The sequence below is a fragment of the Leucoraja erinacea genome, chromosome 12 (genome assembly GCF_028641065.1).
Source record: "Leucoraja erinacea ecotype New England chromosome 12, Leri_hhj_1, whole genome shotgun sequence".
NCBI lineage: Eukaryota > Metazoa > Chordata > Chondrichthyes > Rajiformes > Rajidae > Leucoraja > Leucoraja erinaceus.
The window spans coordinates 53591716-53735894 of NC_073388.1; the positions used below are offsets into that span (position 1 = coordinate 53591716).

General features: G+C 45.1%; 1 protein-coding gene across 1 annotated transcript; it reads right to left on the reverse strand.

Annotated features, from left to right (window-relative positions):
• Positions 1 to 12769: 12769 nt before the first annotated feature.
• acsl4a (acyl-CoA synthetase long chain family member 4a) lies at positions 12770 to 102946 on the reverse strand. Its single transcript, XM_055644147.1, is given in 17 exon segments — positions 12770 to 14178; positions 15439 to 15596; positions 19939 to 20053; positions 25497 to 25644; positions 25646 to 25686; positions 28863 to 28937; positions 30895 to 31067; positions 36030 to 36169; positions 37630 to 37701; positions 39252 to 39375; positions 40436 to 40586; positions 43511 to 43649; positions 45487 to 45596; positions 51051 to 51228; positions 56070 to 56670; positions 58142 to 58208; positions 102812 to 102946. Coding segments are annotated over 15 exon segments (2133 nt in total). The 5' UTR covers positions 56421 to 56670; positions 58142 to 58208; positions 102812 to 102946; the 3' UTR covers positions 12770 to 14020.
• Positions 102947 to 144179: the final 41233 nt, after the last annotated feature.

Below are 144179 nucleotides of genomic sequence, written 5' to 3' on the forward strand. Positions count from 1 at the left end.
CGTGGTTGGTTGGGGGTCAGTATCAGCACAATTACTATATTAAACTTTGAATCTTCAGATGTCCTGGTTCAAGCTAAAACTAAATACAAATAATAATCTCCTCACACACTCCTCTGCAAGTATCTCTGTCACTCCTTTAAAACATGCCCCTTCTTTGAACAAGCTCTTAAATATCGCATCTGAATCAGTTTCCATCTGATTACATTCATTGAGGATGTTCATCCACGTGTTCAATTAATAAAACAACGAGATTAGGGACATTTCTATTCAACCTATCAAAGGAATTGGGGGGGGAGGGGGGGTGTTTAGAAATAGTCAGTGAGGTAAACAAACATAATAGTTGAGTGGCAAATGACAATAGTGCTACCTTCCCAATATTTAACTGAAGGAAATAATGGGTTATCGAGGCTGCATGTTGTGTCAGACAGCCTGACACCTTGCATGTCATTTTAATATTACACTTATCCCATCCCCCTTGATATTCCAGATTAATGAATTAAGGTATTGTCAACTTATTACAAATCAGGCTAATTACAAATCAATAACATTAGCCAACTCCGAAACATGAAGCACTGAGCATTGGGATCCAGACATAATGGGCAACTGGCCTCAGTTCCCCGCTCACATCTGGCAGTGTTCTCCGTCTGAACCAGGGGCCCCTGGTTTTTCAAAATGAGGAGGCTAAGCGATCACTGATCACTGACCTTGGGGGTACCCGGTGTGGGAGTGGAGCAACCGAGTGGGGAGAGGGTGTGGAAGTGGGGGTGTCCCCTCCCAGGATAGAGACTTTTAAAAATTTGATGTATTAAAATTATGTTTTAGTGCATTGTAGAAGTATGATTTCAATGATTTTGTATGAAGTATTTTTAAGAGGTAACTTTTTAAGGGGTAACTTTTTCCACACAAAGGGTGGTGGGTGTATGAACAAGCTGTCAGAGGAGGTAGTTGAGGCAGGGACCATCCCAACATTTAAGAAACAGTTAGACTGATACATGGTAGGACAGGTTTGGAGGTATGGACCAAAAGCAGGTAGCGTAGCTGGGACATGTTGGCGGGTGTGGGCAAGTTGTGCCGAAGGGCCTGTTTTCACACTGTATCACTCTATGACTACATTATACCTCCACCATGCATGAATGCTTCAAAATCAAGTGATCGCGTTTTATTGCCATATACTCAAGCTCAGAAACATAGAAAATAGGTGCAGGAATAGGCCATTCGGCCCTTCGAGCCAGCACTGCCATTCAATATGATCATGGCTATTCATCAAAAATCAGTACCTCTTGCCTGTTTTTTTCCCCCATATCCCTTGATTAGCCCCAAGAACTAAATGTAACTCTCTCTTGAAAACATCCAGTGAATTGGCCTGCACTGCCTTCTGTGGCAGCGAATTCCGCAGATTCACAACTCTCTGAAGAAAGTTTGTCCTCATCTCAGTCCTAACTGGCCTACCCTTTATTCTTAAACTGTGACCCATGGTTCTGAACGCCCCCAACATCGGGAACATTTTACCTGCAGTTACAGTAAGTGAAAATCTAGCAGGCAAGCAAGATGCTTTCTCTAACAAAGTCAGCATGGATTTATGAAAGGTAAATCATGTCTGACGAATCTTATAGGATTTTTCGAGGATGTAACTAGTAGAGTGGATAAGGGAGAACCAGTGGATGTGTTGTATCTGGACTTTCAGAAGGCTTTCGACATGGTCCCACATAAGAGATTAGTATGCAAACTTAAAGCACACGGTATTGGGGGTTCAGTATTTATGTGGATAGAGAACTGGCTGGCAGACAGGAAGCAAAGAGTAGGAGTGAACGGATCATTTTCAGAATGGCAGGCAGTGACTAGTGGGGTACCGCAAGGCTCAGTGCTAGGACCCCAGCTATTTACAATATATATTAATGATTTGGATGAGGGAATTAAATGCAACATCCCCAAGTTTGCGGATAACACAAAGCTGGGGGGCAGTGTTAGCTGTGAGGAGGATGTTAGGAGGCTGCAAGGTGACTTGGATAGGTTGGGTGAGTGGGCAAATGCATGGCAGATGCAGTATAATGTGGATAAATGTGAGGTTATCCACTTTGGTGGCAAAAACAGGAAAGTAGACTATTATCTGAATGGTGGCCGTTTAGGAAAAGGGGAGATGCAACGAGACCTGGGTGTCATGGTATACCAGTCATTAAAAGTAGGCATGCAGGTGCAGCAGGCAGTGAAGAAAGCGAATGGTATGTTAGCTTTCATAGCAAAAGGATTTGAGTATAGGAGCACGGAGGTTCTACTACAGTTGTACAAGGCCTTGCTGAGACCACACCTGGAGTATTGCGTACAGTTTTGGTCTCCTAATCTGAGGAAAGTCATTCTTGCCATAGAGGGAGTACAGAGAAGGTTCACCAGACTGATTCCTGGGATGGCAGGACTTTCATATGAAGAAAGACTGGATAGACTCGGCTTGTACTCGGCTCGCTAGAATTTAGAAGATTGAGGGGGGGGATCTTATAGAAATTTACAAAATTCTTAAGGGTTTGGACAGGCTAGATGCAGGAAGATTGCTCCCGATGTTGGGGAAGTCCAGGACAAGGGGTCACAGTTTAAGGATAAGGGGGAAATCTTTTAGGACCGAGATGAGAAAGAAAAGAAAATTCACACAGGGAGTTCTGTGGAATTTTTTACTCGTGATTCACATTGCACATGCGTGATTCTCACTCTGTGCAATGGAGTTGGCAGCCCTGCCTCTCTCTCCTCTCCCCCCTCTCTCTCGTGTCCTATGTCCTCTCTCCCTCCTCCTCTCTCTTTCCCCTAACTCTCTCCCCCCCTCTCTCCCTTCCACCTCACTCTCCCCCCTTACTCTCACTACCCTCTCTCTTTCTCCTCTTGTCTCTCTCTTCTTTCTCTTTGCCCCCCGCTCTCTCTCTTTCCTGTTTCTCTCCCGTCCCCATATCTTTTACCACCCCTCTTCCCCTTCTCTCTCCACTTCTCTCCTCCCTCTCCCTCTCTTCCACCTTTCTCTCCCACCTCACTCCCCCCTCTATCTCCATCCCTCTCCTCTCTCACCCCTCTCTCCCTCCACCCATTCTCTCCCCCGTCTCCCTCTGTTCTCTCTCCTCCTCCCTTTGAGCGCCTCTGTCCCTTCGGCACAGAGACTCTCACGGCAGCAGCGCAACGACAGCCCGGGACTCTTGCACTGAGGTTGCTCCATGGCCGGAGCAGCAGCGTGTGACTCGCCAGCCCGGTAAACACTCACCAGCCCTGGCTCCCCGCATCTAGCCCCGCCCGCTGCTTCAGCGTCCATCCCTCCCCCAGCCCCGGCTCCCCAACACCCATGGCCCATGCAGTTTATATGATTTTTGACAGAGCGTGAGAAATTTGTGATCAGCGTGAGAATTTGTCCAAATGCGTCATTCTCACGCTCAAAGCGTGAGAGTTGGCAGCCCTGCATCGTGACAGTGGAGGCGATGGCCTGACCGTAGCAGCTGGAACAGTCCGTTGCTGGGGGGGTAGGGGTCTTTCATTATCAGTGGCTCTGGATCTGCATCTCCTGGTGTATAGATCTGCAGGGGGGCAAGTGTGGTGCCCATAGTGCAGGGCCTGTTTCCACGCTGTATTTCTAAACTAATCCACAAACTTCTATCTTACTTTCCACTCATCTTGTGTGTACAATCCACTTATTCACCGTAAAATATGAAGTGTGATTTTTACTTCCAGGTTTAATCTGGTGATTCGATTGTCAACCAGTTTGCTACAACTCCAAATTGACAGACAATTAAGGCTTGCTTGTTGGGAATCTTTGATGGATCAGCTAGTGGTCATTTTGGAAGGCAGCCAGGGCTGTAGAATCATACTCCCAAGAATTTCTTAACATCAGAAAAATAATCTAAAGAAAATTGATACATTGGCTCCGGGATATTTCTTTACTGCCATGTGGGTTTTGAGCCGCAAACATCAAGGATTTTAATAAAATAGACACTGTTGATCTTTTAGACAGTGGACAATAGGTGCAGGAGTAGGCCATTCGGCCCTTGCAGCCAGCACCACCATTCAATATGATCATGGATGATCATCCCCAATCAGTACCCCGTTCCTGCCTTCTCCCCATATCCCCTGACTCCACTATCTTTAAGAGCCCTATCTAGCTCTCTCTTGAAAGTATCCAGAGAACTGGCCTCCACCACCCTCTGAGGCAGAGAATTCCACAGACTCACAACTGTGTGAAAAAGTGTTTCCTCGTCTGTTCTAAATGGCTTACCCCTTATTCTTAAACAGTGGCCACTGGTTCTGGACTCCCCCAACATTGGGAACATGTTTCCTGCCTCTAGCATGTCCAAACCCTTAATAATCTTATATGTTTCAATAAGATTCCCTGTCATCCTTCCAAACTCCAGAGTGTACAAGCCCAGCTGCACCATTCTCTCAGCATATGACATCCCGCCATCCCCGGAATTAACCTTGTAAACCTACGCTGCACTCTCTCAATAGCAAGATTGTCCTTCCTCAAATTAGTGGACCAAAGCTGCACACAATAGCCCAGATGTGGTTTCTGTTTGTACACATGATCAAGGCTTTTGCCACTGGTGGGGGCGGTGCCGGTGGGGGCGCTGCACTGGCAGCAGCCCTGTCAGCAGCGTGTTAGTCTTTTTCAACTTTTTTTATTTTTTTAGTATGTCTTAAAGTCTGTTTTTAGTGTTTCTTCGTGTGTTTTGTGTGGGGGGTGGTGTGGGGGGTGGTGTGGGGAAACCGTTTCGGCCGCCTCCTCCATGGAGAGGCGACTTTTTCCAGGTCGCCTCCCCCGTGGCCTAACAGCGAGGATCGGCGTGGCCTTTCCCGGAGACGCGCCCGGGGCTCGGGGCTCCGGCGGCGGGTGCAGCGTGGACTGTCAGCACGGAGCTGGGGCTCGCTGGAGGGGAGCGCTCCGTTTCGTTGGCCCGCAGCAGACGGCAGCCTGAAGCCGCGGTCTGCACAGCTCCAGCTGGCGCGGCGTCTACATCCCTCGTGGGGGACCCGGGGGGAAGAAGAAGCTTCCACCGCCGGCCCGCGGCCAACTTCTACCGCGGGTCCGGTATGGCCTTAACATCACCCCTGGAGGGGAGCTTCGACCGCCGGCCCTGCAGAGACTGCGGTGCTTACGGCTGCGACGTGGAGGGAACTTTAAATCTTCGGCCGCCGGCCTGCGGCCTACACCAACTAAAAGCCGCGGTCTCCGGTGGGGAGGAGCCGACTCTGGACTTACCTGGACTTGTACCTTGTCCTTTTACCATCTGGACGCCCGCAGCAACGGCTGCGGAGGGTTGAGGTCCCGACCACGGGGAGATATGGAGGAGGACTGGCCAAATTGTGTGCCTTCCACCACAGTGATGAATGCTGTGGTGGATGTTTATGTTAAAAATTTATTGTGTTTTTGTGTGTGTTCTTTATCATTGTATCGCTGCTGACGTATCATTTCACTTGCACTTTTTGTGCAATGTGACAAATAAACCGTTGTATTGTATTGTATTGGTTTCTGACAGCCAAGCCCTTTGTTTCATAGTAGGTTCCTAGATAGCCAAATATTATTACCCCCAACCCATTAAATACACAACTGACGCAGCAGGGAATGTGATCTATCAGCTGTCAGCTCAGCTGTGGTTTGCGCTACTTCAATAAACAAAACTTGACTTAATCTCTCGCTCCATGCAATTGTACAAGTAAATCTGTTGGATGGAAACCAATTTAAGGTCAGGGTTAGATGAGCTGGGACTTCCCAGCTGTCTGAGTAGTTCATAGTGCGAATACACATCACAACCTCAAGAAAAAGGGCTGTAGAAATATCGCGGCTGTGGTTTGGACTACAAACTGAACTGGTTTAAACCGAAGATAGACACAAAATGCTGGAGCAACTCAGCGGGTCAGACAGCAACTCTGGAAAAAAGGGATAGCTGACGTTTCGGATCGAGGAGGAGAATCACAACCCAAAACATCACCTCTTTCTCCAGAGATGCTCAGTTTGGAGTAACTGAACATCTCTGGAGAAAGAGGTGATGTTTTGCTATCCTATCTATCCTATTGGCTTTTCCTATCTATCTTGAGAATACCAGTTACATGTTTGAAATTAAACAGAGTCAACCAATAACCAATAAGTAATAAGTTGTTGTAACATATTATCCTGACGAATATATTTAAAGAACAAAATTCCACTATTTTATTTATCCCCAAAATTAAAAGTAACATTTTAATAGAAAAGAGGGAGAAATATCAAGCAGGATTTCATTTATTCACTCAGCTATATGATAATTTTAAAACACCTGTTACATTCTGACCTAATCACCAACTATTGTAGTTCAAATCCAATTTTTCAATATTAGGTCATCTTGGACCCCATGCCCGACCTGGTCTTGCACCAATTCTTTCCTCTGGTTTCATAATTCACACACCTTTTGTTTGTTTCATCTCTGGCCTTTGTCCAATGATCTGATCCCCTCACCTGTGTCCACATATTACCTGGCACGCTTTGCCACCCCCCATAATCTACCTGGAGGGTTCTCACCTGAAACGGTACCGACCAACATCTCCCGAGATGCTGTCAGACCCACTGAGTTACTCCAGCACTTTGTGTGTCCTTTATTGTAACCCAGCATCTGCAGTTCCTGGTTTCTACACTGCACAAATTGACATTCTAGATGCACTGCCTGCTTGTGTTGTACATTAGAATAAAATCATTCAGCCATGAATACGAATAGCAATGCAATGAGCAAACTTATTGATACATTATTTAGATTTATATACCCAATACCAATTGTGGTCAATGGATGTTTTTAAGGCAGAGATCGAGATTCTTGATTCGTACGGGTATCACTGGTTGTGGGGCAAAGGCAGGAGAATGGGGTTGAGAGGGAAAGATAGATCAATCATGAGTTAATGGCGGAGTTGACTTGATGGTCTAAATGTCCGAATCCTGCTCCTAGAATTTATGAATTAGTCAAGAGCAGTGATTTGAAATTAGGAGACATTGCAAGCATAGTTCCTAACTAATTATTCATCAGTTAGAGGAACAGTGGTAAGTACATGAATTTTGAACAGGAAGCAGAAATGTAAAATGGCGGCGTTCAATGTGAAGTTTGCTGTGGTTTTTATATTGTTTATAACAGTGTATATGTGGGGGCGGGGGTTGGGGGAAACTTTTAAATCTGTTCCCTGCATGGGAGACACGACCTTTTTCCTTGTTGGGGCTTAGCACCGTGGAGTGGCCTCCAGCTGGAACGACCTGGGGGCTCCAGTCGCGGAGCCTGCGGACTTACCATCCGCTGGCCGGCCTCGGAGCGTGGGGAGCTGTGGTGGCGCGTGGCTGCGGCCGGACTTCGGGGCTTCGGAGGCTCCAGCTGCAAGCCCGGTGGACAGGAACATCGGGAGCTCGCGGGTCCCTGGTGGGAGACCGCTTTTCGGAGCTTCTCCTGCCTGAGTTGCGGGGCTGAAAATGACCCAGAGCGGGGCCTTACATCGCCCGGCGCGGCTTTAACGGCCGCGGGACTTGCAATCGCCCGCTGGGGGCTCCAACGTTAAGACGCGGAGCAGGGCCTTCATTGCCGGCGTGGCCTTAACGGCCGCGGGACTTAACATCGCCTGCCGGGGGCTTTGACATCGGGAGAGGATGGAGAGCAGAGGAGGGACAGGACTTTGCCTTCCATCAGTGAGGAGATTCACTGTGATGGATGTCTGTGTGAATTGAGTTGGTTGTGTGTCTTGTAAAATTGGTTCTTTTTATTGTATGTCTGCAGAAACCAAAGTTCCAAACGGATAAAGTTCATTAAAATTGAAGTGACTAAATTATATTTAAATATCCAGGAACAAAGTAGAAAAGTGTAGGAATTCAAGTACGATTCCTTAAAATTCTGTATTATCTTGGATCTAGCAGTGTGTGTGTGTGTGTGTGTGTGGTGCTTTAGCAGTACGTAAACCCAGAGAAAATCAGACCCAGAGTGACTTGTTTCCTTTGACTCCATTCCCCCTGAATTCTGCTGGTACGAGTGGACCAATGTTCCATGGGTGCTGGGCAACGTTCAGCATCTTGCTAGTCATGTGTGAACTTCAATGGCAGCTTGTCTGTCACCACATTGGCAGGAAGGGAGCAGTAGTAGAGTTCTAGCTTTCATTTACCACTTGAAGTTGATTCACTACAAAGAGCCCAACGTTAATTTTAGAATTCCAAGTTCCCATCCCCATTCTGGACTTCCTTCACCTTAGGATGTTTGTCTATTAAGTGACATGATTGGTTAAATTGGTGCAATTTTAATACCTGCAATAAGCAAAAGTAACATTTACACTGATGTTGAACCTTCTTTGGCATTGACCCCCCTCTGGGAGACTGGATGTCCCAGAGTGAGGGGGATTGATGTTAAAGGTTTAACATCATGTCAATGTTACTTATTGTCCCACTTTGACCCCAGCAGGAACATGGGGAATCCCACGCACTCTGCTGCAGGGGACAACATTTTTGCATTTTATTTTTCATGGGTACGCATCACAAATTCAGATTCTTTGAACTGTACATTAAGTGTAGAAAGCAAGATGCCATATATGTTTCTAGTTTAGTTTAGAGATACAGCATGGATACTAAACCCACCGAGGCCGCACCGTCCAGCGATCCCCGCACATTAACACTATCCTCGGGACAATTTTTCATTTGTACCAAGCCTAAAATTAACCTGCAAACCTGTACGACTTTAGAGTGTGGGAAGAAACAGAAGATCTTGGAGAAAACCCACACAGGTCACGGGGAGAACGCAGAAACTCTGTAGACAGCACCCGTAGTCAGGATCGAACCAGGGTCTCTGCCATTGTAGGGCAGCAACTCTACAATGTATAAAAATTGGCTTTATAAAATCCATTTGCCAACACATTATATAGTCGGCGCCCCGAGATCGGGTTGGAGCCTCGAATGGAGTTGAGCAAAGGACAGAGCCTCCGGCCCGAGACATAGAAATTAGGTGCAGGAGTAGGCCATTCGGCCCTTCGAGCCTGCACCGCCATTCAATATGATCATGGCTGATCATCCAACTCAGTATCCCGTACCTGCCTTCTCTCCATACCCCCTGATCCGCTTAGCCACAAGGGCCACATCTAACTCCCTCTTACATATAGCCAATGAACTGGCTTCAACTACCCTCTGTGGCAGAGAGTTCCAGAGATTCACCACTCTCTGTGTGAAAAAAGTTCTTCTCATCTCGGTTTTAAAGGATTTCCCCCTTATCCTTAAGCTGTGACCCCTTGTCCTGGACTTCCCCAACATCGGGAGCAATCTTCCTGCATCTAGCCTGTCCAACCCCTTAAGAATTTTGTAAGTTTCTATAAGATCCCCTCTCAATCTCCTACATGAGAACAAAGGGGGACCCAGACTGAAATGAAAATGAAATGATTCAATTTATTGTCATTGTCAGTGTACAGTACAGAGACAACGAAATGCATTTTTAGCATCTCCCTTGAAAGGGAGACACAGGGCGTCGCGGTGTGCCCGCGCCTGCCGCCGTAACATTCCATTACAGGCAAAGGTGGGTGAAGTGTCTTGCCCAAGGACACAACGACAGTATGCACTCCAAGCGGGATTTGAACCGGCTACCCTCCGGTCGCCAGCCGAACTCTTAGCCCATTGTGCTATCTGTCGTCCTGCAGGGGGCGCTGAGAACAAAAGGGGGAGCCGGCGTGGGAGGCCGAAGACGGGATGAGTACTCATTTCTAACTTTGTTGGCGTCTCCGTTGTGTACTTTGTATACAAAAAAAAAACAAAGAATGTCACTGCACCTAGCGAGGTATAAGTGACAATAAATATCATCAAATATCATCATCATCACGAGGAACCTCTGCATCAAATGAAAACAGTAACTACCAGCAGTCGTGCTGAGAAACTGGTTTTATTTACACATATCCATGGGGTGGAGAAGATTCAGCTTTTAATTCCACAGGAACATTTTACATAACTGGTTGCCAACAACACAGGCTTAAACTAAAGGGAAATGGCTATCAGCAGTCAAAATGCTTGATAATAAATAGATTTATATTTGTTATTTTACAAAAATCCAACAATCAAAGACATTCAGGTAAGATGCCAATACAGAGTTCAGTTTGTGTGCATGCACAGGAATAACTGCAGTTGACGAGCTACATTGCCCAAATGGCTATAAACATTTCCACAGATGACAATATTTTGTCCTTATGTATACTATAAATGGAATAAAAGTGACTTCTGAAACATCAAATCTTTGGCAGCCCAGATTTATACGTCTAATAACATGTGGCCATGCATCCCATTGAGTTGATGCTGCTCTCAAGAGTTTTCCCATCACAAACACTCACCAATTTACTTCCCTGCAACTTATTTTCTCTTACATGCCCATCAGCTCCGCTCTGATTTTTCACTACCTATCTACACTTGCCGTGATCTACAGGAGACATTTTCCCTGTGGACCCTCAGTATATTATTGGGATGCAGGGGCCACAGGGAGAACAAGCAAACCCCAGACAGGCAGCATCCATGTTCAGGTTTGAACCCAAGTTGCCAGGAGGTGCAAGGCAGCAGAACTAACTGCTGCACCATTGCAATTGCCCTTCCTGTTCAACGCAATGCATGGCAAACTCCAGATTGCACTCTGCAGCTTCTTATTTTCCCAAGTGGACACTTGGACATTGTGGCCAAAAATATTCTAACCTGTGTAGGAAGGAACTGCAGATGCTGGTTTATACCGAAGGTAGAGACAAAATGCTGGAGTAACTCAGGGGGACAGGCGGCATCTCTGGGGAGAAAGAGACCACCACCCGTCCCACCTCTGCCTATCCCGCTGAGGTACACCAGCATTTTGTGTGAATGTTCTAACCTAGTTTGCTTATTGCAGTTCGATCAGTTGCTTCCTACACGGGATTCTCCAAGCAAAGCCTGTGCACCAATCATGTCTGCCTGCATTGCATTTGGAAAACCAAGGGGCAATAAGCACAGGACTAAGTGAGTTCTATAATATTCAGAGCAAAGGGATATATTGTAAATAACTTCAATAGGATTTTTAAAAAAAAATCCCACTAGCAAAAGAAAGCAAAGGATGAAATTCTTTTGAATTATCCCACTAAAATTCAGCGATGAAATAGTTGATACAGTGTGAAAATGGTTGAAGTACTGTACATAGAATTGACGGCATCAAATATTGAAAAGCAGTCGGCGGAGGCTGTAGCGACAATCTGTTTTTGTAAACAAAAAGTGGAACAATGACATTGCGCCCAGTTAAATATTTGGTCATTGTAAACTGGAAAACAGAGTTACAACCAACCTGAGACGAGGTACGTTTTTATTTTTCTGGAACTCAGTAATGTTAGTGTGACTTCCCGATGGATGGGGTTTTAGTCACCATCAGGTGGCTTCTGATAACAGCCCAAACAGCATTTGAGCACTTTGCTCAACTCCATCACCCTTGGCCTCTGGACTGCTTTCCAGAGGCGGTGCTGAATGCCGAGGTGTGGTGTCACAGTGCGGGCAACCCACGCTCAGTACCGGTAGTCAGTGTAACCGCTGGGAAAAGCATCACAGCCGACCGACCGAGATCAAGCCTCTCCTGCTCAGTACATCACTTTCCAGCAGGAATCACCAGGTAATGTTCAGAAGCTGATCACTTTTTGCTTCTCAACCCAAAAGATACTTGTGTAACATAACAACCAGCTCAGAAATGCAACGCAGAGAGCAGTTTAAAACCAGAAACCTCAAAAACATTCACCATAAATAACATCACGATGAATTGTCTACCTCATCCTCCAATTTACAAACATTAAATAAAGAACTTTGCAAAATGTACAGCAGTATACAGCAAATGATTCACCACAAACATTCTGAAATAGATTGTATATATGGATGTTTAGAATGCCGCTCTAAAGAATCAGCTTTCAGAAAGATACACCCTCAAATACTTTATTTTATACCTGGATATATATTTTAAAAAAAACATTGAATCATACTGCTGTTTTACTAGTCCCTGACCTATTTCATTCCATTGTGCAATTATAAATTTCCAACATTTAAATTTCATGAAACATTTTACATCAGCTACTCCTTCAAATATTCTGGAAGGTAGAGAAGGGCAAAGAAGAGTTCCATTCACTAATGAACCAAACAGCAATGGACAATGGACAATGGACAACAACTGGGCGGACTTTATAGTGGGCTCAATTAGTATTAGTGGCTAAAATCTTATAAATGCTGTTCAGAATTGTGGCTCATTAAACAGATGCCAAATATTTCATTCTTGGCATGAGTCGTCTCTGGAGCAGCCTCCGTGAAAACCTACTGCTGGTGAATTGGCTTTAACCTTACCCGAAACAGAAAAGAATGCCAACCACAAAACCAGATGCCGGTAGTATTCTTTTAGAAATGCTAAAGGCAGCAAGGATGTATTTGTAAAACACACAACTTTTATCGAGCTCACAACACTAGTAAACTATTTTGCAACTGGGGATGGGAACAACAGATGTAAAATTCACAGTATTGTGAGGAAACTGCCAGAGCATTTGTGGGGCAAAGCAGCAAGCCTGATGCAAGAAAGGACATTTGCTTTCACAAATGTTTCACATGTCAAATAGCAAGGTTGCTCGCTTAGCAATGAAATGTAACCAGAGAGCTATCTCTCGACTCTAGAAGGAGTTGATACTCATTGGCTATATTTAACAGGGGAATGCGTGGCTAAACCACTATGAGAAGGCATGTACGGGGGGAGTTGGATGATCAGCCATTTCCTAATTGAATGGCGGTGCAGGATGAAGGGCCGAATTGTACTCCTGCACCTAATTTCTATGTCTATGTTTCTATGTTAACCACTTGACGTAGGGGTGTTTCCTAAGGGATGACTTGTTCTCAGATAATGCTCCATGGATGGCAGTGGCTTCTTCAAGTGGGAACTGAAGATCGGGAAGCAGGCTGTATGAAGAGGGGGGGTGGGGAAAGCACGGCGCGCACATGCAGCTTTCTCAGTGTCTACCAGTGTCAAACTACCAGCCAGCCAGGTTCTGCTAATCTGCTCATTTTCTTTTAATAGGGTTTTTTTTTTTTTTAAACTGGTAATGAGTTGGTGCAAATCACATTTATAAAATAAACAATCATGTGGCTCAAGTAACATAACTGAACAAAGGTTAGGCGTTAAGTAATGCATGAATCCAGAGACGGCATCAGATGGCAACACCGTGTTTTGTAGCTAGGCGACCTATGTATTCAAAAAAGTTACGTGCAAAAACATCCAGCAATGGTTTCTGTGGACCGGACGGAATCTTGTGGTGCAAGAACACAGGATGTTAGTTGGGGCACAATCTGCCAGATGAAGGAAGGTCAGTGGGTATCGGGTTATTGCAGCGTTGTAAACTACACCAGCAGAAATATCATGAAGGCAACTAAAGCTGTTCACTGTTTGAATAAACGTTTATCTGGGTCCTATTAAAAAAAAAATCTCTCTGTTTATTGACTGGTATGTATAGCAGTTTTTTTTTGTAGTTCTAAGTAAAATCCTTCTTCAGTAAAGCTTTATACATTCACAAGATAGTTATAGTGCAAACATCACATCAAAATAAAACCTGGTGACTTCATCTAACTCGGGGACTTCAGGAGATCCAAGATGCAGTCGAAAAAAAGTGTGTTGTCCGTCTTTGAGAATGTTTAAAAGGAAACGATTGAAGTTTTGTTTTCACCCCAAAAAAAAATATTTACACCAATAATCAACTCAAAACTTGCCTCCACCTCCAGCACACATGGTATAATCAGTGGTCCTTATTTAACGACAAGCACGAGAATGTAATAAATAAAAAGGTTCAAAAGCCAACACGCAAAAGGACAATGATCACCAACCAGCAGAAGAGGCAGGTACAACCTGGTACAACCTTGCTTGGTCAGACTGAATACATTGGGGAGTAACAATTAACTACAGCATTGTCCTTTTGGTTCAATTAATGTTTAAAGTGAGTCATTCATTCACTGGCTTTTAAATTATAGGTACACTACTCGGCAGGCACCAGAAAAGTATAATCCAGGCGTTTGGAGGGCCTACTTCCCTCCATACATCCTCTCAATATCATTGAGGTAGTGGTTCTTTAGTTCCTTCCGTTTTAGCTTGAAGGCGTCCGTTACCAGCCCTGTTTCAGGCGTCCACGGCTCTGGGCTCAAACGCACCTTGATGGGGACTTCAAACTTCTCCAGTTTACCTGAGTGCACAAAATGAGCAAAATCGCGTTATTCCCTTATCATGTATCTATGCACTGTTAATGGCTAGATTGTAATCACATATTGTCTTTCCGCTGACATGCAACCAAAGCTTTTCACTGTAGCTCAGCACACGTGACAATAAACTAAACTGGTGAACTAAACTAATGGGGGTGTTTTAAGTCTCCATCCTTCCAAATTCTCCCTGACACTAGCAATCGCCAACTTGCACTTGATGCAAGGGATGTCACACCACTCATCAACTTTCTCTTGCCCATCTTGAAATAATGAAAAATTGGCATCATCAGCAGCCATGCTTGACGGCACCCTTCCTCTAGTTACATTTACTATCTCCTGAGCAGGGTATTAAACGCAATCTGGATGTGCCAAAAGGCCACCAAGTGGGTATCTTAATTTCGATGCAATTGTCACCCCGTGGCTTGGTTCGGCAACTTGAACGTCCAGGAGCGGAAAAGAGTGCAGAAAGTTGTACACACTGCCCAGTCCATCATCGGCTCTGACCTCCCCACCATCGAAGGGATCTATCGTAGTTGCTGCCTCAAAAAGTCTGCCAACATCATCAAAGACCCACACCATCCTGTCCACACACTTATTTCTCCACTGCCATCAGGTAGAAGGTACAGGAGCCTGAAATCTGGTACATCCAGGCTCAGGAACAGCTTCTTCCCCACAGCCATCAGGCTATTAAACACACCATCAAACAAACTCTGGACTGTAATAGCCTATTGCACTTTATCTGTTTACTTATGTGTATATATATGGTCTATGCTGTAGACACACTGGACTGTTCTGTATTTATGCTTACAATACTCTGTTGTGCTGCAGCAAGCAAGAATTTCATCGTCCTATCTGGGACACATGACAATAAATTATCTTGACTTGACTCCAACGACAGTCATTTAAAGTTAGACCTTCATACTGGTTGTGCCACCTGCACCTTAAGAGCTGATGACCAAACATGTGGAACAAACACATTTCTGCTTCTTTTGAGTTTACTATAAAATATTGATTGCGAATTTAAATTAAAAGCAAGTAAAAAAACAAAATAGACTAATAACTATAAGAGCAGTATTAGGCTGCTCGGCCCATCATGCCTGCTCCACCGTTTCAGCATGGCGGATCTATTTTTTTCCTCTCAACCCCATCCCCTTGCTTCTTCTCATAACTGTTGATGCCTTTCACTGCATGGGCAACACTGCAACTTCTCCGGTAACCGAGAGCCCGGCAGCCCCTGTACTCACTGGACGCCGATGCCTCTTTGATCTCCCGAAGCACCTCCGCCTCCATCTTGCTGTCGTTACAAATATCCTCCCAGGTTCCCTGAACGCGTTTCTGCTCCGCCAGAGCTGTCAGTTTCTTCTGGTTGGGCACCACAAAACTGATCACGTAGGATTGCTCGCTGTGAAGGAAGCAAGAACGTAACTTTGTGTTCAATGATAAGGGCTGGAAATCAGAATTTGATTCCCACAATGCCTTTCCCCCTCTTGATGCCCTCTGCAAGAGTCATAGAGTGACACAGCATGGAAAATAGGCCCTCCGGCTCAACGTGTCCACACCGGCCAACAGGTCCCAGCTACACTAGTCCCACCTGCCCGCGTTTGGTCCATATCCCTCCAAACCTGTTCTATTCATGTAAGAGTGGCAAGTGCCTGGAATATGCTGTCAGGTGGTGGAAGCAGATCCAAAGTGTAGGAGCAAAATGCAAAGGCCATGCGGAAATTGGTGTTTGTGTTTCAAGTAACGGGGCGCACCAGTTTAATACATCGCCCGATACTTTAAACACCAACTTCGCAGGGCCTTTCCATTTTGTTCCCACACATATGGACAGTTAAGAGGCACTTAAATAGACACATGACCAGGAATGGAATCAAGGAATACACATCATGTGCATGCAGATGGAATTAGTATGGATTGGCATCATGGTCAGCGCACACATGGGTCTGTTGTACCATTATTCCATGCTCTAATGAAGTGATTTGAGAGATTTACTAGCATGTTAAGATTCCTACCAACTAGTACAAATAAACATGACTGCCTTTGTCCTCTGATTGCTAAAATGTTTACAACTTCAAAAGGATTCTTCCACTAACGTGTGATGGGAACATGTTGCTTTGAATCATCCTCAGGATAATGAATAACCAGGAAGCTGGCCTCCTTCAACACCACTACAATAGGCAACCAGGTGCCAAAACCCCCCACCTCCTGCACCATTCCGAGGTGGTGCAGCTTAAATTAAACATTTTGCAAATGTTAGCAGGCTGTCAAAATTAATTGGTTGTCAAAACTAATTGGACACTACAGAGATGCCAAAGATGACAAATGACCGGTGGTAAACTTTCAATCCCTACTTAACCCATAAATAGCTAGCGGTCAGGCAAAGTACTCCAACATAATACGTAGAAGATGTGCTAATTGACCAAAACTTTTATGGTCCTGTCAAAAGTTGTAAAAACTCTCATTACATGGTGGTCAATGGTCCTTTAAGATAATATTTCTAATGATGAAATCATAGACCAAGGCAGAGGAGTTGTGTATCTGAAGAAAAAGCTGGGGTAGACACAAACTGCTGGAGTAACTCAGCGGGACAGGCAGCATCTCTGGAGAGAAGGAATAGGTGACGTTTCGGGTTGAGACCCTTCTTCGGACTGATGTCAGGGGAGATAAGGAAGTGTAAGGTGTGAAAATATGATAAAGGGAATGGAGATCAAGGAAAAAGCTGGGCAGGTTGCATTTTCTGGCTTCCATCTGTTTCCCTTTTCAGAGATACTATCGGACCTGCTAACATTTCATGTATTTTCTAAGTCCATTTCATAATTCCAGTAACTGCAGTTTTTTATTTTCATTGGTTGCATATCCAACAGTAAAGCAAGCTGTAGATATCCAGATTATACTCCACCTGGTTACAGGGAATGATTCAGCTGGCAGTTGTTGTGAAAAGCTACAAGCATTGCACAAAACTGACAGCATTTCTGAGCAAGTGGGCCACATTTCTGCACCTCATAAAGTTGTTGCATGTTTTTAGTTCTAGTTTAGAGCTACAGCGCAAAAACATGCCCTTCGGCCCATCGAGTCCACGCCGACCAGCAATCCCCGTACACCAACACTATCCTACACACACACTGGGGATCATTTATAATTTTAACAATGCCAATTAACCTACAAACCTGTACGTCTTTGGATTGTGAGAGGAAACCAGAACTAGTTTACAAAAGACACAAGACTTGGTGGGTCAGGCAGCATCTCTGGAGAACATGGATAAGTGATGTTTCAGGTCAGGACTCTTCAATCAGTCAGAAGGGTCCCGACCTGAAACATCACCTATCCATGTTCTCCAGAGATGCTGCCTGACCCGCTGAGTTACTACAGCACTTTGTATCTTTTGAAAGTTGTTGTTCTGATCACTTATTCCGAATGTCTGTTCCCCTGAATGAACACTTCTGCCAGTTTTCTTCTGAAATCCATGTGTCGCTTGTCTCACAATTCAAGCAAATTTAGCAATTTCTCGATTCTCTCCCAAATTCACATCTAACAATTCTTGCTTGCTTTCCACGTAAAATGTGTCATTATTTATCCTGCAGTACACCATCTTTTTGTATCTCCTTTCACTGGAATGAATTCCCAGAATCTCCATGGTTACTCTGGAAAACATGGGGACTTGAGAGGGCCCAGAAGAGGTTCTCCAGAACAGTGCTTGGATTGGGGACTATTGGTTGGAAGGAGTCTGGCCATACTTGGATTGCTTTAGTCAAGTCAAGTCGCTTTTATTTATAAAGCACATTTAAAAAACAACTCTCGTTGGCCAAAGTGCTTTACATTGGTGGAGGTACTAACGTTATACAACAGTGGTTCATAGATTAAGTACATACATAAATACATACATATAGCTCTCACTCAGAGGACGTCCAGAAAGGCTTGAGAGTAAAGATGAGTTTTAAGTCTCGACTTAAAGGAGTCGATGGAGGGGGCAGTTCTGATGGGAAGGGGGGGATGCTGTTCCACAGTCTAGAGGCTGCAACCGCAAAGGCGAGGTCGCCCCTGAGCTTATGCCTAGACCGCGGGATGTTCAGTAACCCCAAGTCGGCTGATCTGGAGGTGGAGTGGTGGGTAAGCAGACTTTTAATGTAGGTGGGGGCAAGCCCATTAAGGGCTTTGTAGACATAGAGAAGGGGCTTGAAATTTATTCGGAACTGCACAGGGAGCCAGTGGAGGAGAGAGGGATAATGTGGTCCCTTTTTCGGGTGCCCGTCAGAAGTCTGGCTGTGGCGTTTTGAACCAGTTGCAGGCGGGACAGGGAAGATTGGCTGATGCCAGTGTAGAGGGAGCTGCAGTAATCTAGGCGGGAGGAGATAAATGTGTGGATGATCTTTTCGAGGTCATCAAACTGGATGAATTGGTTTATTTTAGCTATCGTCCGAAGCTGGAAGAAGCTAGCTTTTACCACGGCATTGACTTGTTTGTCAAATTTCAATGCCGAGTCAAATATCACGCCAAGGTTTTTGACGTGAGGTTTGAGTAGTGGGGTAAGGATTCCAAGGCTGCCTGCTAGCATTTTGATTGAGTCCGGAGGGGCCGAGAAGGATGACCTCAGACTTAATATCATTTAGTTGGAGAAAGTTTTGGAACATCATAGGCTTGGGGAGGATTGATGAAAGCATATTAGGTTACAAGAGGCATAGATAAGGCAGATAGTCCGTCTTTCTATCTCTGGAAAGGGAAACAGATGAAAGCCAGAAAAAGCAACCTGCCCGGCTTTTTCCTTTCAATCAGTGTGGTTTGCTAAATATTAGAGGGTGGTTACCGGGGAATCGCCTTCATGGTCGTGAGGAGTTCCCGCATTCTGGGAACTAGTTGCGGCCTCATTATGGTTCCCGTGAATTTTTCAATATGTTGAAAAATTAGCGGTGACTAGAATTAAGTCGCCACGGAGAGTAGCGAGAATTCCCGTGCCGTAGTTGGGTCACCAGGAGATCTTGGTTGGTTTGCCAGGATGGTGAAACTTGTCGTAGGTTCTCGTAGGTTGTAGCCGGTGCTGACCGGTGAATTTCATTGGCTCACTGGGGAAAAAGGCGTAAGCAGCAGTTTTCAGAACCAAGGATAACCGACCGGTAATGTTAATGTCCGCCGAGCATCACAGCCGTGTATCTCTGGCTTCATAAAAGTTGTCTCCATTCCTTCTCCCCCCTTCCCGTGCACTGTGCCTTCACCGTCTTCATTACAGCGCCAACCTTCCTGTTCATCGTGGTGTGTGTCTGTATCACATTGGCTTTGCACCGTGTGAATTTCACTCAGACAGCGCTCCCCCCACTTGCCCTCTCCCCCGCCTGCTTAACGGGGGGTGTCTTTGTGTGTGTTTTTAAGTGGGGCAGGACCATAACTTCAAGGTGAGTTGGTGAACGGTTTAAGGAGATAAATTTGTTTGGATGAGAGCACACTGCCAGTAGAGGTGGCAGATAAGACAGCAACGTTTAAGAGACTTTTAGCCAGACACATGGTTACAGATCATGTGCAGGCAGATGGGATTAGTTCTTGTATGAAAGACCGTATTTAACATTTCCCTTTATTTCCATTAAACCCATTTTATATATATATATTAACCCCTTAATTCCATTTACTATCGGTCAATCTTCAAAAATACAAAAATAAATGATGGAAACTTTTAAACCGCACGAGGAAAAACAAAACATCATCATTGCAGACGTAATTTCGCACGGTTACTGATTGCAACAGAAACCTGACCCTACCTGTTTGCATACGCACATATATTGTCAATGAGGGAACAGCTCTTCAAGGCAGATTCAACTTTGCCCAAAGATACATATTCTCCAGCTTGTAGCTTTACCAAGTCTTTCTTTCGATCTGGAAAATAGTTACATCACCCTAGTATTAGTTCAAGTAATGAAAGAGTACAAAATGATGGATTAGGATAATAGAAGTGGAAAGAAGATATCCAGGCGCTTATCTTCTTACAGGACGAAACATGATAGTCAAACAGCAGAGCAAACATCAGACAAAGAACTGGAGTCATAGTCATACAGTGTGGAAATAGGCCTTGCGGCCCAACTTGCCCATATGTCCCATCTACACTAGTCCCACCTGCCTGCATTTGGCCCATATCCCTCTAAACCTGCCCAATCCACATACCTGTCTAAATGTTTCTTAAACGTTGCAATAGTCCCTGCCTCAACCACCTCCTCTGGCAGCTTGTTCCATACAACCACCACCTTTTGCATTAAAAAGGTCCCCCTCAGGTTCCTATTAAATCTTTCCCCCCTCACTTTAAACCCATGTCCTCTGGTTCTCGATTCCCCTACTCTGGGCAAGAGACACTGCGTCTACCCGATCTATTCCTCACATGATTTTGTACACCTCGATAAGATCACCCCTCGTCCTCTGAATTATCTGAATCTCGGGACAAGTTTACTGCTTTGGAAAAAAAACCTTTTCATTAAAAGATCAAATTGAATATCTCTTGATGGTGTCTTCTGTTGCTCAACTTGTGGTTCTGGGGACTTATCCCATTCTAGAGACATGAGCACAATATTCTAGCAGAACATTTCACCACAGTGCTGTCTGAATGATTTCAGACGTGCCATCTTTCAGGCGAGACGTTATACTGTGGCCCTTTCTATTCCATTAGGCAGATATAAAGGATCCAATTACACAATGCAAATTAGGACAACAGAAATATGCTGAGTTTGGTGGCTACTGTTTATTCTCCAATTGTCATCACTACATGTAAATCATCTGGTTGCAGTCACATTGCTGTGTGTTTGGTCATCTGTTATGTGGTCACAGATCGCAAAATGTCATAATATACCAACTCGCAGTGATATCCCAGTCAATAAAAGACTCCTCTCAAATACAAAAATCTTTACTGTAACGAGCGCCTGGTGTCAGAGCAACTACCTTGCTCCCAACGTCAGTATAACCACAGAACTGATTGTTGATTTTGCAAGAGGAAGGCAGAGGATCTACACACCTGTCTTCATCGACAGGACAACAGAAGAGAGTCAAAATCTTCACATTCCTGGGCGTGTATTTCTCTGAAAATCCCGTACCCAGCACAATGATGCAAAAATAAAGAAAGCCCATCGATGCCTCTTCTCCGGTCGTAGATTCAGATGATTCGGTACGTTACCAAATACTCTTGAACTTCTACAGGTGTACAGTGGAGAGAGCACATTGACTGGTTGCATCACGGCCTGATTTGGCAACTCGAATGCCCAGGAATATTGACGATTGTATAAAGTAGTGAACGCTGCCCAGCCCTTCAGGGATACTGACCTCCCCACCATCCATGGGATCTACCGGAGTCGCTGCAGCAAAAAGGCAGGCAGCATCATCAGAGACACACACCAGCCTGGCCACACACTCATTTCATGCCTTCCATCGGCAAGATGGGAGAGGAGCTTGAAAAGTAACGTTCGGGTTCTGAAGCAGCTTCTTCCCTGCAACCATCATGCTCTTATAGACTACAACCTCCAAATGGGCTCTGAACGACATTCAATTGGGGGAAATGTTTTTGACTTTGCATTATTATTGTGCGTTTTTATAGTATACTAGACGAAGTGCAGACCCGTTGGGTGTGATCCCCCAACCCAATATTCCACCATGCACCCGTCTCCTCCAACGTAACTGAACCCGTTCCCAAATGTAAGATTCCAGCACTCCCCTGCCTCCCTCAGCAGTGGATTAAAAAACAAATTCCAATTTCACCTCCCCTGCCTGCTGCAGCAGTTCCAATTGCAATACCAATTGGCCCTCCCCCTCGTGTTGAAGCACTTGCTGTGATATCCCATTGAGGTAAAAAGTTCAGAGTGTTCCTGTCTTGCAACTTTGTTTTGAAGTGTGTTGGAAGCTGATAGGAAGGAGCAGCGAATCAAAAGGCAGAAAGGCAGCCGGACGGACGGACGGCAGGCGGCAGCCACAGACTTTTATATAATAATACATATTATGTTGTTTATTATGGTATTTAAAAAGTACTATGTTTACATATCTGTTGTGCCGCTGCAAGTAAGAATTTCATTGTTCCATTTCAGGACATATGACGGGTTGGGAGATTGCAACCTCCACCCTGTTTCGACGAATGCAATCAACCTGGCGTGCACAAACAGAAGATCAAACAGAACAAGTTGTCTTACAACTTTAGGCTGCGCAAGAAGAAGGATGTATGACAATAAAACACTCTGGACTTTTGATAAGGACTTTACAGTATATGTGAAAATCCAACCTATATTTTCGCTCCTAAAGAAAGTTGCTGAAAGGCTCTGTGAGGGATTAACAGCAAGTGCTCTCCCGAGTCATTTAGATAACAGCAGCAGGCAGGGATGCAATGGAGAGGGTATTGTGATCTCATGCAGATTGTTCGCCAAGCGGCCAGAAATATGACACAGGTTATCGATCAGCAGCAGGCACTGCTGGCTGTTCTCTCTGCTGCTCCTGTGGGGAAACCAATTAATTAGCAAAGAACACGAATTGAATTTGAAACGCTGACCTTCTGGGTGGTTCAGTTTCCACACACTGTGGACTAATCAAAAGGACCACCACCACAGATATTCTTTGTCAAAAGGTTGCCTGCTTCAGTCTTCATCTCACATTTCTTGGGACGCATAATATGCACAAAGTGTTTGAAGGTGGACCTCGATCCACTACCTCATTTATCCACGTTTTCCAGAAATGCTGCCCGACTTGTTGAGTTACTCCACTGATGTGTGGCTTTTTTGTTTAATGATCCAGCATCTGCGGTTCCTGGCATCTGCCTTTCTTCAGCACAACCCAAGTTCATTCTTTCAGATGATCCCTGGCCAGTCTCGCTTGCCTATCTGCTACCAATTAAATCAAGTCCAGTGACTCAGTTGGTGCACAAAGCTCAGGCCTCCAAAAGCGTGACCTGATCTGGGTGTAGTTTTGCTCAGGGTGGAGACCTCAGTGCACAAGGGGAACAGCAAAGTCAGGGCAATGGTAAACAGAGAGGACTAGGCAGTAGCATGAAACACAAGGCAAGGAAGAGTTTGGAGAGCAGCTGCTGGATGTTTTCTGACAATAATCTACTTTATATGTTATTTATACAGCGAGGCAGGGGAGGACAGTTCAGCCAAGTGAAAAGTGCATCCTGTACTTGAGGGAACTGGCAGACTCTGCTGCCCTGTCTAATTGTCTCCAGCTCCCAGCATTGGCAATGAGGCACTGGCTGGAGTCACTGTGATACATCTGTCTACCAGGCTGAGGATTCTGTTGGTAGCCCTTCAGAGAGGCAGCCACCCCACAGATGAACTAGCGTGAATGGGTGATCGATGGTCAGTGTGCACTCGGGTATGTGAAAAGGAAAAGACTGAGGGTACATGTGGGTTCTTTACAGACACAGACATAGGAGAATTTATAAATGGAGAATAAGGAATTGCCAAAACGTTGGCTGTGGCGATAGACGATGCTGTGATTATCAACTTGCAAAACAAAATGGATTCTGGAAGGATTCATGCTGGTTGGAGGGCAGCAAGCACCCCACCATTAAACTAAAGGAGAAAGAGCAACAGTACCATTCTCTGCCTAACATTAACCTGGCACAGAAATCGATAAGACCTGGTGCCGACACAGAAAATACAGACAGTTCTGCTACAGCGCGCAGTTCTATAATGCAAATACGATGGATGAAAAAGGGAGCACTGTTTGTGTGATGTGGATTAAATTGGTTATAACAGTTTCCATTGGGAACTAAATAACCAATTAAGTGGAAATTAACAGTTAAATGTAAAAAAAGCTGTCATGGGGAAAAGAGTTCAAGGCAAAAATTAATAATGTAAATGGAACCATCCCTCAGTAAAGAGACATCATTCTCTCTGATGATCATTCTAACAGGCTGCTAGTTACACCTGGGAAGGCCTTTACATAGAAACATAGAAATTAGGTGCAGGAGTAGGCCATTCGGCCCTTCGAGCCTTCACCGCCATTCAATATAATCATGGCTGATCATCCCTCAGTATCCCGTACCTGCCTTCTCTCCATACCCTCTGATCCCCTTGGCCACATCTAACTCCCTCTTAAATATGGCCAATGAACTGGCCTCGACTACCCTCTGCGGCAGAGAGTTCCAGAGATTCACCACTCTGTGTGAAAAAAATTCTTCTCATCTCGGTTTTAAAGGATTTCCCCCTTAGCCTTTGGAGATTGATAGGGCCTTCCAGTCTGAAGAAGGGTCTCGACCCAAAACGTCACCCATTCCTTCTCTCCAGAGATGGTCCCTGTCCCTCAGTTACTCCAGCTTTTTGTGTCTCTCTTCGTTTTAAACCAGCATCTGCAGTCCCTTCCTACACGTATATAGTTTCATGAAACTGGCAACCCAGCTGGATAGGGCAGTGAAAAAAGCTTTCGCCACACAGCTCCTCATCGGTCAGGAAATTGAGTATAGTAGTTGGGACATTACGTGACAGTTTACAGGATGTTGGAGAGGCTGCATCCAGGGTGTTCTGTTCAGTTTTTTTCCACATTACTATAGGAAAGATGTCTATAAAGAGTGCAAAGATGATTTACAAGGATGTTGCGAGCACAGAAGGGCCTCTGGTTTATGGAGAGGTTGTGCAGGTGATTTTATAGAGGTATATACAATTGAGGGGAAAAGATAGTGTGCATGCGCAGCCATTCTCCCAGGGTGGGGAAAATTGAGGAAACAGCTCATAGGTTTAAGATGGGAGTGGTTTGGTATAATAGGAACTAAAGGGGCAAGTTTTGCACGCCACTACGTATATCGCCAAGAATTGCTTGGATCACAGGAGTAACTCAGTGGGACAGGCAGCATCTCTGGAGAGAAGGAATGGGTGGCGTTACGGGTCGAGACCCTTCTTCAGACTGAGTCAGGACAGAGGGCCTACCACGCTGAATCGTAAAGGACCTACGGAAGTCCAAATCAACTTTGTCTACGCCTGCCCTTAAACATCTTCAAATATCTCAAATCTCCCACTCACAAAACCATGCAGACTATCCCTAATCAACCAGTCTTTCTAAAGGCATGCATATTTGATCCCTTAGATCGGAGAAATACGTCTCAGAATAACGGGTAGGTTATTCAGGACAGAAATTAGGAACGTTTCTTCCCTCAAAGGACAATAAATCATTGGAATTCTCACCGAGTGACTGACTACATTCAAAAATACAGGACAAAATATTTCAGTATATAAATGTTGAAGGAATCCAGGGAAGTGTGCAAGAAGATGGCATTCAGATAGCAGATCAGCCATGATCTCGTTGAATGATGAAGCAGGTTTAGGGGACCAAAATGGCCATCTCTGATTTCTAGTGTTCTTACCAATGATTTGCAGGCAGCCATCCGAGTGGAATTCACCCACATCACCAGTGCAAAACCAACGCTGCCCACTGCTGTCCTCAAAAAAGTCATCATTGGTGGAATTTCCTTTGAAGTACCCCTCCGCCACATTTGGCCCACCGATCAGAATTCTCTCCTCTTGAATTTGGCTGGTCATGAGTGGTATACCCCCCTATGGATGAACGATAAATAAGCAGTGTCAGAGTTGTTCCCGCGCTGTATCTCTAAACTACACAAAAACTAAACATGGTAGAATTCTATATAGTGACATGGAGAACATGCAAATTCCACCAAGACAGCCCCGGCAATCAGAATCACCAGCTGTGAGGCAGCATCTCTACCAGCCCACTGTGGCCCGACTCCTTCTGAACGTTTCAGGAAGTTCATGGTAGATCATTCATTTAAAATAAATCCTGCATACATGCCAAGTTTCCTCGAAATTGTCATACTCAGAATTTCTATAAATTGTATCTAATGAACTAAACAGTCCGTTTTATATTTAGCAGAAGCTGATAAATCATTTGGAAAATGCAGAATCAACCAAATTGCTGACTGCCCAACCTACAATGACTCACTTTTATCCCTAGTTAGTTTGCTGAGATGCTCTTGGTGGAAGGGATCAAGAGAGGTTCACTATCCATAGGCTTGTATTCACTGGAGTTTAGGATGAGTGGGAATCTTATAGAAACTTATAAAATTATAAAAGGACTGGACAAGCTAGATGCAGGGAAAATGTTCCCAATGTTGGGCGAGTCCAGAACCAGGGGCCACAGCCTTAGAATAAAGGGGAGGTCATTTAAGACTGAGGTGAGAAAAAACAGAGTTGTGAATTTATGGAATTCCCTGCCACGGAGGGCAGTAGAGGCCAAGTCACTGGATGGATTTAAGAGAGAGTTAGATAGAGCTCTAGGGGCTAGTGGAGTCAAGGGATATGGGGAGAAGGCAGGCACGGGTTATTGATAGGGGACGATCAGCCATGATCACGATGAATGGTGGTGCTGGCTCGAAGGGCCGAATGGCCTCCTCCTGCACCTATTTTCTATGTTTCTATGTTTCATAGACATAATGGTGGTGTTCTTGAGGATGTAAGCTCCCACCAGAGAAGCAGGTGATAACATGGATCAGAAGCCACTGTTCTTGGACTGGATTGAAAAGGCATAGAATCACATATTCAGACCATTCAGGCAACTGTGCCGACCACAGATTTTGTATGGACCACAGATTGCTGAGTATCACGGAAGGCAGGCACACACACTTGGCCATGGATATTTTGTGTTGCAGGTCAGGAAACATTGAAACATCTGCATGATAGAAGTAAAGTTTGTTGAATGAGCTATTCAGTTAATGACACGGGTCTCCTCACAGGCCTGGCAAACCTTTCTACAGGGAGATGGCAGACGCTAGAGAGCGTAACTAGAGAGAGAGTTGACAGGGGAAAAAAAACAGAGATGTGCAGGATAATACATTTTTAGATGGTGGGGGGTCAGGAACACAAATGCTGGAGTAACTCAGCGGGTGGCAGGCAGAGCTGGAGTATAGTGATACAATTTTCGGGTTCGCTCCATAGATGCTGCCGTCCAAAATGTCACCTGTCCATTCTCTCCAGAGATTTTGTCTACCAGTGGTATTTAAGAGGCTTTCAGATAAGCACATGGAAGGGGTATAGATCATGAACAGGTGGATGAGATCAGTTTATCTGCGCACCATGCTAGGCACACAATAAAAAAGGCCAATTTTTTGTCTGCATTTTTTCTCCGTTCTATGTTCCAATTCATCTGCATTTTCCTTGTGTGTCTAAAGTTTTCAGGAATGAGCTATTCAGACTATGACACTCACTCACGCTCTTGGGGGCTGTGTTCTGGGGTCAACAATCACCAAATCAAATGGCAGATAGGGACTTAGAAACCAGAGAGAGGGAGAGAGAGAAAAAAACAAGGAGATAATGAATTTGTAGATGTTGGAATCTTGAGTAAAATACAAAGTGCTGGAGTAACTCAGCGGGTCAGGCAGGATAGCTGGAGTAAATGGACATACAATGTTTCGGGTTGGGACTCCTAATAAATGAAGGGTCCCGGTCCAAAATGTCACCTGTCCATTCCCTCCAGAGATATTGTCTGACCCACTGAGTTACTCCAGCACTTTGTGGAGAAAAATAACAAACTTTACAACTGATCTACTCTACAATCGTCAGTCATTCATAATAAAAACTGTCCATTTGGTGTCTAGTTATGCTGACCATTAAATAACTACTTATTCAACATGTTGAAAGATTTTCTACAACCAAAAATTGGTCGCCATGGAGAAAAACGATACTTTTGTAGTGGTAATTTCAGTTAATCTCCTTTGCTGACCGGGCATTTTCATTGGCTCATTGGGGGGAAAAAAAAACGTAAGCACTGGTTTTCAGAACCAAGGAAAACCGACCGGTAATGTTAAATGCCCACTGATCTTCACAGCTGTGTATCTCTGACTTATTAAAAGTTGTCTGGCTTCTTAAAAAAGTCGCCACTCCTTCTCCCCCCTTTCTCCCCTCCCCGCTCTTTTAAAGGACTTACCATATACTGTTTGTCTGTATCACCTTGGCTTTGCACCGTGTCAATTTCAGACAGCGCTCCCCCGCTATCCCTGGCCCCCGCCTTTGCGGTGTGTGTGCGCGTGCGTGTGAGTGCATGTGTGTGTGAGAGAGTGTGTGTATGTGTGTGTGCGTGTGCATGTGTGCGCGCGTGTGAGTGTGTGCGCGCGTGTGCGTGCTTGCGTGCGTGCGTGTGTGTGCGCATGTTCCCCTGACGGTCGCCGTTCCAGTTTACAGTTTTTCAGGCGAGTGCCGCGAGCTTGAAGGTCACAGGCAGTCCGTTGAAAGTCGCCCAAGTGGGACAGTCTCTTTAGAATATTTCTATACTGCTCCTTTCACAAGCTGTTTATCCAACATGAAATGTTAGTGTTATAACAGCGACAGAGCTGCCTTACGGCGCCAAAGACCCGGGTTCGATCCTGACTACAGAGTTTGTACGTTCTCCCTGCGACTTGTGTGGGTTTTCTCCAGGATCCCTGGTTTCCTCCCACACTCCAAAGACGTACAGATTTGTAGGCTAATTGGCTCGGTAAAATTGTAAATTGCCCCTAGTGTGTAGAATAGTGTTATTGTGTGGGGATCACTGGTTATCGCAGACTCGTTGGGCTGAAGGGCCTGTTTCCGAGCTGCATCTCTATACTAACCTAGAATGGGGCTTCAATTCTTGCTGCCAATCCTCTTCTAGACAAACTATACTCTCCGTGCCAGCTCTTTTAAAGAGTAATCCAATCAATCCCAGCACTCATACTTTCCCCATAAGGATATAGATTTTATACCTTCTTCCCAGTCTCTCAGTTTGATTTCACAGCAGATAAGTGGAGCTCCAACTCTGCCTGTGCTGTAGTCTGACACTGAAAACACAAATGGACCAAGGTTAGATTTTGCAATTCTTTCAGAAAAAAACAGCAATCAATAAAAAAAACAAAAACGTGCCCTATGTTTACAGTGCACATAAACATACAGTGCATTGTCTATCAGAAAGTTTATGCTAAAACACACTAGTAGTTCACCTGAAAAATCTGGTATTTAACATCACAAAAAATGTGGAATGCAGAATTGAAAAATTTCTTACTGTTAACATAGTTCACACATTCAGTACAGCTTGAAACACGTTTTTTCCCAGTTCACTGGAAAGAGCAAAGCTCTTGATGCAGCTATCAACATATGCAAAGCAGCAGCTTTTCTGTGTAACGTTCACACATTCAGTACAGCTTGAAACAAGTTTTTCCAGTTCACTGGAAAGAGCAAAGCTCTTGAGCAGCTATTAACATATGCAAAGCAGCAGAAGGAAGATAGCTACCTTCAAGTCAAGTTTATTGCCACATGCACATCTGCAAGCATTGCCACTTTTCATTTCACTGCACATCTCGTATGTGTATGTGACGAATAAACTTGACTTTGACTTTGAGATGCAATGAAAAATCTCGCTTGCAGCAAGATTCAATTATAACAATTTTGATTTTAAAACTATATTCAATATGATTATAGGTTATTGAATTAAACATAAAGTGTTACAGAAAAGATTCTGAAGTGCAGATTATTTTTCAGAGGCTGTGTCCTGTCATTCCATAGGGGGAAAAATTAACTAGGAACGCTGATAAATACCATCAGTTTCCTGAAAGGTTAGTGGAAATTACAATACCACAAATCGCTTAATTTCATTATAATTGCTTGTTCAAGTCTAAATCACTGTGTGGAGGGAGGAGACACTAAATATGAGACTGAAACCTCGAAACAAATTGTTGAGATTCTGTGGCATCATCAAATGCCATTCAAATGAATCCATCAGAATTTTAACCACCTGAATCTAAAGTTTTCTTGTTCAGACACTGATAGATGTGAGGTGGAAACATCAGAGGAGAAAATGGTGTTTGCTTACTGGTGTTAAACAATTGCATGGAACCCAGTAGTTTAGTTTAGAGATACAGTGCGGAAATAAGCCCTTCGGCCCACCGAGTCTGCACCGATCAGCGATCCCCGCACATTAACACTATCCTACACATACTGGGGACAAGTATACATTTATACCGCGCCAATTAACCTACAAATCTGTACGCCTTTGGAGTGTGGGAGGAAACCGAAGATCTTGCAGAAAACCCACGCAGGTCACAGCGAGAACATACAAACTCCTTTCAGCCAAGCATTTGTAGTCAGGATGGAACCCGGGTCTCTGGTGCTGTAAGGCACTACCGCTATGCCACCGTGTCGCCCACAGCATTGGAGTACATTTGGATAATGCGCACATAATTGGCATTAAAGATAAATCTTCCTATTGGTTTCCAAAGCACGTGATATCTTGCTCCATGGATTCAGTCATATGAAACACGCGTGTAGAATGAATATTTCTCCCCAGTGCTTCAGCAATGACACGCAAGTGCGGAAAACACACACAACTACACAAGAGCACGCAAACACACGTGTAGGTGAACACACACAAATGTTCTTGCTATACAAGAGCGATCATTTTAAAAAATGATTGCAAACAGCATAAACATTATTATTAATAATTAAAATTAGCCATTTTCCTACAACCCCATTCTAGATGATACAATATATTAAGTCTCCCCAGTTAACTTCCTGGGCCCTGTGGAATTCATCACAACAGAGGGCTGGGACACATTCAATGGATATTTTTAAGGCAGAGATACATTCTTGATTAGTACGGGTGTCAGTCAGGGTTTATGGGGAGAAGGCAGGAGAAAGGGGTTGAGAGGGGAAGATAGATTAGCTATGATTGAATGGCGGAGTGGACTTGATGGGCCGAATGAACCTACCAGGAGCAGTTACAGCCCTACAACCAGTACTCACCCTCGGTGATGGAGCCAGCCCCACATGTTTCTGTCAAGCCATAACCTTGGCCCACGGGACAGCAAAAGCACACGTTCATGAACCTCTGGGTTTGAGAAGACAGGGGAGCACCTCCAGACAGCATCATTCGCACGTTTCCTCCCAACAGGGCTTTCACTTTCTTAAATAAAACCCTGTTAGAAAACACAAAATCATTTTTTTTTTTTTTTTTTTTTAATATTTTTTATTGGAGATAGGTACATAATTTATTACATCATTACTGTCTTACATTTTTAAATTGATAATATTGTCAGTTATTATTACATTGTCTCCAATACTTTTTGCCTTTTTCTTCATTTTTTTAAACTAGATAGAACTAAAGAGATAGATGAAGTAAAGGAGGAAAAGAAAGGAAAGAAAAACAAAAACAAAAAAAAGATCATTTTTAAAATGGATCTCTAAAGATACACAATTACAAATGCTATAGATTATTTTTTTTAAAACAGATCTATAATATTTAAAGCATTTGCTCTAACTACTTGTGGGAGCATGTTGATGGTATGTACATTTGTAACGGTTGGCTGGCAATATCTCAGCATGCTTACTTGGCTCATCTGTCAACAGGGCCTTATCAAAAACCCTGTTGTTGACTTGATATCAAGTTCCATTCCCCATGATCTCAAGTCAAGTCAAGTTTTATTCGTCACATGCGCATAAAGTGCAAGTGAAATGAATTTGGCAGAAGCCGTACAATAAAAAAAACCACACAATACACAATAAACATTTAACACAAACATCCACCACAGCATTCATCACTGTGGTGGAAGGCACAAAGTTTAGTCAGTCCTCCTCCATTTCCCCCCGTGGTCGGGACCACAACCCTCCGCAGTCGCCACTGCGGGCGTCCAGATGTGCAGACAAGGTAAGTCCAGGCAAGTCCTGAATCGGTGCCTTCCTGCGCTCCACTATCTACATCAGCTGCCTGCCTGGCAACAACCATTTTCTTTTTTGAAATTTTTGAAGCGAACAACAAAAATCTGGAGGAATTCAGTTGGTCATGCAAGGGCTATGGAGGCAAGTCGACATTTCAGCTCAGGATCCTGCATGGATTGATAAAGTGAAACCTGGTTTTCAAATATATTCATGTCCCCTCACCGAGCTTGCTCTGAAACTTCTCCCAATTGCATTACCCTCAGATCTCATTTAGTTTAAGTTTTTTTTAAGAGAGGCAGTGCACAAACAGGCCCTTCAGCCCACCGAGTCCGCACCGACCAGCAATCCCCGCACTTTAACACTATCCTACACACCCTAGGGCCAATTTACAATTATACCAAGCCAGTTAATCTACAAACCTATATGTCATGAGTGTGGGATGAAAACGAAGATCTCTGAGAAAACCCACGTGGGTCACAAGGAGAACGTACTAACTCCGTACAGACAACACCCGTAGTCGGGATCGAACTCGTGCTGACAGCATTGTAAGGCAGCAACTTTACCACTGCCCCACCATGCCACCCACATTTTCTACATTTTACGCAAGCCTTTCACACAAGCTTTTCCCCCCATTTTATCCGTTTTTAATTTTTTTTTTTAATTATCAAAAAATGTATTCAATTATTAAAAATAATATTTACAGTACAATAAAACAAACCAGAACCCACCACCATAATACAAGCCAAACAATTATACTAAATAAATTACTAGACAACTATGTTACAATCCTTGTCAAGGATGCATTCAACCCCCTGCGGTGCCCATGTGATCCCGAAAATCCCCCAGCATGCCCGTGGGCAGTGTGTAGTCGCTCTCTAGCAGCACCCGGGCACGGACGTAACCCCGGAAAAGGGAAAGGCAGCCGGCTCGGGCTGCATTTTACCCTTGGTGGCTTTTACTGCTCAGATATTAGCCACCACTACTGCCAACCCCCCCCCCCCCCCCCCAAAACTCCACATTTCTCCACAAAATGCAGTAGTGAGATTCCATGCTCCAGCACAAGTTGGTCATTTTAATCAGAATCTATTTCCATTAAAGATCTATGCAAGATGTAAATCACTAAATTCATGATAGCCATATAGTGGATGGTCATAGTCTTTATTTCAGGGTGTGGGGTGGGTTACAACTGGAGGCCATCGGTCTAGAGCGAGAGTGGTACAATATTTACAACACGCTATCTAGAGACCCAAATAATATCCACATGATTCTATCCTAACGAATGTATTCCTGTGCACGACAGCGCAGGGGTAGAGTTACAGCCTTACAGCACCAGGGACACGGGTTCGATCCCGACTAAGGGTGCTGTCTGTACGGAGTTTGTACATTCTCCCCCAGAGTTTTCTCCAAGATCTTTGGTTTCCTCCCACACCCTCGAAAGCAGATTTGTAGATTAATTGGCTTGGTATAAATGTAAATTGCCCCTAGTGTGTGTAGGGTTGTGTTCGTGTACGGGGATCGCTGGTCGGTGCGGACTCAGTGGACCGAAGGCCTGTTTCTGCACTGTATCTCGAAACAAAACTAAGCTAAATGCAGTCATTAGAAACGAGCGACTGCAGGTGCTAGTTTACAAAATAATAGCGTGGAGAAGACAATCAAACTCGACTATCCGGAGGAAATAAAAGGTTTAACAAAGTTTCCGCAGGTGAACTTGCTGCAGGATCATTATCGGCCATGGGTCCACACTAACCCACACGGCGGTGAAGGGACCCAAGCGGAAAAGCCCTTTCCTGTTGGAAACAGGAGATGCCTTGTGGCTGAGGCCTTCCAGATGTGCCTCATGGCAGTGCCTGCACGATGGCTCATCAGTCGGCAGGACTGTAACCCGCTCAAAGGCTCGGCAGTCGGCAGGACTGCAACGTGCCCGATGGCTCGGACGGACGGCGTAACTAGGAGGGAGTTGGAGACGTCAGATGTGAGGAGCAAGGGCGGGTAGGAAGGTACACCGAATCAATGCCTCCAACGCCTTAAAGGTCAGCCACAGGAGACGCCCCGGGACACAAAGATGGCCGGGCGAGGAGAGGGACGTGGGCTCACGGGAACTGCTCCAGTACATCGAGCATGTGGGCCGACCGATCTTTGTAATTGTACTTGTAATATATGCAAAAAATGAATGTAACTGTGCGGTTGCATATTTGACAAATCAAGCACTATTGAAGTGTTCAGCCAGTCAGTCAACATCTCTGAAGGACATGGTTTGGTGATGCTTCGGGTCACGATGCTCCTTCAGATATTAAAATGTAATTGGATTCAGACTTATTTTGCTGCACCATCAAAGGCACACCACTGCACAGCTCCAATGAAAGGGGCATGGGTATGACAGAGAGCCCTGGGGCATCACTGGAAGTGGCATTGAGCAGATTCCCTGCAAGAAATGGACATAGGAAGCATAGGTACCACGATAAACAGTACAAATGTTTTCATCTCTAAACTGTTAAGCAAATGTCATACTCTTGCGAATGTCAAGGAGAATGTTTTAAATGTAGGTCCTCTATAGTGGAACTCAGACAAAAATCTACCACGAATTACAATTTTACAACTGTTATGAAAGCAACATGAATGTAGAACAGTAAAGCACAGGAACAGATCCTTCAGCCCATCATTTTTGTACCAAACATTATGCCAAGGTAAATAAATCTCATCTACCTGCATATAATCCATGTCCACGTGCCTAACTAAAAGCCTCTTAAACGCCACTATCGTATCTAAAGAAAATATTGACACAAAATGCTGGAGTAAAGGGTCTCGACCCAAAATGTCACCTATTCCTTCTCTCCAGAGGTGTTGCCTACCCCGTTGAGTTACTCCAGCATTTTGTGTCTATCCTCAGTGTTAACCTGTATCTGCAGTTCCTTCCTACGCATGAAGGAAAATAGAATAGAAGTTGGTTCCTTTACAGCTGGGCACTGAGATTGTGTACTCTGGGCACTGAGATTGTGTACTCTGGGTACTGAGATTGTGTACTCTGGGCTCTGGGCTCTGGTCAGCTGTAAACTCCCTTTACTCTCTCCATAAAAAAGAAAACCATTGACATGTGCCAACAAGGTCTGGCAGAATTAAATGTGCCTGCAGGCAGGACAGGAGCAGCAAATGGCTACACTACCCCCACATGAACACAAGTACTAGCCTCTCAACATCAGGATGTTTGGCTTCTGGTGGGATGGACTTGCACACTGCTTAGTTCTCCACATGCATCAGGCTGGTCTGAGCACAAAGGCCAAACAACCCGTTAGTCTGGTGGCAAGATCCCCACATCCACATTTCTTTTAGTTTTAATGTCAATGCCAGACTAAGGTTGCATTGTAGTAGGTGCTGCTTGTCAGGTAAGGTATTAAACCAAGTGCCTGTGGCGATACAGACATAAATCATGCGTTTGTAAAAGCAGAAGGCAATTTCTTTTTTAGTTTAGTTTAGAGATACAATGTGGAAACAGTCCCTTCGGCCCACGGACCAGCGATCCCTGCACACCCCCAGGTGACGGTCCCAGCACCGACCAGCGATCCCCGCACATTAACACTAATGCCCCTGTCCCACTTAGGAAACCTGAACGGAAACCTCTGGAGACTTTGCGCCCCACCCAAGGTTTCCGTGCGGTTCCCGGAGGTTTTTGTCAGTCTCCCTACCTGCTTCCACTACCTGCAACCTCCGGCAACCGCATGGAAACCTTGGGTGGGGCACAAAGTATCCAGAGGTTTCCTGTGGGACAGGGGCATAACCTACACACACTAGGGACAATTTACATTTACACCAAGCCAATTAACCAACAAACCTATAAGCCTTTGGAGAGTGAGAGGAAACCTGAGAACTCGGGAGAAACCCCATGCGGTCAACTGGAGAGTGTACAAACTCCGTACAGACAAGCACCCGTAGTCAGGATTTAACTTGGGCCTCTGGCGCTGCAAGACAACAACTCTACCGCTGCGCCACCGTGCTGTCCAAAAGCACCAGTGGGAAGGGTTTGCAAAATGAAGAAATGACTGAAGACCATTTACACCTCACTGCAACCAACCAGTACATTTTTTTTTTTTTAAGATTTCAAAATAAAAGGCTATGCTTGCTTATTAGTATAATAAGCCAATACAGTCCAATTAACGCGGAGTACAGTGCAATTAATATAGAGTTGAGGTTTCAGTAACATCATTTGTGCAATTAGCCGGTTTTCTTACAGGTTGCAAAGTGGTGCATCATAACCCCTTTGGATCTGCTCCAACTTGTAATCATAACCTAGTTTGAACAAGGTTCTCTGCAAATAGTTCATTTCCTGCACCTTGCTCATGAGGTTCTTATAAATTCGGTCCATGATTTCCTGCAAAGACAAAAGCAGCCACCTTACCACGGTGAAACATTCCAAAAAAAACAGCGTGCTTCCCCTCTCCTCATGGTCATGGTGAGCAACTACAATGGCAATTTAATTTTCCTGTTAGCAAAGCTTCGATGTGGAAATGATTACGGAACAATGATGCAAGGCTCTTTAGATTATGATTTTGGCAAACGGGTAATTTGGAGCCTACTTCAGAATAAACGTTCTGAAAGAATCGACATGAAGAAAGACACAAAAAGCTGGAGTAACTCAGAGGGTCAGACAGCATCTCTGGAGAAAAGGGATAGGTGACGTTTTGTGTTCAGACCCTTCTTCAGACCGAGTCAGGGGAAAGGGAAATGGGAGATAAAGATGTTGATATAGAGAGAGAACAAATGAATGCAAAAGACATGCAAAAAAGTAATGATGAAAAAGGAAACGGGCCATTGTTAGCTGAGGGCTATGTGAAAACGAGTTATAGACAACGAGATTCAACAAGCTGACTTTGATGTTCATTGTCATGTCCTCTCATTGCCTACAGCTTGTATTTTTAGAGCCTTCAGCTCACATTGGGCTGTTTCCTTAGTCCGTTACTTTCTTGCATATTTTTCATTCATTTGTTCTATATCTCTCTACATCATCGTCTATATCTCTCGTTACACTTTCCGCTGACTCTCAGTCTGAAGAAGGGTCTTGACCTGAAAAATCACCCATTCCTATTCCTTTTCTCCAGAGATGCTGCCTGCCCCGCTGAGTTGCTCCAGGTTTGTGTCAGAGCCCTAGTGAGACCACGCCTGGAGTATTGTGTGCAGTTTTGGTTTACAAGGTTAATTCCCGGTATGGCGGGACTGTCATATGCTCAGAGAATGGAGCAGCTGGGCTTGTACACTCTGGAGTTTAGAAGGATGAGAGGGGATCTCATTGAAACATATAAGATTGTTAAGGGCTTGGACACGCTAGAGGCAGGAAACATGTTCCCAATGTTGGGGGAGTCCAGAACCAGGGGCCACAGTTTAAGAATAAGGAGTAAGCCATTCAGAACGGAGACGAGGCAACACTTTTTCCTCAGAGAGTGGTGAGTCTGTGGAATTTGCTGCCTCAGAGGTCGGTGGAGGCAGGTTCTCTGGATGCTTTCAAGAGAGAGCTAGATACGGCTCTTAACAATAGCAGAATCAGGGGATATGAGGAGAAGGCAGGAACAGGGTACTGATTGGGGATGATCAGCCATGATCACATTTAATGGCGGTGCTGGCTCGAAGGGCTAAATGGTCTACTCCTGCACCTATTGTCTATTGTGTCTACCAGCATCCACAGTTCCTCCCTACACATACTCCAACATGGATCTACATACGCCTCTCCATTGGAGTGTCGGATATTTTGTTGTGCGTAAAAATCCAATGCATCTTGCTACACATCACACTCCACGCTAAAACAAACGCCTATTGACATCCAGACTCTATACTCACCGGGACCGCTGCCATCAGTGTTGGCTTCAGGACAGTACAATCCCCTTTACTGCCCTTCTTGATTTTAGTTGACTGTGAAACAAGACAGAGAAAAATCAATAATGGTGGCACTTTTCCCCACATTACATGCAGCTTATGTGTGGCTTATAGACTGTATTGTACAAGCTGAAAAATAATAGGGCAACAGAATTAAGAATGCAATCACTCAGTGCAATGTAAACTCCTATCATAAAAACAAGCTATTTCCACTTAGCAACAGTTCATTCTGTTTATATTATGCAAAAGCAGTTTCATTCATTCTGATTCAAGTAGCGATAGCTAAAGTGATTGGAGATGCAAGGAACTGGTGTGCAAGAAAATGGCAAAGTGCTGGAGTAACTCAGTCAGTCAGGCAGCATCGCTGCAGAACATAAATAGGTGATGTTTCGGGTTGGGACCTTCCTTCAAACTGATTGTGGTGAGGGGAGAAGAAAGGTGCAGGAAAAAGCCTGGCGAGTGATGGGTGGATACAGGTGAGGGGGCTTTTAGATCGGCAAATGATCGGACAAAGGCCAGAGATGGAAATATGTGAGATAAAGATAGAGGATTTCTGAATTGTGAAGCCAGAAGAAGGATGATGGTGGAAGGGCAAAGGAGATTGTGATCAACTACAGGAAGTGATGCAGTGCACACTTCCTGGCATACGTTGATGCCGCCGAAGTAAAGACGGTCGAAAGCTTCAAGTTCTTAAGAATGAATATCACCAGCAATGTTTCCTGGATCAGTCACGTCAAAGCAATGGCCACAAATGCCCACCAATGCCTCCACTTCCTCAGCAGGCTTACGTTTGACACATGCCCAACAACCCTCGCCATCTTCTACATATGCGCCGTAGAAAAGCTATTATTGCCATGCATCACAGCATGGATTAGGAATAGCTCCATCCAAGGCCGCAAGACAGGGAGGTGGGGAGAGGTGTGGACTTAGCCCGGCCGATCACGTAATGGAGGCTACATGCAACCCCCCCCCCCCCTCCTTCTCCTTATATTAATTCCCTCGGCTTCACAATTCGACACACCTTCTATCCGCATCTCACACTTTGTCTTTGCATCTCTGGCTTTCGCCCAAACATCCGCCTTTCAAAAACCCACCTCACCTGTATCCACCCATCAGCTGGCCAGGCTTTGTCCTGCTGACACCTCACTCCCCCCCTCCCCCCTCCCCCCCCCCCCCCCCCCCCCCCCCCCCCTCCCCCCCCCCCCCCCCCACCCCACCCCCCCCCCCCCCCACCCCCCCCCCCCCCACCCCACCCAGTCTGTACACTGTACTCTGTGGATCGCTTGATTGTAATCATGTATTGTGTTTCTGCTGACTGGTTGGCACGCAACTAAAGCGTTTTCACTGTACCTTGCTACACGTGACTACAAACTAAAAACTAAAAACTCAAACTCGGAATGAAATGTCACCTATTCATGTCCTCCAGAGATGCTGCCTGGCACACAGTTACTCCAGCACTTTGTTTTTTAGGTAAAGCAGTTTTACAATTCAACTCCCGTCACAGAGCAATTTTATTAAGTCTTGCAGAAAACTTCCATCTCCTGCAAAGGCTGCAAAGCCTTTCAGAAAGTCCAAACATTGCTCACCTGATCAGAGAGTGTCTGTGGGGATGAATAACCAATTCGACAGCCATAAGCAACACAAGAGATTTCTGCAGTAAGCTCCAACACATGAGCTAATGGCAGATATCCAATATACGTATCTTTGGGTCTAGAAACAGATACATTGTGGAATGAATGATAAAAAACTGCAAAAGACTGGTACTGAAACACACAAATTATTCAGGCCAAAAAGATTAAACTGGATGCATACAATGCAAAATTAAGGCAACAGCTCATGAAATTTACTCAAACTCAGGAAACAAAGCTACATAAGACATTTTCTCTCTTGTAAAAGCATTTCTAAAATGTAATTAAATCTGGGACGTTTCTAGATACTCTGAATGAAAATACAAATGCTGGAGGCATTCTCAAAGCAGCCGTGGGCAAATGTAAAAGACAAGTCCATAACCAAACAAATTAGCGGGATTGTTGTTATGAATGGTGCGAATAATCTCTCCCAGAATTCCATATGCAAATGCCCTGTCACCATATGCTGAAGCGCTTTGACCCAGTGCTCAACCTGCCTAGAGCATAGTACAAGATAGGATCAGCCTTTTCACCCACAATGTCTCTCCTGATCTCATCTGCCTGCACATGATCCATATCTCTCCCTTTCCTGCAACTCCAGATGCCCATGTAGAAGACTCTTAAACGCCACTTCACAGGCCTCACTTCCCTTTAGTTCAGTGTAGGAAAGAACTGCAGATGCTGGCTTAAACCTCCAGATGCTGGTTCTTCAGACTGAAGAAGGATCTCGACCTGAAACGTCACCTATTACCTTTCTCCAGAGATGCTGTCTGACCCGCTGAGTTACTCCACCTTTTTGTGCCTATCTTCCTCTCATTTCTCATTGGACCACCACCCTCTACTTTGACTTCACTTCAAAAGTTGCTTTTATCTCTAACATTTCAGATTCCTTTAAAAGGCTCTCAACTATAAACTTTAGCCTTGCTTCTCGTCACAGATGCTGCCCATTTATGTCTGGCACTGAGTGCATTTACAACCCCAGAGTGTTTCAAGTAATTTACAAACAAAACTCCTGACAACCGAGTCTTGGCCCATATTAGTTTCCATAACTTTGACAAATGACAACTTGTCCAGCGAGACCTTGGGCCAACTTGGCCGGTGAACATTAAGTAAAGCAGCGCTGCAGTTAAATAATCGCTTACCCCAGCTCGGGTATTCTCTGACATTGGCCCGTCATGCCCGCTATTAAGTTACTGTGAATCATCATCACTCCCTTTGGCCGGCCTGTCGAACCACTCGTGTACATGACCACTGCCAAGTCAGATGGGGCAGGCCTGGAAGAAGCTTTCTCCGCTGTGCAGGAGACATTGTTAATCAGTGTTATTAATACACAACATCGCCATTCACAGTGCTCATTTAGAAGTGTAAATTCAACCAGTCAGAATTTACTTATGGTTTGAAAGGTGCAATTAGAATAGCACGCATATAAAAAAAAGGCTTTGTAATAAAATGTGAGAAAGCGAGAAACATTTCTAGAAGAATTGCAAACAAAGAGGCAGTGAGCCACAAGAGACATCATCTTTTTAAATCTCAGATTATTCAATTTAGCCAAATCTAGATTAATTAACTACCAGAGCAGTAGCTCGTCTAACAATCCGAACATCAAGTCAAAAGTATTTTTCAGAATTCTTGCTGGATATATTCAAGAGAGAGTTAGATTTAGCTCTTAGGACAAACAGAATCAAGGGATATGGGAAGAAAGCCATGATCATATTGAATGGCGGTACTGGCTCGAAGGGCCAAATGGCCTACTCCTGCACCTATTTTCTATGTTTCTATTTCTTGCTGATTCTCATATAAATAACATTTACGCTGAAATAACATGTGGCATTAAAACTTGATCATGACCAGGAATGTGAGTCCTGTTGTTGAGAACAGCAGAGCAGCAGGTTACAGCTTGGTGGTCTTACTTACTGCCAGTGCCCTGCAGACAGAAGATCAACAGTGACCACGTTTCTCAGTTTTACTGAACTTCTCACCAGTTGCAAAATACTTGTTTGAGGATAAAGTTGCATGAAGACATACAACGCTGAACTGTGCGTTTTATGCATGTTTCATTAGGAAAGTAGATTTAATACAAAACTAAATTAATCCTAAACTAAACTAAATTAATCTTAAATTAAACGATTTTCAATGTAACAGTCCTTAAAAAAATGTTTAATTTCCACAAGGATTAGATAGCTGCAATGTTAACTTGGTCCAATGCAGACAGAATAGGGCTGAACAGACATGCAGATCATAGAGCTGATGTCTCATAGTTCTGGAGGGTGGGACATGGCTTCAAGGGGCTGGTCATTTTAAACAGAGATACATGAATCTTTCTTCTCATCGAGGGAGGTAAATCTCGAGTTGAAACAAAGAAAATAGGTGTAGGAGTAGGCCAATTGGCCCATCGTGTCAGCACCACCATTCAACATGATTATGCCTGATCATCCAAAATCAGTACCTCTTTCTGCCTTTTCCCCCATATCCCTTGGTTCCGTTAACCCTAAGAGCTAAATCTAACTCTATCTTGAAAACATCCAGTGAATTGGCCTCCACCGCCTTCTGTGGCAGAGAATTCCACAGATTCACAACTCTCTGGGTGAAAAAGTTTTTCTTCATCTGTCCTAAATGGCCGACCCCTTATTCTTAAGCCGTGACCCGGTTCTGGACTCCCCCAACATCGGGAACATTTTTCCTGCATCTACCCTGTCCAATCCTCTAAGAATTTTATATGTTTCTATAAGATCCCCTCTCATTCTTCTAAATTCCAGCGAATAGAAGCACAGTCGACCCATTATTTCATCATACGTCAGTCCTGCCATCTCGGGAATTAACCTGGTGAACCTACGCTGCACTCCACCAATAGCAATAATGTCCTTCCTCAAATTAGGAGACCAAAACTGCACACAATACTCCAGGTGCGGTCTCACCGCGGGCTTGTACAACTGCAGTAGGACCTCCTTGCTCCTAAACTCAAATCCTCTCGTTATAAAGGCTAACATGCCATTAGCTTTCTTCACTGCCTGCTGTACCTGCAATGCTTACTTTCAGTGACTGATGTACAAGGACACCCAGGTCTCATTGCACATCCCCTTCTCGTAATCTGACACCAATCTGCCTTCCTGTTCTCGTCACCAAAATGGATAACCTCACATTTATCCACATTATACTGCATCTGCCATGCTTCTGCCCACTCACCCAACCTATCCAAGTCACCCTGCATCCTCCTCGCAGCTCACACAGCTACCCAGCTTTGTGTCATCCTAGGCGGCTAGATCGTCAGATGTATTTAAAATGGAGATAAATATTTTCATAAGATTGGGTGTTGTGATGATTTGACACAGTGAAGGAGTGGAGGCCTGTGATAGATCATGTTGAATGGCCAGGGGGGGGCAGGTGGCCTATTCCTACTCCTATCATCTCTTGTTCCATCAACCTGGGTTCAATCGCAACCTCTGGTGCATTCTCCGTAGAGTTTGCATGTTCTTCCTACGAAGCTGTGGGTTTGCCCTGGTCACTCCATATTCTCCCCCTCATCTGGAAGGGATGTGTTAGGTCCATTGGTCATTGTAATTTGCCCCGCGTGAGTAAATGAATGGGAGAAAGCAGAGAGGGTTTACAACAATCTGGCACAAATGAAGATGTGACCAGTGTAAAATGGGTGGTTGCTGGTCGTATGGACTCACGAGGGCCAAATAAATTATTTCTTTGACCCTCTCCTGAAGTGGCTATCCACTCTCTATAGTGGATGAGAAGCAGCAATAGTCATTTCTAAACATAACTTTAGGCAACAAGTGGCAAGACTGGAGTTTAGAAGGATGAGGGGGATCTTATAGAAACAAATAAAATTATAAAAGGACTGGACAAGCTAGATGCAGGAAAAATGTTCCCAATGTTGGGCGAGTCCAGAACCAGGGGCCAGTCTTAGAATAAAGGGGAGGCCAAATAAGACCGAGGTGAGAAAAAACTTTTTCACCCAGAGAGTTGTGAATTTATGAAATTCCCTGCCACAGACAGAGGGCAGTGGAGGCCAAGTCACTGGATGGATTTAAGAGAGAGTTAGATAGAGCTCTAGGGGCTAGTGGAATCAAGGGATATGGGGAGAATGCAGGCACGGGTTATTGATAGGGGACGATCAGCCATGATCACAATGAATGGTGGTGCTGGCTCGAAGGGCCGAATGGCCTCATCCTGCACCTATTTCTATGTTTCTAAAGTAATTTTGCACGTACAAGTCTCTGACTTGGCTCCCATCTCTTCCACAGCAGCCATATTGTGAATCTGAAGAGTATCAGGATATCCGGAAGTATTGATAGTCTTCTTGTCCACATAAATGATGTGCTTTAGATGGCGAATTTTTGGTAACACACTCTGTCAAGAAAACACACATCAAAGGATTGGAATTACATCAAATACACAAATTTCAAAGTTAAGTCTTTTAGGCCAATTTCATAGCACTCAAGATCATAGATGTTGACAGCCTCAAAAATAATTTGACCTATTGTGACAATGCCAGTCCTTTACTTGAGCAATCCAAAACTAATTTAATTGCCATATTCTCCCAACTCAGCCTTGCAGCTTGCGTCACCACAAACACTGATCCAACATTTACCACAATGGATGCCTTGTCTATTGCGAAAAATGTCACTGTGCGTGAAATCTCTCCTTCACCCATCTCCTTACAAGGGAATTGAAACTTGCAGCAGTTTTCCACAGGAATGCTCATTTCCATCAAACAAGATGGTTATACATTTTAAATCCCTCTGGTAAATTGCACACTTTCTCAGTAAATCATCTTTATCATTATTCATAATTGTAATTTCCATCCAATGCTGCTATTTTACTCTTGTGATTGATGCCATCGTACATGGAAAGTGGAATAACATAGCACTAGTGTGAATGGGCGATAGTCAATGTGGACATGGTGGGCCGAAGAGCCAGTTTCCATGCTGTATCTCTAAACTAAAAACAATCATCATCAAGGAGAACATCAATTCCTCTTTGATCAAATCCAATTGTTTCAGCTCCTTCTCTACATTTCCACTTCCATCTCCAGTTGTAAAAACTTGTACTAAATAGTTCTGTAACAATTTCACTGCACTGACATGGTCCTAATTTAATTCCCGTCATGCACACGTGCACCTTTTCCGTTTCACTTTTTACATAACAATATTCTTTCCTCATTTCTTTTGTGGTCCAAATAATATCAGCACTGTGACATTGTGCCAAAGTGCAGAAAAGCTCAACAATACACCCATTTTGTTTTGACTCTTTGCATTTAAAACATAATAATAACCCTAAATCTAAGCATGCATTTCAACATGGAAATGGCTTGCCAGAGATATCCCAAAAGTATCATAAACATACCATGGCACTGAAGGTAGTACAAGTGACTCGCAACTGCAGCAACTCGAGATTGATTGTAACCTCTGTAGGAATTTACATGGAGTTTGCATGTCCTTCTTTTGATTAATGACCAATTGTTTTTTTGAAAATTTGAGAACTGGTATCAATTTGCAGACTACTATCAGAACTTCATGTCACAATGGAAAAATGGGAATAATTTTAACCACAATTTTAAATGCATCCTAAAAAAACAGAACTGAATAGCATGCCGTATGATCAAATCATGCAGGATTGTATTTGCTTCAAAATGATTAATGTTTAATGAGTGATGCTTTCCTGGGATGATGTTATTATTTTTTTTGTACATGCTTCGGCATAATCTTTCCCACATCTTTAGGGTGGCACGGTGGTGCAGTGGTATAGTCGCTGCCTTACAACGCCAGAGACCCAGGGTCGATCCTGACCACGGGTGCTTGTCTATACAATTTGTACGTTCTCCCAAAGACTTCAGGGGTTTTCCCCAGAGACCTTTGGTTTCCTCCCACACTCCAAACATGTATAGGTTTGTATTGGCTTGATATAAATGTAAATTGTCCCTAGTGTGTGTAGGATAGCGTTTACGTGCGGGGATCACTGGTTTGCGCGGATTCGATGGGCCGAAGGGCCCGTTTCCACGTTGCATTTCTAAACTAAACATTAAAGAAAAATTTTACCTTACAAAGATAATTTTTTTTTTTTTTTTTTTAAAAGGCCATATCGAAAGTTAAATAGTGTTGCATAATTGTGAGATCAACTTCGAAGTACAAGTTATTTTGCAATTCATCTGTATAAGGGGCAATGGTGTTGAAACCTTGAAGCTCACCTTCAGCTTGGTGTCCAGCAGCTCCATGCTGGTGACAAGATGAGTCACTTCACATTCATTCAGTCCATAAGTGACAGCATCTTCTCCAAGGGTGGCATAAATTGTCACAACTAAGTGGAAGCAAAAATGAATACCCAATTGAAATAAATGCAACATGTACTGTAAGAACAGGAAGCAATTTCAGCATTTATATTTCACACAGAACAAAAGCAAATTAAGATTTTTGAAGGCAAATTCTCACTTGCTGAAATCAAGTATGACGGGTTGATTGGCGGAGGACATGCGACTTTGTTCAAAGCGGTTCGCATCTTACGAACTTGACAAGTGTTTCTTGTTTTGAGGAGGTGACAAAGGTGAGAACAGGGCAGTGGATGTGGTCTACGTGAATTTCAGTAAAGCATTTGATAAAAGTCCCTCAAGGTAGGCTGCTCCAGAAGATTAACATTCATGACCCACCATGACTTGGTTGTTTGGATTCAGAACTGAGAGCTCAATGGACAGAGGGTTTTGGGGGAAGTGTGTTTTTCTGGAGGTCTGTGATATCACTGTATTGGGACCGCTGTTGTTTGTGATATAGTCACAGTCACACAGCATGGAAACAGGCCCTTCGGACCAACTTGCTAACCAAGATGCCCCATCTACACTAGTCCGATGTACCCGCATTTGGACCATGTCCCCCCAAACCTTTCCTACCCGTGCACCTGTCCAAAAGTCTTTTAAGTATTCTAGTACCTACCTCAACTTTCTCCTCCGGCAACTCATTCAATATATCCACCACCCTCTGTGTGTTAACAATATAAACGACTTGGATGTAAATGGCTCGGTTAGTGAGCTTGCAGAGGACACCAAAACGGCAGAGTTGCAGACAGCGAGGAAGACTGTCAAAGTATGCAGCAGGATACAGATCAGCGACAGGGGGGCAGAGAAAGGCCAGATGGACTTTAATTCAAACAATGTGAGGTGTTGCACTTTAGCACGTTGAATGTTGCACTGATAGAATGCAAGGGGAAGCATACAGTAAATGGCAACACTCGTAACAGAATTAATCTACAGAAAGATCTTGGAGCCCAGGTACATCGCTTCCTGAAAGTGGCAACATACGTAGATAAGAGTGGCAAAGGCAGCATACGATAAGTTTTATGTTTACACAGTGGCGAGTGCCTAGAAGGCCATGCCAGGAGTGCGGTGGAGGCAGATATGAATGACAGTGGCATTTAAGAGGCTTTTAGTTAGACACCTGGATGTGAATCACATGCATGCAGAGGGGATTAATTTAACTTGGCATCATGTTCGACGTGGACTTTGTGGGCTGAAGGGACTATCCCATCCAACACTCAATTGTAATTGACCTTGAATGTCTCAAGCTGCTTCTGCTTGAGGTACTGTCCAACCTGCTAAATACGGCCAACATTATCTGCTCTTCCAATTGTTTAGTTAATTTGTTTAGACTATTTCATCAGATTGCTTCCATCCTTCTGCTCTTTCGGGCGACGATATATTAATGTTAATGCCTGGGCAAGGTCTCATTGTGGTAGGTGCCATCTTTCAAGTAAGGTATTAGACCACGTGCCTGTTCTAATACACTCCTAATAAATCACCCGTTTGTAAAAGCAGGAGGCAATTTCTTTTTTGACTAACACTAATCCACCAATCGAAAGGGATGAACGGATTTTCCTCGGGAATATTGGAGGTTGAGGGAAGACTCGATAGAAGAACATAAAATTATGAGGCATAAGATGTTGTAAACATTCCCAGGCTGGAAATGTCCAACACTCGGGGGCATAGATATAAGGTGGGGGTGGGGGAGGTTTATTGGAGATGTGCAGGGCATGTTTTTACTTTAAACGAGTGGTGGGGTCCTGGAACTCACTGCCAAGGGTGGGAGGCATATATGATAGTGGCATTTAAGAGGCTTTGAGATAGGCACATGGAAGTGTAGGGAACAGGGGGATTGTGGGCCAAAGGGCCCCTTCCTGTTCTGTACTGTTCTATATTCAATGTTTTCGATAAATGTTTAGATGAAGTAAAACCAGGGCAAAGCCATAACACCCTGAATTAGTGGAGAGATACAGCATGGAAACAAGCACTTCAGCCCACAAAGTCCATACTACCCCGCTCACACTAGTTCTACATTACCCTACACATTTGGAACAATTTACACACCCACAGGTATTCGAGACGTGGGAGGAAACCGAAGCACCCAGAGGAAACCCACGTGGTCATGGGGAGAATGTGCAAACTCTGCTGACAGTTCCCAAGGCTAGGATCCAACCAGGGCTTCTGATGGGCCACTAGTGGCTCGACCAGCTGCACCATTGTGACAATTCTAGTGAAGAAACATGAAAGACTGTGCAGAAGATCTTTTCAAATCAATCTGAACCATGCTGACCAGTGGCGAACAACATTCCAGAAGAAGGAAACCTTCAGAGATGGTTTGATGTTTAATTTATAGATCACACCTCCTCCAAGATAGATGAGTTAGGACTAAAATATTTAACAATCCTAAACTGCGACTGGAACTGCAGCATTTGCAACTTAATCCCACAGGGTTTAATGGGACATATTGGAAGATTATTCTTGAACTCAAGTTTCTCCTCATTTATCATCCATGTATCTGTAATGATTTGAAAAAATATAGGGTGTGAGGATGACTAAAAAGGTGGTTGCTGGGAAGGGACTTAAATTAGTTCTAGGATTTAAGGACGGCACGGTGGCGCAGCGGTGGAGTTACTGCTGCCTGACAGCACTTACTGCACTGGAGACCCGGGTTCGATCCCGACTATGGGTGCTGTCTGTACGGAGTTTGTACATACTCCCCGTGACCGCGTGGGTTTTCTCGGAGATCTCCGGTTTCCTCCCGTACTCCGAAGACGTACAGGTTTGTACATTAATTGGCTTGGTATAAATGAAAATCGTCCCGAGGGCGTGTTAATGTGCGGGAATCACTGGTCATTAGGCCCAATGCAAATTGGACTGGTTGCTCAACACTTTAGATAACTCCTCCTCCCATTCCCACACTGACCTTTCTGTCCTGGGCCTCCTCCATTGTCAGAGTGTGACCCAGCGCAAATTGGAGGAACAGCACCTCATATTTCACTTGGGTAGCTTGCACCCCAGTGGTATGAACATTGACTTCTCTAACTTCAAGTACCCCTTGCTTTCCTTTTCTCTCCATCCCCTCCCCCTTCCCAGTTCTCCCACCAGTCTTACTCTCTCGGAATACATTTTATCTCTGTCCCGCCCTCTCCCCTGACAGTCTGAAGAAGGGTCTCGACCCGAAACGTCACCCATTCCTTCTCTCCAGAGATGCTGCCTGTTCCACTGAGTTACTCCAGCATTTTGTGTCCAACTTCGATCACTGGTCATTGCGGACTCAGTGGGCCGTAGGGCCTGTTTCCGTGCTGCATCTCTAAGCTAAAAACTGAACTAAACTGTCCTTAAATGACACCATTACGGAGGTGTTAAAAGTTGTGCCCTTTGGAAAAAGAGTAGAGATGTGAGTCATTATCACGCATCCTATTCACATATGACCCACTTGGCAAATAAACTTCCAAGCTTTGAATCTGCCAGCAAACAATGTGCTCCTTTCTGTCTTGTCAGGAAATAGACGCATCACTAATTGACTTGCATGACAATAGACAATAGATGCAGAAGTAGGCCGTGGTGAATTTTGGTGCTGTCAAATGCACACCCTTGGCATTAACTCCACTAGAAAGAGTTGAGGAAAAACAGTCTATGGAAAATCTCTCTGAATTAAATCTGTTTTTAACAAACATTGCCAGTGGACTGTAATATCTTAGGGAGTCTGGTCAACATTAACACAACTGGAACAGCTTACTGTGTTCCAAGTGCGGGAAGCTATCAGAATTGCAGCACACAGAAATCTGGCGTCATGGAAAGACGGAGAAACTGAGAGATGATCTACTCAGCAATTCCCCTGTGCGTTGTTTCTCCTTAAAAGTTATTGCTCAACAAATATTCAGTGGAAAGAAAACAGTATATTTTGTGGTCATCACATTTCTGCCGGGAGAAATGCTGTGTGTGAGATTGGGACTGCTAGATTGTAACAGTAGCAACATATTAAATTGCAGATTAGCTGGGAATAAACTAGCATCAAGGCACCCGAAAGGTTGTAAATACGTGGTGCAAATGCCTTCAAGACCCAACAAGCTTGTGGACTGTATTCAAGGCTCGTTCCACAACGTCACCGTTAACCCTTCATCCTCCAAGGAATTTTGCATGGATTGATGGTTCTCCTTTTTGAGTGGCAAAGAGTCACGTAAACATTTGACTCATTTGTCCCTTCCCAAGTAGGCATGAAACCCAGCCCTAAACACAGAACAGAAATGCAATCGCAACTCCGGGTAATGAGCTTGTCCCCCCCCTTTCTCTCGTCTGTGCCCCCAGCCTGGTGAGTCAGAGTACTGGGCAAACGTGGAGGCACATACTAACCACCGCAGCTTGCACGAATCTCAGAAGACGTTTCCTCATTGCACACTCTCTGCACACCCGCTGCTCTAGATGTCAGCTGATCTACATCGGTGAGACCAAGCCTAGGCTTGACGATAGGTTTCGCCGAACACCTCCGCTCGGTCCGAATTAACCAACCAGACCTCTCGGTGGCTCAGCACTTTAACTCACCCGCAGAGTTTCTCCAGCACTTTTGTCTACCTTCAATTTTCCAACATCTGCAGTTCCTTCTTGAACATTCTCTGTAATTCTTTTACGCCAATAACCATCTTATGCTACCATATCAAAGCACATGTTCTCTTTAGGTGCCTCTAATTCCCGAGAAGATTTTGAAGATTCTGCATGTCAGAGAAGACTTTTGAACTTCTACAGGTGTACAGTAGAGAGCATTTTAACTGGTTCCATCACGGCTTGGTCCAGCAACCTGAAAGTCCAGGCGTGAAGAAGATTGCTAAAAGTTGTGAACATTACCCAGTCCATCACCGGTTCTGACCTCCCTCCCATCAAAGGGATCTACAGGAGTCGCTGCCTCAAAAAGGCAGACTGCATCATCAGAGACACACTCATTTCACCCCTGCCATCGGGAAGAAGATATAAGAGCCTGAAAAGTGCAATGTCCAGGTCGAGGAGGAGCTTCTTCCCTACAGCCATCAGACTATTAAAGACTATAACCTTCAAATCAGCTCTCAACTACATATGTACTTGGGGGCATTGGTCGTGTCTTTTACACACACATACGCACGCACGCACGCACACACACACGCGCACGCACACACACACACACACATATACACACACACACACACACACACACACACACACACACACAAATACACACACACACACACACACTTATGCAACATGTTTTAGTGTTTATTATATTGTTTACAGTGCACTGTGTTTACCTATTCTGTTGTGTTGCTGCACGAATGTCATTGTTCTATCTGGGACATATGACAATAAAGCTTGACCCTTGAACTGCACAGACTGCTGTGACCTTAATTAAAATCTGCAAAGCCACCTCACGCTCATGCTGATTAGTTCAGTTATCACAGTAAATTTCACAGATTGCAGCGAATCGATCCAATACTCACGTGGAAAATTAAACTTGAAGCAGGCTTGTGCTGCAATCATCCACTCAGCCCTGGTTTCACAGAAGATGGCAATCTTATCCTTTGGCTTCAGTCCCAGGGCAGAGAGACCTCTGCCAAAGGAGTTCACACGTTGACCGACGTCTTCATAACTTAGCCATCTATATTCCCCTAGAATTAGCTGCAAGAAAGTCAAAATACTCGAGTTGTCAACGAGAAGGTAGAAGGCAGGAAATACTTCTTCCAGGTGTTATCACAGGGGGTGAGACACAAAAGCTGGAGCAACTCAGTGGGACAGCCGCATCTCTGGATAGAAGGAATGGGAGACCCTTCTTCTTCAGACAGAAGAAGGGTCTCGACCCTAAACGTTACCCATTCCTTCTATCCAGAGATGCTGCCTGTCCCCCTGAGTTACTCCAGCATTGTGTGTCTATCTTCAGGGTGGACAGCATGTGCAGTTCCCTCCTACACTTGATCTCAATCTCATTCCAGAATCTGTAGTGAGGCAGACGGCACTCAGCCAAGTAAACTGCCAAGCCCTGACCAATTATGGCTTTTAGCCATTGATGAATCCATACAATGAAAGGTAGAATAATGAAAGGCACCTTGTCCAACACACAACCTTTCCCCGACAAAAGTCACAGCTGGGTTAACATACACAAGATCAATTGCATCGAGGTCATTTCTAAGAATTGCTCCTTCCTCATCGGCAGACCTCAATCAGTACAGATTGGCAACCATATAACCATATAACAATTACAGCACGGAAACAGGCCATCTCGGCCCTACAAGTCCATGCCGAACAAATCTTTTTCCCCTTAGTCCCACCTGCCTGCACTCATACCATAACCCTCCATTCCCTTCTCATCCATATGCCTATCCAATTTATTTTTAAATGATACCAACGAACCTGCCTCCACCACTTCCACTGGGAGCTCATTCCACACCGCCACCACTCTCTGCGTAAAGAAGTTCCCCCTCATATTACCCCTAAACTTCTGTCCCTTAATTCTGAAGTCATGTCCTCTTGTTTGAATCTTCCCTATTCTCAAAGGGAAAAGCTTGTCCACATCAACTGTCTATCCCTCTCATCATTTTAAAGACCTATATCAAGTCCCCCTTAACCTTCTGCGCTCCAGAGAATAAAGACCTAACTTATTCAACCTATCTCTGTAACTTAGTTGTTGAAACCCAGGCAACATTCTAGTAAATCTCCTCTGTACTCTCTCTATTTTGTTGACATCCTTCCTATAATTGGGCGACCAAAATTGTACACCATACTCCAGATTTGGTCTCACCAATGCCTTGTACAATTTTAACATTACATCCCAGCTTCTATACTCAATGCTCTGATTTATAAAGGCTAGCATACCAAAAGCTTTCTTTACCACCCTATCTATATGAGATTCCACCTTCAAGGAACTATGCACGGTTATACCCAGATCCCTCTGTTCAACTGTATTCTTCAATTCCCTACCATTTACCATGTACGTCCTATTTTGATTTGTCCTGCCAAGGTGCAGCACCTCACATTTATCAGGATTAAACTCCATCTGCCATCTTTCAGCCCATTTTTCCAAATGGCCTAAATCACTCTGTAGACTTTGGAAATCCTCTTCATTATCCACAACACCCCCTATCTTGGTATCATCTGCATACTTACTAATCCAATTTACCACACCTTCATCCAGATCATTGATGTACATGACAAACAACAAAGGACCCAACACAGATCCCTGAGGCACCCCACTAGTCACCTGCCTCCAACCCGATAAACAGCCATCCACCATTACCCTCTGGCGTCTCCCATTCAGCCACTGTTGAATCCATCTTGCTATTCCTGCATTTATACCCAACAGTTGAACCTCTTGCTGACCAGCAGCACCGGGGTACCTGAGATCCCTGCTCCACTCTCTACCTATGACTATGTAGCCAGACAGCACCAAGGCTACCAACGATATCGCCGTCATTAGGGGCATTGACAAGAGTATAGGGAAGAGATGGATAATCTAGTTGGATGGGGAATACGGGGAATAATGGGAAATACGCTCCAATCTCTATCAAAGGGGACAGTGTGGAGAGAGTGTTCAGCTTTAGGTTTCTGGGCACACACATTTCAGGGGAGTTCACATGGTCCACCAATACCGCTGCGCTGGTCAAAAAGGCAAAGCAATGACTGTTCTTCCTAAGAACATTGAAAAACACTGGTCTGCCCCAACAGCTGCTGACAACCTTCTACCGCTGCACCACAGAGAGCATATTAACGTATGGCATCTCTGTGTGGTATCTCAGCTGCACGGAGGCGGAGAGGAGAACTCTTCAGCGCGTCGTCCACAGAGCGCAGAGGATTATTGGGACACAGCTACCAGCCTTGGAGGGCATCTACTATACACGGTGCCTCAGGAAGGCCGTCAGCATTCACAAGGACTCCTCACACCCTTGTAATAGTCTGTTTGAACTCCTACCTTCCGGCAGATGTTACAAGGCCTTCTACGCCTGTACCTCCAGACTTAGGGACAGTTTCATCCCCAGAGCTATAGCTGCTCTGCACCGGTCCTGCTGAGTGCCCCCCACCCCCATGAACTCTCCCTCGGATGGTCACGTCGCACATCAACCCGGCACAGACCTATTTGCACTTTATACCGTTTTACTGTTTTTTTTAATAAATCACGTTTCTCTGGCTATCTACATTTTTAGTTGATTACGTTATGACATCGGATGGAAGCTGCATACTAAATCTCGTTGCACCTATGTGCCATGACAAAGACAAGATTATTATGAATGGTGCCAGAACAACAACCTTACTCAACGTTGGCAAAACCAAGCAGCCAATTGTTGACTTTAGGAAGGGGCAATGAAACATGCACCAGTCTTCATTGGCACAACGATAGTGGAGAGAGTCATCAGCTTCAAGTTCCTGAATGCGCATCTCTGATAATCTGTCAAGGGCCCGCCACACCTCCACTTCCTCAGAAGTTTGATGTTGCCGAATGCTCTATCTGTCGAGCTTCTACAGTGCAGGGCCGACTGACTGGTCACATCGCAGCCTGCTTCAGAAATCTGTATGCTCAAGTAGCCAAGAGGCTTCAGAAATTGGTGGACCACCATGCACACTGACATTCCCACCACTGAATGGATTCACAGCAAGTGCTGCCTCAAGAAAGCAGCTAATATTAATTATCTCCCTGGCCAAGCTCTCTTATTTATGCTAACATTGGGAAGGTGGTAGGTACTGGAGCCAGAGAACCGTTACCTCCAGGTTCAAGGACAGTCTTGTTCCCATCAACCATCAGGTTCTTTAGCCACCCTGCATAAGACCAACCACAAACCCACCTCAACCCTACCCAACCACTCAGTTGCACTGCTCCAGTTGCTCTGTATTTCTCCAGTCGACTGGTCATTTATTGCCTGTTTATCGTTGCTGCTGGTGCATCTCGTGCGTCTGTCAAGCTGCATATGACAAACACTTGCCTCCCGAGTCAAATTAGACTGCATGACATTTGAGGGGAGGTGGGGAAAATCACAGTTTATCGTCGAGGAGTTTATGGGAGAGAAGGAAGGTGAAAGGATGGGAAAAGATGCAAGAGGGAATACAAAAAAACAATGGAAAAATGCAAGAATTTTTGATGCTGCATTTTAATCTCACAATAGAGGATAAAGCAGTGGAAAACCAAAATGATGAAACTCAAAAGGGGGGGGTGGAAACCATTCAGAACTAAAACTGGGTCTCTGCACAGTCTGCTTGCTTGGGGAGAGTTGGCTCTACCTTCACTTGTTAATCCTGGCTAAATTGGACCAGCTAGGACTTCAAAATGGGGTTACATTTCAGGATTGCTGGGAGATTTGGTCAAATTGGAATTACTCTCTGCAGAGCTGGGAAAGGCTGCGAGTGGTGCCATGGAATCTGGAACTTAAGATACAATTTGCAAGCAAAGAATGGGAAGCCTTGCAAACCCTGTCAATCTGGTGCTAAATGCATAGAATGGATTGGATGGCTGCAGACCAGACATACACCTTGTCAATAGTTTGTAAATAAAGTTGCAGAGTCTGACTTTGCTAAGTGTTGATTGAATGTGGTGTTGAGCTATGTCTGAGATTTCTGTTAATCAGGGTAAATGTTTCCAAGTTGACTTCATCTCGAAGTCCGTTGTGAACACAATGTATTGAACTGTTGTATCATTGGGTTAGGGAAATGCCTGTTATGTATGGGGTTAATCGATATCTGTAATTGGGTGATTAACAGACAACCCCCGTGTGGTTCGGCCCCTCGAGTTCACGGGACATATAAAAGTCCGTGATCACGAGGCTCAGCATCCATCTTCTGGAAGAGCGCTCAGGACCGCGTAACCTTCAGGAGTGCCTCTGTCTGAGCGAGGCCTAGAGGACTTGAACAGATAGACGCAAGGATCAAACCCGCGGTGGGTTAGGTACACTGTGTGATCTGTGACGCACATTTTGGTAAAATAAAATGTAGTTTATTCAAGTGCTTGATTCAGTGTTTTTACTGAAACTAGACTGGGGGGAAGCTTAGAAACAAGCAATGGTCACATTCTGGTAGGAAAGTGGAGGCACGCTCACCATGAACAAGCCAATATGCTTGGATATAGACCATTGTTTGTAACCTTTTCACCCATCTTCATCCCACCCAAGATAGACACAAAATGCTGCAGACCTCAGAGTACTAAGAAGGGACTCGACCCGAAACATTACCCATTCCGTCTCTCCAGAGATGCTGCCTGTACCGCTGAGTTACTCCAGCATTTTGTGTCTATCTTCAGTCTAAACCAGTATCAGCAGTTCCTTCCTACACATTCCATTACACCCAGTCCAACCCAGGATTGGTATTCACTATAAACCCATAGATCTGGACAGTATGCAAGTGATTATTCCAAAACTCCAGCTCCTCTACACAAGGCTCACCTTCAGTTGTACAGGGAGACAAAACATTGCTGCAGCTGAAACCCCTCCTGCTCTGGATATTGCTTGTGCAATTTTAGTTCAGCATCGCCTCGCTTTTCTTACCTTTTTAAACACTTTGCCGTTGGCCTGGACTTCGTTTTCTTCGCTCAGCCTCTCCCGTGTACCCAGACAATCATGTTCCGGAAACTTCTTCACAGCAGCGTCAAACAGCTTGTCCAGTGTATCCAATCCAGGGAAGTCCACACTGGCAAGCGAGTCAAAGTGGTCCACGGAGCGGAATGGGCTGCCGGGCTTGTCGGACGTGGCCTTTGCCTTGATTCGTTTTGCCATGGCCTTTTTATTCTTTGCATCAGAGAGGAAATACCATGGGACAAAGGTGAGGGTTGTATACAGCCACATCAGCAAGTAGACAGGAAGCAAGAAAATATGGGGCACCTCTTGTCTAAGTGTCATGGCGGGTTTGTTTGTCCTCTCTAATCAGCGGGAAGCCCAGAGGCAAGAGGCTTTCTAGGATCCACTTGACGTCTTTCACTCCCAACTGACTATGGGTTTGGGGCGTGGCGACAAAACATGGATCAGTTCCCAGAAGATGCCGAAAGAGTTTGCAGTATGATGAAAGCAAGGCCGGAGTGCGACGTGATCAGGAAAGATAAAAAGGCGAAAGCGAGAGTTACCCCGGCGTTTTACAAACCAACAGGAGACACTGGTCAGTTCACAGTGAATGATGTGCAGGAAAAAGAGAGAAAATAAATTAGACGTTAGTACCATGGATAACATACCATCCTAAATACAAATATATTTAGCAATGAAAAGATTAAAGCAAAGCTATGCAGCGAATTAGTAGGCATGAGCAGGAATGGTCAGCAGGGGCAAAACACCCCTTATAATTGATGAATAAATTGAGGGCGCATACATGTATAAAAAAGGTCTCCTTAACATCCCCATTACAAATCAGTCAGATATAAAATTCCGACACATGTTCCCACCGTGATTCGTTCCATCAGCTCAGAAATCTATGCTGATGGAGACTATCTGGGCATTAAATCACCACTTAGACAACACCGAATGCAGCTGAAACACACGTTCTTATCGCATGTTAACAAGCAGAAGCGCCTAGAACAGAGATTTAAACGCACAGACATGTAAGACTGTGGCCTTTCGTTTAAAAATCAGTTTAGCAGTTTTCTCTTCATGTCTCCTCCACTGTTATGGCAAAATAAAGTACAGATAAAAATGGTTAAGATCCAGAATAATTTACTTAATATGTTTGGAGCGTTGCTTTGTAAAATTAAGTTTAAAACTCTCACTGTGACCCTATTGCAGTAGTTGTGATAAGTACAAAAACAAAAGATGGCACATTTTGCAATCAAACAGTTCCCTGGCACAAAAGAAAGGGGAGCATGGGATGCGGGCAAGGCACACAATGAATATCCAAGTGTAGACACAAAAAGCTGGAGTAACTCAGTGGGTCAGACAGCATCTCTGGAGAAAAGGAATCGGTGACGTTTTGGGTCGAGACTATTCCTCAGACTGAGATGCAGGGGAAAGGGAAACTAGTGATATGAAAAGGTACAAAGAACAAATAAATGAAAGTTATGAAATGGACAAATCGAAGTGCCTGCCCATAATCAGATGCCAGAAGCACAATTTAAACTGCATTCCGTAAAATCACAAGGAGAAATTTGAAATGCGTTCAGATGTGAAAAATGTCTTAACGTAGTTTGAGAGAACAATGGCCTGGGCTAAAACCAAGACGATCAGCCATGTTCACCTCCCATTCACACAGGAGTTGCGTCAAAATTATCCTGAAGGTGTTTCACAAGATTCATACACAGGCTGTTGTATACATTCTGGAGCTGAGCATACAGTGCAGGTTTGTGCACTAGCATGGCAACATACAGGTCACACAGGCAGCTGAATTACTGCTTAAGGGGTAACAGTAAATCACATCCTCTTCTGGCAGTCTTACATTTGGGCATTTAAAAATAACTTATCCCTATTACTTAACCGAATTACATCTTCATTTCAATTAAATGCTTCTTTTGAAAGAGTTAAACATGCAATGTACATCAGAGGTGAGGATCATCCGGGTTCAGCTCACAACAGTTCACACTCTCCTTGGGAACGAGTTGTATTGGTAGGCGGGGCGTGGGAAACCAGTTTCAGGTACTTACAACAGATCCGACTTTGGGAAGACTTCAGGTCCTTTTGGAGTTCCTATTCTTTTGGATTTGTTTAAACCTGCCAAAAAAAACAGAAGTAAAACAAATAGTTCACATGAAAAGGGCCATAAAAATGTATGCATTATTCACACTTTATTCATTTAGCTCTTTCTTCCAAATTAAAGACTGTGACTCTGTGATATCAGTTTCATCCGAGCTTCAGGGCTTTGGGTCCATTGTAGGGATTGGGGTAAAAAAAACACACCATTTTGTGAATGTCAACAGCATCTTCAACCATTTTGCTTGCACTTCACACATTTCAGCTCTCATCTCTTCTCTTTCTGCCCAGAATTAGTATAGTGTTAGCCTTCTCCACCCATGAAGCCTTCAAAATTGCCAAGACCCACAGCAAGTTTGAGAAGGAACTGCAGATGCTGGAAAATCGAAGGTAGACAAAAATGCTGGAGAAACTCAGCGGGTGAGGCAGCATCTATGGAGCGAAGGAAATAGGCAACGTTTCGGGTCTAGACCCTTCTTCAGACTGATGTGAGGGTGGGGGGGGAGGGGGGGGAGAGGGGAAAGAAGAGACGAAGAGGTGGGCTGAGGGAGAGCCGAGAAGGGGAGGAGAAAGCAAGGACTACCTGAAATTAGAGAAGTCAATTATGTTCATACCGCTGGGGTGTAAACTGCCCAAGCAAAATATGAGGTGGTGCTCCTCCAATTTACGGTGGGCCTCACTCTGGCCATGGAGGAGGCCCAGGACAGAAAGGTTGGATGATATCACCACCAGGCAAGTCTTCTCATCCCCTCTTTACAAACAGTTTAAAAAGTGACTATTCTGCAATGTTCTGCTTCGCCAATCCCAGCATACCTCAACCTTTTGACTTCTCCCTGCCCACCGTACACGTTCTAAACACTTTCAAAGTGAACTCGCAAGATACTTTCGTTTAGTTTAGAGGTACAGCGCCGAAACGGGTCCTTCGGGCCACGGAGTCCATGCCGACAAGCGATCCCCACACACTAACGCCATCCTACACACACCAGGGACAATTTACAATTAGACCAAGCCAATTGACCTAAAGGGCCTGTCCCACGAGCATGCGACTCCATGCGGCAAACGCGACCTAATGGGCCTGTCCCACCATGCGGCAAGTGCGACCTAACGTGGTCGCTTGAGCCGTACGGCCTCGCGGGACCGGTCCCACTTCGATCGCCGGAGCCCTATGGAGTTTTGCGGAGCTGGTCCCGACATCGCGCAGGGCTCGGAAAAACTGACCGTGTTCACGCGCGAACTTCCTGCGGACTTCGCTCGAACTGACATGGCCATGTCACTCACTCGGCCTCCGTGCGGCCCCCGATTCTGGTTCGGTCGCGCTTGCCGCATGCAGGCGCATGCTGGCGGAACCGGCCCTTTAGGTTGCGCTTGCCGCATGGAGTCGCATGCTCGTGGGACAGGCCCTTTAGTCTTTGTAGTGTGGGAGGACACTGGAGAGTGAGGAGAAAACCCAGGCAGGTCACGGAGAACGTACAAACTCCGTACAGACAGCACCCGTAGTCAGTGTTCGGAATAGGGTATTGACATGGATAGAGAACTGGTTGGCAGACAGGAAGCAAAGAGTAGGAATTAACAGGTCCTTTTCAGAATGGCAGGCAGTGACGAGCGGGGGGCTGGAAGGCTCGGTGCTGGGACCCCAGTTATTAACAATATATGAACGATTTAGACGAGAGAATTAAACGTGATATCTTCAAGTTTGCAGATGACACAAAACTAGGTGGCAGTGTGAGCTGCGAGGAGGATGCTGAGGCTGCAGGGTGACTTGGACAGGTTGGGTGAGTGGGCAGATGCATGGCAGATGCAGTATAATGTGGATAAATGTGAGGTTATCCACTTTGGTGGCAAAAACAGGAAGGCAGATTATTATCTGAATGGTGTCAGATTAGGAAAAGGAGAGGTGCAACGAAAAGCTCCCAGAAATACCAGGGGACCAAGGATCTAGGTGGGAGGGAGGAACTGAAGGGAATCCACATTCGTCAGAAAATAGTGTTAGGTAAACTGTTGGGACTGAAGGCAGATAAATCCCCAGGGCCTGATGGTCTGTATCCCAGAGTACTCAAGGAGGTGGCCCTAGAAATCGTGGATACATTGGTGATCATTTTCCAATGGTCTCTCAACTCTGAATCAGTTCCTGTGGACTGGAGGGTAGCCAATGTAACTTCACTTTTTAAGAAAGGAGGGAGAGGGAAAACGGGGAATTATAGACCAGTTAACCTTACATAGGTAGTGGGGAAGATGCTGGAGTTGATTATTAAAGTTGTTATAGCAGCGCATTTGGAAAGCAGTGACTGGATTGGTCAAAGGCATCATGGATTTATGAAGGGGAAATCATGCTTGACTAATCTTTTGGTATTTTTTGAGTATGTAACAAATAGAATGGACAAGGGAAAGCCAGTGGATGTGATGTACCTGGACTTTTAACAAGGCTTTGACAAGGTCCCACATATGTGATTAATGTGCAAAATTAGAGCACATGTTATTGGGGGTAGGGTATTGACATGGATAGAGAACTGGTTGGCAGACAGGAATCAAAGAGTAGGGATTAACGGGTCCTTTTCAGAATGGCAGGCAGTGACTAATGGGATGTCGCAAGACTCGATGCTGGGACTACAGTTGTTTATATTATGTATTAACGATTTAGACGAGGGAATTAAATGTGACATCTCTCAGTTTGCGGATGACACAAAACTGTGAGCTGCGAGGATGTTACAAGGCTGCAGGGAGACTTGGATAGCTTGGGTGAGTGGGCAGATGTGTGGCAGATGCAGTATAATGTGGATAAATGTGGGGTTATCCACATTGGTGGCAAGAACATGAAGACAGATTATTATCAGAATGGTGTCAGATTATGAGAACGGGAGGTGCAACGAGACCTGGGTGTCCTTGTACATCAGTCACTGAAAGATAACATGCAGGTACAGCAGGTAGTGAAGAAAGCTAATGGCGTGTTGGCCTTCATAGCGAGAGGATTTGAGTTTAGGAGCAAGGAGGTCCTACTGCGGTTGTACAGGGCCCTGGTGAGACCATACCTGGAGTATTGTGTGCAATTTTGGTCTCCTAATTTGAGGAAGGATATTATTGCTATGGAGGGAGTGCAGCGGAGGTTCACCAGGTTAATTCCCGAGATGGCGGGACTGACATATGATGAAACAATGGGACGACTGGGCTTGTATTCACTTGAATTTAGAAAGATGAGAGGGGATCTTATAGGAACATATAAACTTCTTCAAGGATTGGACAGGCTAGATGCAGGAAAAATGTTCTCGATGTTGGGAAGAGTCCAGAACCAGGGGTCACAGTTTAAGAATAAGTGATAGGTCATTTAGGACTCAGATGAGGAAAAACCTCTTCATCCAGAGAGTTGTGAATCTGTGGAATTCCCTGCCACAGAAGGCTGTGGAGGCCAATTCACTGGATGTTTTCAAGAGAGAGTTAGATTTAGCTCTTGGGGCTAAAGGAATCAAGGGATACGGGGGAAAATGCAGGAACGGGGTACTGATTTAGATGATCAGCCATGATCATATTGAATGAGGGTGCTAGCTCGAAGGGCCGAATGGCCTACTCCTGCACATAGTTTTCTAGCATTGTATGGCTCGACTGCTATGCCGCCTATTCTTCTAATTCAATATATTGTACATATTGCACACAATGGCATCTCCTCTATATTGGCGATACAATAATGAAATCAGCTGACTGCAAGGGTCACCTCTTGTTGCCATGTGCCTATAGTTCAACCCACTCTGACCTCTGCCTTTGATCTCCAAAGTTCAACGCTCGGATTAGCTCTGACTGGGCACAATCCAACCTTTGGACTCAAAACTGGATTTGAGAATTAAAGATTCAAAGGTCTGTTTAATGTCAAACAAAGAGCAGTTTCAAATGACTAAAACGTCATACTTTTCTTCGGATTAATTTAGTTAATTAATCTACTGCCCCTTTTAAGAAACTAATTTCTTCACCTGCCCCATCACCATTTGCCACCACTTCACCTCTCCCTGCTATACACACTCACACTCCATGCACCGCACATCTCCCTCCTCAGCATCAGAGACTGGTCTCCACCGCTACAGTTGACATAGTTCTAGCAATAGCACCTCAGCCTGAAATGTTAACGGTTTGTCTTGGATGGCAAACAGTTAGCGTTTGCCTAACGACTTCACTATTTCCAGAATGTCTATTTCTGTGGCGGATAATTAAAGCCGACTCTTGGCCCAACTTTTTGCCAGTTAAAGGTTGGCCTCTTTGGACACAAGCCCGCATTTCCCTCTGATGTGGTCATCAACATTTCGATGACATAATCTAAGGAGCAATGGGGATGCATTTTCATCCTTCCTTCAACCAACCCGATAACACATTGGGCTGCAGAGTGGCGCTGCAGTATAACGGCTGCCTCACAGTGCCAGAGACCCGGGATCGGTGCTAACCTCGGGTGCTGTCCGTGGTGAAGTTTCCTCATTCTCCGTGACCGTACGGGGTTTCCTCCCACATGCCTAGGGCATGCCAATTTGCAGGTGAATTGGCTGCTAATCTGCCCCTGGTGGATGCAAAAGTGGGATAACTATTGTGGAACGGGTGATTAATGGTCGAAGTGGATTTGGTGGGCCGAACCTCTCAATTCCATGCTGTATCTCTAAACTAAACACTGCAGTTCTCTACCTTTGGGTGCCATCTGTGCACAAATTGGCTGCAACATTCCAACCTTGCAGCACGGTGGTGCAGCGGGAGAGTCCCTGCCTTACAGTGCCGGAGACCTGGGTTCCAACCTGGCTACCGGTGCTGTCTACACGGAGTTTATACTTTCCCCTTGTGACCAGTGTGGGTTTTCTATGGATGCTCTGGTCTCTGCCAACACTCCAAAGACGTACGGGTTTGTAGACTTGTTGGCTTGGTATCAATGTAAATTGGCCCTAGTGTGTAAGATAGCATTAGTGTGTGCGTATCTCTGGTCGGCGTGGACTTTGTGGGCCGAAGGGCCTGTTTTACACGCTGCACTAAAACTACACTAAACTTACAACCACAATTACACCGCAAAAGATACTTCACTGGTTGTGAAGGAACAGTACCAGATATCATAAACCCCACATGGTATTATATAAATGTCAAGTTTATTCTTTGAGCACTCTACGGAGAGGATTGTTAAAATGATTTTTAACATGTTTTACCCGCAATTCCTACAATTGCACCAATTTCCAAAAGTAACCACTTCGTTTGCACAGAAACAGAACATGCCCGACCCGACCCATAACCATTACAAGCTTTTCATTGACATGGCACAAGCAGCAGCAGGGCTACAACCCTCTGCCTAAATAGCAACTCACCTTGAATGCGTGCACTCAGATTGCATTAATCAACGAGGCAATACACAGAATTATACATTGCGTTTGTACATTACGTCGTTTAATCGCGGTTTCTGGCTCTTACGAAGCGGCGCCAAGTTCAGATTCAACAGTAAAAACCACGTTTCCACAAACCTCAGAATTGGCGAGGGCAATTGTATGCTATTTTCTCGGTAGCTGCAGCAATATTAGTGACATATGCGAACAATCACAATGAAAGATTCCCAACAGGAAGTAGGACAACTTAAATGTTACAGCCAGCAGATCTCATTATCTAGTCGCCCTCCAGGCCCGATACAGAACCCGCCCATAAATGCTTCATGTCTTTTCATTCCCAACCCATTTTGGGCTGCACTGTAAAGTTTTCACTCTAGATAATTGCCCTTTGTCAAATGCCTTGCTCATCTCCCAACAGCTCAGGGAATCGAGTGCAACACAGCAAATTACCACCACAAATACATCGCTGTTGTGACTCGCCACCCAATACAAAGAAAATGTTTCGCCTGCAATGGGTAGACACACACAGCTGATTTAGAGGGAAGTCAAGAGAGGGATCTGTTGGAGAATGAGGATACATGCTGCATTCATCCAAAGTGTTGGTGAAGAACTCAACATCACTGCCCGAAGGTGGGGGGGGTGGAAGGCAGAATCCCAGACGATTATTATTTATCAATGACTGGTTGAGCACTTGCAGAGCCATAACCTCCAAGTTAGCATATGGAAACAGACGCAAAATGTTGGAGTAACTCAGCGGGACAGGCAGCATCTCTAGAGACAAGGAATGGGTGAGGTTTGGGGTCAAGACTCTTCTTCTGACTGTGTGAAGGGAGAGGGTGCCTAGAGATATGGAGGGAAGGGTGTGAAAACGACAGATCACGATAAGGAAATCTAGAACGGCTCATTGTTAGCTGAGGGGGAGGTGACAACGCAGCATACAATCAGTAATATTTAATCAGGAGGACTGTAGAATTAGTAGGAGAACTAGGATAGTTAGAGAAATCAATATATAATGCTGGTTTATAAACTGCCCAAGCAAAATATGAGTTGCTGTTCCTCCAATTTGCATTTGTCCTCACTCTAAAGTGTTTAGCAATCGGGTGCACATAGGCCTGGGCTAAACACTAAAGGGCCTGTCCCACTTGGGCGTCACGCAGGTGACGAGCAAAGATTTTGTGAATCCCAAAATCCAGGGGCGCCGCTAGTGACCACGCGTCACTGCCTACGTAAATGACGCTCTAGTGGGACAGGCCCTTAACTCCCACTCCCAGTCTCATATCAACCCGTCAGTCCTGGGCCTCCACTGTCAGATTTCCTCTCCGACCCTCAGCCTGAAGAAGGGTCTCAACCCAAAATGTCACCCATTCCTTCTCCGCAGAGAAGCTGCGTCCCACTAAGTTACTCCACCTTTTTGTGTCTATCTTCGGTGTAAACCAGTTCCCGCCTACAATGATTCTTTCTGCCAAGCAGGTATTGTGACGGGCCCAATGACCACGTCCGTTCAGCAAGCTTGTGTTTCTATGACCCATGTAAATGACTACTATCAAGTCATCAACCTCAACAAAAAGACCACCTTGGCTAAGATCCAAGAGGCCTTTTGAAGAAACTAATTTGTTTATCTGCATTACAAGCCAACTTACTGATTTGGCAAAGTTTACTTTTGTATTCTGGAAGAATTTATCAACACAGATCAAATTCACACAGTTTAGAACCCGTTTGGAAACGGGTCATGGTGAGTGAATATGAATAGGTGGAGAAACGTGAGAAACAATCGAGGTAGCTGCATTCATTTACTAACTTGAAACATTGGACGAGTGGAAAAAGCAGATGTACAGGATCGGAAAACAAGAACAAGAGTTATCATTGTCTTGTGGCATCTGTGCCAAAGAGCAAATTGCTTAACATCTTCACCACATGGTATGACACTTACTGTTAGCCTGAATAATGTTGGGGGTTATTAATGGATTAAGACAAGAAGGTCACACTTCAACAGCTCCTTCTCAACTCAATATTTCAACTCTATTCATTGCGAAAGGTTACAGGAATCGAGGCAATCGTACAAAACTGGTGGATCAGCATTAGCTTACGGAGCATGCCACAGAATATCAGGAGTCTGCAGTCCCCACCCTTCATCCTACTTCTCCCTGTTGTGGTAAACAGATCAACAGGTTTACATCTAATACAGCTGCCATAACAGGCAGCAACTCTTTCACAGCTAAAAGCTGTATGCGGTCGGCAGGGCAGCAAGTTACAGGCCCCAAATGTGCCCTTTAATCACACCAGACACCATGTTCAACAGGTTCTCCTGTTTCTGCCTGAAAGTCACAGCCAAAGTCAAATGTATTCGTCACATGCACCACCATGGCATGCATCCCTGTTAAACTATTGGGATTTATGGTTGCAAGACCAAGGTTAGTGAAAGCACAAAAACAGAAGACATTTTAAATCAATTCATGGCAGTTTACTTCAATTAAGTTTGCTGGGAGCTCTATGGACACTGGAGAGATGGGACACACTCAAATGATGTGCAGTTCTTCGACTTCACCTCAGTTTAGTTGATCGGATCATCGGTGGTTTAGCTTTCTCAGAAGCATCATTATTTCTTGTAAAAAAAGAATCAGTAAATCCAATCTCGACACAGAGCTAAAAATAACTTCACTTGCCTCGATAAAAGGGGAACGTTTTGAAGATGTTATTTGTGGAGCTGGCTGCAGCAGTCGAATCTTCTTTTTTTTTTTTAATGAAGATGGTTAACACCACTACCAAAGCATTCAGAATGTCTCCTCAGATTGTATTATGATTCACTTCTAATGAAACGTAATTGACCAGAGAATTTTAAGTTTCAGAGATACAGCATGGACACAGGCTCAATGACCAACCATTGATCACCCATTCACACGAGTTCTATGTTATCCCATTTTCACATCCACTCCCTGCACACAAGGGGAATTTTTTAATTGAGACTAATTAACTTACAAACCCGCACGTCTTTGGGATGTGGTAGGAAACCGGAGCACCCAGAGGAAGCCCACTCGGTCACAGGGAGAATATGCAAACTGCACACAGAGAGCAGCATAGGTCAGGATCAAACTGAGATCTTGGGTGCTGTGAGGCAGCAACTCTACCAGTTGCACCACTGTGCCATTAACAGTTGCTGCCTGACCCTTCGAGGGATTTCCTGCACTTTTGCTATTTCTGATATGCAGCGTCTGCTGTATTTTCAATGTTTTATTCACATTTTGAGTACATTCCTGGATATCAAATCTACCAAAATTCCTCAGTTACACCTTAACAATTTCAACTTTATTCTTCAAGTCTGCATTTCATCCATTTCCCTTTTTGTTGGCCAAGTCAGTGTGTTCCCTCTTGGCTGCATAAGCGATTCCTCCTACATTCCACATCAATAACGAGTTTATAAACCCACGTCACTGGTATCACACAAAACTCACCGAAAACTAAACACAAAGAAGTGGAGACTTCATGTGGCTGGTGTATGGAGGAGGAATGTTATCCACAGCTCCCTCCTCAAGGTGGTTGGTGGTGGGCTGTTGCCTTGACCTGCTGTGCAGGAAGGAACTGCAAATTCAGGTTTAAACCGAAGATAGACACAAAATGCTGGAGTAACTCAGTGGGTCAGTCAGCATGTCTGGAGAAAAGGAATAGGCCGCGCCCCTTCTTCAGACTGATAGCCAGGGGAAAGGGAAATGAGAGATATCGACGGTGATAGAGAGATCAAGTTACAGACAATGAGACTCAACAAGCCGAATTTGAAGCTGGCACAACTTGAATAAGTGAGTTCGGTATTCCGACTGCGCATGCGCAGGTCATAGGTCACAAGCGATAAAAACTCTCGGCAGCCGTGCCGCGGCATCGGCAGCCGAACCGCCACTGCCGAACCGCCACTGAACCATCCCCGTCCCATCCCAAGTGCCCCCCCACCCCCCAGAGACGTCGGGAGTCAGACGGGAACGGCGCCCCCAGGCCCACGTGGAGAAGCAGCACTAAATCCAGCACAACTCTGCCCGTCTACAGCCCTGCCTGGACTGATGGGAACCACGGCCAGCCCGGAGAAGCAGCGCTAACTCCACGGCTCCGGGCTGGCGTCCGGTCAGTCCAGGGCTGTAGGTTAACCCGGCAAGACAGCCAGTTGAGCTGGATTTAGCGCTGCTTCTCCGCGCTGACCGTGGGCGCGAATCCCGTCCGATTCCTGATGTCTCTGGTCCCTGGACAGGCGGGGGCACTCAGGAGGGGACGGGGATGGTCCAGTGGCGGTTCGGCAGCGATTGCGGCGCTGGAGATCCTGGCTGCAGATGAGGCGCAGGTCTGTGTCAATGCCTCGGCAAGGCTGCCGAGAGTTTTTATCGCTGTGACCTTTGACAAATCCCATGAGTCGTTGTGTTTTTCGGAATATCGAACTCGCTTTTAAGGGAGGGATGGAGAGAGGGGGCATGCATAGATTACTTGAAGTTAGAAAAATCAATATTCATGCCACTGGGTTGTAAGTAGCCCAAGCAAAATATGAGCTGCTGTTCCTCCAATTTGCATTTTGCCTTGCTCTGACAATGGAGGCGGCCCAGGACAGAGGTCGGTGTGGGAAATTCAAATGTTTACCGACCTGTTGCAGCCCATGTACCAGGGGTGTACTAGCCTGCCCCCCTTCATCGCCCCCTCTGCACAGCCATCCCCACAACCTAACCTACAATGCAGACAGTGGAGGTCAGTCCCTGAAGGAGGCATGTGTTGTGCTGGCAAATATTAAGGAGAGGCGGCTGGAGTCTCATGTTGCAAGCAGCACTTCCCAGGCTTCTAGTATCACCTGCCGAGCAGGTATTCGCTTGAGGCAAAACGGCCTTTACTCCAGTGCATGAACAAAGACAGCTTTTTTTTTGTGACGTCTGAAAGGCAAAATGATTCTCAGAACTTGGCGGCAGAAATAGACGACACGGTGGCGCAGCAGTAACTGCATTACAAAGTCAGAGACCCGGGTTCAATCCTGACTACGGGCGATGTCTGTGTGGAGTTTGCACGTTCTCCCCGTGACTTGCGTGGATTTTCTGAGATCTTCGGTTTCCTTCCACACTCCAAGGACGTATAGATTTGTAGGTTAATTGGCTTAGTATAAATGTAAAATTGTCCCCAACGTGTGTAGGATAGGGTTAGTGCGCGGGGATCGGATCGCTGGTCGGTGCAGACCCAGTGGGCTGAGGGGGGGCAACTGTTTCCGCGCGATATCTCTAAACTAAGCTGTAAACTCGCTGCCGCATGCACTGTAATCACCCGCATGCACTATTCTCCTGCCGACAGCTGGATTCTAGTCAAGTCAAGTCACTTTTATTTCTATAGCACATTTAAAAAACAACTCTCGTTGGCCAAAGTGCTTTACATTGGTGGAGGTACTAACGTTATACAACATTGGTTCATAGATTAAGTACATACATAAATACATACATATAGCTCTCACTCAGAGGACGTCAAGAAAGGCTTGAGAGTAAAGATGAGTTTTAAGTCTCGACTTAAAGGAGTCGATGGAGGGGGCAGTTCTGATGGGAAGGGGGATGCCTGTTCCACAGTCTAGGGGCTGCAACCGCAAAGGCGCGGTCGCCCCTGAGCTTATGCCTAGACCGCGGGATGTTCAGTAATCCCAAGTCGGCTGATCTGAGGGGCCTGGAGGTGGTGTGGTGGGTGAGAAGACTTTTAATGTAGGTGGGGGCAAGCCCATTGAGGGCTTTCTAGACATAAAGGAGGATCTTGAAGTTTATACGGAACCGCACAGGGAGACAGTGGAGAGAGGCCAGAATCCGGGTGATGTGGTCCCTTTTTCGGGTGCCCGTCAGGAGTCTCGCTGCGGCGTTTTGGACCAGTTGCAGGCGGGACAGGGAAGATTGGCTGATGCCAGTGTAGAGGGGGTTGCAGTAATCCAGGCGGGAGGAGATAAATGTGTGGATGATTTTTTCGAGGTCATCAAACTGGAGGAATTGTTTTATTTTAGCTATCGTCCGAAGCTGGAAGTAGCTAGCTTTAACCTCGGCATTGACTTGTTTGTCAAATTTCAACGCTGAGTCAAATATCACGCCAAGGTTTTTGACGTGAAGTTTGAGTAATGGGGTAAGGATTCCAAGGCTGCTTGCTATCATTTTGATTGAGTCTGAGCGGCCGAGAAGGATGACCTCTTGTTTAGTTGGAGGAAGTTATGAGCCATCCAACACTTTATATCCTCGAGGTAGCAGATAAAGTTAAACAGATTTGATTGGTTTTTGGGCTTCAGGGGGAGGTGTATCGTAGCAATGGAAGGAAATGCCGTGCCTTTGAATGACTTGGCCTAAGGGGAGCATATACAGGGAAAAGAGAATGGGGCCAAGGATGGAACCTTGTGGAACCCCACAGCAGAGACTAGCTGGGGAGGAGAAAGAGTTGTCTATGTTAGTAGATAAACTCCTACCTTTGAGGTAGGAGATGAACCAGCTCAGGGCAGTGCCATCAATACCAACCCCGTACCGGAGACGGACAATTAGGATGGTGTGGTCGACAGCATCAAATGCTGCGCTGAGGTCGAGGAGGAGCAGGATTGCACAGTCGCCGGAGTCAATGGTGAGCAGTAGGTCGTTATGTACCTTCAACAAGGCAGACTCTGTGCTGTGGTGGGCCCTGAAACCTGATTGGACAGTTTCCAAGATAGTATTTTGGTGAAGGTAAGGCATAAGTTGACTTAAAATTACCTTTTCAAGGGCTTTTGAAAGGAAAGGCAGTTTTGAAATGGGTCTGCAGTTGCTTGGCAAGGTGGTGTCGAGGTTAGGTTAGGATTCTAAGCACTGCGAGCAGCAAATCACAGACTCGTATCCCATCTACATTTCCAACAGCGAATTAACTTCAGTTAAAAGATCAGCAATTTCTGGCTATTTTCCACCCTTTGTTTGTGACTTTCATGAACTCCCACATAAGTTTCAGCTTCCACTTGATCACCTACAGCCTCATACAAGACAGGTGATGGACAAGAATCCAGACTGGTAACTTTAGGGAATTAGAACTGCAGAAGAGAATTAATTACACTTGTACATTCCTCTCACACCATCAATGCCTCACTTGAAGCAAATAAAAAAAGAACTCAATCATATTGCACCTGCCAGAAATAGAGTTTTGATTGCCAGGGAGAATCAGGCCAACAAGATAAACATTGCCCATGAAACATTTGTCCTTGCAATTGGGACAGCACCACAAGGTAAAACGCAATGAGGTCAAGGGAATTAGATAGTCATGGCCGCACATAGGAGTGAATTGGATGGGTGCAAGGTAGTTACAAACAGACACAGCAAGCAAGGGTGAATCACCGAGTGGGTGGATGGCTACAAATGAGTCAAAGATCAACTCTCCCAATCTCCAGGGTTTCTCCACTGCAGATGTGGCAGTATTGTGGTCAAGTTACGGAACAAATATCTAGACCCTTGCACAATCTGGAGACTCGAGTTCAAATGCCATTATTGGAAGACTGAAGTTTAAATTCAATTAAATCAACATGGGGGTATCATTAAGAGCCCATTCTGTTTGTTCAAATGCTTCAGGCAAGTACATCTGCTCCTGTTGCCGCGCTGAATTGCATGCAACTCCAAATGCACCTTCGGAAAAGGCTGAAAAGCCACTTAGTTCAGGCAGAAACATCCAAATTCTGTAAAACGGATACATTGTGCAACAGAAACAGCTCTGGCCTTTATTTCTCAGGCGTTAGAATATTTTCATCATAGTTCATTCACAAAGATCTGACTAACTTTTGTGCAATATTTCTGAATCTCGAGTTAGGCATTTCCTCTCAGCCCCGTCATTAGTTAATTCCCTTTCCTACTAAATTCCAAGAAATATGTTTAATCTTTCCTTGTACTTTAACCCTTCCGGTTTAGATTTCACCACAATATTTCCCGTATTTGCCCTCCCGGGAGTCATCGTTCCCAAGGAGTGGTGCCTGATGCACTGACCAGGGCTTGAGGTGGCCGTGTTGCAGCTATAACCTCTTGCACTAGACTCCCTTGTGTGATGGCCAACATTTGTGTGATATATAAAGATCAACAAATCTGCTTGGAACGTCATGGAATCGGAGTGGACACAGTGGAAACAGGCCCTTCAGCCCAGCTTACCCACACCGGCCAACATGTCTCAGCTACACTAGTCCCACCTGCCTGCAGTGGTCAATATCCCTCAATACCTGTCCTATCCATGTACCTGTCTGACTGTTTCTTAAACGTTGGGATAGTCCCTGCCTCAACTACCTCCTCTGACAGCTCGTTCCATACACCCACCACCCATTGTGCGAAAATGTTACCCATCAGATTCCTATTAAATCTTTTCCCCTTCACCTTAAACCTATGTCCTATAATCACCTACTCTGGGCAATAGACTGTGCATCTACCCGATCTATTCCTCTCATGATTTTATACACCTCTATAAGATCACCCCTCATCCTCCTGCGCTCCAAAGAAGAGTCCCAGCCAACTCAACCTCTCTCTGTAGCTCACACCCTCTAGTCCTGGCAACATCCTCGTAAATCTTCTCTGTACCCGCTCCAGCTTGACAACAACTGTCCCATAACATGGTGGCCAGATATCCTTATTAGGTTCCAATTGGATCAATGCATTTGCTCAAATCTAGCTGACATTCTGCTCACCCAATCAACAGCAATATAATGCCGTCACGACCCGAAACGTCACCCATTCCTCCTCTCCAGAGATGCTGCCTGACCCGCTGCGTTACTCCAACATTTTGTGTCTATCCTCAGTGTAAACCAGCAACTGCAGTTCCTTCCAATACATAATGCCGCCAACCCCATATCATACAAAACTGTTTTGTATCATCAACACACTGGCAGATTCACATTCACGACAATATCCATATTATTTCAGAAGTTTAGTTTAGTTTAGAGATACAGCGCCGAAACAGCCCCCTTGGCCCATCGAGTCCGCACTGACCAGCGATCCCTGCACATTACCACTATCCCATACACACGAGGGACAATTTTTCAAAAACATGTATCCCAAACCAACTAATCTACAGACCTGTTCCGTCTTTGGAATGTGGGAGGAAACCAACGTAGTCAATCAATCAATCAGATTTATTCATCACATACACAACAAAGTGCAGCAAAAATGAATTTGCCAGCAGCGGTACAATCAAAAAGAACACCCAATACACAATAAAATGTAACACAAACATCCACCACAGCATTCTTCACTGTGGTTGAAGGCAACAAAGCACAGTCAGTCCTCCTCCATTGTTCCCCCGTGGTCGGGGCCATGAACCTCCGCAGTCGCCACTGTGGGCAGTCAGATGTACAGGCCCTCTCTTCTGGAAGGTAAAGTCCCAAATCAGCGCTTCAGGATGGTGTAGGCCGCAGGCTGGCGGTCGGAACTCTTCTCCAGGGATCCCCGGTGAGGGATCCCGTTCTGGATGGTAAGTCTACACTGCGCCCGCGGCTAAAGCTCCGCAGACCGTGGCTTCAAGCTGATGTAGGCCGCGGGCCGGCGGCCAGGGTTCCCCAACGAGGGATCCCAGGCTCCGGACACCGCGCCCGTGGCTAGAAGCTCTGCAGACCGCAGCTTCAGGCTGAACAGTCTGCGGGCCAGCGATCAGAAAAAGTCTACGCTGTGCCCGCTGCCGAAGCTCCGGGCCCGACTCCGGGAAAGGACGCACCAATCCTTGGTGTTAGGCCGCGAGGGAGGCGACATGGAAAAAGTCGCCTCTCTGTGGAGGAGGCGACCAAGAGCAGCACTGAGAGACACTAAAACAAACATTTGGACATACTAAAAAAACAAAAACAAATAGAAATGACTAACACGCTGCTGGCAGGGCAGCCGTCTTGCAGCGCCCCCAACGACTAAGACACGGGGAGAATGTACAAACTCCATATAAACAGCACCCATAGTCAGATCAAACCCGGGTCTCGGCCGCTATAAGGCAGTAGCTCTATCGCTGTGCCACCCACTGTTTAACACACCCATTTTGTAATCCATCCTGCATGCCCATTACTTTCACGAAAGTATCCAGGACAGCATTGGAAGATGGGCAAATCAGGTAACACCGCATGAAGACCACGGCAGCAAACAAGCTGCCAATATGGAATATTTTCTGCCAAACTCAACTTTTGCCGACTCCCCAATGGAATTTTTCACAGCTGAATACGATTAAGAAATACAGCTGGAAGAGCTCGTGTCTAATCAAATCCATACAGAATCAATGGAAAAAAGCAGTCAGCCTGAAGGTTCGGGGACTATAGTAGTCTTAGATTGATAGTAGCAATTTTCAATTCACATATATACCTACCCATTGATGCAGGAACTTCTTGTTGAAACATTTAACCATTTCTCTTGCCGCAGGCATTGCCTGTCCAGCAGAGCAGTTGTAGCATTTCTGATTTTCTTTATTTCAGATCATCAGCATCTATAGTTTGGTTTTTATTTACCAGGCTACATTGGATTATGTAAACTTTCAAGACATATAATCTGGTCATAAATCTAGCAAAAATTTACCGCTTCAACCGATTTCCATTGACAGAAGCACTTTTCAAAGTGAGAACAATAGCTCAAGACTCACTCAACAGTACGCCACTTTGTCCTAGAGTCATCTTACACAGATTCCTAAAATCTTACAAAGTAAATACCTCAAGGAAAATAGAAAGTTAAACCAGTGCCCTTACCAGCAGGATAGCAGCACCAAACACTGACTTGAGAGACTTCAGACGTGCAGCCAATGCCTTCAACCAGCTGAGAGGGTCAGGAATGCAGCATGTGGAGGCAGAGCTGATCTTTTTATAAGCAGCATGTTCGCTACACCAAACTAGCTCATGATCCTCAGCAGTGGGTGAAAGGGGAGAACACTTGGGCAGGAAGTGATTCAGAAATATGACTGGAACATTTTGTCATGGTAGAAGTCTTAACAAAATCAAAAAGGGAAACAGCAATCAATATTTAGAGTCACATTACGGCAGGCCTGGTGAGTGGCAACAACCCAACAGTTAAGTCGCACGGATTGGACGTAAACAGGATTGACGCAAGATAAACAAAGCGTTTAGCATGATGACAAGCTGGCAAAAAACGGCCTTTCCACGCATCATCTTTGGTTGTGCGTAACGCATCCCTTCACAATCTGCAGCTTCCAAAATCTAGATCACTCCATGAATAGACTTTTCAAGAGCTAGAGTAACTCAGCCGGTCAGGCAGCATCTCTGGAGAAAAAATATGTAGAACTCGGAGAACTTCAAAGTGGGCGTACTTTGAGGAGATTTAGCAGTGGAGCAGATGAAGGAACATTAGACGCTGGTATAAACCAAAGATAGACACAAAAAGCTGCAGTAACTCAGGATCTCTGGAAAAAATCCACTCCAGGAATCTATGCAGGTATTCCATTAGAGTTCATACATTTTAAACTCATTCATTAATGAATGGTCACAGTGGAAGTCAGATCCGGGGTATATTTCAATTCCCTTGGGAAAGGTGATGCTGAACCTCCTTGAACTGATTTTATTTTAAGTGGCAAATGGATTGCCTCTGAGCTGTCCAGTTTGTGGAACTAGTGGTGATGAAGGGATAGCAGTATATGGCCATGCTGATCGGCAACAAGATGGCACCCAGGCCAGGAGACTATTTGTGAGCTGGTCACAGAAGTGGATCTGCAATCACACACTACAATCGCACCACACTTTTAAATCTCAATTCCCTTATTTTGTAACTGCGAATGGCTCGACTGTAATCATGTATTGTCTTTCCGCTGACTGGTTAGCACACAACAAACTTTTGCCACTGTACCTCTGTACTCGTGACAATACATTAAACTAATTGAAACTGTGCAACTTGCAGAAGTGGCATTTTCATGACATCTTTCCTTGTCCTTCAAGAGGCTGGAGGGACAGAGGTTTGGGATCTGGTCTTGAAGCAACTTCAGAGTTAATGGGACCTGCAGGGCAGGATACCAGCCATTTTTACTTAATTCTGTCTACATGCAATTCCAGGACCATAACAATGTAAAAATGTAATAGCCAATAAAGACTTTTGGTTCCTGGATAATCAGAAATACACAAAAAAATATTTTTTTTTCTCACCTCCATTCGGTTTAAACCAGCATCCGTAACTCTTTCCTAAATGTGACCTGGGCTTAACTGCATTAGCAGCTGGGATGCCAGAAATGGAATTAAATCATCATCTGTTGTGAACACCTTCATGTCTGACATTAGCTGGAGAGAAGGTCAGTAATGAAGCAGACAAAGATGCTTGGAGTGAGAAGTCAAGACCCTTATTCAGAAGAGAGGGAGAGGGGAAAACTGAAATAAGTGCAGGGTGTGAAAACAAGACATCAAAGGGGATGAAGCTCAAGGAAAACGTAGACTAGATCATTGTTGGTGACAACAAAGCATAGAGTCCCTTTTTGAAACCAGTTCATGTATAGCAATGTAGCATTACCATATTACATTATTAAAAATCACAAAGCAGAAAATACAAAATGTAGGCTGAAATTTGGCCAAAATCAATGCAGGCCTTTAATGTCTTAAAATATCTTGAAATTAACAATTTGTTTGAAAAAATGCCACAGAGCACAATTGGCGTGTTCAGGTCTGTTCTGGATTAACTTGAATAAACTGAGAACTTAGTGAAACAATTTAATACAATATACCCAAATTTCCCTTAACCCAGCTATAACTTACTTGGTGAAGTCAACAGCATTGGAGTGGTGTCACCACTAGTACGTGGAATAATCTGTGTATAGTTACACCCTGGGGTATTAGAACCCTAGTTACTGCTCTTCACATTTTTAAATCATTCAAACATTCCAGTACCTCGTGCTGGTGAAGGTAAGAATAGGACGATAGGGGAAATGAATGTGTGGCTGAGGAGTTGGTGCAGGGGGCAGGGATTTAGTTTTCTGGATCATTGGGATCTCTTCCGGGGCAGGGGTGACCTGTACAAAAGGGACGGGTTGCACCTTAATTGGAGGGGGACCAACATCCTAGCGGGAAGGTTTGCTAACGCTACATGGGAGGGTTTAAACTAGATTGGCAGGGATTGGTGGGATCTTGTGCAGGACAGAGGCATGCGAGAGGCTAGAAATTGGTATGGAGGGTGGTGTGGGAAAGGTTAGTGGACAGAATAGACAGGTGAAAGGCAGAGAGTGTGGAAGGAGGAGGAGGGGGTGGGGGGAAGAGGGGGAAGGGTGGAGGGTTGTAGCGGCCTTGCGAGTGCATTGTGACGTCACTGATTTTTCTTTGCAAAATGGGCGAGTTTGAATAAATCGGGCTGTTTTTAAAATTTCAAAAATTAATAACTTCGGAAATATAGGTGGAAATGCGACGGGAACGTGTTTATTACCACCACAGGAAAAATGCAGGTAGGATGTGTGAAAATGGGAAAGCTGTGGCCTAGCGTTTGGAAGAAGATAGGAGTTAACCAGATTGACACACACAGAGACGGCCACTCACACATCTTAGGCGCAAACAAGACGAAGACTTTTAGTTATATTGAGATAAGGGGGAAAAAGGGGGAGTATCAAAAGAGATGGGCAAGGTCCTAAATGACTATTTTCCTCTGTATTTACCGAGGGGAAAGACAGTCGGACGGAGGGAATTGGAGCAGTCACTGGAAGTGGCTTGAGAGCAGTCAGGGTTAGTCGAAGAAGTGTTGAAGGTACCGTTTGAAGGTAGACAAATCTCCAGGGCCTGATCTGATATATCCGAGGACATTGTGGGAAACCAGAGAGGAAATTGCGGGAGCCCTGGTTGAAATTTACGAGTCGTCCTTAAATACAGGAGAGGTGCCAGAAGACTGGAGGGTGGCAAATGTTGTGCCTCTTTTCAAGAAGGGCTGCAGCGAAAATGCTGGGAACTATAGGCCAGTGAGCTTAACATCTGTAGTTGGTAAGTTACTGGAGAGTATTCAGAGGGGTAGGATATAGACATTTGGATGGGCAAGGGCTGATTAGGGATAGTCAGCAAGGTTTTGTACATGGGAGGTCGTATCTCACATATCTGATTGAGTCCTTTTGAAGACTTGACCAAAAAGGTTGATGACGGCAGAGCTGTAGATGTTGTGTACATGGACTTCAGCAGTCAACAAGGTTCTGTATGATAAGATGCCCTGGATGATTAGATTGCATGGGATCCAAGGAGAGATAGCTGAATGGATAGCAAATTGGCTCCATGGAAGGAAGCAGAGGGTGATGGTGGAAGGTTGCTTCTCAGACTGGACGCCTGTGAATAGCGGTGTGCCTCAGGATTCGTTGCTGGGCCCGTTACTGTTTGTCATTTACATCAATGATTTGGATGAGAACATACAGGGCAAGATTAGCAAGTTTGCTGTTGATACAAAAGTTAGTGGTTTTGCAGATAATGAAGATGGTTGTGAACGATTGCAGCACGATTTTAATCGATTAACCAAATGGGCGGAGGAATGGTTGATGGAATTTAATACACAGAAGTGTGAGGTGTTGCATTTTGAGATATCGAACAAGGGTAGGACCTACACAGTAAATGATAGGCCTCTGGGTAGTGTTGTAGAGCAGAGGGATCTAGGAATACAGGTGCATATCGAGTCGAGTCGCGGGTAGATAAGGTGGTCAAAAAGGCTTCTTCATCAATCAGTGTATTGAGTATCGAAGTTGGGTCATGTTGCAGTTGTATAAGACGTTTAGGCTGTGGGCCGAGCATCAAAAATGTGTCTAGAAATCAACTTTCGTGACCCATGGTTCGAAACCACGTGAAATTGTGCACAGATTTAGGTAAAATATAATTGAGAAGGAAGTCATAACTTGTCAGTGCCAAAAGTTGCACATTAATTAACTAAACTAATTAGAAAATGAGATCGAAAAAGTAAGCGTCATCTAGTGTCCAATGCCCATGTTACACCATGGGGAGCCTATTTCCATATTGCAGTCTCTTTAAACCATAGAGTTGGAAGCAGGGTTTCGGCCCGAAACGTTGCCTATTTCCTTCGCTCCAATTGTGAGGTTTTTTTTTTAATGAGACTGCTGCAGAGATCCTCTTGAACCAAATGCATTTCGTTGTCTCTGTACTGTACACTGACAATGACAACTAAAATTGAATCTAAAATTGAATTGAATCTGAATCTGAACCAGCCTAATTAATGGGTGAGTGCAGTTCCTGTGGGTTCCCCTGTTTACTGAACCCCACTGACTGCCAGTGTGCAAAGTGGGGGTCACGGCCACAGTGGGACTGGGGCATTGCCAGGCTGGGGGAAGGCTAAGGCAAGAAAATGCCTAACCATAACCCGAACTCGCCCCCCACCCAGAGCTGCCCACGGCTGGAGCTCGAGCTGCTTTGGGACCGGCTGCGGGTTCCATACGCGTGGCCCCGCAGCGCATCCACCTCTGGATCATCGTGGTGATGATGGTGGGGAGCAGCACTGCCCTGCACGCCTCCCGGGCCACCTTCAGCACCCCCATAGGGCCGGCTCCGTCAGACCGCCCGCTCGCTTGCTGCAACTCCGGCAGCTTGACAGTCCGACCGACCCCTCCCCACACCCACCAGAGGCTGGCCAGACGCTCACCAACCCGGCGCTGGCCCAGCCCAACACTCACCACCCACCGGCGGCCCGACCAATCCTCCACAGCATCCATCGGCCTACCGTCAAGCCCGACTGACTGACTGACCCTAACCCTAGCAGTACATTTGTTATTTATCATTTTTATTTAACAGTTCACATTATAACTTTATAAAGATAAATCAATTGAGAAGCAAAATGATCATCAAGGTGAGCATTACCTTTATTCCTTGGAAACCTTGTAATTGTTTTGATGTAATAAGGAGGTAGCCATGATCCCAGGGTCCTCGCTGCCTTGCGACCATAAAACAAAGCTCGGAATTGGTCAATTTGCGCCCAACCTCAATGTCAAACGTGCATTGATTGGGCAATTACTACTCAGAAAATTTGAGGTTTTTCTCATATTTCTTAAAAATGTGCAGGTTTTGGTCTTGACGAGTTTCAGCTATGATTTATATAATATTTTTACACAATATGTTAAAAATTTAGGTAATTCCGTGAGTTGGGTCATGAACGTGAACGAAAAAGCTCCTCAGCCCACAACCTACTTGGTGATACCGCGTTTAGAATATTGTGTTCAGTTCTGGGCACCATGTTATAGGAAACATAGTCAAGCTTGAAAGGATTCAGAAAAGATTTATGAGGATGTTGCCAGGACTAGAGGGTGTGAACTATTGGGAGAGGTTGAGTAGGCTGGGTCTCTATTCCATGGAGCTCAGGAGGATAAGGTGTGAATTTATAGAGGTAAATAAGATCATGAGAGAAATAGATTGGATAGATGCACAGTCTTTTGCCCAGAGTAGAGGAATCGAGGACCAGAGAACATAGGTTCAAGGTGAAGGGGAAATGGTTTAATAGGAATCCGAGGGGAAACTTTTTCACACAAAGGGTGGTGGGCGTATGGAATAAGCTGCCAGAGGAGGTAGTTGAGGCTGGGATCATCCCATCGTTTAAGAAACACTTAGACAAGTACATGGATAGGACAGGTTTGGAGTGATTTGGACCAAGCGCAGGCAAGTGGGACTAATGTAACTGGGACATTGTTGGCTGGTGTGGGCGAGTTGGGCTGAAGGGTCTGTTTCCACTCTGTATCACTCTATTGCTTAAAAAGTTTACAACAGTAATGGTTAAAGCTTATCCAGTAGATGGAGAATTTATTGCCAGTGAAAGGAAGGTTTTATTTTGATTTTACATACGTTTCAACAAAAATATCTGTTGTGACTTTAAAAAAAAAAGATTACAATGCATTTACTTCCACAGAACAAACTTACTGCAGTCCTATGGCAACGAAGGATGAAAGCGCAGAACAATTGGCCGTTAAATCCCACTTCCCCATTCAATGTAGATGACATCGACAATACTACACAATACCAATTACCTCTTCAGATGCATTCTCAACTACTTACTATAGTTCCGCTACACTCACAACTGTGTCGATCAATTCTGCTCCAACTCCATTTTAGCAGTTTGCAGATGACACAACCATGGTAGGCCGGATCTTGAACAATAATGAGATGGAGTACAGGAAGGAGATATGAGCTCAGTACTATGTTGTCAAAACAAGAACCTATCCATGAATATGAATAAAATGAAGGAGCTAGTCATTGACATCAGTACACATCCCAGGCTGCATCAATGGTGCAGATGTGGAGTTGGTCAACAGCTCCATATGCCTAGGTGTAAATACTACCAGCAATTTCTGACTCGTTCTCCTCCTCATCCCCCCCAATCCCCCAATTGACATTTCACACTTAGTAAATCAGCCAACATAATCAAGGACCAGATGTGCAGGAAGGAACTGCAGATGCTGGTTTGAACCAAAGATAGACCCTTATGAAGAAGGATCTCAACCCAAAACTTCATCTATTCTTTTTCTCCAGAGATGCTGTCTGTTGGGCTGAGTTACTCCAGCTTTGTGTCTCTAATCAAGGACCATTTCCATCCGTCATTCCCTCTACTCCCTTCTCTAATTGGATAGAAAATATAGGAGCCTGAAAGAACCTACATTCAGCAGCTGTAAAATCTTGGTTTGTATTTATTTTTGCATATCACAGAGCCTCGGATTCAATGCCTGACTTTGTGCAAACTCCACATAGACAGCACCCATTCTTCCTGCGACTGTGGGTTTCCTCCTACATCCCAAAGGCACGCGGGTTTGTAGGTTAATTGGTGTCTGAAAATCGCCCCGTGTTTAGGGAGTGGATGAGAGAGTGGGATTACATTACCGGAAGTGGCGGCGCTGGTGAACGGCTGCGGCTCGCCTGCAGTCCGTTTGTCTTTACTTTTTTGTGTTGTTTTTTTTCGTTTTGTCTAGTTAAGTTTTTGGTTATTAGGTTGTGTTTATGTGTGGGGGGTGTGTGTGTGGGGGGGGGGGGGTTGAAACGGGGCTTGCTGTCTCTCCCTTCGGGGGAATGTGACTTTTTTGCCGTAACCCCCTACTCTGTCTCCGTCTGTGCTGAGGCCTAATGGTGGAGCTGGCGACCTCGAGACTCCGGAGGCAGCCTGACAGGACTCGCTCCCGTGAGGGCGGCCCAGCTCGGGGCTGGAACGGCGCTCCCGTGAGGGGCTGCGACGCTCCCGTGAGGGCGGCCTGGCGAGGGGCTGAGACTCTCCCGTGAAGGGCCGTGGCACTCCCGTCGGAACAGCCCATCCCGAGGGTGGAACGGCGCTCCCGTCGGAGCGGCCCATCCCGAGGGTGGAATGGCACTCACGTGAGGGCAATCCGGCTCGGGGCTGGAACGGCTTTCTGGCGGCGGTGACCTGAGTCCGGGGTTCAGCCGCGGGCCGGCGGCTGCATCCGCTAGACTGGAGGGCGGCAGCTTCGACCACCCCGGGCCGTGGTGTTTGAGCCGGCCCGTTTGCGGGGTTCGGTGAGCCGCGGGACTGTTTGTGCCATCGCCCGGTGGGGAATCGCCTCAGCGCAGAGGGAGAAGAGGAGGGAAGAGACTGCAGCCCTAAGATTTTTGCCTCCGCCACAGTGAGGAGGTGCTTGGAGGATACACTGTGGTGGATGTTAATTTGTGTTTATTGTTGTTATTATTGTATGATTATGTATGACTGCAGGCGCGAAAATTTCGTTCAGACCGGTCTGAATGACAATAAAGGTAATTCTATTCAATTCAATACACAGAACTAGTGTGAATGAATGATCGACTGTTGGCATGTACTCAGTGGGGAGAAGGGCCTGTTTCCATACTGTATCCCTAAAATAAACTAAACAATACGAAAAGTTACATTCTTGCTGGAGGTCAAATTCAATATCTTTCCATTGCCCCAATACCAACAGTTTTACATCCAGTGCCTCAGAACGACAGTGTAACATCAAATTCCCCATTCCCCAATACAGCACAAACCTGGACTTCATTACAGAGTCTGAAAGGTCTCTACCCGAAATATCACCCATTCCTTTTATGCAGAGATGCTGCCTGAGTTCCTCCAGCATTTTATTTATATCTTCATTACAGAGCACTGGGCTTCTGCTTTGTTCAGACTTCAACCTTTGCATTAACCATAGTTGAGGAGGAACCACACTGCCATGTTGAACTGAGAAAAGGTCCAATGATGAAATGTCACGTTACAAATGGTAAACTAGGATGCAATTAGTAAATGCGTTGCACGGAGCCTGGGGCGACGGAGCTTGTGTTGAACGGAGGTTGTGCCGCTGGGACGCTGGGAACAAAGGAGGACCCGGCGAGTTGGGGGGGGGGGGGTGGAGAACAATGGAGGGCCTGGCACGGAATACATTGTAACTTTTTCAGTGCCCTTTATGTGGCGACCACTTACATACCTTGGGTATGCAAGCAAGGAATTTCACTTCGACTTGTCACATGATAATAAACTATTCATTCATAAAGGTATCTAAAACTAAATTGTTTTAGACTACATCTATGGCAAAAGCAGAAGAGAATATGCTACATGTTTAAGAAGGAACTGCAGATGCTGGTGAATCGAAGGTAGGCCAAAATGCTGGAGAAACGCAGCAGGTAAGGCAGCATCTATGGAGCGAAGGAAATAGGCAACGTTTCGGGTCAAGACCCTTCTTCAGAATATGCTACAGCTCACTTATAATTGTAAAATCGCATTGTTTGGGGGAGCAATTTAGACATTTGATGTGCTTGTTTTTTTTTATTAACTTAGTCTGTGGCGATGCTGGTAATCTTCATGAGTTAAACCATTTGAAACCGGGCTTGCCAAGAATTCCCCTAAGCCCCAGATCAATGCTGCTTAACACAGCATGCATCTGGCAAAGAGGTTAAGAATTGATTTTGATTTATAGCATTCAAAGCTTTTCAGCCAGATTGTGGAGATTCCCAGGCTGTAAATTACCTTGGGTTCTTCCATGGCAGAAAATGAATGTCCAGGACTTGTGAGAGGGCTGGTTGGATCCCTACAGCCTGCACACAGCATTATCACAGTGCAGCAAGCCTTTGGGAGAAGGCTATCCCAAATTTACTGCTCAAGGTACATTTGCACTAGTTGCTACATTATGAAAACTCAACCCCTAATCATTTCATTTAGTTTTAGTTTAGACATACAGTGCAGCCACAGGCCCTTCAGCCCATCGAGTCCGCACCGACCAGTGATCCCCTCACATTAACACTATCCGACACACACCATGGATAATTGACATTTATACCAATTAACTTACAAACCTGTACATCTTTGGGGTGTGGGGAGAAACCGAAGATCTTGGAGAAAACCCACGCAGGTCACGGGGCGAATGTACAAACTCTGTACAGACAAGCACCTGTAGTCGGGATTGAACCTGGGTCTCCAGCGCTGTAAGTTCAGGAAGGCAACAACTCCACTGCTGCGACACTGTGCCATCCCACTTTTGAAACTCTGTGCAGGCAGTTAGGAGACAAGTGCACAAATGGTGCATATCGGCCTGACTTGGTCATTTTTTCCCATGACCGGGCTAAATTTGGACATTCACGATGACTACAAGCTAAGAGCATCACAGTGGGATCGTTCCAAGTTGGAATGCAAAGAGATTTATGATGCAAATCGAGGGCTATCTTTCACTAATGACACTCTTGAAGCAGTCTCGTTTACACCAGGAATTTTTGTCTTCTTGGCACCGTGGATATGAAACAATTGAATCTTTGGGATAGAGAATAAAAGCTGGAGGACATTCTGATCTAAAAGTTACGACTCAACCGTCTTGCTGCAATTATGCAGCAAGCTGAAGAGCGGTTTCAAGTTTAGCTGGCCCGTGTACATGACGAAGGGTTGCTTAAATCCACATCCTGCTATTTAAACAGGGAGTGCCGGAAAGCAAAATGAGGTGGTAGAAATATCAGCAGGCCAGAAGCGTGAGGCAGAATCAAACACGTGGCATTGGAAAACGATCTTGCTGCAGCGCAAGGGATGGAATGAAAGAGGAAACTCAAAACAGGAACAAGAATCACACTTGGCGTATAAACCACCTACGATAAACAACGATGCAGTATTAATATAGACTTCTCTAACTAAGTAACCCTTGCCTTGCTTCTCTCCCCACCCAAGTACTCCGACCAGTTTAACTGCCTTCCTGATTTAATTTTATCTTTGTATGCTTCGTAGTCAACTTCCCCTAGCTAACAATGATCTATTCGACATTTTCCTTGACCGTCGTCGCCTTTGACATCTCATTTTCACACCTTACCCCCTGTGTCTCCCTCTCCCCAGATTCTCAGTCAGATGAAGGGTCTCGACTCGAAACGTCACCCATTCCTTCTATCCAGAGATGCTGCCTGTCCCGCTGAGTTCCTCCAGCACTTGGTGTTTATTTACAACAGAAAGAAAGGCCCGTTAACAATGAGGACCATGCATGGCAGTTTAAAAGCCCACCTACGACAGGTTACAAAGCCAAACACCTGGCTGAGGGGGTTTGCAGTCTAATAATTGTATTAGCCTGTTATTTAATTCTAGATCTTTAAATATACTGCAATGCATTGAACAGTGACTGCATGACCTTCAGTTTATAAAGAGACGCAGTCACTTTGCTTAGCAGCAAGGTGATGCCACGCGCGCACACAAACACGGCTTGAGGAAGGAAAGAGAAGGATTCAACACAATTTGTGGACTAACAAAGATGATTGTCTTTCCTTGTCAGTAACGGCAGTGCCTCAGGACACCTCGGATCAGTTGTTAAGATACAATCTGCAACAGTAGTTCATGGTTGTGCTGATGACAGGGAGTAAATAGAGCTTTATTTTACACCATTAATCTGCCTAATGCTACTGACAGCTGGTTCATGGTGGAGAGGCCGGCCCGGTGCAGTATTCCACTTCCCTGCGTTGGTTTTAGGGCTGGTCCCTCCCTTCCACCTGGCCAGCCAATCGACAGGGCGCTCAGCGCTCACCCCACAGCATGCACCACCCCCCAGCCAGCCACGGCCAGCAGGTGCACTCCTTACACTCACTAATAATATCAAAGCCAACTGATCCAATTCACAATAGTCGCAGCAAACACCCACCCTCCCACCTCAAATATTCTTAAGTACAAGACAAGGTCTGAAACGAGCTTTTGCTGCATTACTTTTAACCCTTCATTCACGACTTCTGCGCTTTAGAGATACAATGTTAAAACAGGCCCTTCAGCCCACCCCGTTCCATGTTATCCCACTTTCTCATCCATTCCCTGCAGACGAGGGCCAATTTACAGAAGCTATTAACCTACAAACCCACACTTGTCTTTGGGATGTGTGAGGGACCCAGAGCACCCGGAGAAAACTCTCACGGTCACAGGTTAGGTGAGCAAACTCCACGCAGGCAGTACCCAAGGTCGGGATCAAACCCGGGTCTCGGGCGCTGTGAGGCAGCAACTCTACCACTGTGCCACCGTGCCACCTAGTGCATCCTCTTCAATGCAAACTATCCTTTGCTACAAATTGTTTAGACTGTCCTCCCCCACCAAAAAAAAAATTAAAAAAAAACATTCATCATCGTTGCACAAAATAATAGCTTGTAGATTTACAAGATAAAAGGGTGGAAAATGGCCCCTCTCAGTGTAACAGGCTCTTCCAGGTGAGGTGCCAAGTGATACACACCTCAGAGTTCTGTGGTGATGGTGACAGGGCGGGCTGAACATTTGCAGAGGTAGAGTTGGATTTTGGCCAAGCGTCGGTCAACATCTCATGGAACAGACTGAGCTGGCGAATTCGAAGCTTGGGTTGGGAGAGTGGTCTGAAATCCAGGGTGATGGTTGAGAATTTGGGTGACGAGAACTGTGCGGGAACTGTGCTGGAGGGTTGGTGCCACAGGATTTAGCTGCCGGCCCCTTGTTTTGTGCAGTCTACATGGGTGATCTGGATTAATACACAGGACCTCATAGCTTCTTATAGGAACATATAAAATTATAAAAGGACTGGACAAGCTAGATGCAGGAAAAATGTTCCCAATGTTGGGCGAGTCCAGAACTAGGGGCCGCAGTCTTAGAATAAAGGGGAGGCCATTTAAGACCGAGGTGAGAGAAAACCTTTTCACCCAGAGTTGTGAATTTGTGGAATTCCCTGCCACAGAGGGCAGTGGAGGCCAAATCACTGGATGGATTTAAGAGAGAGTTAGATAGAGCTCTAGGGGCTAGTGGAATCAAGGGGTATGGGGAGAAGGCAGGCACGGGTTATTGATAGGGTACGATCAGCCATGATCACCATGAATGGCGGTGCAGGCTCGAAGGGCCGAATGGCCTCCTCCTGCACCTATTTCTATGTCTCTATGACCATTGCTGATTAGGCCAGTTTGGGAAGTGGGATGGGAACATCAGGGTTTGCAGGCAGGGTTTGGTGCGCTGGTTAGCAGATAGGAAAGGCAGACTCACAGTCTAGAGAAACATGAAGTAACCATGCAGACAGGGTCATGGAGTACATGACGGGTGGTGTGAAGGAAGAGAGGGATCCTGTTGCGCATGCCCAACGGTCCATGAAGGTAGCAGGGCGGGCAGATGTGATGTGTGGAAGGGTATGCACGGTACATGCCCTGTGATGGTCGGTGCAGGATACAGCAGCAGGGAGATGTAGCAGTGTGCAATATTTGGTGTACACGTACACAGTCCCAGTCATTGCATTGTATGAAGGAGCTAATGGCACTAGAGGGGCTGCAGCTGTGGTCTAGGAGATTGTTGGGAGTGTTATTGTCAGGGGAGACTGAAGCCTGGACAGCAATGGTTGGAGGGAACCAGCATGCCTTGGTGGACGCCACTGACAGGGATGGAGCTGTGCTGACTAATGGAGGGGAAAGAAGAAATACAGACCATTTGAACAAGGGTCTCGACCCAAAATATCACCTTTTCCTTTTCTCTGACCCGCCGAGTTACTCCAGCTTTTTGTGTCATCCAACAAGTGATGCGGATCTGGAGAAAATGGCCGGAGGGGAAATAGTGGGAGCGGCAGCAGAGGTCCTTTAAATGAAGGACACCTGGATGAGCTGTCGAAGGGGCTGTAGGGGGGCACCAGGAGTAGGGACGAGGAATTACCTAACACAAGGTCTAATTTTGACAGGCATGGAAACAGTGGGCCAAATGGCCTCTTCCTGCACCATGAGTATTTATGATTCTATGAGTTTAGAAGAATAACTATCGCAAGAGTACAAATGCTGAATAGCTATCTTCCTTGCTCGGTTTCTCTACTGGGAGATATACGAAGAGTAAAATAGAATCCGGCAGTCCCAGGTGGGAAAGACAACCTCTCCTGTGCACGTGGTGAAGGCAAAACAACTTCACATTCCTTGACAGGTTGGAAACACATTGAGGAATGTGAATACCTTGAATCTTGAAACGTCGTTTCCATAAGAAGATAAGGAGAGGCCAGTTATCTCAAGAGCAGACAGACAAAACTCAACCAGACAGATAACGAATATCAAAAGTCAACTGATACAATGTCGGGGCTGAAGATTTTGAAGAATAGGGGTCTACTGCACTGTTTGTATTATCAGGGAACAACCGCCAGATTACATTGATCAGCAATTAAGCCTCCAGAATATCATAAAAACCCAAGCAACAGAAGCCCCCCCCCTTCTCATCAAGATGCCCACCCTTCCCCTGGTTCTATAGTCCATCCACTTTGTCCATCCTATTGCCATATTCTCAAACTAATTTAATTTTAATTTTCAAAAATCTACCAGCGTCAGCATTCACCCCCAAAGACTCATTCTCCAAGTGAAGGTATTTCTCCTCGTACAAGTATTAAAACCGTCAAATACATACACTATTAACATCTCCCCGGTTCCAAACTCATTAACTAGATCAAAGCGTGTCCCAACATCTTAAAAACAACAATAGTTAACCATGTAGATCAAATAGCCTTTGCCAGAATTCATTCCGCAGATGCTGCCGGACCTGGACTGTATCGTTTTACAAAGGGGACACGGGAAACAAAAGGGACACTGGCAACATGAACCTCGGTGTTCTGGTGTCAAGACAACAACCTTTCTCTCAATGTCAGCAAGAGAAAGGAGATAGGGATCGACTTCAGGCAGCTTAGGCACACACCCCAGTTTGCATTCACGGCGCCAAAGTAGAGATGGTTGAAAACTTCAAATTCCCAGGAGTGTATTTCTCCTGGACCACTCATACTGAAGCAACGATCAAGAAAGCACACCTCTCCTTCCTTCGAAGGCTTAGGAACTTGAGAGTTCTTCTTCACAAGCAAAGAATTTCACTGTGACTTGGCACACGTGACAATAAAGCATTCATTATTCATTCGTTCGTTCAACTTTTACCGGTGCGCCGTGGAAAGCATTTTATCACGATGCATCACAGCTTGGTTTGGGAACAGCTCCATCCAAGACCGCAAGAAATTGCATCAAATTGTGGACACAGCCCAGACCATCACACAAACCAACCTCCCTTAAATTTTCTCCAATTACACCTCACGCTGCCTCGGCAAGTCCAGCAGAATAATCAAGGATGAGTCGCACCCTGGTCACTCCCCCTTCTCCCCTCTCCCATCAGGCAAAAGGGATAGAATTGTGAAACCGCACACCTCCAGATTCGGTGTCAGTTTCTTCCCAGCTGTTATCAGTAAACTGATCCATCCTACCACAACAGAAACACAATCCTGAACTATTATCTACCTCATTGGAGGCCATCGGACTATATTTGATCGGACTTTACCGACTTTATTTTGCACCAAATGCTATTCACATTAGTCGCTTAATCATGTATCTGTACGCTGTGGACGGCTCGATTGTAACGTATTGTCTTCCACTAACTGGTTAGCACGCAACAAAAGCTTTTCACTGCACGTCAGTACACGTAACAATAAACTAAAGTAAACAATTAGAAGTTAACATCCATTGAATTTGCAGTTTCTACCTTACATGACCTGAAAACCTGTAGGGTTTGAACAACTTTTCATCAACCAATATAAAAAATGATCGTTTTGTTTTATTAAAATAGTGAACTGTGTAGCGGTCATAGTGCGAACTCCATCATCAAGTTCGCCGACGACGCCATTGTTGTATCACTGATGGGGACGAGTCAGATTATAGAAGAAACATAGAACATAGAAATTAGGTGCAAGAGTAGGCCATTCGGCCCTTCGAGCCTGCACCGCCATTCAATATGATCATGGCTGATCATCCAACTCAGTATCCCGTACCTGCCTTCTCTCCATACCCCCTGATCCCCTTAGCCACAAGGGCCACATCTAACTCCCTCTTAAATATAGCAATCGCCCGATTGACCAAATGGTACCAGCACAATAACCTGGCCCTCAACACCAGCAAAACCAAGGAACTGATTGTGGACTTCGGAAGGGTTAGGATGGGGACCCACAGTCCCATTTATATCAACGGGTCGATGGTGGAAAGGGTCAAGAACTTCAAATACCTGTGCGTGCATATTTTGGAAGATCCCAGAACACTGATGCAGTAATAAAGAAAGCACATCAGCGCCTCTACTTCCTGAGAAGATTACGGAGAGTCGGTTTGTCCAGGAGGGCTCTCTCGAACGCCTACAGGTGCACAGTAGAGAGCATGTTGACCGGTTGCATCGTGGCTTGGTTCGGGAACCTGAGCGTCCAGGGACGGAAAAGGCTACAAAAAGTAGTAAACACTGCCCAGTCCATCATCGGCTCTGACCTCCCCAACATCAAGGGGATCTATCGCAGGCGCTGCCTCAAAAAGCTGCCAGCATCATCAAGGACCCACACCATCCTGGCCACACACTCATCTCTCAGCTGCCATTAGGTAGAAGGTACAGGAGCCTGAAGACTGCAACGACCAGGTTCAGGAACAGCTACTTCCCCACAGCCATCAGGCTATTAAACACAACTTCAAACAAACTATGAACTATAACAGCCTATTGCACTTTATCTGTGTATTTATGTGTGTATGCATATATATTCTATGGTATATGCTCACACTGATCTGATCTGATCTGTATTTATGCCTAAAATATTCTGTCGTGCTGCAGCAAGCAAGAATTTCATTGTCCTATCTGGCACACATCACAATAAACTCTCTTGACTTGACTTGACCCGTATACGATATTAGCTGCACACCTTGCCCTTCTCAAGGTCACCACCTCCCCTCCTTATCAATCAAATCCATCAAAATCGTACAGAATTGCTCGATACATCCCATTTCATTTTGTGGGGCGCCACCGTGTCTGCTTGCGCCGAGTAGAGCAATTCCCATTGCCCTGTTCCTTCCCCAGAGCACTGCAAATTAATCTCCCTTCATCCCACCCAATTGCCATCTCAGGCCACTGATTGATGCTGCTTTCACCACTCCTAGGGGAGGGTTTGGATTCCAGACCATAAGCATTCCCTGCGGGAAAAAGGTTTTGCCTTATTTGTTCTCTCATCCATCAGCAGATGTAAAGTTGTGCAGAGGATTACAATCAGTTTCACCAACGACAGAATATGGTTGCAAAGAACAAAGATTCAATGGTGGCACAGCGGTAGAGTTGCTGCCTTACAGTGCTTGCAGCGCCAGAGACCCAAGTTCGATCCCGACTACGGGTGCTGCCTGCACGGAGTTTGTACGTTCTCCCCGTGACCTGTGTGGGTTTTCTCCGAGATCTTCAGTTTCCTACCACACTCCAAAGATGTACGGGTTTGTAGGTTAATTGGCTTTAACATTTAACACACATTTCTCAAATATTTAACACACATTTCTCAACATTTCACTGAGCAATCTCGTGTCAGACAGCTACTTTGTGATTAGCATCTCATGATTAAAACTGGCCGCTGTGCTCAAATTATCAACGCAATCAAAGACCTCCAATAACCCTAGACACGCACACTTCTTTACTCACAATTCTCGTGCAGTGCAAAGATCTAGAAACATGGCACGTGCTTGCCCAGTGAGCCATTATAATAAGCTAGACTCTTTCCGATGGCTTACACAACTTGATTAAAACAGCAGCGAACTGCATGCAGATAGCAGAAATATGTTCTTTCTGCTTCCTAATGTACTGTTCATCAGCTCTTTTGAAGATTATCAACACAGTGTAATGCGAGAATTGTACAGAGATGTTAGCACTTCCTTATACTGCACATTTAATGCAGTATAAGGAAGTCCCTTTAAAAAAAAAAAAAAAAAATTCTTAAGATTGATCTCTTGAAAAAATTATTTGGGGTAAAACACAAAGAAACAAGAGCGAACAAGGGTTTTTCCAAAATTGATACAAGAGCACAGGAACAATGAAAAAAATCCCATTGTTCCGGAAATGTGTAGATGCTGGTTTACACCGATGATAGATGCAAGGGGTCTTAACCTGAAACATCACCTATTCCTTCTCTCCAGAGATGCTGCCTGGCCCGCTGAGCTACTCCTGCTTTTTGTGTCTATCGCCAGATAAAGGGCGTGTCACACTATACTAGTTTACCCAAGAGTTCTCTCGAGTTTTAAAAAAATCAAACTCGTGGTAAGTACGTAGAATGGACGTAGCAGGTACGTCGGAGCTCGGGACGTCTCTTAGCGGCTCGTAACGATAACGGCAGGTACTCGGGAAACACGGTAAGCCGAACGGCCATTACCATAATTCTCCGAGCTCAAATCGGGGAAACTCAGGAGAACTTGTGAATTACCTCGTACAGTGGGACAGGGGCTTAATAACTACATTTCTGTCACCAGATAGTAATCTGGTGGAATGCCGTTTGTGTTCAAGTTATTCAGCTGTGGGGAGGCATCACAGTTAATCCTGCTCCTACCTGTTCCGAGCCGGTCAAAACCACTTCTCCTCTCCCCACCTAGTCCATGGAGTCCAACATATTCCTCCACAGCCAATCAAACTCAGTACAGGCAGAAGAATTATGCGCTGCCCTTCACTAATCTGTTTGCCCAACAACCAAGTGCTTGATTTGCAGACAATGGGTGTGCAAAAGGCAATGGAATTTGAGAACTGCAAGTAAACAAAGGTTACCGTATATGCACAGCTCTGCGCAGCATAGGATCAAGAACCAAGTCCGGAATTACAACAATTAACACAAAGAGCACTTAGAGGGCACTAGGCAAAAAGTAAACGCAATTCAAGGCATCCGATCCTGATCTTGTGGCAGTTTAATTCAAGTTTCCACCACCTTCGCTCGACAACATTTCAAAGGAACACGTATCCAGCATCAGCTGAAATGACACTGCTTAGTAGAGAGAAAGAATCAAATGTTCAGACACCTTGGAATGGATGAGGCAGTGCAGAGACAGTAAAGGCCAAGTGTTTTTGTCAGGTTGGATCGCTCTGCAGTCTCCGTAACTCCAGCCTCTAATGTACTCTCCATTGAAATCTCCCTGGCACACCCTTTCTCTAAATCTTTCTTCCATCGTCAAATTCAGATCTTTCTGAAAGACAATTTTCACCAATTATTTGGGTCAGCCCAGCCCCAGACAAGATCCCAGCTAGATCGTGCCACTTAAAGTCACTCACCACTTGTTACAAACTGCAGGGTTTTTTTACACAAGCCTGCTTCATATCCTGTCAGAAAAAAAGTGGAAGATGCTGGAGGCCCTCCGCATGTCAGTCAGCATCCAGAGAGAGAAACAGAGTTAATACCGCTTTCAGAGTTAGAAAATGAGAAAACAAGCATTAAGTTATACAAGGGGGGGGGGGGGGGGGGGGGGGAAAGTTGAGAGAGTTAAAACAATTTGAACAAAAAAAAAATGCCGCCTGATCTATGGCGGCACTATTGATGATCAGGCACTGATAAGACATTCAACAGGTGTTGACCTTCCAGTGCTGAGTCTATTAGCAACCGGGACGTTCTCTGTAACACCATCATCAATACTGCCAAAACAAAACATTGACACAAAATGTTGGAGTAACTCAGAGGGACAGGCAGCATCTCTGGAGAGAAGGAATGGGTGATGTTTTGAGTCGAGACCCTTCTTCAGACTGAGCTGCAGGGGAGAGGGAGACACAGAGATAAGGAAGCGTCAGAGATCGCAGGGGGTGCAGCGGGAGAGGATGGCGCAGAGCTCTCGTCCGAGAGTCGGCATTCCTTGAGGAGATTGTGCAGTGGAATTCTCCTCACTAATCAGATTGCTGCCAGTTGGATCCTGCTGTGCACAATCTGACCGCCACATTTCCCCCACCCTCCACGATGACTTCACTTGAGGAGCTCTGCTGAGCACTTGGGTGTCATGTGCAGGGGGCAATAAAGGCCCAACATCAAAGGTAAGTTCCTTTATATTCGTTATTAATTAAAAGCAAGATCAATAGTCACCAACTACATCGTTGGCAAAATGTCAACAGCCGACATCAAGTAATCAATGCTGTTCCCACTTTGTCACGCGATGCAGCTTTTCCCTAAATGTGTAATTGTTCAGCTCAGAATGGCTGAATGCAATTTATCAGTTAAAAAAACACACAGATCTCAAGTGGTTGCAATCTGATGCACAGGCTGCTCTTTTCAGCTTGGAGACACACCATATCCGTGCAAAGAAAGCAGGGCAACGGCCCAGAAATGACTAGTTCCCCTTCGAGATATTTATATTGCTGATTGATGCAATTTATCAGTTGAGAATACAAGAAGGCAGGATGTCAAGTATGCAGCTAGGATACAAACACAAATTGGAAATCCGAAATAAAAAGAGAAAAAGTTGAAACCATTCACCAGTTGAGAAAACATGTGTGATGAGAGAAATAAGGTTAGCTATTCAGTTCTGCAGATCAGGTCACCACTTGCAAATATTTAACTCTACGTTTATCTCCCCAGATAATGCCAGACCTGCTGAGCAACGCATTACGGTTCAAAATGGCTATATACTCAATTGGGGTTACCCCTAAAACCTGCAGAGTCTAGAATTTAGCAATACAGATGCTCCTCGACTTACGATGTTTCGACTTGCGGTATTTCGGCTATACGATGGTGCAAAGCGATACGCATTCAGTAGAAACCATACATCCAATTTTGAATTTTTCCCGGGCTAGCAATATGCGGTACGATACTCTCTCGTGATACTGGGCAACGGCAGCTCCCAGTCAACCTCGCGACCACTACTCTACAGTGTTGTCAGCGTGAAAAAAAGATATAAATTCGCCATCAGTGGGTCAGCGGCTGGTTTTGTTGTGCGCTGGGAACTCGTGCACTAGTGGCCTGTCGAGCGGACAGTGTCGGAGGCTGCGAGCTGTTGATAAGTGGAGGAGAGGCAGGATGTCACGCCCCACCAACCTGGTGTGGGATGTGAGGATGCGCTTGATGGGGCTGGAGTATCCCCGACTAATTCGCTTGTCCTATTTAGGTAAGAAATGGTCGACAGGCGAGTGAGTGGCTGAGGTCCAACTCCCCCTCGCCTTCTCTTGTCAGTCAGCCCCTGCCTTGGTTGAGCTTAACCACTGCATCGTACAACCTTCATTTGAAAATGCATTATCGACGCGTTAATTTCGATTTACGATGGGTGTATCGGGACGTAATCCCATCGCAAGTTGAGGAGCGCCTGTATATGCTCATCTGTTTCGGGGCAGCACAGTGCCAGTGCAAGTAATGTACCGTTCCAGTGACCCTAGTTCAATTCCAACCTCCGATGCTATCCATGTGGAGTTTGCATGCTTCCCCAGTGAGCACATGGGTTTCCTCCAGTTGCCCTGGTTTCTCCCTAAGACCTGTTGGTTGGTAGGTGCATTGGCACTGTAAATTATCTCCAGTGCAGGATGTAGAAGAATCAGAACAATGTTATTGGGCATGGGTGAACAATAATAGTCCAAAGGAAAATAAGTGAAGGAATGAGGTTGTGGGAATGGTTGAGATCCAACACAGGCTCAAAGAGATGAACGGTCTTCCTTTACGTCACAAGGAAATAAAGAGTCGGTTGATCAGCTCAAAAAACAGGCCCTTCAGTCCAACCCACTGAGACAGAAATATGAGAAAAGATCTGTGCAGCAGATTTCTTAATTCAGAGTATTTTTCATTTTTAGATTTCCTTGATACAAAAAAAGCCGAGGATCTTCAGTCTTGATTAGACTTAGACTTAGACTCGTTTATTGTCATTCAGACCTTCCGGTCTGAACAAAATGTTATTTCCCTGCAGTCATACATATAATTTTTTTTTTAAATGACAAAAACACACAATCAACACAAATTTAACATCCACCACAGTGAGTTCACCAAACACCTCCTCACTGTGGTGGAAGGCAAAACTTAAAGTCTCGGTCTCTTCCTCTTTGTTCTCCCTCTGCACCGAGGCGACGGTTCGAACACCGCTTCAGTCGCTGGCGGTCGCTGCAGTCGCCACGGCTCCAGGACCGAGTCGGGTCTCCGCCACCGCTGTCACTGCTCCACCATTAGGCCTCGGCGCAGATGGAGACGGGGAATACGAACAAGGAAAAAGTCACACACCCCAAAGGAAACGACCAGAGCAGGTTACTCCCACCCCACCCACACACGTACACAGCTTAATAAAACAAAATTAACTAAAACATGACAAGAAACAAAAGAAAGGAAAAAAAAAAAATACAGACGGATTGCAGGTGGGCCGCAGCTGTTAAGCCAGCGCCGCCATCTTTAGTTGATTACGTGCAAGGCTGAGATTGCTAGCTCTTTGGATACTAAAGAAAATAAAATAGTTCGACATTGGAGAAGGTTGAAGAATAGCCACAAAAAGCTGGAGTATCTCAGCGGGTCAGACAGCATCTCTGGAGAAAAGGAACAGGTGACATTTTGGGTCGAGATCGCTCTTCAGGTCCTTTTCTCCAGAGATGCTGTCTGTCCCGCTGAGTTACTCCAGGTCTTTATTTCAATTTTCGGTTTAAACCAGCATCTGCAGTTCCTTCCTACACATTTTACTTCATGGCATTTCAAGTTTGACGGGGTGTTGAAACAAATCTTAGAAGGATCCTTGCAATCAGGAGTTAATCTCTCATTCAGGCCTTTTAACATCTTGCTTAATGAGCCATTCAAAAAATGGTTCGATTAGGTAAATATCACCATTTTTAACCATTAATCCTCTGCAACAGAACACTGAGGACATCTGTGGTTTATACTGCACTTGTAATGCCACATGCAAATAGTAGAGGACAGCAGACTAGGTTATCACAAACAAGTAAATTCTTCAAATTGTCACTGGATTCCACCACTGTCCTACATTAGGGATGATTTACAGAGATCAATTAATTTACCAGCCATCAAATGCTTGACTGGAATTGACATGTTATCACTTAAACAACAAGTATGATATAAAGATAGATGAAATGCTGGAGTAACTCAGTGGGTCGGACAGCATCTCCAGCAAAAAGGAATAGGTGACATTTCAGGTCCAAACCCTTCTTCAGACCTGAACTAAACAACACCTATTCCTTCTCTCTAGAGCTTAAACCAGCATCTAGTTCCTTCCCACACAACTATGATAAGATATTGCCAAAAAGACAGAATCACTTGCTGTTTCTCAGAGTTTTAAGTAGTAGATCTTTAAAGCGTAGCTTGAACTAGTTGAAGTACCTTTTCTCATTCTGACTCATAAATGATACCGAGTTAAACTGAACACATCTAATAATACGTTAATGGTGATGAACAAAGTGAAATTCGCTCATAGGATAAAATTAAAATGGGGAATGGAGAAAAGAGCAGGACAGGAACAGGCCCTTCGGCCCACAAGGTCTGTGCCGAACATGATGCTATCCTAAACTAATCTCATCTGCCTGCACATGATCCACATCCCTCCATTCCATGCCCATCCATTTTCTATTTGGTAAAAACATGCACGTGATTACTGCACGCATATTTTCAAAATAATCATCAGGTATAAAACAAAATTAAACCTTGAAGCTCCAAAAGGGTACATGGTGAAGAATTTGACCTTTCTTAGATTTTTGATATCACTGTGCCTTGAATTCTGAAGTCTTTAGTTACAGGGTGGTGAATCTGTGGAATTCACTGCCACAGACGGCTGTGGAGGCCATCAGCAGATAATTTTACAGTAGAGATTGACAGATTTTTTATTAGTAGGAACAGGAGTTATGGGGAGAAGGCAGGAGAATGGGGCTTGAGAGGGAAAGATAGATCAGCCATGATTGAATGGGGAAAGCAGACTTGATGGGCCGAATGTCCTTATTCTGCTCCTGGAACTTATAAACAATTGTAAAAAGATGATTTTAACTTTAATTGCAATCTGATCCGCCATAGTGACAGATAACCTGAATACATTCCTCCAGCTTTTAACAGCCCAACTCAAGTCTGAATAGCAACTGGCCTTCATACTATAACATGCCAAAGTTCAGCTAGTACCAACTCTGAAACATTTTGGAATTGTAAATTTATTGATTTAATGTGTAGTGCATTGTGAATGCCAACATTTTACTAAATACGAATACTTACATTTACTTCAAGGGTTCAGAGATGCTTTAACACAAGTTGCTACAGAGCCAGTCTTGAAGTAATGCCTGAGGCACTGGAGTAGGATGGATATGTGTAAAGATTTGAAGGTAGATAACATTTATGTTCACTTCATGGCCTCCAATTTCCACTCCGTTTGCAAGAATTTGCAGATATTACGAATTATAAAAAATCTCTATTAATGATTGCAGATCTGAGAGCTGAGCCCTGGGTCATAAGTGACAGCTACGCAAAGCTTGCTTGCTGCATTCAAGAAGACATGGACGAGGAGCGGGGCAATGGAAGCTAAATTGCTTTCAGGAAAAATTGTTAACAGTGATAGAACCAGTCATTTTGTAGCAGTATAAAATCTCCCAGAACAGTGGGATAAACATGCAAAGGAAGAATAGTGTAGGAAGGAACCGCAGATGCTGGTTTAAACTGGAGAACATCTGAGGAACACCTTCGCTCAGTCCCCTGGACCCACCTGTTTTCCAGGTTGCCAAACACTTTAATTCACCTTCCTACTCCCACCCTGACCTTTCTGTCCTGAGCCTCCTCCACTGTCAGAGTGAGGCCAAACGCAAATTGGAGGAACAGCACCTCATATTTTGCTGGAGCAGCTTACAACCCAGTGGTATGAATATTGATTTCTCTAACTTCAAGTAACCCCAGCATTCCCTGTCTCTCTATCCCTCCCCCACCCAAATCGCACAAACGTCAAAGTCGGCTTGTCGAGTCTCATTGTCAACATTGTTGATTTCATCTAGCCCACAGCTAAAGATAGACTCTTTCCTTCATCATCGTTACTTTTTTTTTGATTATCTTTCATTCATTTGTTCTATATCTCTCTACATCACCGTCTATATTTCTCGTTTCCCTTTCCCCCGACTCTTAGTTTGAAGACAAGTCTCTAAGCGTCACCTATTCCTTTTCTCCAAACATGGTGTCCGACCCGCTGAGTTACTCCAAATTTTTGCGTCTGAGGAAGAGGAAAGGCCAACACTTGAATCATTTATAAACAAATACATTTGGCAGTCCTCATGCATCACCATACCAAAGTCGGCAGGAATATTCAATGCCCAAGCCTGTTTGAATTAAAAAGCATTGACACACCTGTTTAACATTCCACAATTATCAGTCTTGGTGTGAGTCGCCTCAAGTCAGATCTAAACTAAATTCTTGTGAAACTACAGTGTAAATGCCAACTGAGGCAAAGTTCAACCTGTTCAAAACAAAACACAAGTTGACAAATCAAGTCAGGTTAAAAATATCAGCAGCTAAAATTTTATTTTCAGGTATATTGAACTGTCAATAGTAGCGGATGGTCAAAGCTAAATAAAGGGGGAGAGGGGTAAGTCTGCAGATTCAACGAGCATCTGGTCAAAATGCAAGTGCCACAAAATGTTCTATGACATCACATCTTATGAAAAACAGCTGCGTATAAATAGAACATTGATCTTAAAATTACAGGTGGGTTATTCTTTAAAGCAACCAATAAACTTGAAGACTTTTGACGAAGCTCAAAATATCCTCATTTTTTGTGGGCAACGGAACTGTAAAAAATCTTTCTAGGGCTAATTATCAGTTATGATGTCATTGCAATCGACAATCATACCTCTTTTACCATGAGCATTACTTACATTCAAAAAATGAAGTTTCAAGTGAATATTAAGTTAAAACCCCAAATTATTGACAACTTGGAGCGACAACTTGGATAAGACAAAACTCTGACTGTGTATCGTGTAATTTTAGGATAGGTTTGGCTAAGCATTCTTCAGAATCCTTCAAGCTAATCAATTTGATGAGTCCCAGCCCAATCTTGCTCCATCTTTTTATCTCCTTCATTTCCCCAGCAAATCAAATCTTGAACTGGAAAAACAGCCCGTCATGCTTGGGTGCTTGCATCCCAAAGATATGAACATTGGACACCAATTTTAGATAACACTTCTCCCTTTATGCCCTCCTCTCTTTTCCCCGTGTCCCATCCTGGTGTGTACCCATTTTTCCTACTATCCCATCCATTAATCCCCTTCCACCTATATTCCTCCCCCAGGCTTCACATTTCACTCCGTATCTTATACCCTTTGTCGCCTTTTCATTTTGGGCCTTTATCCACCAATCCGGCAATCAAACTCCCCATCACTTGTATCCACCTATCCCCTTCACTTGACCCTCCATCAGTCTGAAGAAGGGTTTCGGCCCGAAACGTTGCCAATTTCCTTCACTCCGTAGATGCTTCTGCACCCGCTGAGTTTCTCCAGCACTTTTGTCCACCTATCACTTGCTAGACTTTGTCCCATCCCACCTCCTTTACAGCTTTCTTTCCCCATATAGCAATCAGTCTAAAGAAAGTTTATCGACTGGAAATGTCACCTATCCATGTTCTCCAGAGATGTTGCCTGACCCACTGAGTTACTTCAGCACTTTGTGGTTTTTTTGGTAAACCAGCATCTGTTGTCTCCAGCCATGAATGTTGGCAGATTGCATCACATTGAACCAGGATACGAATACCACAACTCCAGACTTCTTGCAAATATCTGAGGCCCCGTGTTCCAGACTACACTTCACTGCGCCTGGAACCAGTCCAATAACTCCGATTGATAATTTTAGAATTTTTAGTACATACTTACATTTCACAAGTTTTGCAATATTTTTTCATACCAGGCGAACAGGTTATGATCTACAGTTACAGATTAAATGGTAGGCCATTTTGGGGTGAGACAGGGAGAAACCATCAAATGGAGGATGTTGGTTCTTTGGAATTCTGTATCCCACAGGGATTTGGTAGACACTAAGTCTTGGAATTCATTAAAAAATAAACATAAGTAGATGTCTGGAGATTCAAGTAATTAAGAGACATTTGGATAGTGTAAAAAAAAATGGCATTAAGGCTTAAGATCAGTTACAATTTTAATAAATGGCAGAGCAGGCTCACAGGCCAATGTTCCTAACACTTGTGCTCTTCAGTATGTGTGCAGCTCTGGCTACCCAGCTATGGGAAGGAGGTCATTAAGGTGGAAAGGATGCAGAAAAAGTTCACAACAATGTTGGGGATTGGAGGGCCCGAGTTATCAGGAGAGACTGGGGCTTTTTTTCCCTTGGAGTGCAGGAGGCAGACTTGATAATGGTGTATAAAATCATGAGGGGGCAGATACGATGAATGATCACAGTCCCCCCCCCCCCACAGAGTAGGGGAGTCTAGAATTAGAGGAAATAAAATTGAGATGCAATAGAGGGTGGTGGATAAGTGAATCAAGCTGGCAAAGGTACACTTAAAATACATTTAGGCAGATGCACGTATAGGAAAGGTTGAGAGGGACGAGCCAAAAGCAAGATAATTGAACTAGCTCAGATGGGGAAATTTGGACGTCATGGTCAGGTTTGGTTGAAAGGCCGGTTTCCATGCTGTACAACTCAAATAGAGTCACGCAGAGTTTCTAAAGGCCATTAGACATGTACTGAATTATCTTTAACAGTGATTAAAAACCTATAGAGCACAAAATTAAAAATAGAGGCATCTTTGCTGAAAATTATTTCAGTCCAATGTGTAATCCAGAATTCCATAATAATTTGGACAAAGAGCCAATTAGCAAGGTTTTTTCAGGAAAAGTTTGGTCATGACCAAAATAGGCAGCTCTTATGAAAAGATGTCACGAGTCCAATGAGTATAAAGACTTCTCTGCCACAAGTTTATACAATTCTAAAGGCTAACATTCATTCTGTTAAAGTTTGAAACAGGTCCATCACCATCACCAGATTTTTGCTGAAAATGACTTAAAAAAAAACAATGCCATCCAAATGTTCACAACTAATCGACACCTAATAAGAAACAACTGCCATACATATAATCAAATGCTCCCAATATCAAAAAAAATGCAAGGGGATATTTAAATATGGACAGACTTGGTGCGAGGTGAAAAGCATTATCTTTAGTTTCTTTCAATTTAAAGTGACTTTTAAAAACCTACCACTGGAAAAGCTGCAGAGGAAGGGAAACGATAAGCAATTCTGAAAAAAATGTCAAATAATGAACTCGTCATCCTCTGACTCAGTTCAAGAGTGATGTCGTCGGCGGGAAATGTTGGCCGAAGATAGGCCGGTAATACGATGGATGTAAAGCTTTAACTATCTGTGGCCATGAGCAAGGCTTGTATAGCATATTCAAGGCCAGATTGCTGCTTACTGTTAACACACTATGGGAGCATTTTAGAATGTGGCCCGGATTGTGTTGGTGACAGTGTTCCACTTTAGAACGTGGCCCGGATAGCGTTGCTAGGCGGCAGCAGAACAGTGTTCCACTTTAGAACGTGGCCCGGATTGTGTTGGTGACAGTGTTCCACTTTAGAACGTGGCCCGGACCAAAGATCCAAGATCCTATAGCTATAGGACGTCATGGTCATGATCCTATAGCTATAGGATATAGCTATAAAGAACCAAGATCCTATGGCTATAGCTATAGGATCTTTGGCCCGGACTAGTTCACTTCACTGCCGTTATGTCAAGTCGGGCGTGCGAGAGTCTGCAAGCGTTTAACCAGAGATTAGTGAAAGCGGCTTTCTGAAGTGGGACTGAACAAGTCTTCCACGATCAAACTCAGCTAAAACATTTCCCTGCCAAAGGATTATGTGTATCAGATTTCCCCTTGATCTTGACGATCTTTATACACGTTTCTGAAAACATGCATCTTAAATGGGGCGCTCGTATATCTGTCGCTCCAAAAGACCCTACGATTGCAGCGAGGTAGCTCGCTTCTTCAGTCTGATTAAAGGTCTCGACCCGAAACGCCACCCATTCCTTCCCTCCAGAGATGCTGCCTGCCTGTCCCGCTGAGTTACTCCAGCATTTTGTGCCTGTCCGATGTAAACCAGCATCTGCAGTTCCTTCCTACACTACTCGTTGATGTCTCCTTTCAATCTGCATCGGGCTTTTTTAAGAGAAAAATGAATTTACAAAAAGAAAGAAAGATAAGGCGAGGTTGGTGAAGTTGATTCCTCCCTCCCCTCCCTAAGGGATGGATGCACGGCTGGTGCCACTTACCCTGAGTGTGCTGCCCGCTGCTGCTGCTGCCGCCGACACTGAGCCTGCCTGCCCGCCCGCCGCCGCTCGGTGTCAATGCCCGCCAGTAACCTCTGACCCCCAGAGGATGGAAGCCCGGAAACACGGCGACGTCATCTGATTCGATTCCCCGCAGCCAATGGCGGAGCCGGGTCTCGCAGCGCCGCCCCCTCGTTGCACCCGCAGCCGCGCGTTCTGTGGGCAATGCAGATCAAAGATAGTGGAGATCAAGATGCAGATGGGCCCAGTCACACACTGCCCACCACTTGCTCACTCACACCTGTGGGCAATGCAGATGGGCCCAGTCACACACTGCCCACCACTTACTCACTTACACCTGTGGGCAATGCAGATGGGCCCAGTCACACACTGCCCACCACTTGCTCACTTACACCTGTGGGCAATGCAGATGGGCCCAGTCACACACTGCTCACCACTTGCTCACTTACACCTGTGGGCAATGCAGATGGGCCCAGTCACACACTGCCCACCACTTGCTCACTTACACCTGTGGGCAATGCAGATGGGCCCAGTCACACACTGCCCACCACTTGCTCACTTATACCTGTGGGCAATGCAGATGGGCACAGTCACACACTTGCTCACTTTCTGAAGTACCTGCCTTCACTGCTGCATTCTGTGGGCAATGCAGATAATCGGGCTCAGTCACACACTGCTCACCACTTGCTCACTTATTGAAGAACCTGCCTTTAACGCTGTTCATAATTAAGCACAGACCATGCACTTCAACGGATAGACACAAATCACTGACTGTATGCCTCGTTGTCAACTTACCCATAGCTTTCCCCACAGTAAATGGCTCGATTGTAATCATGTATTGTCTTTCCGCTATAGATACTGTAGAAACAACATCAGGCTGTGCATTATGCCAAAGCTCGTGGGCACTTAGTGTCACTACCTGGTGAGATTCTACCTGTCCCCGGTTGCGAAGGATGGGCCTGAAACAAATGCTGCGCAATGTGCCAGTCAGCAACATCTGCCCTTCATACAAAGGTTCTTCTGGATCAACACCTTTGACCACGTCCATCGGGCACTGATCAACACGGATGTAAGCAACAGGACAAAGGTTTGATAGTTCCTGTGGTGTAGTTCCCTGAACAACTCCGTCACATAGGACTCTGTGATTTACAGACTGTTCCCAGAGACACATTCAGAGATGGACGTCATGCTGCTGGAAGGTCATCAACTTGGTGAAAGACGTTGCTCGGTTAACCTGAGCTTTGTTGACCTACCAGCAGAATGAGATGTCCATCAGGGAATTTTGCCCACTAGCCAGCTCCAGACAGCAGGAGTATGTGCTGAGGGACTCGCTGAAGCTTGGTGCAGTCAACGCCGAGGCTCTGTGGGAGGACAAACTGTCTAGAGTCCTTCTGTTGCTGCACATTGGGCGTAGGTTGACATGGAAATGTCCCTCAAACAGGGGAAGGGAACAGCATCACCACAGGGGGCCACATGAATGGCAAGGGTACCAAGAGTACCGAATACAATGCTAATGATTGTATGTATAGCCATGGAGAATGTTGGAGGAATTTTGCACAGTTCGTTTTTTGTAGGTTTTTAAATCCTGAATAAAGTTTATTTTGATATTTTTTTCAATTTCAACACCTGTTTCAGTTCCAGCTACTGGAACCTTCATCCACACCATTCTAGGCATTTGAAAAATATTCCAATAGTTACTTCTCTGGTGTATTTTCTGTCACCCTCCATAAAGTTGAGATCACCCAAACATCTGTTCACCATGTCTTATCCAATGGCATTTGCTAATCATCACTATGCTCATTGATCAACACTGGAGCAGGTACAGTATTTAAAACTGTTCACCCTCTATGTCACTGTAGCCTTTGTAGCTCTATCATACTCTCAGATTGTAAAATATGTGAGATATGTAAAATGGGATGTGTATCTATTAATATTACATCAGTTGATTCTCGGGTGGCACCATACAATGGCAGCCTCGCCAACGGTCTGTCTCGGCCTTTACTTTTGTTGTTTATAGTCTGTTGTTAGATGTATGTTTTAGTGTATCTTTAGTTTTGTATTGTGTGGGGGGGTGGGGGGATTTTTTAAATCTCTTTCCTCGACAGAGATGCAACTTTTTCCGTATCATATCTCTGTCCACATTGCGACCTAACATCGAGGAGCTGGTGGTCCCTTTGCAGGGGTTCGACTTCAGGAGCTCTAACTGCAGGGGATTTGACCGCCCGATCACGGGAGCTTCGATCGCCCCGACGCGGGAACTTCAATTGCCGAATGTGGGAGCTTCGACCACCCCGACTGCGGATGGTTCGACTGCCCCGACCGTGGGAGAAAATGAAGGAAGAAGATAATACGTTATTGCCTTTGATTACAGTGCGCTGTGGTGAATGTTTATGTTAATTTTGATCTAGTTGTGTGTCTTGTTGCTTTTTTGGTATTACTGTATGGCAAATCAAATTCCTTGTATGTTTTTACATACTTGACTAATAAATTAATTACAATCACAATTACAATTAAAATTGATCAATTGCTCTCTATATACTACTAGACCAGGCATGGACCCGTTGGGCCCCATCCCCCAATGCAATATTCCACCACTCACCCATAGCTCCCAACTGCGCAGGCGCGGCTGAAGGGCTCCCGTTGTGATGCCAGAGATGCCCGTTGTGACATGAGTCACGGCAACCCTCCCCCAACTGCGCCTCGCCATTCCTCTTCCTACCACTATCCTCCTCCATACCCCCTCATCCCCCAGCACTTCCTCCCCTCCTGTTCACCCTCCCTCCTCTTTCCCCTCTCGGCCTCCCCTCCCCTTCTCGCTCCCTCACCTCTCTCTCCCTCTCCATTCCCCTACCCTCAGTCACTCCCTCCCTCTTCTCCCTCTATCTCCCTGCTCCATCACTCCTCACCTTCCCATCCCACTCTCCCTCCTCACCTCCCCCACTGCCATCCTCCCCTCTATCCCCCACTCCAGGGCCGGATTTACGTATAAACTCGACAAGCTTAAGCTTAGGGCCTCGAGATCTAGGGGGGGCCTCGCAGAGCCGCATTTTTCACTAGGCTTATTAGACTGAAGCATCGGGCCTCGAAATCTAGGGGGCCTCCGGCCAAGGCAGGACACCTGCCGTTCAACTTTGGGCGGGCCCCCCTCTCTATCTCTCTCTCTGTCACTCTCCGTCTCCGACCCCGCCATCTGTATCCGTCTACGGCCCTCCGGGTCTCCGCTCTCCGCTCTTCATCCGCTGGCACGGCAGGCCGCCTTGCACTGCCCTCTGAGGCAGAGAATTCCACAGACGCACAACTCTCTGTGTGAAAAAGTGTTTCCTCGTCTCCGTTCTAAATGGCTTACTCCTTATTCTTAAACTGTGGCCCCTGGTTCTGGACTCCCCCAACATCTGGAACATGTTTCCTGCCTCTAATGTGTCCAAACCCTTAATAATCTTATATGTTTCAATGGGGATTAAAGAAATGGCGGATGAATTGAATGCGTTTTTTGCATCAGTCTTCACAGTGGAAGACACCAGCAATGTTCCTGAAATTCAAGAGGGTCAGGGGGTGGAAGTCAGAGGAGTGGCTACAACCAAGGAGATGGAGAGTGGGAAGCAGAAAGGTCTGCAGGTGGTTGTCACCTGGACCAGATGGACTGCATGCCAGTGTTCTGTAAAAGTGGCTTTAGAGATTGTGGAGTGATTAGTCAAGAATCATTAGAGTCAGCAGTGATTCCAAACAAATTAAAAATTGCAATATTGTTCAGCTGTTCAAGAAGGGATTGAAGCAGAAGAGTGGAAACTATAGGCCGGTTAGCCTGCATTTGGTGGTTGGTAAGATTTTAGATCCATTATAAAGCTTGACTAATCTTCTAGAATTTTTTGAGAATGTGACAAGTAAAATGGATGAAGGGGTGCCAGTGGATGTAGTGTATCTAGACTTTCAGAAAGCCTTTGATAAGGTCCCGCACGGGAGACTGGTGACTAAAATTAGAGCACATGGTATTGGGGGTAGGATGTTGACATGGATAGAAAATTGGTTGGCATACAGGAAGCAAAGAGTAGGAGTGAACGGGTCCTTTTCAGAATGGCAGGCAGTGGCGAGTGGAGTGCCGCAAGGCTCGGTGTTGGGGCCGCAATTGTTTACCATATACATTAATGATTTGGAAGAGGGAATTAGGAGCAACACTAGAAAGTTTGCGGATGACACAAAGCTGAGTGGCAGTGTGAACTGTGAAGAGGATGTTAGGAGGTTGCAGGGTGACCTGGACAGGTTGAGTGAGTGGGCAGATGCGTGGCAGATGCAGTATAATATAGATAAATGTGAGGTTATCCACTTTGGCGGCAAAAACAAGGGGGCAGATTATTATCTCAACGGGGTTAGGTTAGGTAAGGGGGAGGTGCAGCGAGAGCTGGGCATCCTTGTACACCGGTCACTGAAAGTTGGCTTACAGGTACAGCAGGCAATGAAGAAAGTTAATGGAATGGTGGCCTTCATAACAAGAGGATTCCAATATAGGAGTAAAGAGGTTCTTCTGCAGTTGTATAGGGCTCTGATGAGACCACATCTGGAGTATTGTGTACAGTTTTGGTCTCCTAATTTGAGGAAGGACATCCTTGTGATTGAGGCAGTGCAGCGTAGTTTAACGAGATTGATCCCAGGGATGGCGGGACTGTCATATGAGGAATGATTGAAAAGACTAGCATTGTTTTCACTAGAGTTTAGAAGGATGAGGGGGTTCTTATAGAAACATATAAAACGAGACTAAGTGGGACCCGTTGGGTCCCAGCATCACACGGGAGGGCTGGTCACCAACACCAATTCCAATATTGCTCACCAGTGGGGGGGGGGGGGGGGGGGGGGGGGGCTTTCTGTTGCGCTAGTATGGGTTTTGCGGGCCAAAGGTACTGGTTTCCAGAGGGCTAGTATAGACATTGTGGGCCGAATGAATTCTTGGGCTGGCAGCCAACTGTTGCAACGATTTTAAAAGCCAAGCCAAGGCAAACAATTGGGCTGCAGCCACCTGACAATCAAAATTCATTTTGTGAACACAAACTTTTAAAAAAGGCGAGGCAAACAATTGGGCAGCAGCCACTTTACAGCCGCATCGAGGGGACTCACTGTGGAGTAGACATGCATTCAGTGTTATTCGCAGCTCAGAGAGCCGTGACCCTCTCACTTCCTGGGTCTGGCAGAGACTGAGTGAGGGACTACAATTCCGGGTTCTATAGTCCCTTCCCCCTGCCGCCAGCTGGGGCAGCAGAGAGAATGGTGAATTTTTTTAAAACATTAATATCTTTCTGATTTTTCATCGATGGGAAAAATCCTCTGGTCACGGCAGGTGGAGGGGGGCTCTGAGTGAGTTGGCCAAAAATGACAGTCGCAGGTCGCGCCATTCTCTCAGAAATCGCAGCACAGTGGGCCAAAAGCGGTCAAGATCAGACTTTTAGTAATATAGATTATAAAAGGACTGGACAAGCTAGATGCAGGAAAAATGTTCCCAATGTTGGGTGAGTCGAGAACCAGGGGCCACAGTCTTAGAATAAACGGGAGGTCATTTAAAACTGATGTGCGAAAAAACGTTTTCACCCAGAGAGTTGTGAATTTATGGAATTCCCTGCCACAGAGGGCAGTGGCGGCCAAGTCACTGGATGGATTTAAGAGAGAGTTAGATAGAGCTCTAGGGGCTAGTGGAGTCAAGGGATATGGGGAAAAGGTAGGCACGGGTTATTGATAGGGGACGATCAGCCATGATCACAATGAATGGCAGTGCTGGCTCAAAGGGCTGAATGGCCTCCTCCTGCAACTATTTTCTATGTTTCTATGAGGTTTCTGAGTACTTCCCACCATCTGGTGATTTACCCAATTTCAAACGTGCTAGATCCCTTTATACAGCACTTCCTCTTTCACTATCATATCCTTTTAAATATTTCATATAATTTATTCTTAAGTACAACATTGGCATTGATATCCCTATTTTGTATAGGTGGTAGCTATGTTTTCATTAAAAATCCTAAACACTTCATATACAGTTAATTTATTGGTTAATTATTTTTGCCCTACTCCTTCCTTCGTTACCCTTGCTTGTAAAATGTGATAAAAACAAGACTTGTATCTTTAAAATTAGACCCCCAGTTGTTTTTTGGAAATGGCAAAAGGCAAATTAGCTTTCATTTTCCATCATTGTGACTTAATTAACTGTATGTTTCTTGACAATATATCCTGAGTACATAATTTGTTTAGGTAAGTGTAATTACTTTCTTCAGTAGCCTTTTGATTTAGATGTCTTATAATTACTTCCTTCATACTTTATTTCATCTTCTAGTTTAGCTGTGCAATCTTTGAGACTGATAATGCAATGGGTGACCAATATACTCTGAACCCTTCTCTGGTAGATTTGTCATATTAACCAGAGTATGAAATTCTGTTACTTCCCTTTCTTTGTTCACATGAATTCTCCTTTTAGAACTTCCATAGCAACGCAGCCAAGGCAAATAAATTGGAGACAGTATTTAGATTGCGTTACTCTATGACACCCAAGATCCATCATGAATTTGTTGTACGAAAGGTATATTTCTTTGTTTAAATTAGTTGTTTCTGCATTTCAGATTTACTCTGCAATTGCTCGGATGTGAATTTAATTTGTTGCTTGAAAAATTATTAAGACTTAAGTTTAAATAAATTTCAAATAGAGAAAGACTAGTATTAATTAATCAATATATTTTTCTAGATACCCTATTTAGCAAGGTCATCCACACTCTAGACAATTCCACTAAATATTACTAATATTTAGTGGAATTCCACTAATTTGAGAAAGGACATTCTAGCTATTGAGGGAGTGCAGCGTAGGTTTACAAGGTTAATTCCCAGGATGGCGGGACTGTCATATGCTGAGAGAATGGAGCAGCTGGGCTTGTACACTCTGGAGTTTAGAAGGATGAGAGGGAATCTCATTGAGATATACAAGATTGTTAAGGGCAGGAGGCAGGAAACATGTTCCCGATGTTGTCCAGAGTCCAGAACCAGGGGCCACAGTTTAAGAATAAGGAATAAGCCATTTAGAACAGAGACGAGGAAACACTTTTTCTCACAGAGAGTGGCGAATCTGTAGAATTTTCTGCCTCAGAGGGCGGTGGAGGCAGGTTCTCTGGATGCTTTCAAGAGAGAGCTAGATAGGGCTCTTAAAAATAGCAGAGTCAGGGAATATGGGGAGAAGGCAGGAATGGGGCACTTATTGGGGATGATCAGCCATGATCACATTGAATGGCGGTGCTGGCTCGAAGGGCCAAATGCCCTACTCCTGCACCTATTGTCTATTGTCTATTGTCTATTATCTATTACCATGCTGTTGTCCTTCAGTTATGACATGCTGCAGGAATTCAAAATTATACCAGCATTCATATGTTGTTCTGAGAATAAATACAAATTGTTGTTAGCTGCTGTTGAGCATGGCATCTCACCCTGCAAAGTCCAACTAAAGGCAAACAGGAAGATCTCATGTTATTTCCTTCTCCTATCCCCATAATCAATGACCTGTTTTCATCTTTCATTTTGAATAATCTTGGAATAAATTGTGGATTAATTAAATTGAATTGAATTGAATTGAATTGAATTTTATTTTTGTCATTCAGACCTTTTGGCCTGAACAAAATTTTGTTGCCATACATCATTCATATAATAAAAATGACAAAAACACACAATCAACACAAATTTAACATCCACCACAGTGAGTTCACCAAACACCTCCTCACTGTGGTGGAAGGCAAAATCTTAAAGTCTCTGTCTCTTCCCTCTTTGTTCTCCCTCTGCACTGAGGCGATCAGGCTCCAGTTGTTGTGACCCCACCGGGTGATGGTAAGTCCCGCGGCTCAACCGTGCTCCGCGAACGGGCCGGTTGAAACTCCGCGGGTGGTCTCCCCTGCCGCCGCCACAGCTCCGAGGCCAAGTCGGGTCGCCGCTGCCGCTGGAGCGCTGCCACAGCTCCAAGACCACCAGCTCCGCCATTAGGCCTCGGCGCAGACGGAGACGGAGACGGGGAATACGACAGAAAAAGTCGCATCCCCCCCCGAAGGAAGAGACCAAAACATGTTTCTCCCACCCCTACCCACACATATACACAACTTAATAAAACAAAATTAACTAAAAAACAGGATAAAGGAACAAAAAGAAAGAAAAAACAGACGGACTGCAGGTGGGCCGCAGCTGTTGAGCCAGCACCGCCATCTTGAGAAGTCATTAACATAATTTTACCACAAGTGCTTGCATATATTTACGTGGATTGAGTGCGATTTGTTGGGCACTGCACAAATTTCAGGCTCACTTCCCAGGAGTATTGAATAACATGATATATTTGGTTCTGAAGTACACAAGTATAGCATTGTGCACAAAACCAACTCATCTTGTGCTCCCCGATGAAGAAAACAGTGCTTAAGGATGTGCAGGAAGGAACTGCAGATGCTGGTTTAAACCGAAGATAGATACAACATGCTGGTGTAACTCAGCAGAACACGCAGCATCTCTGGACAGAAGGAATGGGTGACATTTCGGGTCAAAACACTTCTCCTGTCTCGACCCAAAACGTCACACACCCTTTCTCACCCGAGATGCTGCCTGTCCCGCTGAGTTAACTCCAGCATGTTGGGTCTATCCAGGGCTTAAGGATAATCCACTGCAAAACTGGTTGAATTTCCAGTCTGACAAGATATAAACTCGAAATGAACATTTTGCCTTTCATACTGGGGTAAAAAAATATTTAAATTTAATAATATGAACTAAACACTTAATTAAAGCAGGTGATAAGGGAATAATCTAGTCATCACCATATTATTGTTATGGAGGTTTGAGGTGTACAAGTTGGTCACAGAGTCATAGAATCATAGAATGTGGAAACAGTCCCTTCGCCCCCAACTTGCCCACACCGACCAACATAACCCATCTCCCCATCTACACTAGTCCCACCTGCCTGTGTTTGGCCCCTATCCCTTCAAACCTGTCTTAGCCATGTACTTGTCTAAATGATGCTTAAATGTTGCGATAGTCAATGCCAATGCACTGCAGAGAATAGAGCCCCAGTCTACTCAACCTCTGCCTATAGCTCAGACCCTTGCCTCCTTACAACATCCTTGCAAATCTCCTCTGTACCCTTTGCAACTTAACAACATATTTCCCATAACATGGTACGATGGCAGCCTCACCAACGGTCTGTCTCAGCCTTTTCTTCTTTTGTTGTCTTTAGTCTGTTGTTAAACGTATGTTTTAGTGTATCTTTAGTTTTGTATTATATGGGGGGAAACTTTTTTTATCTCTTTCCTCGACGGAGATGCGACTTTTCTGTATCGTATATCTCCGTCTGCACTGTGGCCTAACATCGAGGAGCTGGCGGCCTCTTGCCAGGGATTGACTACGGGAGCTCCAACCACGGGAGCTTTGACCGCCCCGATCGCGGGAGCTTCGATCGCCGGCTCCGGGGGCTCCAGTCGCCCCGAATGCAGATGGTTCGACTGCCCCGACCGTGGGAGAAAAGGAGAGAAGAAGATAATACGTTACTGCATTCCATCACAATGCGCTGCGGTGAATGTTTATGTTAATTCTTATGTAGTTGTGTGGCTTGCTACTTTTTTGATTTGACTGTATGGAAAATCAAATTTCTTGTATGTTTTTAAATACTTGGTTAATCAATTAATTACAATAACAATGCAGAACTGAACACAATGCTCTCAATGTGGCCTCACCAACATCTTTTATAACTGCAACATGACCTCCCAACCACACACACACACAGGAAGAGAAGGAAGACAGAAGGGGAAGAGGAGGAAGACAGAAGGGAAGAGAAGGGGAAAGAAGGGGGGGGGGGTGGAGAAGGAGTGGAGAAGTTTAATAAAGTTTAGCGGGCATTTTACCTACCGGTAGGTCTTCCTAGGTCGTGAAACTCCAATGAGCCAATCAAAATGGGCTGAGCAAAGGAGATGGCCTACGGCTGCCCTCGACTGCCTGTAACTACATAGCGACCCCACTCCACTGCACTACGAGTCAAAAATACCCATGCCGACCAAATTTTACTCGCGGAGAATTTTTCAATATGCTGAAAAAATTCCATGACCTAACTGAGGCCACGAGTAGGCGGGAACCTCCCTCGAGCATGAAGGAGAGTTCCAGCCACCTCATACGACCTCCTAGGACCTCGTGTCGACCATGCTGCGAGTTTGAGTCCAGGGCAAACTCTTCTAAACTCGCAGATTAGATCGCCCAAGTGGGACAACCCCTATAGGCGATTTTTTAGGCTACTGCCGACAATGTCATAGTCGTAGAAGGTCGCTGAAAAAAATGGCAACTGGACCCCCCCCTACGACAATGTCTACAACAAGCTACAACAACGTACCACCTAGTCGATGTCAAGCTGCGGTAAGCTACCGACAACTGGCGACCCAATACGACGTCCACCTACGACAATCTATGACCACACAGGCAACAACCTACGACAACCGAAGTCAACCTAGGTCCACCTGCCACGAGCTACGACATGCTACACTACGACCATGTCGGCGACAACTGAAGACAATTTAGTCGCCGGTACCTGTTGTCGGTTGACGTGGGTTGAGGAGTTCCGCCAATGGAATTCACCAAAGTCAGCACCGGCAACAACCTACGTCACCTGGCGCCAATCCACGGCAGCACCTACATCAGGAGAAGTCAAGCTACACTCAGTGGCATCAACCCACTGTCGCTGACTGTCGCCGAAAATCCAGCAATGACAGAATGACGTTACGACTCTTTGAGCGACTGTGGAGATTACTCATGACCATGCAGGCAACACCCCGGTGACCATGTGGCAACAGCCTAGTCGCCTGTAGTAGCCTAAAAAATAGCCTAAGTGGGACAGGCCCTTTAATTTTCTATCCATGCAGCTATCTCTCCTTGGATCCCATGAGATCTAACCTTCCAGAAACATAGAAACATAGAAATTAGGTGCAGGAGTAGGCCATTTGGCCCTTCGAGCCTGCACCGCCATTCAATATGATCATGGCTGATCATCCAACTCAGTATCCCGTACCTGCCTTCTCTCCATACCCTCTGATCCCCTTGGCCACAAGGGCCACATCTAACTTCCTCTTAAATATAGCCAATGAACTGGCCTCAACTACCCTCTGTGGCAGAGAGTTCCAGAGATTCACCACTCTCTGTGTGAAAAAAGTTCTCCTCATCTCGGTTTTAAAGGATTTTCCCCTTATCCTTAAGATGTGACCCCTTGTCCTGGACTTCCCCAACATCGGGAACAATCTTCCTGCATCTAGCCTGTCCAACCCCTTAAGAATTTTGTAAGTTTCTATAAGATCCCCTCTCAATCTCCTAAATTCTAGAGAGTATAAACCAAGTCTATCCAGTCTTTCTTCATAAGACAGTCCTGACATCCCAGGAATCAGTCTGGTGAACCTTCTCTGCACTCCCTCTATGGCAATAATGTCCTTCCTCAGAATTGGAGACCAAAACTGCACGCAATACTCCAGGTGTGGTCTCACCAAGACCCTGTATAACTGCAGTAGAACCTCCCTGCTCCTTTACTCAAATCCTCTTGCTATGAAAGCCAACATACCATTCGCTTTCTTTACTGCCTGCTGAACCTGCATGCCTACCTTCAATGACTGGTGTACCATGACACCCAGGTCTCGCTGCATCTCCCCCTTTCCCAATCGGCCACCATTTAGATAATAGTCTGCTTTCCTGTTTTTGCCACCAAAATGGATAACCTCACATTTATCCACATTATACTGCATCTGCCAAACATTTGCCCACTCACCCAGCCTATCCAAGTCACCTTGCAGTCTCATAGCATCCTCCTCACACCTAACACTGCCCTCCAGCTTAGTGTCATCCGCAAACTTGGAGATATTGCCTTCAATTCCCTCATCCAGATCATTAATATATATTGTAAATAGCTGGGGTCCCAGATATAAGAGCAGCCTACTATGTGGAACCTTGTTGAATGCCTTGCTGAAATCCACATATACAACATCTACAGCTCTGTCTTCATCAATCTTTTTGGTCACATCTTCAAAAGAACTCAATCAGATTTGTGAGACACGACCTCCCACGTACAAAACCATGCTGACTGTCCTTAATCAGACTTGTCCATCTAAATGCATGTATATCCTATCCCTCAGAATACTCTCCAGTAACTTTCCAGCTTAAGCTCACTGGCCTGTAGTTCCCAGCATTTTTACTGCAGCCCTTCTTGAATAGAGGCCCAACATTTGCCACTCCCCAGTCTTCTGGCACCTCTCCTGTGTTCATGGACGACTCATAAATTTCAGCCTGGGCCCCTATAATTTCCTCTCTAGTTTCTCACATAGAGCCGATCTGGGCAAGAAGATTTGTCTACCTTCATATAGGTCAGGACCTTCAGCACCTCTTCGACTGTAATACTGACTGCTCTCAAGACATTTCCATTGCCTGCCCCAAGTTCCTCAGTGCTCCTGTCTTTCTTCATGATAAAAACAAAGGTGAAATACTCATTGAGGACATTGCCCATTTCCTGTGGCTCCACTATGAGAGGTCCCATTCCCTCTCTGGTTACCCTTTTTCTCTTTAAGTACTTTTAACCTCTCTTGGGATTATCCTTAATGCTATCTGCCAGAGTTATCTCCGGCCCCCTTTTAGCTCTAATAATTTAGTTTGTTCCTTAGTTCCCAAAACTCCTTCGGGGATTTTAGATTAACCATATTAGTCTGCCTTTACCATATCTATCACCACACATATAATGCATGCTGCACATTCCAGTCCAGATCTCCATCCCTACCCTGGACTATTAATACAGCACATCACTGTTTCACTGCCAGACTAGATGCTGACCACGGAGACGATAGCATGTAATGTTTCCTCCGCTTGTGTTACAATAAAGACTGTGAGTTAGTGCTGTGTATGGGTCTCATTACACAACATGGTGTCAGAAAGTTTGGACCCTTTACTCGCCTAGTTTGGTTCCAGTTTGTTTTAGTTTTTTTTCCCCATTCTGTTTGTTGTACACTTGATCCCACCTGCCTATACCTTCCGCATGCCTGCCTCTTACTCTTGACCAAAGCCTCAATTTCCCTCTTCATCCAAACTTCCTTACGTCTGCCTGCCTTGCCCTTCACTCTAACAAGGACATGCATGTTCTGAGTTAGCAGCACATTGTTAATAACATCCTACTTTTCTGACGTTCCTTTGCCTTGAGCGAGTCCCTCTCTCATACCATCAAAGTTGGCCTTACCCTAATTTAGCATTTTAACTCGTGGACCATCTGTGTCTCTATCCATAACTGTCTGAAACCTAATCAAACAGTGAACACTTCATTCACTTGCTTCTTCCAACACTAGATCAAGTGTTGCCCTTTCCCATGTTGGGCCTTCAACATATTGCCGGAGAAAACGTTCTCCTGAAAACTTTCTCCTGAATACTTTTGACAAATTGGACACCCTCTAAACCTTTCACACCATGATATTCCCAGTCAATATTGGGAAAGTTAAAATCCCCCACTACGACAACCATATTTGACCTGTAGACATCCTACCTGGGGACCTGTAGATGTCTGCAACCTCCTGACATATTGAATTGCTGTTTCACCTAAACTACAATATCGCTGTAGTTCATGAAGTACATGGTTGGTTCCAAAGTGTTCAGGGATGCCAGGAAAAGGAGATTCACATGCCTCTCTTTCTTTCCATCAATTACGAAGCATGCCACGACGTCACTGTCTGGGGTTATATCTTTCTTGACCTAAACTAAATGTTTCCTCCATCATCCCCATGCTTTGCTGCAGCATCGATCCCGGCAATCTGTTATTTTAACAACCCTTATTGCTATTATGAGGGTTTTTTTCATGTTCATAAGTGATAGGAGCAGAATTAGGCCATTTGGCACTTCAAGTCTACGCAATTAAATCATGGCTGATCTACTTCTCCCTACCTAACTCCATACTCCTCAAAACCCCTGACATCCGTACTAATCACGAATCAGTTCTCTTCTTTTCTCATTGGGTCTGGGATTTGGGAATTTTCTGCTCTCTGGGAATCGAACAGAAGCTGAAGCAATCAAAACTTGAAAAAGTGTCTATCTGCTTGTGAGACTCCATAGGTGGATACATTCCATTACCTGTGCTTGATGGAAGGCCGATGTAAGGCATTATTGCACCTGAGCATGCTGTGTCCCGTCAGTTTCGACTGGTTTTAGCATATATTCTGCTATGCCATTTATTTTGGCCTCTTCACTGATTCCAAAAATAGACACGAAATGCTGGAGTAACTCAGCGGAAACAGGCAGCATCTCTGGAGAGAAGGAATGGGTGACGTTTCCGGTCGAGACCCTTCTTCAGACTGGAATCAGATTTTAGATAAGAAAAATGTTAATTAGACTCTGTCGATTCCGAACTGTAAAAATAAACGATTTGTTACAAATGGAAGAAAATTGATGGAAACTATTAAATGGAATAGAGATAGTGTTTTTCAAAGAGTTAATCTTGTAACAGGTATAGCTTGGACCCAATAGCAGCACAGAATCGGGCAGGTATAATTGGTCATGAACTTTATTACGATACTGTAACACAGAGTAGTAACACAGGAATGGGTACACCGTACTCACACAGAGGCTCAGGATTGAGCGAGGGTTCCGAAGAGGGGCAGGCAGGAGAAGTAGTCAGGGTAGCGGAAGGTCCGGTAACCAGGAGATCCAACACATGATGCAAACAAACCAGCGAGGGACAGACAAAAGGAGAGTCGAAGCCAGGCAGGAAGTCGAGGAGCTGTTGCAGGGATACACCAAACAGCCCAGGAGAGAGGCAGACAGAAACCAGGAGGTATGGGATGAAGGCCGTGGTCGGGGACAGAAGGCTGAGGTGATATCCGGGAAGATGACAGGATGGAATGGTCAGGGGCAGGCAGGTTCGAATCCGTGTAGGCAGTCGGGAAATCGCTGGAGAGTCTTGCATGAAGGCTGAGAACAATCTGGCACTGTGTGAACGGTGAGGAGAGTCTATATACCGGGTTAATAGGTGATCAGAGGCAACTGAGTGCAACAGGTGAGGAGAGTTGGGCTGATGAGAATGGAGTGGCAGGCAGGCAGGTGAGGAGAAGGAGGGACTGGTGGAAAAGTACTGGGTGGTGAAGTGGATGAGAATGAGGAGGGGGCAGACTGTGACATAATCTATCATTTGGCATTTCAAAGACAATCTCAGAAAATGGAGATCCTGACTCAGTTCTTCAAGGAAATGACCAGAACTGATAAGTACATTTTCTGACGCCACTAAACTAAGTTATTACGTTTGCAGATGACACTAAAATAGATGGTGTCGTGGACAGTGAAGATGGTGATAAAGAATTAAAATGGGATTATGATCACTTGGGCAAGTGGGTCGAGGAATGGCCAATGGAATTTAATTCAGATAAGTGCGAGGTAATTTATATTGAGAAATCAAGCAATGGCAGGATCTTCACGGTGAATGGTAGAGACCTGGGGAGTGTTGTAGAACAGAAGGTTCTTGGAATACATAGCTTTGTTTTGTTTATTGTTACGTGCACCAAGGAAGTGAAAAGTTTTTTCGATGCATATTATCCAGTCAGCGGAGAGAATATAGGTGATTACAATCAAGCCCCCACAGTGTACAGATACAGGATAAAGGGAATAACGTTTAGTGAAAGATAAAGTCCAGTAAAATCTTATCAACGATAGTCTGTGGGTCTCCAATGAGGTAGATGGTAGCTCAGGACCGCGCTTTAGTCGGTGATAGGATGGTTCAGTTGCCTGACAACAGCTGGGAAAAAGCCCCCTAATTTTGGAGATATGCGTTTCTATACTTCTGAAGAGGGAGTGTCTGGAATGAGACTCATCCTTAAATATGCTGCTGGCCTTGCTGCGGCAGCATGAGGTATAAATGGAGTCAATAGAAGGGAGCTTGGTTTGTGTGAAGGTCTGGGCTGCGTCCGCAACTCTCTGCAATTTCTTGCGGTCTTGGATGGAGCTGTTCCCAAAACACGATGTGATGCATCCCTATAAAATGCTTTCTATGACGCATCTGTAGAGGTTGGTGAGAGTTGCTGAGGGCATACTGAACCTCCTAAACCTTCTAAGGAAGTGGAGGTGTCGGTGTGTTTTCTTGGCCATTGCTTTGTTATGGCTAGTCCAGGACAAGTTGCTGGTGATATTTAATCATAGGAACTTGAAGCTTTCAACCATTTGTACTAGCCATTTATGTATAGTAGGGTTCAGTTGCCAGACAGCAGCTGGGTAAAAGCTGTCCCTGAATTTCGAGATATGCGTTTTTATACTTCTATACCACTTGCCTAATAGGAGAGGGGAGAAGAGAGAATGTCTGGAGTGGACTCATCCTTGATTATTCCGTTTATAATTCCATTTATTATTATTATTCCCATTCTGAAACCGACCTTTCTGTCCTGGGCCTCCTCCATGGCCAGAGTGAGGACCACCGTAAATTGGAGGAGCAGCACCTCATATTTCTCTTGGGCAGTTTGCAGCCCAGTGGTATGAACATTGACTGCTCTAATTTCAGGTAGTCCCTACTTTCTCCTCCCCATCTCAACTCTCCCTCAGCCCACTGGCTTCTCCTCTTCGTTTCTCCCCCCCCCCCCAACCCTCACATCAGTCTGAAGAAGGGTTTTGGCCCGAAGTTGCCTATTTCCTTCGCTCCATAGATGCTGCCTCACCCGCTGAGTTTCTCCAACATTTTTGTCTACCTCCATCCTTGATTATGCTGCTGCTGGCAATGAACCATCATCATTGTTGAAAACATCAACAGGCACGGTGCCTTACAATGCTATGTACGACAGTGATCGCAACTTCTACTGAAGTGTGGATGGCCGTTGGCTCGCTAGAAGCTCATCCGCCCTTTGACAGGTCTTGTTTTTGGTCATGCTGGGGGTCCACAGCCCCCTCCTCGCCTGGCAAACCAGGTGGGGGAGACGGTTTAGTCGCCGACTATCCGACCATGGAGCAGGTAGGACGGGATTACATGGTACCCGTGGCGGGGGGAACTCCCCCGACTTGACCTGCTGTGTACCGCTGCGCTTACTAACGTCGATCACTATCTCCTTGCTGACATTGAAAGAAAGGTTGTCGTCCAGACACCAGGTTACGAGATGCTCACTCTCCTTCCTGTACTTTGTCTCGTCGTCTATGGATGTATAAACCAAGTTGGATTTGTACATGGCTGCACAGCGGTGGGTGTACAAGGAGTAAAGAAGGGAGCTGGGAACGCATCCTTGCTGATATCTAGTGTTCAGGATTTTCGTATTAGGGTTTGTTGATCAGGAAATGGAGGATCCAGTTTCAGAGATGAGTGCTGACTCCTGAGTTTGGAGATTACATTGGATGGGTTAATGTGATTTTAAGTAGAGCGGTAGTCCATGAACAGGTCAGACCTTATCCATGTGTTTCAGGGCCAGTGAGATGGCATCAGCCGTGGACCAGGTGGCAAAGGTTTGTCTGAATGCAGCCGGGTGGAGAGATGAGGGAGCTGATCTACTAATCAGCCAGTAAACAATCAGCAGTTTAGTACAAGTCTGGGTGCACTAACTAGAAGTCGCTTCAGGTTTATGTTCATTCCTTAAGGAGAGTTGGGAGAAGTCATTAGAAACATAGAAACATAGAAATTAGGTGCAGGAGTAGGCCTTTCGGCCCTTCGAGCCTGCACCGCCATTCAACATGATCATGGCTGATCGTCCAACTCAGTATCCTGTACCTGCCTTCTCTCCATACCCCCTGATCCCTTTAGCCACAAGGGCCACATCTAACTCCCTCTTAAATACAGCCAATGAACTGGCCTTAACTACCTTCTGTGGCAGAGAATTCCAGAGATTCACCACTCTCTGTGTGAAAAATGTTTTCCTCATCTCGGTCCTAAAATATTTCCCCCTTATCCTTAAACTGTGACCCTTTGTTCTGGACTTCCCCAACATCGGGAACAATCTTCCTGCATCTAGCCTGTCCCACCCCTTAAGAATTTTGTAAATTTCTATAAGATCCCCCCTCAATCTTCTAAATTCTAGCAGGTACAAACCGAGTCTATCCAGTCTTTCTTCATATGAAAGTCCTGACATCCCAGGAATCAGTCTGGGGAACCTTCTCTGTACTCCCTCTATGGCAAGAATGTCCTTCCTCAGATTAGGAGACCAAAACTGTACGCAATACTCCAGGTGTGGTCTCAACATACCATTCGCTTTCTTCACTGCCTGCCGCACCTGCATTCCTACTTTTAATGAATGGTGTACCATGACACCCAGGTCTCTTTGCATCTCCCCCTTTCCTAATTGCCCACCATTCAGATAACCATATAATATAACCATATAACAATTACAGCACGGAAACAGGCCATCTCGACCCTTCTAGTCCGTGCTGAACACATAATCTCCCCTAGTCCCATACACCTGCACTCAGACCATAACCCTCCATTCCCTTCCCGTCCATATAACTATCCAATTTATTTTTAAATGATAAAAACGAACCTGCCTCCACCACCTTCACTGGAAGCTCATTCCACACAGCTACCGCTCTCTGAGTAAAGAAGTTCCCCCTCATGTTACCCCTAAACTTCAGTCCCTTAATTCTCAAGTCATGTCCCCTTGTTTGAATCTTCCCTACTCTCAGTGGGAAAAGCTTTTCCACGTCAACTCTGTCTGTCCCTCTCATCATTTTAAAAACCTCTATCAAGTCCCCCCTTAAACTTCTGCGCTCCAAAGTCTACTTTGATAATAGTCTGCTTTCCAGTTTTTGCCACCAAAGTGGATAACCTCACATTTATCCACATTATACTGCATCTGCCATGCATTTGCCCACTCACCCAACCTATCCAAGTCACCTTGCAGCCTTCTAGCATCCTCCTCACAGCTAACACTGCCCCCCAGCTTCACGTCACCACAAATTTGGAGATGTTGCATTTAATTCCCTCGTCCAAATCATTAATTTATATCGCAAATAGCTGGGGTCCCAGCACTGAGCCTTGCGGTATCCCACTAGCCACTGCCTGCCATTGTGAAAAGGACCCGTTTACTCCTGCTCTTTGCTTCCTGTCTGCCAGCCAGTTCTCTATCCACATCAACACTGAACCCCCAATACCGTGTGCTTTAAGTTTGTATACTAATCTCTTATGTGGAACCTTGTCGAAAGCCTTCTGAAAGTCCAGATATAACACATCCACTGGTTCTCCTTTATCCACTCTACTAGTTACATCCTTGAAAAACTCTATAAGATTCGTCAGACATGATTTACCTTTCATAAATCCATGCTGACTTTGTCCAATGATTTCACCACTTTCCAAGTGCTGCTATCCCATCTTTAATAACTGATTCTAGCAGTTTCCCCACTACTGATGTGAGACTAACTGGTCTGTAATACCCCTGTTTTCTCTCTCTCTCCCTTTTTAAAAAGTGGGGTTACGTTTGCTACCCGCCAATCTTCAGGAACTACTCCAGAATCTAAAGAGTTTTGAAAGATTATTACTAATGCTTCCACTATTTCTGGGGCTACTTCCTTAAGCACTCTGGGATGCAGCCTATCTGGCCCTGGGGATTTGTTGGCCTTTAATCCATTCAATTTACCCAACACCACTTCCCGGCTAACCTGGATTTCACTCAGTTCCTCCATCTCATTTGACCCCTGGTGCCCTGCTATTTCCGGCAGATTATTTATGTCTTCCTTAGTGAAGACAGAACCAAAGTAGTTATTCAATTGGTCTGCCATGTCCTTGTTCCCCATGATCAATTCACCTGTTTCTGACTGCAAGCGATCTACATTTGTTTTAACTAATCTTTTTCTCATCACATATCTATAAAAGCTTTTGCAGTCAGTTTTTATGTTCCCTGCCAGTTTTCTTTCATAATCTATTTTCCCTTTCCTAATTAAGCTATTTGTCCTCCTCTGCTGGACTCTGAATTACTCCCAGTTCTCTGGTAGGCTGCTTTTTCTGGCTAATTTGAACGCTTCATCTTTTGTTTTGATACTATCCCTGATTTCCCTTGTTATCCACGGATGCACTACCTTCCCTGATTTATTTTTTTTGCCAAACTGAGATGAACAATTGTTGTAGTTCATCCATGTAGTCTTTAAATGCCTTCCATTACATATCCACCGTCAACCCATTAAGAATCAATTGCCAGTCTATCTTGGCTAATTCACGTCTCAAACCCTCAAAGTTACCTTTCTTTAAGTTCAGGACCCTTGTTTCTGAATTAACAATGTCGCTCTCCATCCTAATGAAGAACTCAACATTATTATGGTCACTCTTGCCCAAGGGGCCACGCACAACAAGATTGCTAACTAACCCTTCCTCATTACTCAATACCCAATCTAGAATAGCCTGCTCTCTCGTTGGTTCCTCTACATGTTGGTTTAGAAAACTATCCCGCATACATTCCAAGAAATCCTCTTCCTCAGCACCCTTGCCAATTTGATTCACCCAATCTATATGTAGATTGAAGTCACCCATTATAACTGTTTTACCTTTGTTGCACGCATTTCTAATTTCCTGTTTGATGCCATCCCCAACTCCACTACTACTGTTAGGTGGCCTGTACACAACTCCCACTAGCGTTTTCTGCCCCTTAGTGTTTCGCAGCTCTACCCATATCGATTCCACATCCTCCAAGCTAATGTCCTTCCTTTCTATTGCGTTAATCTCCTCTCTAACCAGCAACGCTACCCCACCTCCTTTCCCTTTCTGTCTATCCCTCCTGAATATTGAATATCCCTGGATGTTCAGCTCCCAGCCTTGGTCACCCTGGAGCCATGTCTCCATGATCCCAACTATATCATAGTCATTAATAGCTATCTGCACATTCAACTCATCCACCTTATTACGAATGCTCCTTGCATTGAGACACAAAGCCTTCAGGCTTGTTTTTACAACACTCTTACCCCTTATACAATTATGTTGAAAAGTGGCCCTTTTTGATTTTTGCCCTGGATTTGTCTGCCTGCCACTTTTACTTTTCACCTTGCTACCTGTTGCTTCTACCCTCATTTTACACCCCTCTGTCTCTCCGCTCACACATTTAAGAAACCCTTTCCCTTTAACACCATCCTCAACTATCCCATTTGACACCCCACCCCCCTTATTCAGTTTAAAACCACCCGTGTAGCAGTGGCAAACCTGCCTGCCAGAATGCTGGTCCCCCACCTGTTAAGATGCAATCCGTCCCTTTTGTACAGTTCCCCTTTACTCCAAAACAGATCCCAGTGATCTAAGAATCAAAATCCCTGCCCCGTGCACCAGTTCCGCAGCCACACATTCAGGTCCCGTATCTCCCTGTTCCTGCTCTCGCCAGCACGGGGAACTGGAAGCAAACCGTATGTGGGAGGTCAAGGACACTGCTAGTGCCTCTGGCTGCTACAAATGTGAGAAGTGCATCCAGGTAGAGCTCCTGAAGGACTGTGTTGGGGAACTGGAGAAGCAAGTGGATGACCTCAGGTTCGTCCGAGAAACTGAGTCGTTCCTCGACAAGTCCTACAGTAAGATTGTTACACCTAAGGTACTGGAAGAGAGAAGGTGGGAGACAGTGAGAAAGGGAGGGAAGCATAGAATGCAAACGTCCCCGGGTGTTGTACCTCTTGTGAACAGGTTCACCCACTTAGAAGCTGTCGGGCCAGAAGACGTGTTTACACTGAGCGGCGGACTGGCTTGCGATGCAAATAGGGCTGTCGAGCCAAAACCAAAAAGGCCAAAGTCGGGCAACGCCATTGTAGTGGGAGATTCCATTGTGAGAGGTACGGACAGGGGTTTCTGCGGCAACAGATGGGATTCGAGGATGGTGTGCTGCCTTCCCGGTGCCAGGATCCAGGATGTCACGGACAGAGTGCAGAAAATCCTCAAGGGCGAAGATGAACAGCCGGAAGTGGTAGTGCATGTCGGCACAAACGATGTCGGAAAGAAGGGGATGAATATTCTGCAGCGTGACTTTAGAGAGCTCGGAAAAATGCTGAAAAGCAGGACCACCAGGGTTGTTATCTCCGGTTTGCTTCCTTATTAGCTTTTTAAGTTGCTGATCTCTGCATTGTTTGCTGGTGAAGAAAGCCACATTCTTAAGGCAGATATAGATAGATTCTTGATGAGGAAGGGTGTCAGGGGTTATGGGGAGAAGGCATGAGAATGGGGTTAGGAGAGAGAGATAGATGAGCCATGATTGAATGGCGGAGTAGACTTGATGGGGCCGAGTGGCCTATTTCTGCTTCTATCACTTATGACCTTATGTTCTGTACCTGAGAGTCTGGGAGAATTTGCGTGCGTTAGGTCTTCCGTTGGGTTCTGCTGGAACCCCCGTACCGCCACTAATTACAGTAAATGAGAGGAAACTATTAAGTAGGGATGTTGTGAAATAATCCCATTTGACGGAAAGGCAATGTTGTTAAGCCAAGGGACACGCTATGATTCAATTTGCAAAAATAAATTCCTTTTGTGCCAACACTAACAGCCAATGCCAGAGCAACTTTGACCAAACTGCAGGATGTGATATTGATTTTAGTCTGCATGTTTTTCTTACAGACAGTAGATCTGGATGGATCCAGAAAACCGAGATGCAGAGATAACAATGCGAGAACAAACTTAGAGAGAAGGAGAAGAAAAAGACAGACGTGGCTAGCAAAGGGAGCGTTATTGTTTGGGAAGGCAAGGTGGGAAGCAACTGCAATAAAACAGTTATTTATTTTCATTTGGCCATGAGTAATCCCACAGGAACAATTATTTTCAATTTATAAATGCATCACATCGGTTGGAACTGAACAATGCAAGCAGGAAAGTCTCAGCGTCAATTCCCAGACTACACTTTGACAACAATCTCTACTTGGGTGGCAGGGACCTCAATTCCCTCCAGCAGCCATGTTCTTGCTTCTATTATAGGCACAGCGAACATAACTACAAGTAAATAGTGGAACAACATTAGATTTGGCCATGAATAACAATAGTCGTACAATTGCAGGAAATCGTATGAGGAAAGATTGGAAAGAGTGGACTTGTATTCACTGGAATTTTGAAGGATGAGGGTGAATCTTGTAGAAACGTATGAATTATAAAAGGACTGGGCTTGCTAGATGCAGGAAAAATGGTTCCAATGTTGTGGGAGTCCAGAACATGGGGCCACAGACCAAGAATAAAGGGGAGGCCTTTTAAAACTGAGATGAGAAAAAAACATTTTCACCCAGAGAGTTGTGAATTTGTGGAATTCTCTGCCACAGAGGGCAGTAGAGGCCAATTCACTGGATGAATTTAAAAGAGAGTTATAGAGAATTCTAGGGGCTAGAGGAATCAAGGGATATAGGGAGAAGGCAGGCACGGGTTACTGATTGTGGATGAGCAGCCATGATTGCAATGAATGGCGGCGCAGGCTCGAAGGACCAAATGGCCTCCTCCTGCACCTACCTGTATTTTCTATGTTTCTATGTAACCTTTGGCTTGGCATCTTTGTGATTATCCAGTGCCCAGTGGCAGACTGGCCAGGGTGTCAGCTTGCCCGATGGCAAGTGGGCCCCTGATGAAGTGGGTCCACTATATCAAGTGGGCCCCTGATGAAGTGGGCCCCCTTTGTCTCCTGGCAACCAATATTTTTAGACCTAGTCCACCACTGCCAGTGCCTGTGGTGCTGCACCTCCTCAAGTGGAAAAGAGAGAAAAACTGAGGTGAAATTTCCTTCCCAAAAAAATAACCATGGAACTTGTTTCTTACATGGAGCCAGACATAATGATTAAATATTTCCACGAGTTTCTTTGTATTTAAATCAACCAGTATGTGCTCTGGTGGGGGCAGCCAGAATGGCATAAAGGTCGAGTAATGATCTTAGATAGACACAAAATGCTGGAGTAACACAGGGGGGTCAGACTACAGCTTTTTGTGTCTCCTTTCGGTTTAAACCAACATCTGCAGCTCCTTCCAGCACTTTAATGATTTTACTGTACACTAACAAAATAGCTAAAAAGAACAGTGACAATTGAAAAGTGAGATTTCCCTGGATTTGCCTAGAGAGAAGGATCCTCAGGGAATCAAAAATATCTTAGCAAATATTATCAATGCAAAACATTTAGATTTTAACTTGTTTAATGTCTTCCAATTAAATAAACAACCCATTTCAGTTTTCATTTACACATGTCTGTAATCATGTATTATCTTTCTGCTGACTGGTTAGCACGCAACAAAAGCTTTTCACTATACCTCGGTACACATGACAATATTTTGACACATGACACATGACAAGAAATTGAATCTTGAATAAACCAAACTGAACTAACACAATAAACCTGGAAAGGCCAATAGATCTGGTGTGAAATAAATATGATATCTATTTTTCTTGGAACAGTTCCTTAAAGGTACTTGCATAAATAATAGTTCTGGCTAAGATGAGTATATTTTCAATGTAAGTCTAAGTGCTCTGCGTCTCCATTCCTTATTATTGATCGGGAACAATTAGGAATGACAATAAATGCTGAACTTCCCAGCAACATCCACAACTGTGCATTGCCATGACCTTACAGCACCAGAGACCCGGGTTCAACTCTGACCCCGGGGACTGTCTGTCCGTGTGGAGTTTGCACGTTCTCCCTGGGACCATGTGGGATTCCTTTGGGTGCTCCGGTTTCTTCCCACATCCTGAAGACGTGCGGGTTTGTCGGTTGATTGGCCACCGTGAATTGCAACGAGAATGTAGGGAGTGGAATCAGTTGTGTTTGGCCTACCCTCAGGTTCATGATACACTGGGTCTGTTGTTTATTAGAATCTCTGAGTCTGGTGACTGCGCTTATCAACCAATCAATCAATCAATCAACCTTTATTGTCACCTTGCAAAGCAACAGTTGTACAGTGCAAAATGAGAAAACGTTCCCAGGAAATACCGGAGCATCGCACATAAAACTTAAACATTTCACACCTAATAAAAACAATAAAAACAACCCAGAACCTGATAAAACAGTACAAATAGTTAAAAAGTGCAGGTAAAAAAATGGCAACATTAAAATACAGTAAAAACAGTAATAAAATGTCCAGGGCAGCTGCTTTAGGTGGTCAGTGCCAGAGTTATTAAATTGTCCATGCAAAGCCGCAGAATCAGGTGGAGTGACTGTTTAGCAGCCTCACAGCCTGTGGAAGGAAACTGTTTAGCAGTCTGGTTGTCCGGGCTTTGATGCTACGGTATCTCTTGCCTGATGGCAGGAGATCCAGATGTGTGTGGAGGGGGTGCAGTCTGTCCTTAGCTATTCTCAGTGCTTTTTTCAGGCAGCGGCTCTGGAACAGTTCTTGTACCGAGGGTAGGGAGACGCCAATGATCCTCTCTGCTCCCCTCACTACCCTCTGCAGAGACTTCCTGTCTGAGCAGTTACAGTTGGAGTACCACGTGTTCAAGAGTGATAATACAACAGATTTTACATTTCTCAACTTCACGAAAGAAAGTATTTGATATTCTTAGAAGTGTACAATAACGAAACCATTAAGTGGTTCATCGTTGTATTCTTAAACATAGTCATACAGTCATAGAGAGATACAGTACGGAAACAGGCCCTTTGGTCCAACTTGCCCACACCGGCCAACATGTCCCAGCTACACTAGTCCCCACTAGTACACTAGTCCCACCTGCCTGCGCTTGGTCCATATCCCTCCAAATTTGTTCTATCCATGTACCTGTCTAACTGTTTCTTGAACGTTGGGATAGTCCCAGCCTCAACTAGAACCTCTGGCAGCTTGTTCCATACACCCACCACCACCCATTGTGTGAAATGTTCAGTGATTTGATATCAGTCCATTCACAACTGGTTGAGCTGTTTCCTTACATCTCCACAACCTGTGTTCAGTCCTGGCCTCCTGTGTAGAATTTGCAGAACTGTCCTTTGACTGTGTGGGATTCTTCCAGGTGCTCCATTTTCCTTCCACACCCTAAGGAAGTGGTGGTTGCTAGGTGGATTGGCCAGTGCAAATTCTTCCGATGGTGTAGGTGAGGAGTGTAGAATCTGGTGGAGTGGATGAGAAAGTACAAAAAGTAAGATGCGGTCAGTCATCTTGGTCAAGTGTACGCTGCTGGTCGCATGAGTCTGTGACCCAAAGGACATGTTTCTGTGCTATATGATTCTGTGACAGATTATCAATATCTGTTGCTGGCCCATGTTCAGCTGAATTCATAAAATAATGCCAGGTTACTAATATTAAATGTACCAAGAAATAGAATGACTGTATAGATAGAAAAAACAATTATGCTCTTTTATACTGGGCAGTTATACTAATTCCTGAAATATTTTACAATTCTATTCATGCAAATGGGTTTAGCAGGAAATTAAAACATGATTTTATCAACACAGTGAACGATATATTCTCCCAATTGTGTCCCAAATAAATTTCATTTATTTCAATATATTTGTTACACAAACAATCCGTTCAGTTCAAGATCTGAAGAGGGCAAAAGCCAATTTACAGCTAATCTTATATATTTAAAGCACAGTCACTTCTGTAGTAGAGAAACTATCACATGCAACTTGCACACCTCAAACTCATGCAAGCAGCAGTATGGTGCAGCCTCAGTTTTTTAGATCATCTATCAGCAGTTATCTTTCTGTATGCAAACATAAATACCAACGTTGGTGCCAGTTGCTCATGGTATTTTACATGAATTCTGAAATGCTGACTTTACTGAAATGCTTACAAGTGTTCACATTGTTCAGACATTTTGATAGGTGTCAATGTATAATGACACAAGTCATTTGACTATCAAATACTTTTTATCCCAGAATCTTTCTGATGGATAAATGCATGCAGGAACTCACACTGAGAATCTTGTCAGGGTCATGAGATGATTGTGGTCTTTCTTGGCAAGCTTACCATTGACCTGATCTCAAAATTCAGGCCAATGTTTTTAAGCAGTGCTGGGTCAGAAGACAGTCCAGTTTCCTCTAAGTCAAGAGTTATTGGTTCAAACCCAGAAAATGGTGTAAACACTCAGCAGGTTAGGCAGTTGAGTCATGGAGTTATTGAATCGGTGAAAGACGCTCTTTGGTCTGCCCGAGCGTTGCTCACCACCCAGCAGAGCGAGATGTCCGTCAGGGAATGTTGCCAACTGGCCCGCTGCAGACTGCAGGAGTACGTGCTAAGGGACTCGCTGAAGCTTGGTGCAGCCAACGCCAAGGCTCGGTGGGGGAGGGCCACAGTCTAGGGTCCTTCCGCTGCTGGACATAGGGGGCACGGTATGGTGGAGACGCCCCTCAAATTAAATTAAGGGAAGGTATCCCACGCCAGGGGGCCACATGAGAGCCATGGGTGGGGGACATTTTTTGTGGAAATTAAAATGTCAGATGGAATTTTCGCACTGTGTAAACACTGTATATATTTATTACTTGGACAGGGGCCACAGAGTGGCACGGGTGGGGGACTGTTTGGTGAAATTTGACAAATGTAAAAAAATTGTACTGAATAAACTTGTATAGTCTCCGAAAATGTCGGATGAATTTTGTTTGTTTGAATGGTTCAGGAATTGTATATATTTATCAATTGAACAAAGTCTATTTTGAAATTAAAAAAAAAAAGTTGAGTCATGGAGTTATTGAAATGTACAGGCATGGGAACAGGCTCTCCAGCCCACAGTGCATGCGCCGACCAATTGAGCTAGTCCTATTTGCCACATTTGGCATATATCCATCTAAATCTTTTCTATCCGTGAACCTGTCCGACTATCTTTAAAATGTAGTCGTATTCTTCTTTGCCATTTCCTCTGGCAGCTCATTTCCCTCTCCAGCCTCTGTGTGAATAGGTCTCCCCTTTAAATATTTTCCCTCTTGAATTCACAAGTCTGAAAAAGAGTTCCAACCCGAAACGTCACCTATCCATAGTCAGATGCTGCCCGACTTGCTGAACTTTTTCAGAATTTAGTTTTAGAAACAAAGTTCATGTTTCATGTTGAAAGCTCTTTGTTAGAACGGGGATCATAAAAGACAAATAGATTTTATGTTGCAGAAAGGAAGGTGGGGGAGGTGGTAAGAGATAAGGGGAAGAAGTTTGGAGGAATGGTTAACACAAAGATGATATCTGTGATATTTTGAAGCCAGGCCAAAATAAATCTTTGGGAAAGTTAGATGCTCATTACGTTTTTTTTATCAACTCATCGGCCCAACTTGCCCATGCCGACCAACATGGCCCATCTACACTGATCCCACCAAGCCTGGGTTTGGCCCTTGTCTCGCTTAGCCTATCCTATCCATGTATCCATCCACATGTTTTTTTTTAGACTTGCCTCAACTACCTCCTCTGGCAGTTCCTTCCATAAACCTCACACTTTTCCTATTAGACAAAAAATGCTGGAGAAACTCAGCGGGTGAGGCAGCATCTATGGAGAAAAGGAGTAGGCGACGTTTTGGGTCGAGAAGAAGGGTCCCGACCCAAAATGTCGCCTTTTCTCCATAGATGCTGCCTCGCCTGCTGAATTTCTCCAGCATTTTTTGTCTACTTTTGATTTTTTCTGCATCTGCAGTTCCTCCTTAACCCTTTTCCTAGTAAATCTTTCTCCCCTCACCTGAAACCTGTCCTCTGGTTCTTAATTCCCATGCTCTGCTTAAAATACTCTGTGAATTTACCCTATCCATTCCTCTCATGATCTTATACACCTCTATAAGATCACCCCTCATCCTCCTGCACTCCAAGGAATAAGGCCCTAGCCTGTTCAACCTCTCCCTATAGCTCAGGCGATCGAGTCCTGGCAACATCCTCGTAAATCTTCCCTGCACCATTTCCAGATGAACAGCTTCTTTCCTATAACAGGGTGACAAAAACTAAACACAATACTCTTAATGTGGCCTCACCAATGTCTTGTACAACTGTAACATGACCTCCCAACTTCTATACTCAATACTCTATCTGAGTTGCCACTTTCAAGGAAGTGAAACACAACAGTTTACATACTGTTGTGCTGCTGCAAGTAAGAATTTAATTGTTCTGTTTTAGGACATATGACAATAAAATGCTCTTGACACTCAGGACTCTTTAGCATTTAGGAATACAGAACTGAAAAAGTGAAGGAAAATTTCCAATGTGAATAATTAAGAACATTTAATAATATAGACAGCTTGAAAACAAAATGTAACTCCAAGTTTGCGAATGACACAAAGCTGGTGGCAGGGTGAGCTGCGAGGAGGATGCTATGAGGCTGCAGGGTGTCTTGGGTAGGTTGGGTGAGTGGGCAGATGCATGGCAGGTGCAGTATAATGTGGATACATTTGAGGTTATCCACTTTGATGGCAAGAACAAGAAGGCAGATTATTATCTGAATGGTGTCAGATTAGGAAAAGGGGAGGTACAACGAGACCTGGGTGTGCTTGTACATCAGTCACTGAAAGTAAGTATGGTGTACAGTTCTGATCTCCTAATTTGAGGAAGGACATTCTTGCTATTGAGGGTGTGCAGCGTAGGTTCACCAGGTTAATTCCTGTGATGGCGGGATTGACATATGATGAAAGAATGGATCGAATGGACTTCTATTCACTGGAATTTAGAAGGATGAGAGGGCGTCTTAGAGAGACATATACAATTCTTAAAGGATTGGACAGGCTAGATGCAGGAAAAATGCTCCCCTTATTGGGGGAGTCCAGAACCAGGGGTAAAAGTATAAGTATAAGGGGTAGGCCATTTAGGACTGAGATGAGGAAAAACGTTTTTCACCCAGAAACCATATAACAATTACAGCACGGAAACAGGCCATCTTGGCCCTTCTAGTCCGTGCCGAACACTTACTCTCACCTAGTTCCATCTACCTGCACTCAGACCATAACCTTCCATTTCTTTCCCATCCATATACCTATCCAATTTATTTTAAATGATAAAATCGAACCTGCCTCCATGACTTCCACTGGCAGCTCATTCCACACAGCTACCACTCTCTGAGTAAAGAAGTTCCCCTTCTTGTTACCCCTAAATTTTTGTCCCTTAATTCTCAACTCATGTCCTCTTGTTTGAATCTTCCCTACTCTCAATGGAAAAAGCTTATCCACGTCAACTCTGTCTATCCCTCTCTCATAATTTTAAAGACCTCTATCAAGTCCCCTCTTAACATTCTGTTCTCTAAAGAATAAAGACCTATCTAGAAATTATGACTTTGTGGAATTCTCTGCCACAGAAGGCAGTGGAGGCCAATTCACTGGATGTTTTCAAGAGATAGGTAGACATAGCTCTTAGTGCTAACGGAATTAAGGGATATGGGGAGAAAGGAGGAACAGGGTACTGATTTTGGATGATCAGCCATGATCATGTTGAATGGCAGTGCTGGCTCGAAGGGCCGAATGGCCTACTCCTGCACCTATTTTCTATGTTTCTAAAATAATTATGCCTTCGGATGAATGAGGAAATTGTATGATCTGATTGAATTCTGGCTTGGTGAATAGGGTGTGTACGTAATTAAGACACAAATAGCTGGAGTAACTCGGTGGGTCTGACAGTATCTCTGGAGAAAAGGGTTGAGACTCTTCTTCAGACTAAGAATCAGGGGAGAGGAATACACAGAGATAAGGAAGTGCAAGGTGTGAAAATGATACATCAAAAGGAAAGCAGTTCAAGGAAGATGCTGTCTGACCCGCTGAGTTACTCCAGCTTTTTGTGTCCATCTTCAGTTTAAACCAGCATCTGCAGATCCTTCCTACACATGTAAGCAATTAAGCTGGCCGAGACCAAGAGGAAAATAGATCAGCATTAGCAGCTGCAACTTGTTAGACATGTGGCTTTCCACTAATGGAAAATGGATGCTGAATAAAATTAAATACGTAGCTGTTTTTAAAGGTAAGTTTCCAATTTATCGCAACAACTTCAATATGGAGGAGCCTCCCTCAGATTGGTGTACAGCTAAATGATAATTGAACATCATCTCGAGCAGACCTCCACAATTTTTAAAAAATCGCTAAATCTGCTGTTAATCATTCTTCATTGAGGCTTTAATTAATGACATTTTGCAGCCGAGGTGTATCTATTGCAATCAGTGATCTGCATTAACGTTTGAGGGCGTGAATATGGTACAGTAGATTATTTAGTCTTATAACCATATAACAATTACAGCACGGAAACAGGCCATCTCGGCCCTTCTAGTCCGTGCCGAAACACTTACTCTCACCTAGTCCCATCTACCTGCACTCAAACCATAACCCTCCATTCCTTTCCCGCCCACATACCTATCCAATTTATTTTTAAATTATAAAATCAAACCCCACTCCACCACCTCCACTGGAAGCTCATTCCACACAGCTACCACTCTCTGAGTAAAGAAGTCCTCCCTCATGTTACCCCTAAACTTTTGTCTCAAATCATGTCCTCTTGTTTGAATTTTCCCTACTCTCAATGGAAAAAGCTTATCCACGTCAACTCTATCTATCCCTCTCATAATTTTAAAGACCTCTATCACCCTCTTAACCTTCTGTGCTCCAAAGAATAAAGACCCATCTTGTTCAACCTCTCTTTTAATTTTATGATCTCTGTATCAAATAGGGGGAGTGTGGTGCTGAGCTAAATGATCTGGCATTCATCGATTTCCATAGTGTACTGATCTTGGAGTTACTAGGTTGTGGTCAGTAAGATGTCCCATCGTAGAAGCAGATTAATATTCTGAATTTCAACTTCCCGAAGAGGCTTTTTATTCCCACTGTTGCAGGTTCAGATACCATCCCGTGGTTGTAGCTGCAGACTTTGTAGTTTTGAAAAGGAAAGCTTGGGGTTCTGGACTTTCAGGAGCTATAATTCCAAAACTAGTGCTGGTGAAGGTTTGAATGCGACCCTCTCAGTTCTACTCGTTTCCTACAACACTGTGTCATTTGTCTGTATATGGAATGGACGAGACTTTGGATTTGGTGATCGGAATGAAAGTATGCTATTTTGAACTATGATTATTTTCTCTCCAATATTGCTGGCAGCATTGTTTAGCATAATTTGATGTTGAGGAATGGCTGAAGGAAGGCTGCCAATTTAATTGGAGAATCCAACAAACCAGAACTGAGAGGACTTTGAAGGCCTGGGATTTGGAATTCACATGGATCTTTTAGGCAAGGGTTAAGTTGGAGACTAAAGAATATGACATTAGGTTGCCTCACCTCATCCTGTGCTGGAACCCTCATCCATATTAATACCAGACTTAATTATCTCAAAACTATTTTTGGCTGCCATGCATACTTGGCTATCAATCAATCTGAACTTGTCCAAACCTATGCTGCCAGTGTCCAAACTCAACCAAATCTGACTTTTAATGGGCCTTGGATGAGGGTTTCAGCAGAGGATGAGCTTAGGTAACCTAATGTCATAAAGTCAAAAGAGATAGGAGCAGAATTAGGCCATTCGGCCCATCAAGTTTACTCCGCCATTCAATCATGGCTGATCTTTCTCTCCATCCTAAAGGGCCTGTCCCACTGCGGCGACCTAATTTGTGAGTTTAGAAGAGTCTGCGCTCGACTCAAACTCGCAGCATGGTCGACACGTGGTCCTAGGAGGTCACTGGAACTCTCCTTCATGCTCGAGGGAAGTTCCCGCATACTCGCGGCCTCAGTTTGGTTGCGGAAAAATTTTCAGCATGCTGAAAACATTTACGTGAGTAAAAATTGGTCGGCAAGGTTCTTTTGAAGTCGTAGTGCAGTGGAGTGGGATCGTTAGGCAGTCGAGGGCAGCCGTAGGCAATCTCCTTTGCTGACCGGGCATTTTAATTGGCTCATTGGAGTTTTCAGAACCAAGGAAAACCGACCAGTAATGTTAAATGCCCGCTAAACTTTATTATAAGTTGTCTGGCTTCTTAAAAGTGTCTCCAATCCTTCTCCCACCTTTTCTCCCCCTCTTCTCCCACCTTCTCTCCCCCTCTCCCCCCTCCTCCGCGCTCTCTAAAGGACTTACCGTACACTGCGGAGCCGCCTTTACGTTGATTTTCATCGCGGGTGTGAGTTTCAGACAGCGCTCCCCCGCTTTCCCTGGCCCCCTTAAATTTGGAAATTCAATGTTCATAATGTTAAGTTGTAAACTACCCAAGCATAATATGAGGTGCCTTACTCCATTTTGTGTGAGGCTTCATTCTGACCATGGAGAGAGCCCAGGACAGTTGGGAAGTTAGAATGGATAGCAGCTGGATGATCCAGCAGGCCTTGATGGACAGAGTGCAAGTGTTCAGCGATACGTTCGCCTAGTCTACTCTTAGAGTCACCAATGTAAAGGCAGCCACATCGGGAGCACCAAATGCAGTAGGAGGGGTGCAAGTGAACCCCTGTCTCACCTGGAAGGACTGCAGGGGTCCCTGCACGGAAGTGAGGGATGAGGTAAAGGGACAGGTATCCCATCTCCCGTGGTTGCTGAGGAAAGTAGCTGGGGAGGGGGCAGTTTGGGTGGGAAGGGGTAAATGAACCAGGGAGATGTGGAGGAAGTGATGTCTGCGGAAAGCAGAAAAGGGTGGGGAGGGAGGATGTGACTGGAGGTGGGTTCACATTGAACACAGCAGATATTTTGGAGTATCCGGTGTTGGTTACAAAGGCTGGTGGGGTGAAAAGTGAGGGCCAGGGTTCTTTATCCTGTTCCATCTGGGAGGTGGACAAGCAAAAGCAAAACTGCAGGACAGGGTCAGGCAATACTCTGGAGAGCATGGAGAGGCGATGCTTCAGTTTAGGACCCTTCAGAGGAGGAGGAGAACTTCTTCAAAGTAAGCATACCTGGAGGAGATTTTGGAAGAGGATGAACTTCACAAAAACTTATTCGATGATATTAATGAAGAGGACGATGAATCTGCCAGAATATTGTGAAAATTCAAGTTGCTTTCTAATGTGCTTAAACAAAGGAAATCTGTTGTTCCTGACCTGGCTTAAATGAAGAAGGGTCTCGACCCGAAACGTCACCCATTCCTTCCATCAGAGATGCTGCCTGTCCCGCTGGGTTACTCCAGCATTTTGTGTCTATCTAAATGAGACTCTAGTCTCTTACCAGAGTTGTCTTGATCGTGATGATGAAAAGTCATTATCCTGAAGCATTAACCCAATCTTACAACAGATATGCTGACTAACCAACTGAACATTTCCACTATATCCGTTTTCAAGTTTCTGCGGTTTTTTGATTTGTGATTACGTTTTGACTATCTTCTGAAGTGACCTAATTAGTCATCTCGTTTTCTCAAACCACAAAAAAGTAAAGAACTACCACCACCATCTTTTCAAAAACAACAAGGAGGAAGGAAAAAATACTGGTCTTGCAAGAAACAGTACATCCTAAAACAGTAGATCCTAAGTCTGAAGAAGTGTCTCGACCCAAAACGTCGCCCATTCCTTCTCTCCAGAGATGCTGCCTGTCCCGCTGAGTTACTCCAGTTTTTTGTGTCTATCTTTTGGTGTAGTTCCTTCCCACACCCTTCAGTTCCTTCCCAGAGGTGGGTGATGAGCAAAGGGAGGAGGGGATGGATACTGTGCAATGGGATGGTGGGGTGTGGAGTGAAAGATGTGCGTAAGAGAAGGAAAGAGAAAGTTGGGGCTTGGTGGTGGAGGGTTGGGTACGTGAAATTGAAGAGTTCAATATTATTCCATAGGGATGCAGCGTGCCCTTGTGGAAAATGAGGTAAGTTCCTCCAGACCGTGCATGGCCTCACTCTGGTAATGGAGGAGACCGAGAATGTACAGCTTGGTACAGGAATGGGCTGCTGCATCTGGACTCAAAGGTCAAATCCACTAGGGGGCGCTGCGTTAAAGGCAGCCTCTGCCTACAGTCTGTCCATTTTTTCTATCTATTTTTAATTTTAGTTTGTCTTAACAGTTTGTTTTGGGGGGTTCTTTAGTTTTTCTATGTGGGGGAGGGGGGTAGGATAAGGGGGAAACCGTCTCCCAGTCGTTTCCTGGTGACGATGTGACTATTATCCGAGTCGCGTCCTCGCCCCCCCCCCTTCTCGCGGCCTATCAACTGGATTGGTGCAGCCTTTCCTGCCGGGGACCGGGTAACCCGTTAGAGCTTCAGCAGCGGCGGCGCAGCGCTGGATTCACCGTGGAACGGGCGATGCCTACCTGGATCGCCGATTGGAGCTCTGGAGTGTTGGGCCTGAGCATCGGCATCGTGGAGCTGTGGTTCCTAGAGCTCTCAGCGCGGGCGGCGCTGACTTCAACATCGTGGAGTCCTGGGATCCCTTTGTGGAGGGCCACCAGCGCGAATCTCCGCCCAGCGCGGCCTGTGGACTTTGGGAGCCGCGGACTCGGTAGGAAGTGGCCGATTCGGAGGTCCAAGCCGCTGAGGTTGGAGTTCCATCATCCCAGTGAGCGGGCCTGAGCAGCAGCGACTATGGAGGGCTCGGGAGCCCCCGACCATGGGTGAACAACAAGAACATCACAGGAAGAGAACTGACTTTGGTGCCTTCCCTCACAGTGGGAAACTTTGATTCTGCTGTGTGGGGATGTTTTATGTTGGACTATCGTGTGTTGTGTGCTTTTTTTATTTGTATGGCTATGTGGTGACCACATATTTCACTGTACCAACTGGTACATGTGACAAATAAATGTCTCTTGATCTTGTTTTTTGATATTAGCACAAGTTGATCCAAGGCACTCACATGGACCTGGGATGGATGCGAAAACAAGTTGTAGAAGTTAATCTTGTGACCAGATCTTTGGCTCGGGGTGCTTGGCCCTAAGCATTACTTTTGTGGCTCACTGTAAGAACAACATTTAAAAGACATTTGGACAGTTATATGGATAGGAATGCTGTAGAGGGATATGGGCCTCAAGTGGGGAAATTAGCTTGCTTGGTTGGGCCAACTTAATCCGCATTGACAAGTTTGGCCAAAGGGTCTGTGCAGGAAGGAACTGCAGATCCTGGTTTACACCGAAGATCGGCACTAAAAACTGGAGTAACTCAGCGGGACAGGGAAAGAATGGGTGACGTTTCTCGACCTGAAACGTCACCCATTCCTTCTATCCAGAGATGCTGCCTATCCCGCTGAGTTACTCCAGCATTTTAACTTTCTTTGGTCTGTTTCTCTGCTGCATGACTCTTTGACTATCACTCGATAATTATTACTACTTGAGGATACGGTTTCACCTCACTAATGGTTGCCTATTAATGGGAAAGTAGTTGATCTTAGTGTTATCTGTGGAAAATGTAGACCCAGATTCCCGATAAAAATGGTGAAGGCTGCTGGGTCATAGAATTCTAAGGTCATGTATTGGATCTTAGATCAGCAGACCGTCGGCTTGGGAATTAACGAGCTCAGGATTTTAGTGGAATCCTACAGATATACTGGCGGTGGTGAAAGAGAGATATGTATGTGTGCAAACATGCATGGACTGCGGACAGAATACTGTGCACTTGGATAGGCCGAATGGCTTTTATTCACTACCTCCCTTTCGATGTTTTCACACATGCTTTGTCTTTGTGCTAAATTGCTGCCGAACCTTATGCTATACTACAGACTAGTGGTCACTTCAGGATAATATACAGTATTATTTATCTTCCGTTAACTGTTAACCATCTGTGACTCAACATTTGGAATCACACCAGAATGTGTCATTGGGAACAAAATAACTTGCAACTATTCATAGAAACATAGAAAATAGGCCCTTCGAGCCTGCACCGCCATTCAATATGATCATGGCTGATCCTCCAACTCAGTATCCTGTACCTGCCTTTACCCATAATCTCCATACCCCCTGATCCCCTTAGCCACAAGGGTTACATCTAACTCCCTCTTAAATATAGCCAATGAACTGGCCTCAACTTCCTTCTGTGCAATTGTACTTATTATTACAAGGTGGAAGATGGAGAATTTGAGACAATCTTTCATCTGTTGAGGACTCAGTCAGGGTTTATTTCCCTCAGCTCCTCCAAATCTCTCCCTTTATCAAATGCCCTCCGTAAACCCTGCCTCTTTAACAGTTTTTGGGAATCAATTAAGACATCATCTCATGAGCTTCGTGTCAAACCTCATTGGAGAATGTCTCTGGCCATTTTGCCACGTTGCAGCAGGGAGAAAGGTGTGCACAGTCTATCCCTTTTCATTATTTCTTCAAATTAATATTTTCATATTTAAATTTTTCCCTTTGCATTATGATTTTTAACTCGCATCGAATATTTCTGTCATAACGTGGATGTCAACTCATAATCGTAATGTTACTAAAAATGGTTGAACTGCTCCTCAAAGCAATGCACTGTCCATCTTATAAACATTTTTGTTTTACTCGTTGCTGCTCTCCACCTCGCCGTGCAGCCGCCAGCCGTTCTTGAACACATCCGAGACCATGGGTGCGTGGGCGAGTCGGCGGGCAGCGCCTGCGAGCCGGTGGGGACCGCGGCCGGGGCCGCAGGCGTCGTCATCCCCGCCGCCTCCACCTTGCCGCCCGCCTCCACATTCCCCCTCAGCCCACCACCACATTTATGCAGACTATCATGCCTGGCTATACTAATCCCACTTGCCTGTATTAATTCAACACCCCTCTATGCAAGTACCAGTCCACAAGCCTTTAAACATTGTTACTGCTCCTGCTTCCACCAACACCCCTGGCAGATTATTCCACAAACCAACTAACCATAGTTTGAAATATTTCCTCCTCAGTACCCCTTGAAACCTCCTCCCTCTCATCTTAAATCTATGCCTTAAACAGTTACCATGACTAGCAATCAATCCAATATTCACCTTTTACAATTTTATATAGATCTGCCATATCACCTTCCACCTTCCTTTTCTCCAGGGAAAACATATCCAGCATATCCACTCTCTCTTAATAACTCAGGTCCTCAATGTAAGCAACATCCAGCAATATCTTTTCTGCACCCTACCCATAGCTTACCCTCCAGAACTGCACATAAGTGGGGATTTATTCTTCTGTATGCTTTTTAAGATCTCCTCTTTCGTAAAGTTGACATGCCCTCGGATATCACTGTTCTCTTCCCTGAATTCCCTAGCTTCCACGATCTTGTCTATGGGGAATACCAGCACGAAGTACCGGCATTGTGATGAATTACACACGATGCCCTCCATAATGGACGTGCCCTTTTTATCTCGGCTCACAATAAATTAGCCTATGACTATATATGAAAATGTACACTCAGTTTGCAGCACAGTGAAACTTATTTTGTAGCACAGTAATAAGGATAATAAGCTCATGTCATTAATATTGTACCACCACAACAATGTACTTGTATAAACCATTTATGCAAAGCAAGATATGGTTCACCCAAGTGTTGTTAATACAATCAACAGCAATCCCCAATGGATCAGAGGCTCAAAAACATGGTCAAAAGCTTTGTTTTCAAGGCTGCGTCCAAGAATGAGTCAGGCAAAGAAGTGAGAGCTTGAGAGAAGGAATTCCATGTCTTACTGCCACAGCAGCAGTTGACACAGCTGCCAGTGCTGAGAAAATTAAACTAAAGGGCCTGTCCCACTTAGTCGATTTTCTCAGCGACTGCCGGCGACCGTCACACTCGTAGCAGATCGCCGAAAGCCCCCCCCCCCACGACAATGTCTACGACAACCTACCACCTAGTCGACATCAAGTTACGGGAAAGTACCGACAACCGGCGACTCAATCGTTCGACTTAGGACGTCCTTCCATGACCACACCTATGACAATCTACGCCCACACAGGCGACAACAAACGACAACCGAAATCAATCTACGTCCACCCGCGACAAGCTACGACAAGCAACGACCATGTCGGCGACAACTGAAGACAATACAGTCGCCGGTACCTGTCGCCGGTTGACGTAGGTTGACATAGATAGTTGCCAATTGAATTCACCAAAGTCAGCACCCAGCGACAACCAACGTCACCTGGCGACAACCTACAACAGCACCTATGGCAGGACAACACAAGCTCCGTCAAGCCCACAGTTGGCAAAACGTTTTGAACATTTCAAAATCCAGCAGCGACCAGAAAAATTTTACGACTCTTTAGGCGACTGAGGAGACTACTCACGACCGTACAGGCATCACCCCGCAACCGTGCAGCGTCAGCCTAGTCGCCTGTAGTCGCCTAAAAAATTGCCTAAGTGGGACAGGGGCTGAAGGGATGTTCAATAAATTGGTGGAGATCAGATTCCTTGGCTAGTTGTAGGAAATTTCAGGTGTACGAGGCATAACGTAGTGCAGAGATTGGGTAAATAAATTAGAAAAATTTGAGTTGATGCTTAATTAGCAACCAATGTAGTCAGTGGAGGGTGAGTAGTACTTACTTCTGTTTAAGACAGCGGAGCTGAATTTTGGCTATCCTCAGGATTTAAGTACTTTAGAAATACAACCTGGAAACAGGCCCTTCGGCTCACCAAGTCCATGCCGACCATCGATCACCCATTCACACTCGTTCTATGTTATCCCACCTTCTCATCCAGTCCTTACAAATTGGGGTCAACTTATTTAGAGACCAATTAATCTGCAAACCCGCAGGTCTTTGGGATGTGGGAAATGACCAGAGCAACCCGGAGGAAACCCCCGCGGTCACAGAGAGAGCATGCAAACTCCACACAGACAGCATCCGAGGTCAGGATTGTACCCGGGTCTCTGGCGCCTTGAAGCAGTAGCTCTACTAGGTGCACCTCTGTGCCGCACCAGGAAAAAGAAAGCGTACAATGAACAGAAATGTCCAAGGTTATTCAAGACTGGAGCTTGCATGAACCAGTAAGCTACACAAGGAGCAGATTCAGGAAAAGTTATAAAGGAGGAACATAACACATTTGGTCTTTCCAATATTCCGTTCCGTTCAGTGTAGTTTATTGTCATGGGTACAGTGAAAAGCTTTTGTTGCGTGCTAACCTGTCAGCGGAAAGAATGTACATCATTACAATCGAGCCATTTACAGTGTACAGATAGACGTGATAAGGGAATAACATTTAGTGCAAGGTAAAGCCAGTAAAGTCCCATTAAAGATAGTCTGAGGGTCACCAATGGGGTAGATAGTAGTTCAGGACTGCTCTCTGGATGTGGTAAGATGATTCGGTTGCCTGATATCAGCTGGGAAGAAATTATCTGTCACACTTGCCATGCCTCCAGACACTTGAGACTCTTTCCACACTCCTCCCCTGAGCTATTAGGAGTTACACCCGCATTTAATCTGCTTCCCTAATCTATCACGGCATAAATACCTGAGAGCATCACCAATTGGGAGCTGGCTAATTAGTTCTGCATTCTGTTGGTTCCACAGCAGTTCTAAGTTCCGTCGGTTCCAAGTCTAAATCTATCGGTTCCATTCGCTTTTGGGTTTTCTTTAGTACTTCTCGGTGAGCCTGCATTTGAGTCCTTTCCATTTCTGAGCCCGCTGACAGATTAGTTGGCCAGTATGGACTCGGCAGGCAATTGTGATCAGCCCGACTTGCCTCTCCCAGTTCCGAACCCGAGGATTTACTGGCTCGGTTGTGCAAGGGCTGTTCAACTTCAAGGCTCCACTCTTGGTGCCCATGAGGCTCGAATAGACCAACTTGTAGCGACAATCCAGCAGTTGTCAAACACTGTCAGCCAGGTCCCGTCACACCTCGCACCACCGCCAATTCATCCCATCTCTGCTGATGCCTCTCCGCCTCCGTCTACTTCCAGCTGTATCCAGCCCATTCTGGAACCAGTTCTTCCCACCATGGAGAGGTACCATGGTGATCCCTCCACCTGCAGGTCATTCCTATCCCAGTGCTCCTTGGTTTTTGAGCTACAACCTGCTCCAGTCTGCTCCAGTGCAGAAGGCTCCAAAGTAGTCTTTGCCATCTCCCAGTTGTCAGGACGTGCTTCAGCCTGGGGTACAGCTTTGCCTGTTTTTCGGCAGCTTTTCGGAGAAAGATTTTCGCAGAAAGATTTTTGACCACCCTTTGGTTGGAAGAGAGGCAGCCCAGATGATGCTGCATCTCCGCCAGGGGGTACGCTCTGTTGCCGATTATGCCATTGATTTTTGAACCACTGCCTTAGAGAGCAGCTCAGTGTCTTCATCCGTGGCCTCAATGAGAACCTGATGATGAGTTGTCCTCTCGGATCTGGACGCGCTGATTGATTTAACCATCCAGATAGATAACCGGCTCCAAGAGCGAAGGTGAGACAAGTTATCCGCAGCTCTCAGTGTCCTCACCCATCACACTCCTCTCATCATAGTGAGCCGATTGTCTCACTTCCCTCGGGAAGAAGAAGCCCCACACATCCCGGTCCCGATCCAGTGGAGGGGGAGCCTATGCAGATTGGCCGCACCAGGCTGAGCCAGGCCGAGCACCAGAGACGCATACAGGAGAGGTGTTGTCTCTAGTGTGGGGGTCCCGGACACTTCATCGTTGCTTGTCCTGTAAAAGCCAACACTCCCCAACAAGACGGGGATTATGGGTGAGCGAGGTTTATTTCCCTCCTATTTCCACCAGACTCACTGCGATTACAGAGTCAAATTCACCTGAACCATTTCCGACATCTCCCTACTGTTTCTAGACCTCACTATCTCC